Genomic DNA, 144,179 nt, shown 5'->3' on the forward strand with positions numbered 1-144,179 from the left:
CAGGGAACATTAACTCTGCTATCTCTCATTTAATCTAGTGTACTCAAAATTAATATCCTTTCAATAAGTAATCAATATCATGCAATGAGAGGCCTCCTCCTCTTCTTTGTAGTGAGTCTTCAAACTGCACTGTGTGTCAGGTACCTGCTGCACCATTCACTATGGGGTAAGCACTTCCAAGTGCTCACTGCTACCCAGGACCAGGGCCTTCTGCTAGATCATGCTCTGAACCCTAGAATCTGAGCTTCTAACTTGTGCTCCAGGAGGTTTGGGAGAAAAAGTCTGGCACTGCTAAGGAGCTCCACCAGTTCCACACTGTGTTAGAACACATTGTGTATTAGAACAGTGTTGGAGGCGGGCAGTTATATCAGTAGGTGGATTCCTTCAATGGGTAACTAATATGCACAGGTGTTCTCAGACCTAGTCCTCCATTGCTTATTTCAGTATCCCAGTATCTATTTATTGTCTGCCTGTCTGTCTAATTATTTTGAGACTGGGTTTTGCTGTGTAGCCTTGCCTGATTTGGAACTCACTGTGTAGACCAAGCTGGCCTTGCACTCACAGAGATCCACCTACCTCTTTCTCATGCCCCTCAATGCCTGGATTACCCCCCTCCCCAGCTGACAATCATAAAGACATAATGGTGCCACAGACGATCCAAAGAAGAGAAGTTTAAATGATCAAAGGCATAAGGAGGCTGACTGGTGAAGACAAACTCAAAAGTACAAAGGACTTCAAGCTTGAATGAGGAGGCTGAGAGGCACTGGTGATCAAAGGCTGCAGAGCTAGGAAGCAAATGGAGAGGCTGAACATGAATGTGGAATGATGATCTCCAAATAGCCCAGCCTCAGGGAATGATGGGTGTATGGGAAGAGCTTGCATAGGGAAAACAGGGACAAGTTGTCTGCCTGGCTACCTAGACGGCAGGAGCTCAGGCCCCATGATACAACAATCTCCGTGACACAGATTCAGGCAGTTTGGTTTTAGCTTACAACATCCTAAAACATCCCATATTTCCTAAGTAAAAAGTCAAGTTTGTTTTTATAAAGAATGTTTTCCATCTGTCTGTCCACCCACCCTACCTACCCACGTTCATTAAAATTCATAAAGGCCTATGCTGTGAGATGAATTTTGTTGTGGGCTCTAACATGTAGAAAGTCACTTAATATACACAATTCTGTAGAGTAGATGTTGCCATCTGTACTTCATGAGGTAGATAAATCTCAAGAGAGGTTAGGGCCTTGTCCAGATGCATGTGGTAGGCACTCTGCTTTGAAAGCTAGAAGCTCAATCCCCATCTTAGCTTCTTTCCTGTTGCTGTGCTAAAATGCTCTGGTAAAAGACACCTGAGAGAGAAAAGGTTTTTTCCTGGCTTACAGTTGCAAGGTGACACAGTCCATCACGGTGGGAAAGACATGGCAGTGGGTGTGAAGGTGCAGTGTTGGCAAGAGCAGGAGCCTACTTGTCACGTTGGGTCTGCGCTCATGAAATGGAGAATGAACAGGAAGTGGGGCCAGACTATAAAATCCCAAGACCTACTTCTCCAGTGATCCACTCCCTCATGTGAGATTCCAGTTCCTGAATGTTGCACAACCTTCCCCAAGAGTGCCGCTAGCTAGGGACCAAATGTTTCAATACTTGAGCCTGTATCTTAACCTGTGGCTTGAGACCCCCTTGAGGGGGCAAATCACCCTTTCACAGAGGTCACATAAGACCACTGGAAAATGTAGATATGTGCATTATGATTCATATCAGTGGCAAAATTACAGTTATGAAGTAACAAGAAAAATAATTTTATGGTTGGGGTTACCGAAGTTACACTAGCCAGCCTGAGCATGGTGTGCATCGCTCTGTCAGGCCTTGCCCTTCTCCCATTCCCTTTGCCTTAATTAAAAACTGTTAGATTACATCCCCGAAGCTAGCCCCTAAGGTCTGTTTACTTATTTGGGCACTTTCTCCTCCTGAGGCTGACTACCAAGGTGCAGCTATCACAGTATTGAAGTCCAGCAATCAAAAGCCCCCTTTGGCTCATTTCACTAACATGCCCAATTAAAATGAAACACCTCATCCTAACATAAGATTTCTCCTTGTAACTTTATAAACTGCCATTTTCCTGTGTGCCACATCTGCCTCCTCTCTATCCAGAGGCAATTCTTTGTCCTTGGCTTTCCTGGGGGCAGTGACAAATACCTCTTCCCTTTCCCATGGTCCCCCTTTCTTCTCCCACATCCTCTATCCCTTGTCTTTGTCTCTTATTCGTTGCCCTCTGTTCCTCTGGATCTCCTTTGTACTGAAAACTTGGTCTTGGGGTCCTGAGCTGAGACTTTTCCTTTAAAAAACTTTCTGTGGCCTGGTCACAAGCCAGTGTTTCAGGGAGGCTTTGGGCTGCTATTACTCAACTGCAAATGTGTCCAATTATTTTTTCAGTGGGAAAAAAGGGAGACTGCCTTTAGATGTTTCCCTATTAAGAACCATGCACTTATACACTGCTATACTTACTAAGGAAATCTTTTTCAACTTTTTAGTTCACAGTAATGGCCCACCTGCTGTTTGCCAGTGACAACATTGAACCTAGGCTAGGATTAGAGTCAGCCTGCCTACCAGCCTGTTTGCAAGTCTGAGGTTTGTCCAGCTTGGTATCTTTACAAGTAGTGACCTTTTCTTGCTGTCAGTTATGCAGAGTAAGCCAGGATTTGACATTTTATTCTTGACATTTGATTGAGATGCCTGAGATATGTTACATGGGCCCATAGAATCATTAGGGTCAGTAACAGGCAAAAGTGAATGGTGGCTCCAGACCAAAGGTTGAATGTTAAACAACAATCATTCTCTCTAGGCTTGGGTTTCTCCCATTTACTTTTGGTATCTCCCATATTTGGGTTGTTTTCACATGGTAGCATCTCCATGTGGAGCAGCCTCTTTCCACATTTGAGTCCCATTCTCAATGCCCAGTGCATTTGTTAGAATAGAGGAAGGTGTGCTACAGTAGCAAATGCATTTCAGAGTTTCACCATGACATGGAATAACTTTATCCTTTTAGTGGTACCTGCTAAGGACTGAGTGGACTTCTTTTGAGAGTCTCTTCTATAGGGCTTGTTGTCATGGGTCTCCTTCATGGGTCTCTCTCATGGATCTCTGGCATGAGCATCTTGCTAGGCTTTTAGGTGTGGGCCTCCTGCACAGGTACCCTGCAAGGCTCTCTTGTAAATCTCTTCTGCTGGGCTTCACTTTATAGCCCTCCTATCGACACAGGCTTGCTTAGTGCTAGTGGCTCAGTGATCTATCCTCTTTCTTTACTACAGCTCTGCCATATTAGAGCCTAAACAAGAAGCAAGGGAATGGGGTGGGGAGAGAGCTGAGGGAGAACACATATATTTATAATTGACTTAGACTTCAGAAGGGAAGGCACACTGTATTGTATTCATGTCCCCCTTGAGAATGTCAGACGACCTGGTTCAGATACCCTAGGTCTGAAGATAATGAGGAAAATACAGATACTTTGTGAGTAGAAATAGTCTCTGTGGTGCCAGATTTGTACTTCACCCCCCTGGACCACCACCTTGTAGCCGTGTTCCCAGAGAACTCTAACTCAGACTTTCCATCGGCAGGCTTAACTGGAAGTATCGAACTGGCAAGACTTTGAACTGTCCTCTGACCTACATTGGCCCCAGGCCACTGTCTGGACTGTGAGCTCTGTCCAGTAGGAATCTTGCCTTTTTCTCCTGAATGTTGTCCTCACACAGAACGCCTCTTTCTCTGTCCGTGGTGCTGAAAGTTTGTTTCATTCCCCAGTGTGGGATGGATAGTTAGATGGTAGGTACTTCTCTCATCACGTAGACAGGGATGGGAATCCTGGCTTCTCAGCCACATAGTAGGAAAGGCCATAGAAATTTAGTTCACTGTGAACACACGCACCCTTGGTCAGCAGTGTTGCGCTAACCATGCAGACTAATTCAGGAACTGGCTGTGACCGTTCATCTTGATTATCAACCTGACTGACTCAACTAGGAGCCATGGCCCTGAGTGGGTCTGTGATATCCTTTCAGGACGGATACCTGGGGCATGAAAGACCCTCTCACAGAGAGAGCAGGTGCTCAGATGTGACAAGGGCCCAGGGAAAGCAGCGCTTCTTGACAGCCTACCCTTGGTTCTTGATGGTGTCTGTGAATTGCTGTCACTGCTACTGTCATCCCCACTGCCCTCCAGTCCTGATCTTTCTGCACACACGCAATGTGAGAGAGAAGACACACAAGTCTATTTTCTACTTAGGGAAAGCTTTCTCTCCAACCTTCAACTCTTTCACTGGGCTGCAGCTATGATGTGTTCTAGGCTCCACTGTATGAAAAGGACTGAGCTGCTGGCATGATGAGGGACTCAAGAGTGTAGCTCTTGTGAGTGGGCAGAGGGAGGACGCATATAGCCTCAGTGAAGGAATAAAGAAATTTCAGAGAAATGAGAATTAACATCTGGAGGAAAGCATAGGCTGATTCCAAAATATGATTTACAAACATGATTCCAGTTATTAACAAAGTACTGGAGAAAGGACAGCTTTGCAAGACTCCAAACTCAGGGAGAGATCATAGCCCTAGTCATGATGGGAAAGAGACTTGTGGCCCCAGAAGCTGGGTTAGGGACTAATAGAGGTTGGTGTTCTGTGTGGCCTACTCTCCCAGGACATGCAGAACTCCCATGTAAGGTACCTGCAATCAAGGCAGAAGAAGTATGAATATGTGTATCCCTGTTACTTCAGCCTAGCACTCTGTGGGATGTCCCCATTTGATGATGGGCTGAGCTTCAGTAGTCTGAGGCTGGTGTTTAAACATTGTATCCACAAAAACTAAGTAGCTGCAGGGGACCTTAGGGAAGAACCAAGAATGACACATTGCAAGGTCACTGCCATTAAGTGACAAGGCTGAGTATGAGTGGAAAGTAAGCATTGCCTTTAGGGATGGCACTTTGGAGGATGGGCCTTGCTTCTCCCCAGAAATCACTGCCTATAATTCAAATGATCAACTTGTGATTTTCCCAGATCTACAAGCTAGCCATGCCCAGGCTGTAGTGGCAACTGAGTATTGCAGGGTCCACGACTGGCTGGCAGTGTGGCTCACACAGGGCTAAGTGTGACTGAAGAGACCACATAAGAAGCCTCAGGAGAAAGAATCCAGAAAAATGAGTAGAGATCATCTGAATTCTGCTGTTCAAAGAGGAGCCCAACAGATAGATCTGCCTGGCAGTCAACCTCATTGGTCAGTGCTATAGAATGACATTCACCTACTTAGGAAAACTGTTATTGGTGTTTCTATGAGATTAGTGCTTGAATAGGTGGATTTTGAGCAAAGTAGGGGTACTTTCCCTAAGGGTTTATGTGACGGCCGGTTTCCCGAAACTCCGTCCGCCATTACAAGATGGCGCTGACTTCCTCCCAGGGCGGAGCCCTGGGTTGTTTACCACATCGGCTCTCCCGCTCAAATCCACCCAGCAACAGCAATGCACCAAATCCAAGGCTGCCTAGTGTATCAGGCCAGCAGAGCACGCCCACATCTTGTATATAAGCCCGTCAACCGCCGTGGTCGGGGCCCCTCACCTGCAGCTCTCCCTCAACCAAGCAGCGCTTCAATAAAACCGTGATTGGAGAAGAATCCTTATGTCGTGGCTTTCTTCCCCGCTGACCGGGGCTCGCCACAGCTGGTGCCGAAACCCGGGAACCTCTCGCATTCAGCAGACACTGGTGAGGGGCCGAAGAAGGATTCAGAACTCCACACGGAAAGCGGCCGACGTCGGGCTCGAACGGATCTGGGTGCCTGAGAGGTTGGTGAGAAGAGTTGCAGCGGCCGCGGCTAACGACGCTGACAAAGCAGATGATGTGGACAATGATGACCTGGTTGATGCTGATAACGGGTGCTCCAATGGTGATAAAGGGACATGAGTTGTGGGCCATTCTGAAGGCCTGGCCATTTCCCATGCCTCTTACTTCTCAATCAGGGGTTTTTCCCTTCATATTTACGACCAATGAATCTTTAGGATGGCCACATATGCCAATGGATAAAAGCATAGCACCTAATAATTTCACTCTGCGTGCTGAGATTATTATGCTTAACTCCACTCGAGTGCATGTTGCCTCTGCTGAAGAGATGCTGGATTGGCTGCAAAGTTCTATTACCTTCTTTAAGGAGTGGGTGGGTGTTGGCATGTTTGGCGCGGTAATCTTAGCGGGATTTGTGTTGGTGTTGTTCTTGCTGTGCCGCTTAGCCCAAAGTCACAGGCTGGAGAAGATTGCAATTGCTAGAGCGCTGGCAGCGTTGGAAGCAGACAGTTCTCCCCAAGTCTGGATAAGCATGCTCAAAGAAGCCTAATACAATGCCCTTGCACCTGGAGGCATTTGTGCCATTGCACCCAGAGGGATTGTAGATGGTCTTCAGAGTTATTGGGCTAATGCACTGCCTTTGCACCTCCAAGGGGTTTGTCCCATTGCACCGGAGAAGGAGTGCTTATCTAGCCCTAGGCCTCCCTTGATCGGTCCACACATCATGAGGTGGGGACCTGAACGGGAATAAGTCCTCTATTCTCCATTACTAAACAAAAAGGGGGAACTGTGACGGCCGGTTTCCCGAAACTCCGTCCGCCATTACAAGATGGCGCTGACTTCCTCCCAGGGCGGAGCCCTGGGTTGTTTACCACATCGGCTCTCCCGCTCAAATCCACCCAGCAACAGCAATACACCAATCCAAGGCTGCCTAGTGTATCAGGCCAGCAGAGCACGCCCACATCTTGTATATAAGCCCGTCAACCGCCGTGGTCGGGGCCCCTCACCTCCAGCTCTCCCTCAACCAAGCAGCGCTTCAATAAAACCGTGATTGGAGAAGAATCCTTATGTCGTGGCTTTCTTCCCCGCTGGCCGGGGCTTGCCACAGGTTTATGTCCTCAGTTGAAATTCTTGCCCTTCTCAAGTCTGAGAGCGAATTCCTCCTGGCTCCCTGTTCTGGTCAGCTTTACGTTGCTATTACAACATGCCTGAGAAAAGGATTGGGCTGACAGTTCTGGAGGCAAGAGCCCAAGATCAGGTAGCCCATAGCATTGGGGATGTATCAAGGGTGGGCATCAGTGCAGAAGTATGTGGCAGAGCCAAGAGCTTACACAGGAGCTCATGAGCTAAAGAGATGAGCCAGGGTCCCCCATTTTCTTGAAGGCACCATTTCATATGCTAAGGACCTCCACTGGGCCTGCCTCCTTAGGCTCTACCAGGGACTACATCATTACCACATGGGAATGCTCAGTTTCCAGATTTGGAGCACCGACTTCCTGTTTCTGCAGTTACTCCATGGTTTAACATGGGACTGTCTTAGAGAACTTGGACTTAGAATTCTGCCTCCTTTCTCCCTCTGTCTGTCTCTTATATTGGTTCTGGATCTCTAGTCAACCCTGATTAATATGTAGTGTTTACTGGTTGGCTTGTCCCTCCAACAGTGAAGCCTGGGGGAAATCTCTTCAACAGATGCAAGGTCTCAGTGAGGAAGGGGGAGTAGACCAGTGTGGTTTGTCTACTCAAGGTTTCTTTTCCTGTGTTTGGTGTATTGTTTGTGAGCCACTGAAACAACTTTTATTCAACAGAAGGGCATTAGAGTCTCCTTTTCATGGGAAGCATCAGACACTTACAAAGAGGTTTTCAAAATGCCACCTACCATCTACACTGGCCTTTATCTGGGGGAGTGTTGGATTCATAGGATCCCTGCCTAAGTGGTGTAGCTGAAGTCATTAGATGTGGCTTATTAGGCAGAGTTCCTAGAGTGCAGCCCTCTCTTTCTGAAGATGTGAATGCAAGAAAGAAATCACATAGTACTCCATCCTACAAATCACCCATGGTGCTCAGAACAATAGCAATAAAGGTTATTAAGGTCATCTCTTCGTGTTCAGTTTTTCCCCTTCCCTCCCTCCTTTCCCCTCTTTGTCCTCTTTCCCTTATTCCTTTTCCTTTTCTTTGTCTGCTGGTATTGAGAATGGATGCTATCCAGGTATAATTATAAGTATTGTCAATTTGAGGAATCTAGAATCATCTGGGGGAGGGGCCTGAATATGCCAGAAGGGGAATATCTCAATTATGTTAAATGATGTGGGTAGAACCAGCTTAGCTGTGGGTGGGACCTTTCCCTGGGCAGGGGATCCTTAGCTGTATAAAATGGAGAGTGAGCTGAGCTGAGCACTGGGTGTGAATTCACTTCATTGCTCTTTTATGACGACAGAGAGAACATGACCACACGCTTCAGGACCCTGCTGCTTCCGCACCATCATGGACTGTACCTTGAACTCTGAGCCAGGATAATCCCTTTCTCTCTTAAGTTGCTCTTGTCAAAATCATCTTATCACAGCATCAGGGAAAGGAGCTTAGGCAGCAGGGCATCTTGCATGCTGGGCAAACACTCTGCCACTCTACTGAGCCCGGTACCCGCCTCTCCCTGACAATGCCTGTTTTCCCTCCTGTTTCTTCCACACTGTCCTGATATCAGTTGTGCAAGTCTGCTGATGGCTTCTTTCACACCACTCCAAGATTTCACATGGTTTCAATCTCCTCCCTTGTTCTCACTAATGTGTGACAGTATCCACTTGTGTACACCCACAAGAGACACGTCTAAGACTTGAAGGAAGGTAAAGATGCAGCTGGCAGTTGTTCCTAAATTTCCATAACAGCCCTTAAAGACCCATGGAGGTGTGCCATTAGCTGTGAGAAAATGCAAAACACTACATTTCAACTGTGTGTTTTTTTTTTCTACCTTGCTGTGGAAGTCGGACCCTGTGTTTTGAATAAAAGAAATAAATGCCTTAAGGAAAGTCTGTAAACTGAGTCTGAACATGGAGTTACCATCATCCTCTGCACCTAGGAACTGTGTGGGGAACAGTAAGCAAGCACTGTATGCACAGGCAGTGATCTAGTTCACAGCTGCTGGCTGCTTTGTATTGGCTTCCTTGAAGGAGCTAGAAACTTCACGGACTATATTATAAGCTTTATTGATCTTCTTCATATTGAAAGGTAGTTTTTGCAAACGTGGGGCTTAAGGTGCTGAACAGTCAAATAACCTGCACATATGGGGTGTGAATGCTGTCTCCTTTGAATTTATTTCCAAGCATTCTGCACAAAATTCCTGTCAGCCATTTAACCTGGCTGTGCTGCTCTCCAGCTCTCCCTGAGGTCATCAATTTGTTGCAAATACTTTTGAAATCTGATGGTTTATTAATGTGGTATGCTGCTCTGATCCCTTCTAGTAGTTTAAGACCCAGAGACTCTGAGGCAGGGAGGACAGAGGCCACTTTCCTCTCTCATGAGTCTGAGGGCTCACCTTGGTCACTCAGATAGTACCTGGGGCACCTGGAGCCTCTGAGTCACTCTTGTTTCTACTTCTCACACAGCCTAAGGTTGAGTGCACAGACATCACTCACAGTTTATTCTCACGGACCATGTTATTCAGACCTGTCTACCCTTGAATAATGAAGGAGAGGAGAGCCTCTGCATGCCCCAAATATCACCTGTCCTTCAAACAGTGACCTTCACATCCAAAGGCCATTTTCTCAGTGTACCCTGTGAGGTGATCCCTGTGTCTGGGGCCTGTGGAAAGGCAGGGCAAGCAAGGAGGCCTCTATAAGCAGAAGGGTGGAAGGGAGGAGGGACTTCGCACCCCAGACTGAGAAGAAGCTGGCGGTAGGCATAGCCTGTCTCTGAACTCACTCTGAATCTCCAGCCATATGGAGTTGGAGGACCTCAGTTAGGGTGTCTGTCTGCAGAACTGCGGTCTCATTTGGGGTTGGCCAGAAGTAGCATGTAGGGGAGTGCTGTTCCCAGGTGCCTGATTTATGCTGTGTGGTTTGTGTGGATAACTCCCAGCTCATCTCTTTTGTGAGCATGGACAGTGAGGAGCCTAGTCTTTATTTGGTACCAGGCTTGTGAAACTGTAGCTAATTCCTCTGCCTTCTCTCGCACTGGCTCCTCCACCCATGTACCAGCTATTTTCCACCTCTGTGACAAGAATGCCAGACAGAAACATCATGATAGAGGAAGGCTGTGCTGCTCATGGGGTTGACAGAACATCATGGTGGCAGGAGCCTGTGGAGTAGGAGGCTATTCACATCATGGCTGGCAGAAAACAAAGCTTAACATAAGAGTGAGCAGTAGGTGTCAATTTTAAAGGCTGTCACTCCCTCCAGCCACGCCCCACCTCAGCCTCCTAAAGATTCCACAGCCTTCCAAAGTAGAAGGAAGGGAAGGGAGAGGGGAAATTTGAGAGGGAGGGGGAAGGTGTAGGGAGGGAAGGGGAGTGTGAAGAAATGGTGTGGAAGAACAAAACAAAACCCAGAATCCCTTACCTCAGGCCTGTTTTTACCAGACTGTTGGATGCTGGCACCCTCCTGAGCCCACACTGCCCTCCAGAGGTCAGCAGGCACCATCCTTCATTTGCACAGATCTGAGATTCTCCCCAGCCTAGCTTGCTGTACTTTCCTACAACAGTCTGTAATTGTTGCCAAAAGGAAAGCCCAGTAAGAAATTTTTTTTTCAAGTAATTTATTGGTAACTGGATTATGGGCAAGCCAAGAGGAAAAAGAAATCCACCTTAACACATCCAACAAGCATTCTGTTACCCAGCCCATGGATTTGTCTCCAGTCTCTGCTCTCTTTGCATTCACAGGCCAGTGTGTGCACCTTCGCTGCTCCTGTCTCAGGGTTCCCCACCATGTTGCCAGCCCCTGTCCACTGCAGGCTGGTTCTCAAAGACATTGTCACCTCTGTCCTCTTACCGCCACACCTCTCCCCCACTTCCCTCATAGCGTGTCATACCGTTTCCCTCTTAACTTTACAATGATTTAATTATGGTAATTTAACAACATTTTCAACCACCCTAGGCACAAGTAGAGAAAGCATTCCGGTTTTTGCTCATCTTGTCCCATTTAAATAGCACACTGTTTAACAAAATGGAGTAATACACTCAATCAATATTCCCTGAGTGGAAGAGTAGCTACGTGAGTGGAAAATTCTCAGATGGATCTGAAGTGGAAATGAAGGTGAAACTAAGTAGATGGGCCTTCACATTGGCCACCCCTGTCCCATCACTCCCCACAGCATAGGGACCCAGTGTGTTTGGTGTTCACCCTGGTGGCCCCCACAGCAAATAAACAACACCACGCACACAGCCTTGACACAGCTGCTGAGCCATTCAGCCTCCCATGCTATGATGCTACTTGCTGTTTTTTCAACTAGACCAAGGGCTAAGGCAGTGGTTCTCAACCTTCCTAATACTGTGACCCTTTAACAAAGTTCCTCATATACCATAAAACTGCTATTTCAATATCTTTAATTTTGCAATTGTAATGAATTGTATCGCAAATATCTGATATGCAGAGTATCTGATATGTGGGGTCATGGCCCACATGTTGGGAACCTCTGGTTTAAGGAGTCACACTTTGTTGTGAAAGACAAAGGGGCATCTGAAATGCAGGACCTCCACAGTCTAACGAGAAGGCCCGTGCTTTTTACTCAACTAGAACCTGTATTTGACATCTCCCCAGCCTTCCTAACTCCAAAGACGCTGTTTGTTGGGCATACTGTGCACTGTTTTGTACTGTCATTCCTTGGCCTGTGTTAGTTGTGTCCTCCAGCACTTGGCTTCTCCCTCTGCCAGAGGAGGCTGTTTCTTGTTAGCAAATATTTGGCTTTGGCCTGTGATTTGCTGACATGAAGAAAGCCTTTTCACATATGCACACACACTATACACACACACCACATGCACACATACATTCACATACATACATACATATACATATACATATACACTCACATCTCAGGGCTCTTCCTAATAACACTGCTTGGATATTTTTAATCTTTTGTGTGGAGAGACATCAATGGCCCAGTCATGAAGAAACTGTGCTGCTTTTTCAGAGGACCTGAGTTCAGTTCCCAGCACTCATGTCAGGTGGCTCACAACTACCTGTAACTCCAGCTCCAGGGGTCTGATGCCCTCTTTTGGATCCAAAGGGTATCTGCAGTCACATGCCTATACTCACATGCACATATATGCATAATTCAAAAATCATAAAAATAAACCTGAAAAATACTGTGACTTGACTAATTGACCTCAAAATCCACTATTGGACTGTAACTTGTAGTTTAAAAAGCTATAGCTTTGTTGACCCAGTGTAACTATTGCAGATGAATTCTAGTACTCACAAGCCATGAGATGGGCATTGGTAGAAGGATGCAAGATAAACGCAGCCCAGCACATTTTCTGAAGGATGATGTCAGGATCAATATTCGTCAACCTCTCTTTGGTGAGTTTCCTGCAGCAACATGTTCTTCTGAGAATCCCTGAGTGGGACATTTGTGATTTCTGAGGCTCTTCTTGGTTTGGTCTATTGTGGTTCTTAAGTTTTGTTTACATCTCTGGAATTTTCTTGTCTCTGGCTATCCTGTTCTGTATCCTTACCAAGGTCCCTTCTACTTTAGTCTTCCCAGTAGCCAAGAAAATCTGGACATCCACCTTCAAGCCTGGCCCCTCTGTCTGCTCACAGGTACCTGAAAGGAAACTACTTTTAAAGAAATGGTTCTCTAGCACCCTCTGGGTGATAGTTCACAGATCCAGACAGCACCATTCCAGGCAGATTGTCTGGGAACCAGACAGACCCTCAGCTGTTGAGAATTATTAGTATGTTTTAGTGAGTGCTGAGTATGCTCTGAGCAAAGGCCAAAAAGACACCAGTTATTTCTACAGGGTCTTTTTCCTCCTTGTTAGGCCTAAGCTCAGCATCCCACATAGCTTTTGCATATTTGGCTTTTTCTTCTATGGAGTGGGTGATGAGACCATGCAGGCAGTGGGTGCCATTGTGATAAGAGGATTTTACCCCTTTCATAGGGATTCTGATTAACCACATGAGGAAATCATGCTATTTGGGAAAATGGGTATTTCATTATGTCATTGCTTCTGAAAGCAAAGTCTTCCCCAGAAAAAATCATCAGAAAAGCTTAATGGATAGAGAGACAGCGTAGAGGTTAAGAGCACCTAAGCTGGGAACTCACAGGTACTCCAGCTATGTGATGCCCTCTTTTGACCTCTGCATGCACTGACTGCACTCACATGTACATGCCCACACACACACACACACACACACACACACACACACACACACACAATTGTAAAACTAAAGTAATAAAAAGTTTAAATATCCTCAGCTTTAACCCCGTGCATAGTAACTTATGATATATAAGCCATCATCCATAAGTTTGTTCTACTGTAGTGGAATTAAGAAACAAGTCCAAATTAAACTCTTTTACATAGTCTAGAAATTTTATTATTAATTTTTCAATTGAATAATTGAGTTTATGAAAAATAGAAGAGAGTTTGAATATTATTTATTAGGCTACTGCTTCAAACTGTTACCATAAAAAAGGTCATTTAAATGGTGAGAATGTGCTGCTTTTAAAAGCACCTCATCATGAAATTTTAATAGTTGAATATCCCATGCTTTTCATTCAATTATTGCACAGATGAATTATGTATAAGGATATACCTGTGCTTATTTCCTTATTTACATTTATGAGTAGGGTCTGTATGCCCACGGCGTGCTTGCTGGGGCAGCGGCTGGAGGCCAGCTGCCCTCCACATAAGAGGATGTCTGTAGCTGAGTTAGAAGAACCTGAAGAATCTGAGCCACAGTCTAGGACTTGGTGAGTACTGCAAGTGCGATCTAGAACTACCACTGACGCAAAGCTGAAAACCTCAGAGTCAATATTATCTGAAGTCAGTCTCCAAATCCCCACCCCAGTGATGTGGAGACATGTGGGCTCTTGCTTAAGGTCCCAGTGTGTTCTCTCTGTCCTGTATATAAAACCTTTGGCTATAAAAAGGAGCTTGTAGCCATTCCTTGGGGCTAGAGTCAAGTTCTCTGTAACCTTGCCCTAGTCAGCATTTCTTCTCCCATAGTGTTTTTGAATACATGTTGCTTCTGGTTTTTAGACTTTGGTGTTTAGCTCCCTGTTATTTGTGCAGTTCCAGGACCCAAGGATATTAATATAGGATAGCTTAGGGAGCACTGAAAAGCAAACAGTGATCAATTGTGCTGTCAATCCTCTGCTTCCTCTTTAGAACACATGCTGTATACGAGTGCAGGACTTCTCAGAACCTCTGTGGTGCTGGCTCTTACTCCTGCCCAGCTTCACAGATCTGCGCAGCTTCACAGACCTGCGTGGCTTCAGCTTCCGTTTTTTGCCACATTCGGTTAGAAACCACTGACAAGATGTTTCCCACAGTACATACCAAGAAGCCTTGAGTGAACATAGTGAAAAACACCTGACCCATGTGTAGTGGGTAGCCATCCCAACATGGTGGTGGTACAGTTTACCGCCAGCTGTGGGTCTGGAGCCATGTGTACCATCAACTATCAGAAGCAGTTCTATCAAAGCAGTGCATAGCCCAGAAACCTTTTTTCTTTTTTTTAACTAGCAAAGGCTAAATCCACCACGCAGCAGAGTAAAGAGCCGCTTGTAGACACCTCCTTTCCGCCACACTGCAGGTCAGACGCACACGCCAGGAACCCGCCATAGTAGCTCAAACTGGCAGGCTGCCGCTAACTTGAGAGAGACAACTAGGAAGCTGTTTTTAGCTCCGTTTTAGAATCTTTTTTCTCATGTTTTAGGTGGAAACTCTTCCCATGCAAAGATCTTGCACTTCCCATGACCCTTTGCTTCTCTTTTCTCCTCCTCCAGCCTGAGGCTGAGAGCTGAGCCTTCCATAGAGAGCAGTCTCACTTCAGCTCTTCAGTGAAGGAGCATTGTTTCAACACTTAGTGACACCGTAGAAACTGGATCCACAGGAGATGTGGTGAATGCCTTCTAAGGCTGTTCTCAGGGCTGCAGACCCCTGGTGGGCACAAGCCTGCTCTCATTTGTGGACTGTCCTGCTGTGAGGCTGTTCCCAGGGTGTACCATCACCCCAAACTAGTCCCTTAAAACAGGGAACAGTCATAGGTTGCCATCTCCCCATGGGAAGCCTTACCCTTTTGGAGGAGGGGATGGGGAGGTTTGAGGTGGGAAGATGGGAAGGGAGCGGGAGGAGGGATGAGGGGGATCTGTGGTTGGTATGTAAAAATGAATAAATTTCTTTTGAATAAAAAGAAACAAGAAAAAAATTCCCAAAAAACAGAGAGCAGTAAGGAGTCTGACCTAAAAGAGGGTGCTTATTAAGAAGGGGACAGGGCTCCCTCTAGAAAACAAGCTCAGTGTGAGAGAAGATGAGTACACTGAAGGTCCCTGGGCTGGCTTTGGAGAGGGAGGCTGTCCTGTGGAGAGTGGAAGCAGGTCCTTACAGGCAGCAAGGCTGTAGGAAGGACCTCATCTCTTTTTGTCACATTTTAGCTCCAGATGAGAACATAGCCCGGAGAACACTTGACTTCGAGAGAACTTGAGCCTCATGGGACAACCACAAGCTTGAACCTCTGCCCCACAGTGTGAGCTGATGAGCGGATGTGGCTTCAGGCAGCCAAGTGTGCGGTAAAAGTTACACCACAAATGAAAATCTGTGAATGGTGCTGAGGCTGGGAGAAGTGAAGTCATTCTCCTGAGTTCTCAGAGGCTGTGTGGGTGCTGTGCGGGTACTCAGGTTCAGGGCATGCATGTCCATGCCGGGGTGTAGTGGATAGCCATCCCAGCGTTGGCCTGGAAGTTCCAACCCCCATTGAGGCTTCACAAGGCAGGGCAGAGGAGGAAGCGGAAGACCAAGGATTGGGAGGAGGTCGCTCTCTTGGTTCCGGGACCCTGGACGCTGGAGGTAGACCGAGCAGAGTTCTCCAGGGAACACCGCCAGACTGCGCTATACCTTTGCCAGACCCTGCAACCTACCCCTTCATTTGTAAGTTACCCCACAAAATATACCTCCCTTTTTTTTTTGTTTTTGTTTTTTTTTTTTTAAGAAAAGCAGTGTTTTCTGTCAGGTTATTCAGATAAACTTGCAAATCTTCTGCACACCCCACCCCATGGCATTGAGTGGGTGGTCTGGTGAGGCAGGAGCACATCAGCCCGCCCTCCTAGCTGGCAGTCTCTGCTCCTCCATCCTGGGAGCACATGTGTGCTGTCCTTGGTGCTGACTCAGGATCCTGTGGCTTCAAAGTCCAAAGCTGGGTTCCCAGCAGGGGGCGCCCATGTGCATTCCCAAGGCCTGTGGCTCTGAACCAGAGAGGAAGTGGCGTCTCTGTTCTCATTCCCAGATGCCCAGCTCCATCTATCTGTCCTTCCAAACTTGGCATCTGGTGAGAGGATTCAGAGAGAAAATTGGATTTGGAAATGAAATCACTGTCAATATTCCATCACCATTTGGTACTCCAGTACACAGACCCACCTCCTGAGCATAGGTACCAAAGTTTACCCCCTCAATCCATCTTTAAAAATATGACTATTGGCTTCTAGATCTTCCTGTCACTAACTGGCTGGTCTGTCATCGATTCAGAAAGCCACATGATGGGAGTTGGAGCATCCAGGCCATTAACTTGCTGTGCTGGACCAACAGCCTCCCAGTAATAGGAACCCAGACCACTGTGGTGAATCCTCATCAAAGAGTTTTATAAGCATTAGTTACTGCTCTATCTGGTCTTTGCCAGAGCCTTTAGATAATGCCAACTCAGAAAATTATGGTTCAATTTAGCTTATAGCATCTAGAGTATAAAATGTAAACCCAAGATAAGTGACATCATTTGATACATAGGGGGAAAACCCCACAATTACAATGTTCTGTCTTTGTGGGAGGTAACATAATGGACCACGTATGCCAGAACAAAATTTATCCATGTGGGGCCCTTGAAACATACAGCAATGTCCCTCAAATGGAAGTAGATGCATCCCTACATTTGTTATCTTATTTCCCTGTAAAAATTGTCTGTTAAAGCACATGTGTTCATTCCAGCCAGGGGCTCTGGGCTCATCTAGCAAAATATATAAAGTTCCCATTAGACTGTAAGTGAATGTATGCTCTCCACAGCCTCCCCCTGTCAACACAGGCTTCAGTTAGATATGTTTGGTAGCTGTTGGGTGTATCTACTCATGTGTGAGTGTTGCAAGTTCCAACAACACATCAATCCTTCATCAACAGAAGAGAGGGTGATGTTTTATACACTTGTATTGTTTAAGGAAGTGTTGTCCTTGGACAGGTAAGGCTAAAACTCAGGCAGGGGTCTGTAGAATAGGACTTGGGAGAGCTTGGCTCTCACTTTCTGAAGTCTCCTCTGTGTTACAGATCATCAAATACACTTGCACCACAGAAGAAACATGCCAGTTAACTTAACTAACGGATTAATTACAGATTTTCCTGACTTGGTTTAAACAGAATCCCATATTGGTGGATCACAAAAATGAGTTCTTTACAAAATTCACAGCCAAATAATGAAATGAAACTGGAAAATGTGATCTAGTTGAAGGTTTTAGTGTTCCCAACTCTAGCGGATTAATTCTCACATAGTGGAGGCTGAACAGCTCAGCCCAACCTGTGCCACATGGGAATTCTAGAATATTAAAGTTCCCAATGCATATGGGAAGGGAAGAAGAGCAAAGCCACAGCATTTATAAACAGCTGCCCATTGTTCTCAGCACTGACCAAAGGGAGCACCAGACAGGAGCAGGCTGGACTCCTGCATGCTGTGGGCAGATGAAGATTAGTGACATAGGGGACAGAGACAGTTTTGTCACTGTTGTTTAGTTTGTTTGGTGTGTGTGTGTGTGTGTGTGTGTGTGTGTGTGTGTGTGTGTGTGTGTGTACACATGTACACATGTGTATGTGGAGACCAGACACAATCTTCAGTTTTCCCAGGTACCATGCACTTTGTATTTTGAGACAGGGTCTCTCATTGGCCTACAATTCTGTGAATAAGCCTGGATTATTGGTCCATCAGGCTCCATTTCCCCATTGCTGGGAACTTCAGGCACACTCCACCTTGGAGGGTTTTTTACACAGGTTCCAGGTGTCAGAGTCGGGTCCTTGCCACTGTGATGCAAGCACTTTACTCATCTTCCCAGCCCTCATGCTAGTCTGTGAGCAGTCAGAAAGACAGCCCCCAAAGCTGCTTTGTGAGGATGCTTCATCGGTCTGTCCTCTTTCCTTTCATCTTTCCACCCGTCTCCCTTCCAGGCATAAGTGTCCTGAAAAGGGACCTCATTGCCAAAAGCCCAAGATGCTGATCCTCTTGGTCTTCTCCATCCAGGAAGACTGTTGATATGGAATCTCCTCCTTGCTTCCTGTGCTTAGGAGCCTGTCCCATGATGCTCCTGGAGAGAGGTAAACTATTGGTTCCCTTTAAGAAGGCTTGCTGTTGAGCCAGTGAACTTCATCTTCAAGGAAATAGAAAAGCTTGCACATAGGGTGATCCTGAGATTTGTAGAAAATGGTATAATGACTTGACTATTATAAATCAGGCAAACTTTAAAACCACTTTCAAAAGTAAAATTATGTTAAAACTTTAAAGCTATATCCATAGAATCCAAATTAAGTGAGCATTCTTTTAGTAAATATTTGAAATGAAACATTCTCCCCTGGGTGCTGAGGCCCCCGGGGTTACAGAATAAATTTTGCTAAGTAGAGGATATTTTTAGTTTTCCTTTGATTTTAAAATGACAAAAATTGTCATTATGTTCACAGGTAGATCTTTTTGTTTCCCTAAATGCTAGATATTCTAAAAATACTGTCTTTTATAAGACAGAATGCATAAAATCTTTTGGAATATGATCAAATTTGGATTCCCAAAATTATTGACCTTCTCCAAGTCATCTTATTCTGCTAAAGAATATAGACACATCCATTAAAAATGTTGAGGTGTTCCAAAATACAAGTTTAACTTAATCAAAAATTAAGTATTATGAAGTCATTTTATAAAGCCAGAAGATGCTTCATTTTACTGAACTGGCCTCTTGCATCGAAAGAATGAATTTCTCCTCTCTATCTGTTGTATTTTCAATAATTACTGTTATTTGAGTTATTTTTATATTGAAATCCTTTTTAAAATTTATATTCACTGTGTGTGTGTGTGTGTGTGTGTGTGTGTGTGTGTGTGTGTGTGTCTGTGCATGCATGCCAATACACAAGTGTGGAAGTCAGAGGACCACTTTATTGTTAGTTCTCTATTTTCCCCCTTTATACGTGACCTTGGGACCAAACTTGGCTCACCAGGCTTGCACAGTAAGCATTTTCACCTTCTGAGACATCATGTCATCTCAGAAACTCCTTAATTAAAATATTTGTTTGCACTGGAGAACATTTAAACCCTAATCTTTAAGCAATTTTGAAACATACAACACATTGTTATTAATTATAGACAACTTTCTGTATAATCCATCAGCTCATTCCCTCTGTCTCCCTGAAACTTGCTAACTCTGATTAATAACATAATTTTCCTCCCTGCCTGCCCACTCTGTGATCACCACATTGCTAAGGACCAAGATGACAAATATGTGCTTAATAATCCTGCAATGTGAATAACTATCGAAACATCACACAGTGATTCTCTGATACATATTATTACTTGCTAGTCAAAAACAAGACTTTTAAAAAAGATTTGGATCTCACCAGATAGTGGTGGTACATGTCTTTAATTGCAGCACTCAGGAGACAGAGGCAGGTGGATCTCCAAGTTTGAGGCCAGCCTGGTCTACAGAGTGAGTTCCAGGACAGCCAGGGTTATACAGAGAAACCCTGTCTCCAAAATAACCTGACCCCCACCCCCAAAAGACTTGGATCTCGATTTAAATAGAATATAATAAAAAGTTTGGGGATGTGTTTACTAAACAAGTTTATGATTGATGTGGAGCCTGGGACTGAGTTGCATCTGAGGGGCCCAAGGAGAGAGAGCAGATATCAGCACCAAATATTTCTTAGAAAATTTTATCCTCCCCTGAAATTCTCTGTTCAGACCCATAGCCCTTTTTTTTGAATGTGCCATCTCTTAATGTTTTTTAGTTCCTTGTATATTCTGGATATTAATCTTCTGCCAAATATATGGCTTGCAAAGATCCTTTCCTACTCTATGGACTTCCTCTCCACTTGATTATTGCATTTGTTGTACAGAAGGTTTTTGTTTTTTTGTTTTTTTTTTTTGTTTGTTTTTTAATGAGGTCCCATTCATCATTTGTTGGCCTTAACTCATGACCAGGCTGTTCTCAAACTCAGAGCTCTGCCTGCCTCTGCCACCCGAGTGTTGGGATTACAGGCATGTGCCTCCACTGTCCAGCTTAATAAAATTTAAAGGACATTATGGACTATGGGAAAGTATATGTGAATCATACTTCTGATAAAATATTTAAATGGGAGCTGAAAATGGCTTAGTGGTTAAGAGTGCTTACTGCTCTTTCAAAGAATCCAAGTTCAGTTCCCAGCACCCACATCCAATAGCTCACAACTATTTGACACTCCAGGTCTGGGAATTCTGACTCCCCTGCTGTACTCTGAGGCTCCCTCAATGTATACAGTTTGCATGAACTCTCTCTCTCTCTCTCTCTCTCTCTCTCTCTCTCTCTCTCTCTCTCTCTCTCACACACACACACACACACACACACACACACACACACACACACACACAAATAAATATATCCAATAACTAATGGAAGTGGATGCAGAGATCCTCAGCCAGGCCCCAGGTGGAGCTCCAGGTGTCCATCTGTCGAGAAAGAGGAGGGACTGTAAGAGCGTGAATTGTTGAATCCAAGATTGCAAAAAGCACAGGGACAAATAGCCAATCGAAAGAAAGCACATGAATTATGAACCAACGGCTGTGGAGCCCCCAGCTAGATCAGGCCCTCTGGATAAGTGAGACAATTGAATAGTTTGATCTGTTTGAGAGGCACCCAGGCTGTGGGACCAGGACCTGTCCTTAGTGCATGAGCTGGCTGTTTGGAACCTTGGGCTTACACAGGGACACATGCTCAGCCTGGAAGGAAGGGACAGGACCTGCCTGTACTGAATCCACCAGGTTGAAATGAATCCCCAGGTGTGTCTTGGTCCTGGAGGACATGGGAATGGAGGGTAGGGGCTGGGGGGAAGGTGGGGGTGGGGGCAGGAGGCGGGAGGACAGGGGAACCCATGGCTGATGTATAAAATTAAAACACATAATAATAATAATAATAATAATAATAATAATAATAATAATAATAATAAAATTAAAAAATGTTTATTGTATTTTATGTGTAAGAGTATGGTGGTTTGAATAAGAATAGCCCTTTTAAGCTCATATATTTGAATGATTAGGGAGTGGCACTATTTATTGGAGTAGGTGTGGCCTTGTTGGAGGAAGTATGTCACTGAGGGTGGGCTTTGAGGTTTTCAAAAGCTCAAGTCAGGCCTAGTGGCTCTCTCTTTTCCTGCTGACTGCAGATCCAGATGTAGAGCTCTCAGATCCTTCTCCAGCACCTTGTCTGCTATGCTCCCACCATGACAGCATTGGACTAAACCTCTGAAACTGTAGGCAAGCCCCAGTTAAACAATTTCTTTTATAAGTTGCCTTGGTCATGGTGTGTCTTCACAGAAATAGAACAGTAACTAAGACAATGAATCTTTTTCTTGCATGTATGTATGTGTACTGTGTGCATGCCTGGTACCCACAGAAACCAGAAGTGGGCATCTAATCCCCTGCAACTGGAATTACAGATAGTTGTGAACTGCCATGTTAGTACTGGGAATGGAATCTAGGTCCTCTGTGAAAATAATCAGTGCTCTTAAATGCTGAGACATCTTTCCAGTCCCAATAAATATTTAAAAAATATTTAAGTGAAGACTATCTAAAGCACTTGCAAGTCAACAAGAACAACAAACAACCCAGTTTAAAAATGGTGAAGGTGTTGAGTAACTGTTGGTTAAAGAAGGTAGATGAATGGCTGATGGATGTTGCTAAGATCCATCAATCACTGGGGAAGTAAAACCAAAGTCATACCCACTGAAGATGCCCATAATAAAAATTAGAAAATATTGGCTCATATGCAGAGAGACTGCAGCTTCATACATTGCCCACAATGTAAGATGTGATGGCCCCTTTCAAGAATGTTTCTTACAATGGCGAAATAAATTCCTGGAAGTTCTTATGGTTACATCTCTAGGAGTCAACTCAATAAATAAAACTATATTCCTTAAAAAGACTTGCTGGTGAATGTTCACCAGAAGTATTACTCAAGATCCCAAACTGGAACCAATCCATGTGTCTACCAACATGGATAGATTTCTAATACAGGCCAAGTGAAAGCACAAACAATCCTTATTAAATGTGAACTTAGAGAGCCAGAAAGCAACCCATCTTAGTCAGAGTTGCTGGTGCTGTGACGGAACATCCTGGCCAAAGAAAGACTGGGGAGAAAGGAGTTTATTTAGCTGACACTTGCATATCCCTGTTCACTGGAGGAAGTCAGGACAAAAACTCACACAGGGCAGGAACCTGGAGGCAGGAGCTGATACAGAGGTCATGGAGGAGTGCTGGCCTGCTCCCCATAGCCTGCTCGGCCTGTTTTCTTATAGAACCCAGGGCCAGGAGCCCAGGGGTGGCACCACCCACCATGGGCTGGGCCCTCCACATCAATCACCAATTAAGAAAATGCTGTATAGTCTTGCATACAGCCCAATCTTATGTAGGCATTTTCTCAATTGAGGCTCCCTCCTCTCTAATAACTATACTTTGCATCTTGTTGACATCAAATTAACCAGCACTTGACCCTTGGTTGTCTAGGACAGAGCATGGAGGCCTTGATTGATGGGAGGTTGGGGAGCTTTTGGCTGATGGGAACCATGACAGAGAGTGTGAGGTCCAAAGTTACATTTTAAGTTTTAATTACTATGCCTTAGAGATCCATGACACAAAAATGTCTCTCTGATCTGCAAGCCCCTTGCCCAAGGACAGATAGTTTCTGAAATGCTGGAGGCTATTGTTTATGGGAGACAACAAGACACATGTTTTCACTCCCCTAAACAAGTTTGTTTGACCTATCTGCGCCAAATGTGCTTGATCACATCTGGGTGGGAGGTTCACAGGCAGGAAATACGCCAGGATGCTTGTCCCTGCTTGGATGTAGGCTGGAGGTATGCTTGCTCCTGATTGGACCTGATGGGAAATACTTAAGCCATTGCAAACTCTGATTTGGGGGCCATTTTTCCTGGGAAACCAGAGGTGGACCTGGCTACAGCCCATCCACCTGGCTAGTATTTAATTAAAATTTGGTTTAAATTTGGCTTTAAACCATGGTAGTGGTCTTATTTTTGATTGGCAGGATTAACAAGAGAACTCCAGCAGTTGGGTAAGTTAGCTGTCAATCATTGGTTTGCATACATGGTAGTGGAGAGGGTAAGGCTTAGATATGGCCATGTATATGTGATACTGCTATCATTCTAAGTTAGCCTCAGCACCTTCTGTGACATGGGAAACATGGTGCTGCCCCAGCGAGGTGCTCCTGAAGACTTTCCACCCATTTCTGTGCAGCCCAGGGTTGGTTTCTAGCTAGGTTTATGGGTACTGAAGACCTCATTAGTGCACAATGTTTCTGATTGTGAAAGCAGCTTTCCTTCAGGCTGTCATTAGCCATCCCTGCCAGAGGCCACCTCTCACACCAGCTGGCTACCAGTCTCAGAGGGTTCTTGGGCCATTTATCACTGGCACAACATCTGCTCCTTGTTTTGCCTCCCCTGTCTTATGAAGCAGAGGTAGAGCAGGATTCTAGGCCTGGCTCACCCCTTTTCCTTGGGCTCTGATCAGTTTCTATGGCTCAGAGCTAATATAAACCTGACCTCCCCTCCCTCTGCAGCTGGAAACAAGATAACAATGGCAGGCTGGGGCAGGGCAAGGCTTTCCATGACATTCAGCCTTCCAGCAGGGTTTCTCACAAAGGCTAAGTGCGTCACGTCACCTCACATCAATAAGAAGGAACAGAGGAGGCAAGGCAGACCCTGCACAACTTTTCCTTTCCTCCCTGATCTATGAGTAAAGGATGCTTTCTGCACTTGAGCCTGTCAGGGAAGAGTCCCTGTTCCAGTTTCATTCCATTGCTGTGATAAAACACTCTGACTAGAAGCAATTTAGGGGAGTAAAGAGTTTCCATGGCATATCTTTCCAGGTTACAGTACATCATTGAGGAAAGTAAGGGAGGTAGAAGCTGTGGAGGAGCCCTGCTTGCTGGCTGCAGGGGGTGGGAGTTCTGGGAATGATGGGAGCATGGAGAGACTGGTGGTAGAAGGAGCTCAGAAGCCTAAGTTTGCTAAGGATGGTTGGTTGGCTCATATGGTTGGGAAGCAGACAAGGCTTAGATGTTGCAATGTATATATGTTGTTGTTGATGTCTCTCTATGTTGGCCTTGGCACCAAGTTAGCTAGACTTTTTAAATGTCTATCAACAAGTGAATTCAGAGTTAGGTCTATGTGCAATTCCATTCAATAATAAAGCAACGTGTTACTGATGTGGTCCCACACCGACAGATTACCAATATAGGCCAAGTAGAAGCCATCAAGAGTTCTGATTATATGTGAACTTAGAGAGCCAGGTAGCAGCCCTTGGTTGCCTAAGACAGGGCCTGGAGGCCTTGATTGATACCGGGCATGGAGCTTCTGGGGATAATGGCAGTACTGACTGAATGATAGAGTCTAGTGAGTCTCCTCCTGACAGGTTTAAGAGCGGAAAGATTTCTCCCACAGATCAAGGAGGAAAGGACAATCTGGTCTCTGCCAAGCATGGAGAATGTGTGGGCTACCTGCCTTGCCATCTCTATTCTTTCTTGTGCTGACAGGTGGCACTTTGCCTGTATGCAGAATCCTCCAAAAAGGCTGAATGCTCAGAAAGCCTCCTTCCTGTCATGACCAGCTGCCCTTTTATATAGCCCAAGACCTCCTGCCTAGCGACGGTGCTGCCAGTGTGCTGGATCTTCCCGCTTCAATTAACAGTCAAGACAGTCCCCCACAGCCTCGCCGACAGGCCAGTATGATCTAGGCAGTTCCTCAATGGAGGTTTTTCTCTAAGTTGACACTGGGCTGTGTCAAGATGGCATTGCAGCTAAGGAAGTACACCCACTGTCTTTGCTTCTCCATTAGTGGTTTTCAAATATCCAACAAATGAAAGGGCTGATCCTGCCTGCCCCCACCCCAACAAACAAAAGTGCTGATCCTGCCTGCTCTTCACCCCAACAAACAAAAGTGCTGATCCTGCCTGTCCCCACCCCAAATAGTAGTGTCTCACCCACAAGTATCATGAACATGAAGTTTTCAGTTCTGAGCCTGTTACTGTGTGAGCCAAGGTAAGCCAGAGACTTGGGGGATTGTTTTTAAACTTTTTAATTTATTTAATCATTTATTTTGCTTTGTCTGACAATCTTTCAGGGGACGAGCTGTCTTTTTGATCCTATAGGGTCTGCATGAAACTTGTTGACAATAGTAAATCAGACAGAATGTTAAAAATAACTTACAAATATTGTGATTAATGCTGTAGTCCACATTCCCTCGACCACCGAAAAGAAAGTGAATGTTGGTATTCATAAATAATCGGAATGATTTATTCATTTTTATGATTAACTTAGTATTCTGACAGTCAGGAGCCTGCATGGGAGACAGAATGAGAAAACATAACCAAATAATTTATCATCCAAGCCAGGGTGAGAGAGCGAGAGGCTATTAATCACCGTAGGACAGAAGGTGTGAGGCAGACACAAGTCAACAGAATGTCCCAGATGGGCCCTGGTTTACCTTATCTCTATTTGGCCATCCCAGCTCAGAGACAACTCTCCGAGCATGCAGATTAATTGGCTTCTCTGACAAGCTGCCTTGGGATCTAAGGAGACTGTGTGTGGTGGAGGGGTCTACAGCAAGGAAATGGTGGGAGCTATGGGCATGAGAGAAAATTCTAGAACAGGTAGGGTCTTCCCATGTGTAAGCCCATAGACGCCCTCAAAGGGTAGACTAAAGGATGAAGGCTGTGACTCAGAGATCATGGCCTTGGCAGGCTGGCTCCTGAGACCACAGTTTTCTGGGAGCTGTACCTCCCAGAGTCACTCCTCTGGTGGAGTCTGTGTCCTAATCTTTTCCTATAAGAAATCCAATTCAGTTGAACTTGATTCACCATTAAGTGATCTTATCTCTGAGGACAATCACCCTCTGAGCTGTTTAGGGGCTAAGACTTCAACATACAGATGTTGGGGAGCACAGTTTCACTGCCAGTGAAGCTTATTTCACACACCTGTGACTGAAGATAGATATTCATCAGTTCCATCCCCTCCTCAACTCTGCCTCCCCCATTCCCTTGGCCCCTATCTTCCATGTGGTTTCAAGATTCTGAGCAACTTCCACTGACAGAGGCAGAGCAGAGGAGCACAAGACAGCTGAGCACCTTGAGGTGGAGGTCTGTCCATTGAAGCCCATTCCGTGTGCCCCTCTATCCTGCAGATCCTAGGCTGAGCTGATGCAGGGGGCTTGGTTGACAGCCATGTTGATATCCCTGCTCTGTGGCCAGTGGAAGTTCTCTGCTGATGACGATTCTGCCTGTGATGGAGGCACTGTTTATAGAACTCCTGAAGATGAAGAGCATGCTCCTGTGTAGCAGGTGCCCCAGAGTCTCTCCAAGGAGGAAGCAGGGTAAAGGACTTATGGGCTCACAGGCTAGGTTTATGGACCAGCTACTCTGCCTGTGGGACTGTCAGGCAGTGAGGGAAGAGGATATACAAGATACTGTGCTGGTCCCAGCACCATCCCAGGGCCAGAAAAGCCATCTAAAGCACCTTAGGGGAAGGACAGAGAACAAAGGCAGGCAGCAGAAACCTGAACTAAAGCTACAGCTTCTCCCTGGGCTCAGTGGCTCCTCCAATCCTGCAAGTGTGTGTTACTCTGTAGAACCCAGAGGCTCTGCCCAGGGCCATGCTTCTGGGGACCTGTCCTTTTCTAAGCAGCCACTGCCAGTGCTTTCAGATGAAAAGGGCAAATGATCTAATGGAGACATTGCTCCAGTTTCGTTACAGATTGCAAAAGTGGCCGACACTATAACCAACCACAACACAGTGGCTGCTCTGGGCTCAGAAGCCATCACTCAAGACTTGCCTCTCAGAGCTTCTTCCCTAGCCACAGCTGTCAGCCTGGGCTCTGGGGCAGCGGTTTCATTTGTGTCCAGCTGCATGCTGGGAGTAAACCTTAGTGGGACATGACACACAGCTTCCTTGGTCACTGAGGAAAATCCAGGCTGGACAGTGTGCATTCATACATGTTCCCAGTGCCGGGGGACTCTGGGTGTTCAAAGGTGCCTTTGAGAAGAATATGATTTCTACTTAATGAAATGGCAGAATTTAACTTCATGAATACATTGTTTTGAGAACTCATGAGCGGGAAGCTGCCGCAGAGCTTTGACAAAACATCCTACTCAGATTGCAATTTGTGAAGTCATATTTCATATCGGCCACCTCTGTACACCATGCCTCCTGGGCTTGAACTGGGGCTGCAGGGTGGAATTGGAAGTGGTAAGCATTTTGCCCTGCAAACTGAGACCTCCCCACATGGACATGGTTTGCTCAAGGTAGCACAGGCTCTGAAATCTGGGAGAAGGACTGTTTTTAAGTCAAAACAACCTGTCTATACATGTAGAAGAATTGCTCACCCCATCCTTCATGTCCTGTGATTATTGGTTCCCTCTGCCACAGTGTAGACAGATACAGACCTGTTCTCTGCTGGTGCTATCTCTCAGCAGACAGAGCAGGTGCAAAGGTCATGACCTCAGGTGCTGATCACACATGAGGTCCAATCCCAGCCTTATAACTATATCCCTGTAACACTGGGCAGGGCCTTTGGTTGTTTTGATCTTTGATTGTTGTGTCAATACAATAATAGTAACTGTCCTTCAAGATACAACTGTTGATACAATTCATGGGAGACATTTAACATGCAGTAACTGCTTGGTGGTGCAGTCAGGCAGAAGCTGGAGCTTTGCTCATTTTCCTTGTGTCCATGATTGACATCTAGTGAACACTGGTTGAGATGCTGAATAGACAGCCACTGGAGGTCAAAGTAGATAGATGTGTGTACGTTCTACTACCTTCCAAGATAATATCAGCACAGAGTAATGAAAAAAAAATCAGTAAGAAGAAAGGGACCATTTCATGGAGGTATTCTGATGAGGAAGTCTTGACATATGTAAATATGCTCAGTTTTAAGATCTGCAGGAACACACACATACCTCAGACATACTGAAAGATGAAGAGAAGAGCAGACCCAGTGGTATGATGTGGACTTTGGCACTGGAGTTCTGAGCTCAAATTGTAGCTCTACAGTATCATAGTGATGTGGCAGTATTAGCTATTAACATACCATCTTTGTGTCACAGTTTCTCTGCCCATGAATGTTTCCTAGGAAGATGAAGATTAAATGGTTATCATATACCAAACACTTCACTATTAGTTACTACGATGAGTCATTGTTGCAACATTTACCACTGAATTTGGTTATCATCTCAAAGATGCCTGCACAGCCTGCCCTTTGCTGTGGGACTTAAGCCTCACAGGAAATCAGTCCCCAGGTCTGACATGACAGTGATGGGGAGAGTCATACCTGGGGAGTAACAAGAGGCCCCTGACTAAACAGGGTAACTGTGTGGCGGACTGGGGACTCAGGGGAGGTCAGAGGTTGACTCTTAACTGAAAGATGCGTACAGGAAAAGGGCATCGCACACTGTAGACACAAGAGCACAGCTGGGCAAACCTGTGGGGGTAGAATAAGTGAGGAAGGTGAGGGGGAGGATTGCTAGTCTGACTCCAGTGGATACTTCATAGAGTAGAGAATCGGGACCAAAGAGTCCCAGGAGAACTATATATGCATCAAATGGTAGAAGACCTGGTCAGAAGGAGTGTTGTGGGGAATGTGGCCTGTTGCTTCTGTGTCCTCAAGGGGACAGGAATACCACTTGAGAATTTCAGGAGGTAAATAAAGCCTCAGCTGTTGTGGAGCCTGATCCAGAGCCATGGTGAGCATCAGAATAGAATGACCTTCCTGGTTTTTTTTGAAGACCCTGTATCTCTCCTTCTTGCACAGGCTTGTCTGTGGGGCCTGCTGAACAGGCAGCTCTTGGATAAATCCAACCAATGGAATAAATGCAGTGCATTGGGCCTTAAGTGAGGCTCTAGAGATGCCTTGCAGACATTGCATAGGATGGATTCATCAAGGATGAAGAGAGGAAAGGATAGACAACAGAGGAGTAGATGCAGAAAAGCCTGAAGGGGCTGCTGCCTGGGGAAAGGAACGATAGCTTAAAGCAGAATAAGGCTGGGTGTGGCGCTGCTCACTCCCAGCTCCTCTTACAGATTACCAACCTGCTCATCCTTCCTGCATGCCAGTCATAGTGCCCTAGACATAGGCTTGATTTCCACAGAAACCTTCCTTTCATGAGGCACAGTCAGAGGGTTCTACAATCAGCCTAGAAGACAAGTTAACCATCTACCCAGGAAGGGTTTTGCCAGTACTTCCCAAACTCTGTGTACAAGGAACCTACCTCCTTTTCCTTAGGCCACACTTTTCCCTTCACCTGCTCCCACATAAACTCCACTTGCTTTTTCTATGACCATTGTTATACACACACAGACACACACACACACACACACACATACACACACACACTCACACTTACCACTAAATATATAAATGCAGTCTACTCAGTCTGCATAATGTTAGTTGTATATATGTTTTCAGGACTGACTGGTTTTGGATAAACAATTGGCATACTCTTCCCTGGGGGAGACTATTTCTCTAATTCTCTGCATTCCTTAGCTGGCTATAGTTCTTCGTGTAGGGTTGATACTTCATTAGCATCCCCCAACCATGTTAGCATCCATGTTAACATGCCTGTTGGTGTCATCCTTGTTCAGGTCTTAATTAGGCAGCCATGTTGGTGAAGCTTAATTGGGTGTAATTTCTAACTTTTCTAAGAGATACAGTCTCACAGTCAGCTTCCTCTGGCTCTTGTAACCTGTCTGCCCCTCTTCTGCACTGATTCCCCAAGCTTTAGGTACAGGAGTTAAATTGTGGATGGATCAGTTGAAGGTAGACTCTGGGGCACATTCACAAGTGACAGTGAGTAGGAGCCTGGTGTAAAACCTTTAGGCCACTATAGGAAGAAGGCTCACCCATCAGACTATGGGGTTAACCTAAAAGGTCAGTCCTCCTTCCTCTGGAAGAGAACCGGTCACAGAATATTCCTTATAATAGATACCTGTCCCCACTTACTGCCATAGTTAGCATGACTGTCATCTTGAAATAGCCTGAAGTTCTCTGAGGGGAACTTCTTGAGGAATAATTAGATCAGATGGGCCTATGGGCATGGCCATGGGGCATTGTCTCGACTGATGATTGACGTAAGAAGACCCAACCCACTGTGGGCAGCACCATTCCTAGGCTAGTGGTCCTGGGCTGTATAAGAAAGCTAAGTAAGCATGAGCCAGAGTGTGAGACCACAAGCAGCAGCAACCCTTCATGGTTTCTTCTTCAGGTTCCTGTGTTGGCTTTCCTCAGTGATGGGCTGTGTGCGACCTGGACGTGTAAGCCAAATGAACCCTTTCCTCTCCAAGTTGCTTTTTTTCAGAGTATTTTACCAAAGCAACAGAAAGGAAGTTGGAATGCTCTCTGTGGAGACTGTGGCTCAGAATTGGGCTGGTAGGGGCTCAAAGCTCAAAAATAACAACTTGAGAGTTAGTTGCTTTCTACACACCCTTCACATCTCATCATGACAAGCAGAGACATGAACCTAGGAGGTACCTGGGTCCTGAGCAGAGAAGGAAGAATCCCTAGTTAATAGTGCAAGCTGTCCTGTCACTGCAGGGGCTTTCTGTAGAGACTGGGTAGTGTTTATCACAGAAGGTGACAGGTGGGCTGGGCTGGCCTGGGCCACAGCCCTTGGAAAGGAAATGGAGTTATATAAGGCTGTCAAAAGAGAATGGGCATGACACAGATCCTCAAATGGACTGAGTAAGCATCTTTGACAGAGGGGCAGGGGCTCAGGATATAGATTAGGATGTGAAGGCACAGGTTGGACAGACATTGTGCGATCTGGACCAGTTGGGTATATAGATTTGGCATTCCCTACTGGAGGAGGTGAGTCTGGGACCAGTGCTGGAGCTGCCCCCGCCCCAAAAGGTAATGTAGTCTACTGCCCATGACACAGCTTGATGCCTCTTTTCCTGCTTGTTTTGCAAAGTGTTGTACTGACCACCACCTGTGAGGCCATCTGTGCTCTGAAAAGAGCAGATGCCTCTGCTACCGCTCCCCTCCACACAGGTGTGTAGGTCCCAGCCTGGACTGTGGATGACACCAGGAGACTTTCCATGGGGCAGGGCTGCCACAGGCCAGATGGGCGGGGTCTGGCTGTGGTTGGCATTGTGCTCATTTGCTTAACCTCTTTGCCATGCACAACCACTATAGCACCATGCATTCAACATATACTTTATGCAGATAAGCTGATAAAGCGTTTGCCTAGCAAGCACAGAGATCAGAGTTAAATCCCTAGGAGTCATGTAAAAAACCAGGCATGACAGCCCACACTTATTAATTCCAGCACAGGAGATGGTGGGTCTCTAGAGCTTCCTGACCAGGCAGCCTTGCCTGCTAGGTGAGTTCTAGGCCAGTGAAACTGTATCTCAACAAACAGGTGGACAGTACCTAAGAAATGACACCTTAGGTTGTCCTCTAATTTCTACACTCAAGTGTACACCCTCATACACATACACACAAAAGAAGTGAGTGAGCAGGCTGCACTTTTGAATTGTAAATCTGGGTGTATTAACTAACACTGTTACCTCTTGCATGCACAAAAGGGTCAGAAAAACAGCTGCATGAGTGTCTGAAAGGTGGCTCCTTCAGCTTAGACTGGGGGAGGTAGGTACCACACAGTTATCCAAGTGTAGGGTGTAATAGGATTGGCTGAGGGGGATGCAGAGGTTGCAACCTCCAGGAACAACTGGCCTGTCTGCACGGAGTTTGCCTGAGACCAGGGGAGGCTCCTGCAGACAGGGTGGGGGGCCTTCTTGGTGAGATCTGATGGTATGAGCTGTCTGGCTTTCTCTTTCTGAGACTGATGAGGTCACAGCAACATATTTTCACAAGACCAAATTCTGTGAACCCTACTACTACATTTTTGCTCCTACGTTTGGTTTGCTTGGGGCTCACAGATGTGAGTCTTTGCTTTGACTGAAGCACGGAGTGAGGTTGAGGCCATCTGCTTGCATGTCCTGAGAGTAACACCTCCTCAATATCACCATTAAATGGTGAGAAGAGCTGGGGAACCCTGCTCACTGTTCATGTGTGACAGCAAGCGCTACACACCTGCACACACATCTGGATTCACAGCTGCACTCTGCCGCCTACAACCTCTCTGAAAACTCAGGTGGCTTTCCTGTGTGTAAAGTGGCATCAGTTAATTGTGTGGAAGACCTATTGGATTTGCATGGAGATAATGCATGAAAAGCTTCTGGAACAGTCCCTAGCACTACGTGCTCCTTTAAATTTTAATGGTGATAGCAGTTTTTATTTCCAAAGCCACTAATGCCTGGATCCAAAGCAGAGTTTTTCTAATGATGAAATTTCATGCTCTGTAGGAGAAAAGATATTGTTTTAATACCTCCACTCCCCTCAAAACAAACCCCAAAGCCACACATTTTTTGACAAGAGTATCTCCTCTGGGCACATCTAACTGTGACCTCACTAAAGCACATGTCTTCAGGGCCTCAAGGGTTCTTGGAAGATTTCCTTATTAGAAAACACAAGGACTATTGTGCCCACATGCAAACACACACACTTACACCTGTATACACACAAACATGTACACATGTACATTCATGCACACACATATCATTTGGCAACTAAAACTCATGATCCTTTTGGAGGTGTTTCACACACAGATGTTAACAATGAACACAATTTGATAATGTATAGGGTGCTTTCTGCATGCTATATTATTGACCCATTTTTAAATATCCTTGGGACAATGAGAGAGAACTTAGTTGGTAAAAATAGTCTATCTCCTTACAAGAATGAAGACCTGAGTTTGATCCCCAGAACACACATATAAGTCAGGTATGGTAGTGAATGCTTGTAACCCCAGTACTGGAGAGGCAGAGACAGGTGTATCCCTGGGGCTGCCAGGCCATCTAGTCTAGCCCAATCAGTGAGGTTCAGGGTTAGTGAGAGGTCCTGTCTTAAAGAATTAAGGTGAGTGATGCTTGAGAAACAGTGTCCAAGGTTGTCTTGTGGTTCCCACATGCAAGTATATACACATGTAACTGCATACACATGTGCACATACACAGACACACAGACAGGCAGAGAAACAGACAGTAAAGAGAGACAGAGAAAGTCAGAGAGAGATAGACACACACACACACACACACACACACACACACACACACACACAGAGCCAGAAAGAGTGTGTGTGTGTGTGAGAGAGAGAGAGACACAGAGAGACAGACAGACAGAAACACATACAGTAAATACATTCACTGCCGGGTGGGGTTCCTTCTGTGACGACTCTGTGTGTGTGCAAGGCAGGGCCACATGCAGCTGCTCTCCCTTACTAGACTCTGTTCTGCAGTGCAGAAGCTGGTTTGTATTGGAGCCTATGCATGTCACCAATCTAAACCACCCATGCTGGCATTCCTCACCTCCTGGCTATTACACTGAGCTCCCTCAGAAGGTGACAATGAGGTTCATGGGCAGGTGCCATGCAGATATGTTGCAGTGGCAGTTGTCACCTAGGGTGGCTGATGTTTTACGCAGAACTCACAAGTCTGGGTTCTGAATGTCAAGGTCATTTGGCAGGAGCATAAAGTGGAGAGAAGGTGGGTTCAACTGGATATACCCACCTTCTTGCTCATGAGCACAAGCAGCTGTGGGAACTGAGGTGATTGGAGGCTGCCTTCACATGGCAGGATAGTAATGCAGACCCAGGGCTGTGTTCTCAGCTCATTGTTTAAAGGGAAAAGTGACTCGTATTGGTGAGGGTTTCTTGGAAAAGAACTAACAGGTTCTCTCTGATTATGTAAGGAGATTTGATGTGCAGATCTCACAGTTTTAGGGCCTGAGACATTTTAAGATCTGAGTGAGCAAGCAGAAGACCCAGGAAGAAGGATGGTGTAGACCAATTCAGGCTCAAAAGCCGGAGAACATTAGAGTCGATGGTGTCAGTTCTCATCCGAAAGCCAGTAAGTGCATGACCCCAAAAGGACAGAGCTCCAGATCAAGCCCAGCAGCAAGGGAAGTCCCAAGTCCAGTCCAAGGAGGCAGGTAGGAGGCCTCCTCACACTCTGGGTGGAGGAGAGTTCTATTCAGATTTACCGCTGGTTGGACAAAAGGCTCACCGACATCAGGGACAGAGCTTACCTACGAGGGCCACTACTTGTCTTAGCCAACTAAAATACTAATCTTATCACTTAAGACCTTCACACATACTCAGAATAATGCTTGACCAAACAAATAGGTGGGTTTTTGTGGCCCAGTCAGGTTGTCACACAAAAGTGTTCTCCACCAGCCTTCCTCTTGAGCTCTTATTTACTCATTCTTATGTCAAGATTCTTTTTGCTTATGCAATCTACCACATAGCCTGATCTCTATAGGTAGGGAGGCAGGGAGCCATCATGAGGTAACAAGTGGGTCATTCTGGTTGATTGCCCCCAGCAAAATTCTGTGAAACCAGTTCTTCATAGACAGAGAGTCTCTGAAGAGACATTGTAGTGAAGGTTTTGAACAAGAAGTTCTTTTTTTATTGTTTGAGAGTTTCAGACATGCCTATAATGTGTCTTCATTATGTCCACCCCATGTGCTTCCTTCTAATTCCTCCCTCCACACCCAGTGTTTTTTTTTTCCTCTCAACTTCATGTACTCTTTTGTTTTGAAAAATGAGTCCACTTGATGTTGCCTGTATGCACATGGGTGTGAGACTGTCAATCAAAGCACGAGAAGCCTCTCAGGGGCTACACATTTTGACAAGATATCTTAAAGTAATACGCTAGGCAACTGTGGTGGATAGATAGCTAAAGTCATCTGAGGAGGGAACCTCAATTAAGAAAATGCCTCTATAAGATTGGGCTGTACACAAGCCTTTAGGACATTCTCTTAATTAGTAATTGATAAAGAAGGGCCCAGTCTACTGTGGGTGTTACCATCCCTGGGCTAGTGGTCCTGCATTCTATAAAAAATTCAGGCTGAGCAAGCCATGGGGAGCAAGTCAGTAAGGAGCACCCTCCATGGCCTCTGCATCAGTTCCTGCCTTTGGGTTCCTGTCCTGTCTGGGTTCCTATCCTGTAATGAACAGCATCATGGAAGTGTAAGCCAAATAAACCCTTTCCTCTCCAACTTGCTTTTTGGCATGGTGTTTCATCACAGCAATAGAAGCCCTGAGTAAGACAGCAGCTTTTGGTCTCAGTGACAAAATTCATGATATAACCAAGTAAGGGAAGAAAGCCGTAGTCTTGTGATTCTAGAGGTTTCAGTCTACAGTCAACTGACTGCATTCCTATGTATTAAGATAGAGCACCATGATAGTAAAAGTCTGTGATGGAAAAGGCTGCTCACCTCATGACAGCCAAGAAGCAGAGAGATGGCAGGAGGAGAGGAAGAGTAGAGTAGGGCATATATTACTCCCTCCAGAGCCAGCTCTCTAGTGATCTGCTTTCTCCATCTAGGCCACAATTTCCAGTTTCTACCAACTCCCAGTAATCCATTGAATGATGAATCTGTGATTGTATTGAATCCTTGATTAGACTTTCACGATCTGCTCATTTTCAAAAAAAGCCCTATAGGTAAACAACCATGATCCCAACTCATGTACCTTCCAGAGGAGGCATTACAGATTCAGACCATAACAATGAATATATATGATATATCATAGAAGGAGTTGTTTCATGCTGTTGTATTGCCTTTCACGGCCACTTTGTAAGAGAAGGGCTTCTAAAGCCATCCCCCAGAGAGAGCAAGCAGCCTGATTTACATGTGACCTACATCCTGGCCTGGCAGGAAGAATGTGCAACCTGGACTCATTACCTTCTGGCACCTTCCAAGCTCAGTGACTGTGCCTCCTTTTTCTCCCCGACACTGCAATTGCTGGGTACCCTACGTAGTTGATTGAGAAATGGTTGTTAGAACTTATTCCTGACTCCTGTTTTTTCTCCCCAGGTCTCAGTGCTTTTCCTAATAATTCCTGATCCAGGATTGCTTCTATGCCATTAATTTCATGCTTTGTACCTTTCTAACCACATAACTGCTATTATTGCCCACCTGTGACTCCTAGGAGTAGGACATTTATCAGAAGTCTCTTTTTGAGTAAATAACCAACTGAGAAATTTATATCTCCCAGGACAGCGAAGAACTCAGGAGTCATCAATCATAGCTGAATGTGTGTGATTTAGATAATCTCCCAGAGACAGTACTTGGAGACAGAAGAGAAAAAAAGGTTACAATGCTGGAAACTTTATCATCCATGTCCCTGTGAGCAAGAATGATATGGTGGCATGAGGCCAGCAAAGCCAGGCTGGGAGCCAGGGTCTTAGGGATGCTGTAGGATGTCAGACACTCAGCCCCCACTGTCAAAGTCATACAGTCCTTGGTAGAGTGACTGTGTAAACACCTGCTTTTCTGCAGATGGGGTCCTTGGCTATAAGAGGTACAGATGAGAGGCCAGGGATGGGAGCCAGAGAGAAAAAGGAGCTTTAGTTTTTCTGGCCAGGCACTCATTCATGGCTTAACTTCTGGGCTCTCCACAAGGCCTCAGCTCCTGATTGGCCCAAATTGCCTTCCTTATCACTGGTCATTGAATTTCTTCCTGATGACCTTTTGCCTCTTCTTCTTCTTCTTCTTCTTCTTCTTCTTCTTCTTCTTCTTCTTCTTCTTCTTCTTCTTCTTCTTCTTCTTCTTCACTGTTTTTTTTGAGAATTTCATATAATATGTTTTGATCATATTCTCTCCCTTTTCCCAACTCCTCCCAGATCCTCCCCTACCTCCTTACCCACCCAACTTCATGTTTTTTCTCTTAATACACACACACACACACACACACACACACACACACACACACTCACACAACAAAAAACATGGTGTCTGATTTGTATTGTCCGATTATGAGCATGGAACCTGCTCAGGAGTATGGTTGACATACCCAGTGTCACTCTGTTGAAGAGAACTAATGTTCCCTCTTCCATCAGGTATCAATTGCAAATAGTTTCTTGGTTAGTGGTAGGACTTGGTGTTCACTTCCCCCTCACATTGGAATTTTCTCGACTTGAGCTTGTGCACATCCTGTACATGCTGTAATGGTCTCTGTAAGTCCTTATGTGCATCTGCCCTGTTGTATCTGGGCAATGCTGTTTCCTTGAAACAACTACACCTCTGGCTCTTCTAGTCATTCCTTCTGGATGCTTTTTGAGCTGGGAGAGCAAACTCCTTTCCTTGACTTGCCATGTGATTTAGGGAAATGATGATTTTTATGGGACAGAAACTTCAAGGCATATGGAAAGGGCAGGCTTCCACCAACCTGTCCTTAGAAAATGATGAAGGACAGGGATGGCTAGAGGGAGACTTGCAAAGCTGTGCTGGTGAATCACAGCACTGCCTAGGTGGAGGTAGGAAGTCTCCCAAGCCAGCAACAAATAAGAGTTTTCCCAGTGTGGTGACCTTCCTTCCAGATCACTGAATGTGGAGCTCAGACTCACTCAGGCAGCAAGGGCTTGGCTCTTAGCCTGTACCAAAGACAGTGCAGACTTCACTCAGACAGGGCCAAAGATGTTCTTCTGTACATCGTGCTCTCCACTCCCGCAGCCTTAAAGTCAGCCATCCAAAGCTAGGTTAAAATTAGCTAGCATTTAAAGTCTAAGATGTACAAATGAGAGAAAATGTGTATTTCATTTTACTGAGGCTGACTTAATTCTCCTAATATGATCTCCAGTTACATCTATTCCTCTGCAAATAGTTTCTGTTTTCTTGTTCAACCTTGGATTTTTATTTTATTTATTTATTTTATTTATTTATTAATTTTTAAATTTTTTCCCTTTTTTATTATATTTGTGTTTTAATTTTACACATCAGCCATGGGTTCCCTTGTCCTCCCCCTTCCCGCCCCCACTCCCACCTTCCCCCTAGCCCCTCCCCTCCATTCCCATCTCCTCCAAGGACAAGACTCCCCTGGGGATTCATTTAAACCTGGTAGATTCAGTACAGGCAGGTCCAGTCCCTTCCTTCCAGGCTGAGCAAAGTGTCCCTGTGTAAGCCCAAGGTTCCAAACAGCCAGCTCATGCACTAAGGACAGGTCCAGGTCCCACAGCCTGGGTGCCTCCCAAACAGTCCAAGCCACTCAACTGTCTCACTTATCCAGAGGGCCTGCTCCAGCTGGGGGCTCAAGACAGGGTTTCTCTGTGTAGCTTTGCACCTTTCCTGGAACTCACTCTGTAGCTCAGGATGGCCTCGAACTCACACAGATCTGCCTGCCTCTGCCTCCTGAGTGCTGGGCTTAAAGGCATGCGCCATGACCGCCCAGCTTGGATTGGTATTTTTAAACAAAAATTTTAATTTTTTGAGAATTTCATTCATAAGTACTCTACTTGTATCATTTCCACCTTCTTCCCTTTCCCTCTTCCAGTCCCTCCTGTGTTCCCCTACTTCTCAAAATCACAAACTCCTTTTCTTTATTGGTGTTTACACACACACACACACACACACACACACACACACACACAAACACACCATACTGAGTCTAATTTGTGTTGCCCATTTGAAGATATGGAGAGGGCTGGCCACCTGGAACTGGGTAATCTATCAGGGAGCTCATCTCTGGTGAAGACTGATCCTCCTCTCAGCAGCCATTGATGGTCACTCTTTACCATCAAGGAAAGAACCACTTGCCCAGGTCACATGACAAAACCACAAACAATGTGAAAGGCCAAAACAAATGCCCTGCCCAAAACTTACTAGTCCTATAGAAATGTTATCCAATGATGTTTTGCTACATGAGCCCCAGGGCACAGAATTCAAAAGAACAACCATGAACATGTTTTAAACAAAGTAAACTGTGCTCATCCACAGATAGGTGTGGCCTCAGTTTGACTGTATTAGAGTGAATCACTGAGTTGGAGATCTTCAATAAGGTCAATGTTTGATCTGAAATATAATGAAGGTGTGTGGTGGTACCTACTCATATGCTCTTACTTTGGGGAAAACTGTGCCTTCAGCCTATGTGTTCTCCATTTTCCCTTAAATTAACTATGATTTTATGTTAATTCCAGCTGTGATTCTTAATCAAATAGATAAACAATGCACAAAAAGTTCTTCATCTTATAGGGCTGGAGAGATGGCTCAGTGGTTAAGAGCACTGGTTGTTCTTGCAGAGGATCTAGCTTTGGTTGGTAGCATCCATATGGTGACTCAGAACTATTTTTAATTTTGGTTTCAGGGGATCTTCTTGTCTCCAGGGGCATTAGGCACACACTCAGTACACAGACAAACATGTAGTTAAAACAGTGATAGACATAAAAAAAAATCCTTTTTTAAAAAAAAGAATTCTTCATCTTATAAAACCTCCAAGTTAACAGGAAATCCTCTCTGCCCCAGGCTAGCTCATGCATTCCTTCAATGGTTCACTCACTCAACATGTTTATTGCCATGACACTCTATCTAGGCAGGACGCTGGAGGAGGGAGTAATGAAAGCAGAGGAAGAGAGATTCTCTCAAGGGATGAAGAAATGGAAGCCATACCTAGGAGGGTCTCAGGGTGGAGGTGGAAGTGACAGTCACATTGGACATTACCCCATCCTGGAAGACCCCAGGATGTCTGTGCTGGGGGGTTCATGCAAGCCAGGCTGCAGGACTTCCAATCAAAATGTGGTCACAGGTGAGATGTCTCCATGGCTCTGTGGCTAATCCCATTGTGCTGCTTGTGCATGGCAGTTTCCTCCCAGTGATCTGCAGGCCTTGGTTCAGCAGGCTCCTAGTATACCTCATTCCACAAGGGAGAAGGACAGAGGGAATAATCAGACACCCCAGGAAACCCTGCAGCATGAGAAAGCAAGTTTGAGACAAACAACAAGGAGTGGAAAAAGACAGCCAGGCGGTTGAGAGGGGGACTTAGCGGAGATGGTTAGAGAAGCAAAACCAGACAGTACACGATGCAAATTATTTCTGAGTTCTAGGGTTCAATTAGAGAACATAAGTTAGACTTTGCAAGTTCAGATAAGAATGCTTCCAGGGGTGTGTTAATAATTCAGTGCCAGGGTTCAAAGCAAAGGCTGAGGGGCCATCCAACACTCAGAGCACAAAACTAGAGATAGGGACACCCTGAAGAAAGGGAAAGGGCATGATGTTTAATGAGAGCAAGTCACAGAAAGATCAGAGGAAAGCAATAATCAATAAATAATCAATAAATGATCAATAGTCAAGGAAGTAATAGCAAAATCTACCCAGACTCAAATGAGATTGGGGTCTTCGATTTCAATAAGGCACTCAAGGGTAAAGGGACAAGTGAAAAGGGATGCTTGGATAGATAGGTATGCATACCTGAATATGCATGCATGTAGGATGGTGCAGTGTATTCCTAGGAAAAGCACCAAGTGGAAAGCCAACAAATAAGAAGACTCTAGGAGGGGCCAGACATCTCATCAATGAGCAGACAGTGAAGAAGCAGTCCAAGGAATTTGTTGGGAAAATTACCTTAACATGACATCTCTACCCAGAAAATGCTCCATTGTTCCCAAGAGCAAAATAGAATCCTATTCATTTCAAAGAAACAGAAAAAAAAATATTACCTTTTAAAACCTTCTGGAAGAGGTGCTTGAGTTTATATCCCAACAACACAGACATAAAAGTCATCAAAAGAGTAAAACTAACCCCAAGCACACAGAAAAGAGATCCTGAGGTTATAGTTTGGATGCAGGTGGTGAAATTAGATGAGGAAGCCAGTGGCCTCAAGGACAATGTGTTAAGACTTGGAAAAGGAACAGAGTCCAGTCAGAAAGTAAGAATAAGGGATGCTATGAATAGTATTCATATGATCTCCCACACTCAAAGTAAAGTGCATTTGAAATTCAAGGAAAACATTGTACAAAAATTTATAGTCTAGACATCAAGTAAACTTTAAGTGTCAACATAAAGACCCTAGTCAAGGATAAGGAGGGGAAACTCACTTTGATTCTATGCACAAAGGTTGTAAGTGAAAAAACAGTGACATTAAAATTTTGGAAAAGACAGTATTCTGGTTAACATTGGCTGTCAAATTGACACTGCCTCTTCAGGATCATCTGAAGAGAGTCTTCAGTAAATAATTGTGTTTATCAGGTTGGTCTCTGGAGATGTCTGTGAGGTATTGTCTTAATTGTTGTAGAAGGGTCCAGCCTACTGTGGGTAGCACCATCCCTAGGCAGATGATCCTGGATTGTATAAGAAAGCTAGCTAAGTATAAATCAGTGAGCTAGCCAGGCAGTGAGCCAGCAGTTTCTCTATGGCTCCTGCTTCAGGTTCCTGCCTTGACTTCCATCAGTGATGGACTGTGACCTGGAAGTGTAAGCCAAATATAACCTTTTCCCCCAAGTTGCTTATGGTCAGAACGTTTCATCACAGCAACAGAATGAAACTGAAACAGATCGTAATATTTATGCTAACATGATTACATTGTCATATTTTCAAAATTTCAAATGAAGTTACAACACTGCCTCAATTATGGAAAGTGGGGAGTAAATATTATCAATCTTGATAAAATACAAAGATACGGCACACAGAACTTGAAAATAGCATGCATGGTTCAAATATATTCTTTTCAAGGATGGGTTCAGCAAATGAAAAAGGCTGACAAAATGGATAAAGCTTCAAAAGGGGCTAATTAGAGAACCTGAAAAACCCAGCATAATTATGGCTTCTTGGACAATGGGAATTGGTGTAGGTGTGCTGAACCCTTGGCTTTCATAGCAAAGTGGTTGGAAAAAATCAATATCAAGGCAGCAAATTACTTAAGAACATGGGACTAACCAGCAGAAAGATAAAATGCAAGTGGACAAAGGGGCTGTCTTCTGGAATGGGGTTCAGGGCTGGGTCAGAGGCCTTTTACCACTTAAGTTACAGTTTTAAATTTTGCTCAAATATTGCTTTGATAAAATTATTTATTGAAATTGGTTACTGAACTAAACTTTGAATGTCTTCCCCAGATATGGCAAGTATAGGAATTTACTAGCATCCTGGAATCCCACCTCCACTGAGCTATATACATACCACTTAAAAATTGCAATGAGTCAATCTTTCCTGGCAATTCCTCAGTCACCTCCTTTAGTCGGCAGATACATTCTGGAACATGCCCTGTAACTAGGTGCAGGGGAACAATCCATCTTGAACTGGACAGCAATTTTTGTCAATGATAATTAAGGATAATCACATATTTAGAATTGTGTGCCTATGTGTGATTGGGTGGGCATGGTTAAAATCAGATGCATTGTGGGAAAAGATGTGTGTAGTGAAGAAAAGGTTACATAACCAGAGCCCATCAATCAAAACAGAGGTTCACCCATATCCCACCCCTAGAAACCACTCCTCTCTCTCGACCCTCAAAGGGAGGTCTCAAGAAGTAGTCCAGCAACCTTGACCAACTTCATTCTTATTCCACTGCCCCCTTGTATATGTCTAACCTTGAATATCACTTTAAATAAAACTCTGTGATGCTGTGATATTTGTATTTGTAGTCTCAATTCTTTGAATAAGACACCAAAAACATGGCTATACCTTGTTCTGGCTTGCTTTCCGTTGCTGTGGTTAACACCATGACCAAAATCAACTTGAAGAAGAAAGAGTTTGGAGTCCATTTTGAGGGAAATCAGGACAGGAACTCAAGCAGGAACTTTCAGGTTGGATCTCAAGCAGAGACCACAGAGGAATGCTGCTTACTGGCTCATGCTAAGCTAGCCTTTTCACATAGCCAAAGTCTGCCTGCCTACGGATGGCTCCACCCACAGTGGGCTGGGTCCTAATACATCAATTAGCAATTAAAAAAATGCCCACAGACATGGCCAATCTGATAGGGGCAATTCCTCTGTTGAAGTCCCTCTTCCTAAGTACTTCAAGTTGACAACCAAATGAACTAGGATATACCTGGTCCAGACAAGACAACCAGTCACTGATAGGCCGGTGTCTGTGGAATATTGATGTATAATCAGGATGCATATGTACACTTTTGCACATACATACATATTTGTCTTTTTGTTGTTGTTGTTGTTGTTTTTCAGAGCTGAGGACAGAACCCAGGGCCTTGCACTTGCTAGGCAAGCACTCTACTACTGAGCTAAATCACCAACCCCCATATAGAATATATAATCTACCACATAACTCCCCTCCTTCTCAAGCTTCATGGAGACACCAGCCTTTGCCTAAATGTCTTTCATTCTAATCCATATATTTAGATTTAAACCACACATTCAGATCTTTCTGTCATCATCATTCCAAGAACTACTGTGCCTCTTTTTTGGGTTGCAATTTCATCTGAGATTAAAACCTTTCATCTTGGAGGTAAGCTTGTTAAGATACTGAATGGTAACGGGAGGCAAAACATTTTGTCCTGAAGGAAAGCTCCTTAACACAGGCAGTAAGCAACTCAAAGGCTTCAGGGAGTCCCAGATTCATTAGGCCTTCAGGCAACTGAGGGAAAAGGGCATTTGTCTTAGTTTACAATTCCAGGTCACAGTCCATCACTGCAAGAGCAGAGAGAATGCATGCATACTGTTCTCAGCTCCCTCTCCACTAATACAGGAGGAAATGGTGCTGCCCACAGCATCTGGGTCTTCCCATTGCAATTAACATAAGACAATCCCCTACAGATTTGCACACACGTCAACCTGATATAGACAATTCCTCACTGAGACTCTCTTCTCCATGATTCTAGATTGTGACATGTAAATAATGGAAATAAACCATCTCTGTTGTGGTTAGGATTAGATAATAAAGTCAGTTTAAAGCATTGCTTGTCAGGTACTGAGCCCTCATTTTTACATATCATATGATGGTATTAGGATCTCATCCATTAACGTCTGGATGGGATCCATTATAATTCATTAACAAGCTTAAATTAATATACCCTTCTTGTGAAGGTAGATCAATGATTCTTTGACTCAGTATAACACATAAATATGTATTTTTTAATTACCAAGCTTGTGTTATTTGATAAGTTTTCCCTAGAGTTGAAGATATTATGCCAAGGTCTTGAAGAGATGGATTGTAAATTTTATCTTTATCCCAGGATGTCAGATGATGAAGCAAAATTTGAACAGAAAGCAAATGTGATGTGTTCTCATTTCTACATGAAACCCAAAATGGCTAATCCCATGGAAGCAATGTGGCTGCTGCTGGGGGCAGGAGATTGACTAGTCATGGTTTAAGGGGTCAGTGTTTTAGCTAATGGAGAGAAATATCTTCTGACCAGAAAGCATGGTGCCAACATCTAACAATACTGTATTACATAATTAAAATTTGACATAGATCTTACATTGTATTCTCATCACAAAATAATAACATCGACACCAGCAACAACAACAAAGGAGAGTGAGGAGACTTTGGAAGGCAAAGGGAATGATGACGGCCTTGGTGGCGGTGAGTTCGTGAGTGCATATTTATCCCTAAATTCAAAAGTTTATATAACACACATACAGATTCTTATAGTTGATTGTATCTCAATCAGCGGTTATGCAACTGGTTGAGAAAGTAACTCTGAGGACTTCTATCAAGATATTATTCCGGCATATAGAAGACTTTTAAACAATATTTATTACCCACTCCCTAGGTAGAATGTAAAATTAATCTTACCACTGAAAGAACCTGTTTCCCACATTTCCTTTCTATTGGCACTTAAATCAGCTCTTTAGATTTGAACTGACACAGCAGCCAAACCTAACTGTCTGTACTTATTAAAATGCAATCTAGTTTTTAATGGGATCCTGACATTTAATAACTTCTTAGCCTATGTCACCATTATCATAAGCCTTACAAGTCGTCCTCATGAATAGTTGGATAACACCTGAGCGAGCATACATTTAATACAGCTCTACTGCCTGTTAGGGTTCCATTTGGGCAAAGGAAAGAGACCACTTAGTTACTTGGTCAGCTGCTGTAAGGAAACTAGTTCAGAACCTATGCAACATGATAGTTGGGGTGAAACAGAAATCACCAAGCACTATTATTGTGGGTCTCAGGTTTCACTATATATATATTATAAAAATGAATTTCAGCAGATGGAAAGCCATTGTAGAGAAAAATTAGCAAAAGACTGTGAGAAGCTTATGATAGTGTAGAAATATTTACTATAGGAGGAAAGCAGTATTCTGAAAGAGGACTGTGTGGGAGCTGGGGTCCCTGGGCTCTGAGTTGGTACCTGTCCTGCATAGCTATTTTTGTCAACTTGATAGAAGCTAGAATTATCTTGGAAGAGGAACCTTGATTGAGTAAATGCTTCCATCAGATTGCATTTTAAAAGTCTGTAGGGCATATTCTTGTTGAATGGGTTAATGTGGAAGGGTCCAGCTCATTGGTGGTCCCACTCTTGGGTAGGTAGTCCTGTGTTTATAAGAAACCAAACTGTGCAAGCCAGGAGCAGCAAGTTGGTAAGCAGTGCTCCTTCATGGCCTCTGCTTCAGTTCCTGCCTTCAAGTTCCTGTTTGAATTTCTTTCCTGACTTCATAATAGACTATAAACTGTAAGTTGAAATACAACACCACCACCCCCGCCACCGCAGCAAGATACTTTAGCCATGTTGTTTTATCACAACAATAGAAAACCCGAGACAGTGCCCCTCCTCTATGGACCACAGACCCACAGACCTCTGAGGAGGGTACTAGGAGATTGAGAAAATACTGAGAAACACCTGCAAAACTCTCAACAACAACAAAAAGGAAGCTAACAGGAAGTAGGTGGTACTGACAGGAAGCAGAAACAATTGGGATTCAGTCCAAGGACTATTATGACTTCCTTCTTTCTTCAGATTCCTGGTCTCTTTGGTGACCCCTATGGACAAGTATTGACAAGAAATGAACTGAGCAGAGGGAAATACTTCATAGCCCCTTCCCCAGCACTCAGCAGAGCAAAGAGTGCACAGTGGTGAATTGGGAAGAAGACACCAGTTATTGGCAGCTGTGCACCTGTGGTGAGTTTCCTAGAGCCCCACCCTAGGAGCTGGACTATGCCTGGGAACTTCTTCCCCAGAAATTACCATTGGCCAGAGAGAGGTTTTTTTTTTTTTTTTTTTTTTTTTAACCATGCTTTCACCATTAGCAGAAGACAACCCACATCCAATGACTGGTCACAGAATGCACAGATGCCTAATGGCTAATCTTCATCAACTTGTTGTACCTGGGAACAGAGACCTTCATTTGAAGAATTGCCTCCATTAGCTTGGCCTGTGAGCATATCTGTGGGACATTTTCTTAATTGACAACTGATGTAGGAGGGCTTAGACCACTATGGGTGGTGCTGTTCCTACATAAGTGGGCCTAGGCTATATAGGACAGGTGGATGAACAAGCCAGAGGAGGCAGGCAGTGAGCAGTGTTCCACCACAGCTTCTGCTTCAGTTCTTGCCTCCAAGTTCCTGCCGTGGCGTCTGTCCTGGTTAGTTTTTATTTGTCAACTTGACACAACCTGGGCACATCAATTGAGAAACATTTCTATCAGATTGGCCTGTAGACAAGTGTGTGGGGATTTTTCTTGATTGATGGTTGATGTGGATGGTCCAGTAACAGAAAGCAAAGAAAACACTACTCTTGTCATATGCAGGAAAACTCTGAAGGTCTATCCCTGTGCTCAGGTCTCTCACATGATCAGTTAAAAGCTCTAGCACTCACATCTTAGCTTGATTTTGTCCTCTTTTGTCTGGCTGCCTTCAAGATGTCATCCCTGTGGGTGCATTGCCTGTGAAGGCCAGAAAAAGGAATCAGACCCCATGAAGTAGAGTTAGTGGTGGTTTTGAGCCACCCAATGTGGGTGCTGTGAACTGAACTTGGGTATTCAGCAAGAACCACATATTCTCTTGACCACCTCTCCAGCCCCTGGGTAATATTTTTGTAATTAATATTATTCTCTTTGATTTCTTGTTATGCTAAAACTTTGGATATTATAAAGTACATGCCAATGGCTCAGACATTTTTGCCATACATTTTTATGATACATCATGATCAAATGGGTCTTCCTCCCCAAATCAGACAGTTCATCTCCTAATTTTAATTAAAGAAACACAGTATATGGCTCTGTTGTTTGCAGCACACCATCTGATAGCATTTTGCCAAACAGTTGAAGTATTTCGTTTTTAAGATTCTGAAATATGTCTTCTGGTCTATTTGTCTTTAGTTTCACAACTTTGGTGATTTCATAGCATAGGATAGAAATACTCTCTCTGTTTTCTGACAGAGTGTAATTAGGATCAGGTAATAAAGCCCTTAAAAGTTGGAGAGTGTGCAGAGTGTGCCTAAGTGTTTACAGCATCCTTTAGGCTGTCTTTCACTCAGGCATGTCTCACACCTTGAAGCATTGGTGGTCTGTATTTTTGCAAAATTTTCCTACTCACCTGAATTTCACACTTTACAGCTGAATTTGTTTAATGTATTTTCTCAACATTTTAATATTCTCTTAGGATTCTGCCCCCCAGGGGCTGAGTGCTTCTGTCCCAAGGACTTGCTGTGGAAGTGGAATGGACTGAATATTTCTGTCCTGGTTGAGGGCTGCTGTCTTGGGGCCTTACTGTGGAAGTGGGATGGACTGAGTGATCCTTTAATAGAGACGGTGTTCTGGTCTCAGGGACTCACTGTAGAAGTGGATGGACTGAGTTTTCTTGTCTTGGGACTGAGTGCTCCTGTCTTAGGGACTTAATACTTCTGCCCCAGGGACTTGCTGTGGAAATGTTATGGATTCTGGAAGCTTACAATACTTTATCACCTTTATGAAAATTTTCTTTTCAGTTCTTAAAGAACAGTGCTGCATTTTCTGATGGTGCATCTCCATTCTTTCTTCGGTGTGTTCCTTTTATTTGTGTGTGTATGTGTGTGTGTGTGTGTGTGTGTGTGTGTGTGTGTGTGTGTGAAGATTTTGTTGAACTGCAAATGCTGGGAAGCATTTATCAGTTTTACCTGAGAGGTTGTTATGCAGATGGTGTGAAATAAACTAGGGATTAAAACTCCTCCACATTAATATTCATCAACCCAGACACCTCCAGCATATCTGCTCTCTCCAGGGCCAAGCAAAGGAAGCTGGGTGGGTACCATGACTGCTGGGTATCCTTCAGTTAGTCATTACTAATTACGTAATTATCAGCCCAGTTTTCCCTAAAGGAAAAAGCAATGTGCTGGAATGATCAATGTGGGTGGAAATGAAAAACTTCTAGGTGTGAAAAGATGCTGATTTTTCTACAGATGCACCTCTGCCTTCTCGAAGCTCCCCGGGATCTGCAGCTGATCACATAATCATCTCCTGTCTTGCTTGATTTATTATTTATCGAGTGTCTGTGTGTTTTAAGCATTAACTAGATTTTATGCTGCTTCAGGGAAGACTCAGTCTTGCCTTTCACCTCCTTTTACCCTTGTCTAAATATCCCAAAGCAGTAAGTTCAACTCTGCAGGGATACAGGCTTCTGGCCAATTAGTCTAAAATGTGTAGCAGCCAGCTTCAGCTGCCAAGCAGGCAACCCAAACCTTCCTTTGAAATCCAACAATTGATTTAGCTTCCATTGCACTGGGTTGGTGACTTGGATTGTGCTATGTTGAGCATCATTTGGTCCCATCTGGGCTTGCTTGTATATCTGTGATCACCTTAGTTCTTCTGTGGAGATGACATGTCCAGGGACTGGCTACATCCTATAGAGAGCACCAAGAAACAGAAGGGACTCAGAAGAGGCAGCTGAGGTCATGGCTCCTCATTACAGACACTCTGTTTTGATGGACCAATAAAAAAAGCACATTGTAGAGGGAGATGGTACAGAAGGAATAATTAACATTTTCAAACTGTCTCTAGCAGGTTTGAATTACTCATCATATATTATAGTTTAATAATCTAAAATATATAGTGTGATAATCTAAAAAGTACCCCATTTCCCTGGCTTTCTTTGGTGTGGTAATTATTGACATAAAAAACGAAAAGAAAGAAAAGAAGCTATGTCTGTGACCTGGGCATGTAGTTGGTGACATCTGTTCTCCTATTTCTCTCCACATTTTCCAGAAAAGAAGTCCTAGGAATGACCCATACTGTTAGAAGGGCTGTCGCACCAGTACAAGGACAGCTGTGGCCTGGGCACTGATTCCTATGGTCCTGGTGGGGGAGCTGTGAAATGAACCACAACCAGCCTTCTCTCCTAAGCAATGAGCCTGCCAGGCCACACCCATGCCTGCCAGGCCACACCCATGCCTGCCAGGCCACACCCATGCCTGCCAGGCCACACCCATGCCTGCCAGGCCACACCCATGCCTGCAAACTTATCTCCTGTGCTGTTCTTAGAGGCATGTGACATTGCATGAAACTTCAGGGTCTTAGAACACAGAAAACCTTGAGTCACCCCATGATCTTAGGATAGCTAACTAATTTCTCTGAGCCATAATTTTCTCATCTATCTCTGTGTTAATCCCAGAGTTGCTTTGAAGGTTAAATAAAGAGCATGAATTTACCCCTGGCACATTAGGCTTCTGATACATGTCCTTGGCCATTCTTTGTCTTATCTGCTTGGATTGTACTGAATTTGGTGGTGTTGTTAAGGTTGGCCTTTCTCTTCTTTTTCCTGCTAGAGAGAGGTTTGTTTGGTTTATTTTGAGATGGGTCTCATATAGTCCAGGCTGGTCTCAAACCTACTATGAAGCTGAGGATAATTTTGAACTTCTGACCCTTCTGCCTCCACTTCTAGAGTTTTGATACTTTGGAACAGGATAATCTACTTACAGTGCCAGCCACCCTGTCTCCCAACACAGGAACACAAGGCCCAGTCTCCATGTGTTTTCTTCCCACCCTTCACAGTTAGGCTTAAATGCTACCATCTGTCCCAGCCCTCATCCTCAGGTGCAGCTGTGCTCCCCCATGGAACGCCTGTCACGTGTTTAGAGCGGTCACTGTGAGCAGTCTGCTCAGGTTCAGTGCTAGACTTTTGATGCCAGGCATTGCATTTTAATCATAGTGAAGCAACCGGTGGATGGAGACTGTCTCCTGTCTTCTCTCTGGTCCTTGTCCCACGCTGCCTCAAGAATGGGGTGAGGCAGACATGAAAGGGAAAACAAGGCTCACTCTACTTTGCCACGCCAGGATAACAACTTGAAAGTGAGAACTTCAAGACCCTCAGGGGCAACAGGATGCCAATCAAGAGAGGTCAGTGGGGTCACAGCCCTCAGTTCCATTCAGGCTTCAGGGTGCCGACCAAGAGATTGTATTACAACGCCAAAGCTCTTAGAGGGCTCTAGAGCGCCAACCAAGAGCACGCCTGGATAGAGCAGGGCTCTAGAAAGCAGCCAACGCCAAGAGAGTGTGACCGCCAGCAGCAGTAAGAAGCACTGGGAGCCTCCGAGGGTCCTTCTCCGAGTGAGTTCTCTGCTTGGGGCGAAGACTTGGGTGCAGAGAGCTGTTGGGTCAATCTCTGGTGCTGCTTTTTCTTCCTCTTCCACTGAGCTCTTGCCACTTCTGCCTTTTGTCCGGGAAGCTCCAGAGCATCTGAATTTATGGGGTGTCATTTAGGTCCCGATTAAATGTGGGTATAGAAATATGGTTCGAAATGGGCCATCTGGGAAAGCGCCACCAGGAGTTTCCTTTGGTGATTGTGGAGGCCTGTCCAGGTTGCCACCTGGTGGGTTAGTGTGCCCGCTCTAACTGCTGTACAGCCGGGAGGGGTTTGTTTCCCTTGTGGCTCTCTTGCCTTCAGGCGGGGCTTGGACTTCACACCCCATCAAGAGTGCGGAATCCAGCTGGAAACTCCTCATGGCAGAGGCAGGGGTGGGGTGGGGGGACTTTGGTCCCTAAAAAAGATGTTCCTTGGTATTTGACTAACGGGAGATCAGCATCTCCACCACCAGCTACTGCTCCAGCTATATCCAGAGAGAAAACCAGCCATTCACAGCTTCCAGTGGGCCATTTCTTCACTGAAGTGCTGTTGCATTCTTTGGTTGCAGTGTTTTAAACCCTGGTGTTGATACAGGACAGCCCTCAAAGATTTTCCTTGCTCTTGTGAGGGAATACCACATACTAAACAAAGAGAAGGGTTGAGAGCGCCCTCTGCACATGAGTAGGCATCTTGACCTCAATCTCTTAGTGCTAGCATCTGAAGGGATGTCCACAGTGCTTGTATGAGTTGCTTTTAAGTCTTTTTTGTCTTTGGAAAGCTTACCTATTAGTATCTGATATTTGCCTCTCAGTCATATAAACCTGAGCTTTGAAAGTGTGAAGTAGATGCACCTCTCTAGATTCACCCCTAAACACAACCTCTTGATGTTTGTTCAACATTGATCCTGTACATTGGTCTTCAGGACCTTGGCAAAAGTCCTTCTGTGTGGTCACAGGCTTGAATGTGTCCCTGTCTCAGGATCCTTTCCTTGAGTGATTGGGTGAGGTTCCCAGGTCCTTGACTCCTCTCTGATGCTAGAGGTATATGAATGTCAGGATTTATGGTAGCCTTACATCTACAGCCCAGGCTCCTGGGAGGAGCACATGTGAAGATTTGCCTTCAGGATCAACACTAGGGAAGGCCTTCCTGACAGTGATTCCAGCGCAACCAGAGATTTCAGCATAAATGCCTGGGCTCTGGTAGCCTCAGCAGCTAGGCATGTCTGCTTGTCTTCCACATACTTAGGAGGCAAGTTGAGTTAGAGAGATGGCTTAGATGGTAAAAGTGCTTGCTCAATGAACTTGATGGCCAGAGTTTGATCTCCAGGACCAGTGGTGGGAGGAGATGACTCTCACAATTGGTCCTCTGACCACTGTTCATGTGCTATGACACAATAGAATCCACAGTGGTGTGTGTGTGTGTGTGTGTGTGTGTGTGTGTGCATGCACATGCACACACACACACACACACATGAGCATGTACAAGCACACACGTATGCACAGACACTATATATATATATATATATATATATATATATATATATATATGTTATTAATAAGTGAAATAGAATATTAAAAAAAGAGATGCAATGGTGAAAAGCAAGGAGGAGACTTACTTCATGTGGCCATATTGTGCAGAGGAACAGATAAAGGGGTCCAATGGCCCCAAGCCCATCTCAGGGGCACTGATTAGAGTTTTATGCTTAAATAGAGGAAGAACTAGGGGATGGAGCAAGAGGTCTGCATAATTAATCACCCCCATTTTGGTGTGGTTTGGCTGGTTATTGTCTTAGTAAGGCAGTCTAAAGAAGTCAATTGGGTTCCTGCGAGACAGCTGACCGCCCCTGCCTTGCAGCCTTGCCTTGGTGCATAATCACTATCATCTGAAGCCTAGTCCTTCTCCATAGTCCTGGCTGTTCCTAGGACCTATGGTGACAGCAGCCTTAAAGGGGGATCAGCCAGTTTGGACAGACATCTGATGGACATGCTGGCCTGCAGAGGTCTGCAGGTGACCTAAAGTAAAGGAAACTGGAGCAAAACAAAGGCTGAGATGCCAGGCCTCACTTGTGAGCCCAGCTGGGAAGCTGTATGCTTTTTACCATTGCAGCTTGCGAGCACGTGCTTACCACTAGCCAACGAGATTATCCACCCAAGTAGGAAATAGACATTCCCGAATGTCTCCATGAAAGTCCTAGTTCTCTGAGGACCTGAGAGTCTCCCTATGTAACTAGTTTTCCGGGAATGAGATCAGCAGCTATGGGCATAGTCAGCTGCTCTGAACCCTAAAGCTGCGAGAACATTCTAAACCTAATGGAATAGTTACCAAGCTAACTGGTCCACAGGTGCCAGGACAGTGGAGAGCCCTCTCGTAGGCATCTACATATCAAAACCATGAACCCTAGACACCAGGTGAGGGTGGAAGTGGGAGTTCTCAGATCCTTGGAAAAATGTGTTTATAGCCAAGTTTTGGACTAAGGATCATATTTCCCAGGAGACTGCTGCTATCTCCTTCCCTAGGAGCAGAGAAATTGCTATTTCCTTAATATCCCTGCTCTGGGAGGAATGGGTATTTGACCTTCAGCACTGTTCCCTAGTCCTTCAGCATCCCAGGGCCTGATGGGAGCCATGAGTGGGCCAGCACATCTTTTGTTATTACAGCTTTAAAGAGATGAAGATAAAATGCATAGAGATGAATCCTAGAGTCCCAGCCATCAGTCCAGCATGGTGCTTTTGGTTATTGTCACTCTTCCCTCACCCCTGTTTGGTCTGGTTCTATCTCTGCCCAGCGTAGCGGCTCTATTGATTTGGTGACTGAAGCAAGCTTGCACAGGCTTCTTCAGAGCACATGCTTGGGCGGCCAGAGATGCCACAGGCAGCCACAGTGCAGTTCATTCAGTGTAAGGCTGGGAGCTCATACATTGGGAAGGTACTACTGAAGCTAGTATAAATGCACAGAGTAAATACACAAATCTGTAGAATTTTAGCATAAGTAAGTTGTATGGAAGTCTTGTTTGATTGTTTGTCTCTGGGAGCTAGGGATACAGCACTATTCAGGTAGTACACATTTACTATCTCTCAGGTTATTTCCTGCCTTGCACATTTCTCTAGATTCCACATCTCTCCGAATGGGCAGAGTAGTAAGTTGCCTGCAGCATCTTGATATTATCATCGCTAGTTTGATTGGGCAGTTCTCTGTCTCTGTCTCTGTCTCTGTCTCTCTGTCTCTGTCTCTCTCTTTCTATGTATGTATGTATGTATGTAAGTGTACATGTGCAGATTCATGTGCACATATGTGCATGCATATGTGGAAACATTTCTGGCTATATTTATGTCAACTTGACACAAACTATAGTCATCTGAAGAGGAAACATCAATTGAGCAAGACTGTAGGGAATTTCTTAATTAGTGATTGATGTGGGAGGGCCCAGTCTATTGCTGGGTAGGGATGTTACTGGGCTGGTGCTCCTGGGTTCTGTAAGAAATCAGGCTGAACACACCATATGGAGCAAGCCAGTAAGCAGCACTCCTCCCTGGCCTCTGCATCGGCTCCTGCCTCCAGTTTCTGCCTTGTTTGAGTTCCTGTCCTGGGTTCCTTTAGTGAGGACTACAACGTGTAAGTGTAAGCCCAATAATCCCTTTCCTCCCCAACTTGCTTTTTGGTCATGGTGTTTTGTGGCAGCATAGAAACCCTAGCTAAGACAGAGGCCAAAGGTTAACCTTGAGTGTTGTTCCTCAAGATATTATTACCTTCTTTTGTGAAACAGGGTCTCTCATAGACTTGGAACTCAGCTAAGCTTGCTGGACATTGAGACTTAGGGATCACCATGTCTTGGGATTCCAACCATGAACTGTTACACTCAGTTTTCTTACCTGGGACATGGAAGTCAGACTCAGGGCTTCTTGACTACACAGCAAAGCACTTTGCCAATGGGGCCACCTCCCCAGCTCCCAGACAGTCACCTCTGAGCAGAATCTGTGCGGCTGATTCCTAAGAACAATGGAGACTTCTCTGCTAGTATCCGCAATACATGGGGTGACTCACCGAGGCCTTGGCCTCCCCCATCCCCCAACACAGCTGTCAAACTGCTGAAATTGTGCTGCCTGGGGCCCAGACTTAGCTTCCACATTCATATTTAACATCTTCTTCCAGGGGGCACTTGTATACCTCCCTTCTTGTGGCTTAGATATCAGCTTCTCTCTGTTCTCTGAAGCTCCTGCTCCCTAAGCCTTGTAGCTCTGGCCAGCCTCCTCACTCCCAGCCTCTGACTTTCCCTCATCCTTCCAGGCTTTCATGCTCCCTCTCCTGTCTGATCCAGCTCAGCCTCACACTTGCAGTGAAGCCCTTCCCTCACCATGTCCCTCCTGCACATCTCTATGGCTTTCTAACTGTGGCATTGAATGATGGACTTTTGGCATTGAATTCTATTCTGACTTTAATTATTTAGAGTTGTTACATGCTAATGGTGATACACCAAGCCAAATGCGGCAGTGCCCTCCTCTTGTTTGCTGTCTAATGTTTGATTCACACTGGACATTTAATTCTCGAGTGTTGACTGGCCTGTTGATTGATGGTAGGCATTTAGCACCCCTCTTTGTGCTCTTATTGAGACCACTGTGAGTGCCATGAATGGGTCTGTGCCACCCTCGCCTTCAAACAGGTCAGTAGATGTGGCAGTCTTCTTGGTACTTCAGCTTGCTATACATTTGACATGTGCAGTACTTGTCTTGGAAATTTTAAAGCGACTTATTATCTGTGCAGTTCCTTCCAATCCATTCCTTTGCACCTGAATTGTATACATTCATGAAACATCAAAGAAGAAGAATTTCAAACCACACAAGATCTTACAAGTTAGGTAAATTGCACATCACTAGGACATGGGTATTTTTGGATCAGTTATTATTATTTTATATAATTTATTTCAACTGTGATTTTTTTTAGCATATACTTTGAAGTGAGCTTAAAATATTCTCCTAACAGCCCCATTTAATCAGTCCATTGCAAAAGAAGAAATGTTTCTGTGGTCGCAGCTATGTCCCAGATGCTGCTTTGTGGGGAGGGAACAGAAATGGAGGCATAGGCATGACTCAGCTCTCCAGGTATTACCCTTACCATGGAAAATCCTGAACTGCCTCTGAGTCAGTCTACACTGCAACAGCTTTGTGGAGGGTATGCCAGGTATTGTGCTAGCAAAGGAGTTCTGCTATATGGACCATGAGATGGTAGCCATTGTGTCCTTTCTGTCTGCCCAAACCAGATTCCATGCTGATCTATCTGCCTCTCACATGGACAGGTGCTGAGAAAGCATCTGTGAAAAACACATGCATGGACCTCTTTCCTATGCACATGAATTCCTATTAGTATGACACTGGGGAAAATTATTTTAAGCGTCATGCTTGTCACTGTATGAAGACAAAGTATTAAAACTCCTATGATATCTGACATACCATGGGAATGAGTGGGATTCATCTGCAGCATCTCCTCTGGTGAGACATTCTTCACTTGGGTGTGCTTTGCAGTCACAGGAGCATCTCACCACATGTGGTTGGAGGCTGGTCTCTTCTTACCAGCCCACATGGCAGCATCTGGAATGTGAGCTCTAGAATATTGCAGAAGTATGGCTTGTAAGATTTTATTTATTAGTTAGTTGATGTGTACAAGTGTTTTGCCTGCATGCATGCCTATGCATCACATGTGTGTAGTGCCTACCGAGGCCAGAAGAGGACGTAGGATTCCTTGGAACTAAAGTAACAGACAATTGTGAACTGCCACGTGGGTTCTGGGAACCAAACCCAGGTCCTCAGCAAGAGTAGTAAGTGCTCTGAACCTCTGACCCATCTCTTTAGCCCCAAAAGTATGGCTTGTAAAGAAGGGGCCCAATGAGAACAAACAGGGGTGAGGCCAGAAGAGTGGCTGATTGAGTTCTGGTGAGGGTCAGCCCCCTACTCCTCTCCCTAGTCCTTAATGCATGGACTCCCCACAGCCCCTAATCACTGGGGGAACCAGCAAAGATAGCTCCCCTAGTTTTCTTTAGGTGGTTGTGATAAAATGCCCTGACAAAAGCAACTTAGAAGAAAAGGGTAAATTTGGGTCACAATTCCAGGTTACAGCCCATCATTGTGGGGATAGAAAGGCAGCAGGAACCTGAAGCAGCTGGTCCCATCCACAGTCCAGAGCAGAGAGGAACAAAGGCATGCATGCTTACTTGTGTTCTGCTTGCCTTCTCCTCTTTATACAGTCTAGGGCCAGAACTTGGGGTATGATGCCATCCACAATTGTAATAATCAAGAAAGTCCCCTACATAAATGCCAGTCTAAGCAATACCCACTCCAAGAATCTTCTGAGGCAATCCTAGGTTGTGTCAAGTATTTGAATTAATCATCAGAGTAACCTATTAATACAATGATCCCTCCACCGTTTCCCCAGCACCTCCTTGCCTGGCCTGCTCTGGCTATATACCCAAGAGGTTCTGGTTCTCTAGTCTCCTAATCAACAAGGAGGAACTGGACAGGAGCAGCTCTGTGTTATCCCGCTTTGATCACCACTAGTTATATATCAGAATAACAACTAAGTACTTGTAGGCAGGCCTTCTTAAGCTTCCACTTGTGGCCACCTTTCGCTCAATAAATTTTTTACATGACCTCCAGGATATAAACTTCTTATATGAACCAAACATTCACTGATATTTGATCATAATTTATTGGCACATGTATGATTTTACCACTTAACTACAGATAAAAGTAATTTTGCATGCATCAGTGCTTGGAAGAGAAATGTGCCCCATGTGTTCAGGTTTTTAAATAGTTAGTTCCTAGTTGATGGTACAGTGTGGGGAGATTTATTTAGGTGGTGCAGGCTTGCTGAAGGAAGTACATCACTTGGGGGAAGGCTTTGAGATTTCACAGCCATGTTCCGCTTCAGGTCACACTGTGCTTTGTGTCTGTAATTGAGAATGTGAACTCTCAACTTCCTGCTCTGGCCACATGCTCCCATGCCTCCCCCACCATGATGGTTTCTCCTGAAACATAAGCTAAAATCAACTCTTTCTTCTATGAGTTGCTTTTGGATGTCGTGTTTTAGCAAACCAATAGAACAGTAATTCATATGTACATTGATGATGTGGATATGTTCATTGGTGTGACATGATACAACCCAAAGGTTTACTAGCACGGTACTTACATGCTAAAGAATGATGCTAAGAGAAAATACTCCAAGTCCCATTTTCTGTCATCAAACTGTTTCTGTAAGAGCAGAAAACTTTGTCAGTACAGCAAAAGCAGTTCAGTTTACAATGTGGAATAGTCTAGAATCCGAGACAAGGGGTTTCAGTGTTTGTGGGCATTGGGTGGTATGCTGGCTCACATAGTGGGAAGTCACACTCAGAGCTAAGTAGTACATTGCAATATAGGTATGGACAGCCACAAACACCCTAGGTTCTTAGGAATGTGAATTATTCCTTCCCTTATTCAGTCACATTGTTCCATGTGGGGCAGAACCCACATCCTATCTCTGACTCATTAGCACCTCATTGTGAATAGTGTGGGCATGATGGTCATAATAGCTGAGGGCAGAGTTCCCACTGGGAAAGGTATGACGGCCACGGGTCCTCCCTAAGGCCCACAGAGGCCAAAAGAAAGACTCAAATAGAGCTCTGTTGCCCAAATCACAATTGCCCAGATGTCTCTGAGTGTTCACAATTTGAGTACTTGCTATGCTTTCAAAAATTATTGAATTTTATTAAATAATATATAAAATATAATTATTTATATATACATAATAGCATATTTATATAATTTACATAATATAATACATCTATTAATTCAAATATCACAACACACACATGACAGAGAGAGAGACAGACAGAGACACAGAGAGAGAGAGACAGAGAGAGAGACAGAGAGACAGAGAGAAAGAGAGAGAGGTTGGGGGAAGAAACCCATGTCTCAGTTAGGGTCACTATTGCTATGATGAAACATCATGACCAAAGGCAACCTTTAGGCTCAGATATCCTCAAATGAGGTGGGAACCTGGAGGCAGGAACTGATGCAGAGGCCATGAAGGGGTGCTGCTTACTGGCTTGGTCCTCATGGTTTGCTCAGTCTGCTTTTATATACTATCAGTCCCGGGGTGGTACCACCCATAATGGACTGGGTCCCCCCATATCAATCACTAATTAAGAAATGTCCTACAGGCTTGCCAAAGCCCTCCCTATTTTATGGAGGCATTTTCTCAATTGTGTTTCTCTCATTTCAGAAGATTTTAGCTGGTGTCAAGTTGACATAAAACTAGCCACCCCACCCTAGCTTTATCTGGTTTCCAAGGCTCCAACCCTTGCTCATGGAAAACACCTCCTCTCTTTCCTTCCTGGAATCTCGATCATGTTCCGTTGTGCAAGTTGCAGTAGAGACATAGAGCTCATGCATGTCTAGAGTACATTAGACAAGGGTTAACTGGAGGCCAGGAATGATGAGTTGGAATAAACAGTACAGAAATGATAAAGCAGATGCACAGAAACCTGTTTGGTATAAACATTTAGGCAAAGACTTTTTTTGCTTTAAAATTGTATCCTAAGAGATAGGAAGATGGTTCAGTAAATAAGAATGCTTGTTCTGAAAGCATAAAGGCCTGAGTTCAAATCCCTAGCACCCGTACAAAAATCCAGGCATAAGTGTGCTTGCCTGTAACCCCAGCATCAGGAAGGAGAGACAGGTGGATCCTGGGAGTTCTCTGGGCAACCAGCCTGGCCAAAATGGTGAATTTTAGGTTCAGTGAAAGACCCTGTATCAAGACGATATGGCAGAGTATCAGTAAAAGAAGCTTACTATCTTTCTTTGGCTTCCACATGCATGCATATAGATCCATACACCCACACACTTATACACATGCTCCCCACATGCATATGCCACACATGCAAATGAAATGGGATTATTTTGTCTTCATAGTAGAAATGCTTCAAAGCACAAGGAACAGCAGGCGTTCTTATGAAGCAAATTAACTGGGACCATTAAATTCCAGCCTCTGGCTCACGGTTCTGGAGGTTTCCAACAAGGACCAGGTGACTTCTGGCTTTGGACCTTTGCTAAGGGCACCATGATGGGATTTTGCAGTGAGGTGAGCAGCTTGCCTCAGAAGCCAGCAAACACAAAGGGAAAGAGAGACACAGGTCTCCCCGTTTCCTTTGAGGTCACACACCAGGAACATCATGACCTTTCTCTAGGCCTTGCCTCTTGAAGACTTTACCATCTCCCATGGACCATGCCTTGAACTTGGGCCTGTAGGGACCATTGTACAAATGACAGAATGCTGTAGTTCTGTGTAGAGGATTCACTTTCCGGACAGCGCTGCAAAAGGTGGTTGGATTTTGGCTTTTGTGGAAGAATAGACTCAAACACTAGCCATAATCTCTTAAAAACTGCATCAACTGAAATGTTCACATAAGCATGAGGTCCACCTGCTCAAGCCCCTCTGCTTTTGTAGATCACAGATGTCTCTGGTTTGGAACAATGGTTATAAGCATCTCCAGTAGTCTCTTTGCTAACTGGAAATTATCATGTCTTCCAGGACAGTGCAATAAAGAAAAAAATGGCATTTTATGTTGACATAATTATTGTGGTTTATTTTCAGGATGTAAATTGTAATGATTCAACTAACTAAATTTAACACAATGTAAAATTACATGCAGTCACTTGAGACAGTGGTACAAGTAAGGGTGTCAGAGAACATGCAAGTTGTAGAGCTTTCAAACTTTCTCCAACCTTTGTGGGCTTTTGTTTTATGTGATACTTTAATTTCATTCAGATAATTTTTCCTTCCTGTAAATTATGTGTTTTTATTGTTTCATACGTGCATATAATGTATTTTGATCAATCCATCCCCAATTTCATCCCCTTGAATCCCTTCCCTATCCCTTTCAAATTCATGTGCTTTTTTTAAAAAAAATTCTTTGTTTCTTTTGAGATTATAATATAGTTATATAATTTCACCCTTCATTTTCCGACCTCAAAACCCTCCCCTATACCTCTCCTTGCTCTGAAATTTATGGCCTCTTTCTTCATTGATATATATGTTTACACACACACACACACACACACACACACACACACACACACACACAAACATCCTCAGTCAGTATGTTACTTGTATACTTGTATGTGTGTTTTCAGGGCCTTCATAGAGAAAGTCCAGTGTCATGAATGTGTTCTCTATTTTGGAGTTATTATTCAGTACAGTTCCATTGACCCCAAATATTACAGGTTATTGCCAATGCTCTTGGTTACTCTCCAGAACTTGATGGTAAGACCCCATTGCTGATGGCATCACATCTACTTGAGTCATAGAACATAGAAAAATCAAACTGGCACTGATCTGGAAACTTTGTCCCTACTGACTAACTCTCATAGTGCCACAAGCTTTTATTTATGGTATTGGAGAGGAAAAATATTAAATGTTCTTATCCAGCTGTTAATCCCATTGAGCTACAATAACATTTGTACAATAGTAGCATGAATGTTATGGAAGTAACCACCTTCTGATTATGTTAAAGGCCTATTCTATAAGACAGAATCATGCCTGCCCTGTTAACTAGGAAACACTTTCTTTTTAGTCCTGGAAATATCATTCAAATTAAAATTTGCATTTAAGTTAATTTTGAAATAGAAAAATGGAATTGCCTTTCTGCCTGCTGCTTGTTTGAAAGCATGCTTTATCTGTGACCACAACCCCATCGTGATAACCATTGTTCTTGAGAAATCTTGAGAATTCTCACCTTGAAGCATGAATTAACCCTCTGATCTTGCTTCAGGATCTCAGTGTCATTGCTTTGTAGAGTCAGGGATCCAGAGTGAAGCCACTGAAATTCATGACAGGCTCTGCTATTTATCAGCAATGGGATCTCGTTCATGAAATCTGACATCACAATACCCACTAATCAGACAGCAAATGAATTCATTGGATCAGGTGAGGTAGCTCAGGGTAGGGCTAGAGCAGGGTCTGACACATGGCAGGGCCTTAGTGAGTTTATATGCTTCTTAATGAACCAAGAGCTAGCAACCTTTCAATGGTACATAGCCTAGCATGGGTTATTGTCCTAGTTAGCTCTAACTAGATAATATGCAGCTCTTGGATTAATACATCTTTAATTTTTATGCATGCATTTCAAGGTAACAAACAGACTTGACTGGGCATGAGAGGTCTTTTTACAGCTTAAGAGAAGTAACTGAAGTGAGATAGTGGGGACAGATGTGGGACAGTGTGCACAAGCATTGTACTGAGCCGTAACTTACACTGAATAGTATTTGGTAAATAAGCCCCTGTTTTCTTTGTTGGGTGAGTGCTGAGTTCTTTCTCTCCCTCTCCAGCACCCCTCTCTAGTATGTATGCAAATTCCAGGAGGTTTCTCATCTCACTTAGCAAGAGATTATAACTTAGGATTTCTTCACTCATCTCTGCAAGTCATAGGAGGGTTACATCTAAGTTTGCTGAAGTGAAGACCAGAGACAGGGCGGCCAGTGCATCCTCTGTGTCCCCACAGGACTCACATAGAATGTTGTTGGTGTAAAGCCCTCAAAACAAAGGGAACAAGAGCCACATATGAGTGTCTGTGGCCCAGGAATGTGGACACAGGCGGTCCTGGGTGACATGCTCTACTGTTGAAATGGTTTGTCATAAAGGTGTATAGATAGACTGCAGCAAAGCAGGGGACACTCAGCCATAGGCTTCAAACCTGCCTAGTAACTGGTGGTGTTATCAGCTTCTGATTTGGTGAAAGAAAGCAGCATGCTAAGGACATTACTTGATAGTCAAAAGGATGTTATGTCATATAGAAGTGGGTCATAAACAACTGTTAAATCTTAGGGGACTCTTTCCTGTAGGATTTCAATTCTCCACACTAGGAAGTGCTAGTCAATCAGTCTGCAGAGTCCTCAACATAGGTGCAGTTCTTCCTTATAATGTCAGTTCACAGAAGTGAAGGGCCTGATGACTGAAGCTCAAATGCACTCTTCATAGGGAGTGGGAAGTAGGGGCTGCCTGTAATAATGGAGGAAGCAGGATTGCTCTCAGAAAATGAATGATCCCATGAACAGACAAAGGCCCTCTGCATTTAGGGGATGGTGCTTGCTGCTCTTGCTCCTTCTCTATGATGATTTTAGTCTCCCTTAATGACACTGAAGGAAGATAAGCAGAGGTATCATATTCTTCTTTGGTGCATATAATCTTTAGGTAAAAAAGGAAACTTCAGAGAAAGCCTTTTCCTGAATTTCCTGGTCCCTGGGCCTCTTGGTCTGAAGCCCAAAGGAGCACATTTTATGGTATTGCTTTCAGAAGCTCAACACATTCGATCAAATTCCAAAGTGTTCACGGAAAATAACTAAGGGCAAGTTGGGCATGCAGGTGTTTCCATCTTTTTTTTTTTTTTTTTAAAAAAAAACCTGGTACTTTTTGAGCTCACACAAAGCACCAGTTGGTGGTTGGCTGTTGGGCATTGTTACTGGTGTGAACTGCTAACCATTGCAAAGAGCTCTTAAGAACCAGCCACAGGCAGAGTTGTTAGGATCAAAACCAGGGCTCTGGGAGACCCAATAAGCTCAGCTATCTACGTCCAGTGTGCCAGTTAAAGTAAGGACAGAGATTAGATTTATCTAATGTGGCCACATCAGAAAGAGGAACAAATAAAGGGATCCAGTGACCCTGAGTCTGTCTTCAGGGTCCTGACAGGAGGTTTAGGTTCTAATAGAGGATAAAAGGTATGCATGACTAAGGAGGTGTGGTCTAAGTGTGGCCCTGCCCACCACAGATCCATTGCTGTCTCAGCTCCAGTCTGTCTCTGATGGTGGTGTGATAAGCTGTTAGAACTGTGTGAAATCTCCTCCTGTAAGGTCAGCTCCTTCTCCAGCTCCATTAGGCTTCAGCTTTTTTCTCACCCCAACCTAAGATTCTAACCCTTAGGATAAATCATTTCAGTAATCTTCATGTCCAACTGTCTCTCTTTAAAAATATCTTCTCTTCCTCAAAGACAGGAACACAGGGAAGTGCCTCCAACGTCATATTATTATTATTATTTCTTCTCCTTCTCCTTCTTCTCCTTCTTCTTCTCCTTCTTCTTCTTCTTCTTCTTCTTCTTCTTCTTCTTCTTCTTCTTCTTCTTCTTCTTCTTCTTCTTCTTCTCCTCCTCCTCCTCCTCCTCCTCCTCCTCCTCCTCCTCCTCCTCCTCCTCCTTCTTGCATATGTCAGATGATGACGATGAACAGATCCAAGATTCTCAGAGGAGGCAGCTTCTCTTGGGTCTAAAACAAATGCCCTGCAAAGTTGATGCTTTCAACTATTCCTATGTCAGTTTGTTTCTGTGTAGAGCTTGGTAGCAGGTTGGCTTCCAGTTTGTCTGAAGTGACCACATAATGGACCAGTGTAAACAGATATGTGTACTTTTATATTCTTTATTTTAAGGGCACATCTGTTCCTCATGTAAACAGGAGTTTGCGAGCACCCATTGTAAGTAGCTGGTCAGATACACACTGCTGTTAGTTCTGAGTTAAGCTGTATTCCAGTGACATCTTGGGAGGAATGCAAGGCCTTGGGAGTATCGGTATGCAGAGTAAGATGTTGATAAGAGGATGGTGCGAGGGATGCCAGGGAAAGAAGCACAGTGACTGCCAAAGCCAAGGCTGAGCTTCTGAACAGAAGGATGACTCCACTGTATACAGAGGGTCCAGCTCTACAGGCCAGAGAGACTGGGAACGAGATGCAGAGTCGGTGAGAAAAACACACAGACTTCTTTTCTGAGGGAAAATAGTTTCTTCTTTATTTTATTATTCTTCCTGTTGCTTGTTCTACTCTGTTCTTTTTCTGTTCTGTTCTTCTACCCTGATGTTTCCCCTCTGTCTCTTTCCTGACAACTTCCTTTTGCGCTACTTCCTGATGACTTCCTTTTGTGCTACTTCCTGATGACTTCCTTCTACACTACTTCCAGATGACTTCCTTCTACACTACTTCCTGATGACTTCCTTCTACACTATTTCCTGATGACTTCCTTCTACACTACTTCCAGATGACTTCCTTCTACACTACTTCCAGATGACTTCCTTCTGCACTACTTCCTGATGACTTCTTCTACACTACTTCCTGATGACTTCCTTTGACTTGTTTTATTTTTCAAGCAATATAAAAATTATAATATGGTTACATTCTATTTTTTAAGTGAATGACTACAATGAATAGAAGTAAAAAAATAACACATTTCCCATTTCCCTTACATGCTTAAACATTTTACACATTACAGGTGAAAAGGAAATTATCCCCAAGAACCCACATACAGTTAAACATTTATCTTTGAGACTTCTCATAAATCAGGAGCCTTTCAGCCGTAACCATTGACATAGGCAGTAGTTTTTATAATTGCCAGAAAAACAGGTGACTAGTTTCACCTTTTGTATTTTAGAGTCCAGTCCAATTATCTTAACTAACCATCCAATTCTTTGTTTTCTAGTTACATGAAGTCAATTGTTTAAAGATTTGTTTTAGCTGTGATGCACCAAAACCCATGAACACATTTCCCAATATCTAAAAGAACTTGAGTTGACTCCTGGGACTTGATTATGTTCCTATGTCATTAGCCTAAACTGTAGTCTATATGGCTCCTCAAGACACACTTATTAAGTCCTAGCTGTGTGACACTCCCTTGTTCCTATTTTGTATCCTCTGCAGCCCCTGCTTTATCAGGGGCAAGGGAAGCACTCTATCCTTCCTTTATCTATATTAATTTTCCCACTAAACTAACCTCTATCATAATCGCTTACTATATTTGTTAGAGATCCTTAATCATCAAAGTTCTATTTAAACTAGTACTATTATTGTATAAAATCATTACTTCAGCTAAACAGTACAGCTTAAGAGGAAATCATCTTTATAATAATCCACAGGTAAAAATGCCCAGTAGAATGGGATATTTCCATGAGATAATCACACTACATTAAAGGCAATGGGGATCCCCACCCCATCCATTCACACTGTGCCAGATACCAGAACAAAGTGGCAGTGGCAAACATGTAAAGGCACAACAATAGCAAGAGAATTCTGGAGCTGAAGCCCTCGGAGGCCTTGCCTATCTGTGATTTACCCACCAATGCCTTGCATTCTGGTGGGCCAAACCCCTGAAGCTCAGGTGCCACCTGCTGCTCCTCTGACATAGCCACCAGCAACTATGGAATGACTAATCCCTACAAATTGTCCTAATGGGACAGAGTACTAATGGGACAGAGACAGCCTTTTAAAAAAGATGCTACCCATTAAAGATTGTGACTCTCTGAATAAGGCATTTTTCCTCTCTGTTCATAATCTGTGGTAACAAACACCAGGAACTCTAGTATTCAAGGTATAGAATTATTTGAGGACCAGTGGTCTCCATTGTTCCTACTGTGTCTTTCCCTTTACCTTCTCTGCTCTTCCCCCTCTCTTTCCTCTCCTTCCTTCCTTCCTTCCTTCCTTCCTCTCTTCCTCTCTTCCTTCCTTCCTTTTCTTTTCTTTCTTTGTTTTTTTCTGCCTTTCTTTTTTCCTTCCTTCCTTCCTTTCTTCCTTTCTTCCTCCCTCCTTCCCTTCCTCTTTCTTTCTTTCTTTCTTTCTTTCTTTCTTTCTTTCTTTCTTTCTTTCTTTCTTTCTTTCTTTCTTTCATATACCATGTACATGGGCATTGGATCTTCTGGAACTGGAATTACAAGCAGTTGTGAGCCATCTGATGTGGGTGCTGGGAATTGAACCTGGGTCCTCAGCAAGAGCAGCAAGTGTTATTAACCACTGATCCTTCTCTCCAGCCTTCCATATTCTTAATAACATCTTGCTTTGACATTATCATGCATGACTCTGTTCATGGTTTTATCTTTTAACCTACCCTGGAGGCTCTGGAGGTCCAGGACTTATTATGCTTGCTAATGACTAGAGCACCCATATTCTCAGTTGAGTTGCCTAGCATCTCCCTCATTCTGTCACTCAAAACCTCACTGTGGTCCTAAGGGCACCCAAGAGAACCCAAGAGCATCCTCTTTGCTTTTCATTTCTTTGTATTTTTGCTGAAACCAGAGTAGGTACACTGAGACAAATAGAGAGGACATATGGGGACCTGGGGGATGAGTGACTGAGTGACCAAATCCCTTGCTCATTTCTGAGAGGAGAGGCCTTCCATTGGTTCCAAGGCAGGAAATCCTCCTGACCTGGTGGCTGGCCAAGGGTCGAGAGGTCCAGACAAACACTGGCACAGCAGACGTCAGTGCTTCAATCCTTGGAGCCACTTGTCCAGCGAGCTCTGCAGCTGCAACCGTTTTCATTTGCATCTGAATGTGCTGCTTTGAGAAAACCTGTAACATCAATTAGCCTTCTGGAGAGCATGCAGATCACCATTTGCTAAACCTACCATTAAAAAGAAAGGAATATAAAACCAAACCAAATGTAAAACCTGTTGCTTAAATGGGTAACCACCCCTGGGCTGTCAAAATGTTTACTCCCACAAGAAAAGCTATAATTCATGTGTATGAAATAACATCTGGGGTCTCCCCAGTGTCCATCTGTGCTTCTTCCTCCTTCTTCCATCCCAACATTTCTGTCCCCTTTCTACCTTCTCCTCATATAGCTCTACCATCCAGACTGTTCCTGTCAACTCCAGTGTGGTGGCTGCTGCCTTGAAGGGTGGCATGGCCACAGTGAGGCTGGGAGGGGAGCCATTGGGGCAGGTTGGACTTGAGGCAGACCACTCACTCCTCCTCATGTGCCTTGAATGAGCACCATATTTCTGTCAGCATGTTGTTTTTAAAGACATAAATCCTGACCCTGAAGACATAGAGGGACAGACAACACCACCTGAGCTGGGTCAGTCATAAGGAGTCATCTTGATGCCAAGCGAAATTTACTTTCTTCTTGGTTCAGTTTCTTTGGGGCATAACAGAAAGACATGAGAAACTAGAGAATTCAAGGCAGGCAAATATCCCATCAGATCTGCTTTAAGTCTCTCATTGACCCAGAGTTAAGAACTTCAGGACAATTAACAAAAACCATGGACAAGATTGCAGTATTCCCTTTCTTAGAGACACTTTGTTTTACTTAAGATTTGTTTATTTTTATTCTACTTTATGTACAAGTATATACCTGCATATATTTCTGTGTATCATATTAAAATATTCCTGGTGCTTACAGAGGATGCTGGATCCCCTGTGACTGGAGTAACAGATAGTTGTGAGCCACCATGTGAGTATTAGGAACTGAACTCATGTCCTTCGAAAGAGCAGCCAAGTGCTCTTAACTGCTGAACCATCCTGAGAGACATTTTAAACAGATATGCTGAAATAGCTAGAGAGCCACACTAAGGCAGAATTATGTGTGATCTTTGAACCTGTCCTCACCAGCAACCCTTTCTCATCTGTCAACCTGGACTCTTTCTCAAGAACAAGATTATCAACCACATTGACAGTTGATAGGTCTCAGCCTTCTTGTGGCTGATGTATAATGAGAATTCCTTTGCCCTTTTGACCTATGTTTCTATCTTGTCATCATTCTTATTTCCAAGCCTGTAGGATAAAGCTACAACTTTCTTTATGTGAAAAAAAGGTTCTTAAGATAAAAACAAGCAAACACAAATATTTTGGTATAAATTATATCTTTTGAATAATATAATTTCAAAAGCCACATATCATATATATTATGTGTACACAAATACACATGTATGTATGTATGTGTCTTACTCCATACACATATGTAGCCATTTTTAGGGTACTTTGAAGTGATTCTCTCTCTTGAGATGCCTACACCCACTCTTTGGGTGTGCTCTATTGATGTATTCTTGCATTTCATTGACTCATTCTGAAATTCTTTTCTGTGCAGGATGTCAGAATCCAGGCTACACCTGAATGGAGGTCCCAGAGAGGAGTCCCTCAGGCTGCATGGCTGGCAAGATGAGTCAAGTTTCCTGCTGCTGTTGACATCTTGAGCCTCAAAGGTAGGTTGCTTATTTAAGATCACATGGGCATCCAGCCACAAATGTCCTCTTACCGTTACTTCTACTAGATCCTGTAAGTTTTAGTGTCTTGTGTTTTTGCTTCCACTCACCTGGAGATTTTTCTGGGTTCCCTTCTGATTTATTCTTTGATCATCATTCAGGATGTTTGGTTTCTACACATTTGTAAATTTTTTCTCAATTTTCCATTTACTGTTGATTCTAGAGTTATCCTGTTAGACTAGAATATTTGGCATGATTTCAATATTTCTGGAGTTGCTGGGTTTGTCTTCATAGTATTCTCAAAGTTGGGACTTGCTTGGTGTCTTACATATGCTGTGTCCTGGAGAACCAGGTGGTCTTGAGAAGGACGTGCGTTCTGCTGTTGCTGGATGGAGTGCTCGGCAGATGTTTCTTCTGTCCATTGGTCTAAGGTGTTCCAGCCACTGCCTCCTTATTGAATTCCATCTGGGTGCTCTGTGCTTCATCAAGGCAGGTTCTCAAAGCTCCCCCACTGTGGTTGCATTGTTTTCCATTCTTCAGTGCCACAGACTTTCCGTTGTGTACCTAGGTGTCTTGATGTTGAGACACAGACACACACACTTATTTGTCCTCCTCATGACTCAATCCTTTTTCCTCACAAAATCTTCTTCTTTGCCCTTCTTAGTTCCTACTGTTTCAGGTGCTTTTTTCCTTCCTTCAACTCCCACTCTTCTTTGTTGTAAGGGAAAATAACAATATTTCTGCTTTCTGGTTTGGGTCAATTAACTGCTGTGCTGGTTCTGTCACTAACTGGCTGTGGGACACCAAGGAAACCACAGAACTGCTTTGATACAGTTGTTTTCCTGTCTGAGAAAGAGTAGCATTAGCTGAATATACTTTCTAAGGTTCAAATTTTCAAATTGTACAACAGATTGAATGCAAAAGTGACCTCAATTTTAGGCATTCAAAGCAATGATTTTGTGCAGTTGCCACAGGACTCTATTAAAGATGAGGTGCTATTCTCCAGATCTGGGTGGATTTAGGTGAAATTACTTGTTGTATAAGTACTAAGCAAGGTCTTAACCATTGTGACATCAAATATTATGGTTCAAACTTGTTATTTAAGTGACAACTTAATTGCATTTATAAAATTGATACATAGCCTCAATAGAACATTCAGATACTACAGACCAACATAAAGAAAACAACAAATCCCCTCAAAAATGACATTTTCATTTGATAAATAGTACTTCAAATATTTTATGCAAATGAGGAGAAAGAGGAAAAAATTTAAGTATAGATTCAGATTACAAATATTATTTTTAATTTGAAAAATATTACACTTGATAATCTTTCTTTTAAATAGGGTAATGATGAGAAATATTCAACCTTATACCACTCAGCAAATAGTTTCTCGAAATGTCTTCAGATACTTTGAATATACCACTCAGATAATTTTGGTCCCACTTGTCCCCTGCTGACAACTTACCTTGGCTCAGACCAAATTTTAAATGTATAATTGGCAAATTTTTGTGCACTTTACCCAAGCACAGATGAGAGATGAGACCCAATGGTACAGAGGAGCTAACACCTAGGAAAGGATTTTTTGAGAAATGAAAAATTCAAGCCAATGCTAAAGGACTCAAGCAAGCATCTACAGTCATCAAGGCTTGTCTCATAACATGCATATCTTTCCTTTTTCTACTGCCTGCTCTTACAGAGTTCACCAAAAGTTGACTGAAACTGGTGAGATATGTGTTTAGCAAAATTGTAAGAAAATCAGCTGTAGGTTGAAAATATTGCTGAGTGGTTAAGAGCACATCCTGCCCATGCAGAGCATCTGAATTCAGCTCCTGGTACCTGCATTGGGCAGCTCATAAGTGAACTGCCTGTAACTCTGGTTCTGGGGCATCCATTGCTCTCTTCTGGCCTCCGTGGGCACCTTCAGGCACAGGTGCATATACCCACTTACAGGTACTATAAACATATAATTAAAAATAAAATATAACAAAATCAGTTGCATTTCTAGATAATAACAATGGACAATCTGAAAAGAAAATTAAGAAAACAACTCATTTAATACAGAATGCAAAGTGTTGACTATTTAGGGCTAAACCTGACCTTTCACGGATCTGAAAGACTAGGACACTAACCACTCTAAAACTTTGATAAAAATCCAAATGATTTGTTTTATTCAGAAGCAGAAACTAACCTAAAGTTCATGTGGAATTTAAAGGGATGTGGAATACCTGAAGCGATCTTGAAAACTATTGCAAAGTTGAAAGCCTCACAATTTGTAACTCCAAAACTCATTACAAAGTGAAAGTGGTCAAGGTGGTGTGGCATTGTCATCAAGGTGAAAATGTAGACCAGTGGCACAGACTAAAGAGTCCATAATCAAACCCTTGGCTAGCTGGCCAAACAATGTTTGGTGTGGATATCAGAACTACACAATGGAGAAATGATAGTCCAGGACCTTCAACAAATGATATTGGAAAAAGTAGATGTTTACATACAAAAATGGAAATTTGTGTACACCATATGCAAAAATCAATCCACAATTTATAAATGAAATAAGCCCAAACTCAGTACTAAAGGACTGCTAGAAGAAAACATGGAAAATCTTCAGGACACATATTCAGAAATGTTTTCTTGGTGTGATAAGAAAGGCACAGGCAAACAGGATGGTGCCAATTTATAAATATCTGGATATTCAAGGAAACAAGGGGATAAAGAGGAGGAGAGAGCACATGCAAACTGTGTATCTGCTAAGAGCTTCATAGCCGAAGTATATAGAGGGAACTCCTATAACTCAATACCACCAAAGCTGTAAATGGTCTGAATATAAGTTAGGCAAAAGAACTGAATGGACATGTCTCTAAACAATTTTGAACAGTGGTAGACAACTGTACCAACAGGCAGTCATCAACACCAATAATAACAATATAACAATGCAAAACTAAACCGGAGCGAGATGGCATCTTATCCATGTCAGGACGGATGTTATCTATGGTAGGTTGCTTCTGTCTACTTGATATAAGCTAGAGTCACATAGGAAGAGGGCCAGTGAGTGACTGTCTGAATCAGTTTGGCCTGTGGACATGTCTGTGGAGGTTGTATTGATTGTTAATTGAGCAGGGAAGGTTTTTTCACTACGGGCAGCACCATTCCCTGGGTTTACATCCTGGGCTGTAGAAAAAGGAGAAGGTAAGGTGAGTACCAAGCATGCACACATACCTTCCCTCTGTTTTCTTGACTGTGGGTATGAGTAGCTATTTCTAGTTTCTGCCATCTTGACTTCCTGCTTTGATAGTGTACCCTGGAAGTGTGGGTACAAATGAGCCCTTTATCTCCTAAGTTGCTTTTGTCAGAAAATTTTATCCATCAGCAGTAAATGAAACTAAGGCATTATTAAGTTGATAGTGTTGATTGGCTGCAAAGAAGTCAGAATAGTGGGCATTGTTGTTGGTGGGAATATAAAATGGTGCTACCATCTTGGAGGTTCTTAAAAAGATTGAACATAGAATTGCTGAACCCTACTCACCAATCACATTTCTGAGTATGTATTCTAAAGATCCTAAAGATGACTTTGAAATCTTTGGAATGCATGTATATTCCCATATTCCTGTGTATCCTCATTCCCTATATAGAAGATATAGAAGCAAGCCAAATGTTCATTGACATCAAACGTGGAGCACACAGGAGCACACAGCCTTAAAAAAAGAAAGACATCATCTTGTGCTACTGTCTAGAGGACCTTATGGTGAATGGAGATAATCACTGAAGAACAAATATTGTAAAATTTTTGCTCATGTGAAAGTTCCAATTCATCAAACTCCTGTGAATATAAAATAGAAGTGATTGTTAAGGACTTAGGGCCTTGAGAATGAGAGTTTCAGTGTACAGAGTTGGAAGAGTTCTAGGGATGAGTGGATTTATCAGCTAGTGAATATATTTACCAACGCAGCTCTGAACTGAACACTTGAAACTGCTAGGATGGTGAATTCCATGCCAGGTTGGCTTACCTCACTAGGAATGGAGTTCTGCAGTCATGGCTGAAAATACGAGTTGAAATCATGCTTTAGGATTTCTTAGTGGTCTTCTCTACAAGGTACATTATTAGAAAGACTCTTAAAATGTTTAAATTGACTCAGTTTTCCTCTTTACTCCCCTGGGAGTGTGGGTCTTGGTGGGGACAGGACCTTATATTCTTCTATTTCTTTATTTTGCTGTTTTTCCCTTCAAGATAGGACCTAACTACGTAGCTTAGACTTGTCTCATGCTCACAGTCTTCCTGCCTCTGCCCCAACACCCAGAATTTACTGTTTCTTAGACATGCTGTACTATAGACAGGTTTTATGTTGTCCACAGGCTGGCCACTTCTCCTTGTGTGCTTGTTGATACTTTGATTGGGTATTTATTTATCTAACAGGCACTCATGGGAGACAGCTGGCATGAGCTGACCTTCTTCTGCTATTTTTCTCATTTGTGATCCTCAATGAGGGCCTTGACCATTTGTTGATTTGGCAACTTTGGTAAGTTCACAGACCTGGTTCTGACAAGGTTTTGATATTTCTGCATGTCTATGTATTTAATTCAGTAAGTTCATAGGTAGTAATATTTCATTTGCTTAAGTAAGCCATTTACCTACCTGTACCACATGGTTGATGCTGGACATGTGTTCATTTTGCATAGAAGATGTGGAGTCCTTTTGCCTCAACATAGACACACAATATGGAGGAAACAGAGTCAGGGCAAGGTACAGCCTGAAAGTAATGGTTTTATACACTGTGGGGTCACTTAAAGCAGGGTGCAGTCTGCTCTGCATAGACAATTTCTAACTGACTGACTTCTATTACCCTTTAGTTTGTGACTTTTATAGGTTACCTGGGACAAACATTCACTCACCCAAGACAGAGCACCAATCACAGACAAAAGAGAATTCCACCAAAATGTACTTTGGTGAACCAATGAGTTTATTGGAATTATTTACAGGAGCATGGATGTGAGGTCACTTACAGGAGCATGGGTGTGGGGTCACTTACAGGAGTGTGGGTGACTCAAAGGCAGCTGCGTCACTAAAAGCCACTCCAACATTGAAGATGGCTTCTGACAGTTGTGTTACCAAGTTCCCCTCAACTTGCAGACAGCTCCGTCAAAAAGTCTTGTTTTTCTCAGCATTTGTTTGCTGCTTGCCTAACCTTTGGGTGGAGGCTTGTAGAGTCCTATAATTTTTTAGCTTTGTGAACTTCCTGGGCCTAGTGTTTCATTAGCTTCCTGGATCTGGTGAACCTGCCTCCTTTGCCCTAGAATAAATGTCTCATTATAAGAAAAAAAAAGCTATACAACTTTCTCAACATCCTGCACTTTTTAATTAAAGTTGGGGCATCTCAGGACTTTTCTTTTATTGAGAAATGATAAACTCAGAAGGTTCCATCCCTTCTGAAAGAGAGGAGGCAAAAGATCTCACTTAGCCTTTTCCCACCATGGGAGGATCCAAGGATATGTCCAGTGGCTAGTGCATAGTAAAAGGCCTCACCAGATTTTGACTGTGCTGGTGACCTTCAGGTTCCAGAACTCTGAGCTTCCAAGCTTGTGGTCCATCTGTCATATCTGCCTGAGACGGCCAAGATAACAACAGAGTTAGTCTATGCTGAGGGTAGCTTTAAGTGAATTGACATAATAAGCAGAGGGACCCACGTCTGACTTCCAGGAATGTCTGGTGATGTTAGAAGTCAAACCTGGAAGGAAGTGTGTGATTTCAGCCTAGCTTTATCTGCTCGGAGACAAGGACCCAAGGCTCTTTCTGCCTGTGACCCAGATCAGTTGTTTCTGAATGGAGATCCTAACATCTGGATGCATTTGCTATCTTAAGGGTGAATGAGAGATGCTAACAAAAGTGGGACTATTAGAAAGTTGACGCTGTGCTTATGTTGGAAAAAATATCAGTGGTTTGCAAGATGGTCAATAGAAACTAGTACAGTGAAAATGTACTTCTTTATTGACAGACAGAAGCATCTTTGGCAATCTAGCCTCCTGAGGTGATGCCGTCATGAGGCTGTAAATGGGGGTATTGACTGAAGCATTGTTCACAGAGCTGGCAAAACAGAGAGACTGGTGTATCAACTGTCCTCCCATGAGCAGGGGATACATCTAGCCTCAGCAGTCTTTAGGACAGTAAGGGCTGCTAGGGAACTAGATGACAAGGTGTGGCTAAGAAAGACACTCTTCTGAGTAGCATGAATTTTGAAGAAGTCTACATTTTGAGGGTTTTCTTGTGTGACTATGTGTGACATCATCTTCAAGCATGAAGAATCACAGAGGATGATGCTACTGAAATTTTAACATTTACATTGGGGAGGAGTTTGTAGCAGAGAGGATGGAAAATAATTTTTGATTTATTTCTTGATTCCCTGCTGTGAACTGTTGATTTATCTTGTAACAAGCAGCAGGTACACTTTGTAGTTTGAAGGGAATGCATAATAAAATGTTAACAAGTAAAGTTGCATCCATCTCTAGTCCAAGAAACAAATGTAGAAAAATTGGAACCTAAGGAATCTCTCCACTGCCTATAAAATTTCCGTGTCATATGTCCCTGCCTGGCCCACAGACTCATTCAGCACATAGTCCTGGGTCCCTGGTATGGAAACAAGATCCAAGTGCTCATCCAGAATCCCATGGGAGATTCAACCTAGCTTTGGAGTGCCTCTCAGACTGGCATTCTTGTCTCTGTGGGCTCAGAGCATCACTCTCTGGAAGGGATGGAAGCAGATGAGACAGGGCAGGTGACAGACTATCTGATCTTCCCGAGGGTCTCCACTTACCCAGCTCAGAGTCTCAAGAAGACTCTTCAACAGCTTCCATATCACATTGTAGCACTTTATGGGGTTACACATTAGACCTGTCCAGGAAGGTGCTTGTCCATCAATCACAAGGTAGGAGGAACTGGGGATGTGATAGTGCCTAGATCAGAAGGAAGCACCAAGGAGGTACCACTTCACTGTCTCTTCCAGTTTCATTTCTGTGCTGTGAAAGAATGCTCACAAAAATGCAACTTAAGGAAGAAAAGAGCTTATTTGGTTTATAATTCTAAGTCACCATATATCATTTTAGGGAGGTCAAACAGAACTAAAGAAACTAGTCACATCACATCTATAGTCAAGAGTGATAAATACATCCTTGCTGTTTTCTCCCAGCTGACTTTCTCCTGACTCCTACTGTTCAGCATCTCCTGCCTAGGGAATGATGCCATCCACAGTGGGCTGAGTCTTTCTGCATCAACTGTCAAGTTACCTGCCCTCCAGACATTCCCAGAGGCCAACCTGATATAGTTAGTTCCTCATTAAGGCTGTTTTCCAGGTTACTTGAAGTTGTGTTGACAGTTAAAAACGCACCAGTACACTCTCCATCATATAGGACTCACTTTTAGTCGTCCCTATGTCTAAACTTCATCTATGAAGGTTTCATAAGCAAGACTGAGTATTAACTATAGCGATGGTCTATCAAACAACTCATATGCACTTCTAATTGCATTACAGAGAGCTTACACACAGTTCCTATGAAAATGCAAACATCAGGCATAACATGTAGTTGTTATGGAGGCTGCTGAGTCACAGCACAAAGCACACTGTTCTGGGAACTAAATGAGACCTAGTCTCTTGACTTTTCCAGCACATGACCATTCCACACAAGCCTTTCAAGTTCCCAAGTGAAATCATCCACTGTAACACCCTCCAACCCCTGTTAGCCTGCATCCCTCCATTCTGACAGCTTCTGCTTGGTGTGAGGAAAAACTACCAGGGAAGTGAACTGCTTTGGGAAGCTTCTAATTCATGTCCAGGTCTTGCAAACTCACAAAGATAAATCCTCCCCATGCAGGGAGCCTGACATGCAGTGGCATAGGTGATGAGATGGCAAACACACCAGCCTCTTACCGAGGCTTGAGATGGCATGAGCAGCAGGAGGGGAAGAATGACAGAGGGGGACAGCATCAAATGATACTTCCCATGTGGCTCCATATCCTTGGGGCAAATATTAACAGCATGCAATCACTACAAGTGTCCAGGTGTTAGCAAGCCCCCTGCCCTGTTACAACTCTTTTTCTTCTCCCTGTTCATCTCCCTCTTCTTCCCCCATCTTTCCCTCCCTCCTCCCTTTGATATCTAGTGTGAACACTTTTTTTTCCTGTGTAGATGCAGATGTAATAGTAGTGCACATATCCTGCCCTGGGTCTCCAGGGTAAATACAGAGTTTTTGTCCCAGTGTCTAATGAGATGGCTGCTGTGTGATGTTGGATGAGTCACTTAACCTCTCTCTATCTCTGCTGCTTCATCTTTTAAATATGAATTTTGGAGCAGATGATTGATGACACCAGTCATGGTTTGCTGACTTACCTCCTGTCAGCCCATACCAGGAATGGACGGAAAGGAGATAGATAGAGCAGGCAGCAGACACTTAATGGTACTACCATGCAAGCTCCATGTCTACCACTTGCTACAGCACTGGGGGGTCCTTGCCAGTGACCTCAGGGTTCTCAGCACAAGAGTGTACTTATTGGAATCTTGGGCCTAGTGTATGGGAGAACATGACTCTCTCCTGTTCTTGTGTCTTTCTCACAGACATGACTTACTGGGATCTTGGGCCTGGTGTATGGGAGAACATGACTCTCTCCTGTTCTTGTGTCTTTCTCGCAGACATGAACAAACGTTACTCTTCCCAGACAGCTCACAGGCGACAGACTAAAGAAGTGATGCCACCTGTGTTTGGCTCAGTGAACCGGTGAGTTTACTGGGGTTACTAACCAGGCTTGAGCCTGGCTTGAGTGGCCTCTCAGAAAAGCCGTGTCCTGGGAGCTCCCTGCACAGCTTGGGGCAGCTCAGTCTCTCAGGCTGTTGTTACTGCTTATATAACCATGGGGTGGTTCCTTCACTTCCTGAGTCTGAAGAGCCCCCTTCCAAGAGAGAACATCTCAGTTAAAAAGAAATCTCTATCAGCATTTTTTATGGGGGTCGGGGAAGACTCTAATTTCTAGTACTAGTTCCCAGGGATGATATCTTTGCTGACCCTGGGTATTCCTCTCTCCTTATTCCCAACACGAACCTGCAACTCTCTCCCTCACAGCATCACCAAAACATCATTAGCCATGGCATTTCTATAAAGCATCAGAGGTAGTGTGTGCCTTGGAATCTCAGCTCCCAGAAGCTGAGGTGGGAGGCTTGAGATTTCTAGGCCACCTGGGCTACAAAGTGAGACCCTGTCTAAAGTTAGGGAAAAAAAGGGTCGTTTGCATTGTTTGGGAAGGTAAGGCTATGTGATGGCCTTTTAACTATACCACTTCATAGGGAGCCTGGCTTTGCAGTATACAAGATGAAGGGTCCAGGGCCCCATTTTAACCTCCTCGCAAGGCTGTCCTAAGGCTTCGTTCATATGCCCCATCACAGGGCAGACATACTAGAGCTGGGGAAATGACTCTGTGGTTAAAGTGATTCAGCTTTCCAGGACCCATGTAAATGCCAGTTGAGGTTGTAAGACAGACACAGAGGATCCCCAGAGCATGCTGGTTTCCATGATTAGCTCTATCAGTGAACTCTGGGTTTGACTGAGAGTCCCTGGCCCAAAGAATTAGGTAGAGGAGTGTTTGAGGATCTCCACATTTGAGGAAACACACACACACACACACACACACACACACACAAAAGACATACTATTTATCATAGTTTAGGTATGAGTTATAGAGGATCCCCTGGTCCTGTGGTCCTGAAAGCACAGGGCTGTAAGTTCAGTGAGACACTGACAGCTCATACAAGGTCCCTGAAAAGACTTAAAGCAGCTTGAGAGCAGAGTCTAGGCTGATGACTCCAGGGGCTCTGAGATGAGCATCCCTCAAGGAAGAGGTAGGCCAGCCCTGAGAGAACCATGGGCTGGAGTCAGTTGAGGAGATTGAGTGGGTGGGAAAACAGGGACAAAGGCAGATGGCATAAGCATGGGCAGCAGCTGAAACATACTTTTACCTGCAGGGGAGGTGCTGATGGCTAAGCCCAGGGCCAGCCTCCATGGCCAGTCCCAGGAGAAGGTGTAGTAGCAATTAAATCTATAGTCCAGTGACCTGCTGTCTTGAACTCACATCTCCCATCTCAAGTGGAGATCTGCTGCTGACCCTGGGTGGACACACAGTGCTCCTGGCTGTTAAGCAAACTGTTGCCTTTTCTCCCAAGTAGATAAAAACCTGCTCTTGATGCTGCACTAGGTTGTGAAGTATGATGAAATAACAGATTTCAAAAATAAAGTTTGCAAAAATCTGAAGTGCTCTCGCAGAGAACAGTACAATATCCTCTTTGCTATGGAAACTGGGTCTTTTCCCAAAGTTAGAAGAGTGATTTTTCTCTCTCAGGAGGGGGTTCGGCTTAATTGGATATCGTACTAAAGAACTGCTTTCCAGAACCTTCCCTGGAGAATCAGCTAAAGGAGCAGCGATTACCCATGAGGCTGCTCAGCAAGGACTGGATTGATGGGGTTGGTGAAGCTCCTGAGATCCCCGCTACAGACATTTGTGAGTTCTCATTCTGCCTCCCCATCAGACACCCTGAGTGTTTCTCCCCACAGCTTAAAGTTTTATAGCAAGTCTGTTTCAGTTTGTAAGCCAGAAAACTTCAAGTTCACAATCAGGTCAAGCCTTAGCTGCTGGTTGGGCCTTGCTGGGTGATGGATGGGCTTATAGCTGTTGGTTGGGCCTTTCTGAGCAGTAGGCTTACAGCTGTGGCTGGGTCTTGGTGGGTGATGGGTTTATAGCCAATGACACACAATCACAGTGTGGTGAAAAACCCAGGATGATGAAGCAATTGGAATGTCTTTCTTTGCTTCCCCAGAAACACCTCTGACTTTCACCCCACTGTCTTTGCTTCTTTGTGTGTGTGCTCACGCATGTACATGTGTATGCATCTGTGTGCCATGTATGTGGAAGCCACAGGACAACAGGAAGGTTTTTCCCCAGGCACTGTCTTGTTGTTGGTTGTTTTAAAAATAATATTCTATAACACTGTCTACTTTGTTTTTGTTTGTTTGTTTTGCACAGTCTCTTGTTGGCCTGGAACCTACCAAGTAGATGAAGCTGGCTGCACTGTTGAGGTCTGCCAGGTTTTTAATGATTTCTGCCAATGCTATACCTTACCTATGGCCTACTCTTCTGGGGCCCCTGTGATATGCATAAGACTCAGTCAAACCAGATGCTTGCTACATAGGCTGTTGTGATCGCTAATTTTGGTTGTCAACTAGATATAACCCAGAATTACCTTGGAAGAGGGAACTTCAGTTAATGGATTGCCTCCATCAGCTTGGCCTGTAGGAGTGTCTCTGGGGGCAGTTTCTTGATTACTAATTGATGTGGGAAGGCCCAGCCCCCTGTGGGTGGTTCCATCCCTGGACAAGAGGTCCTGCATTGTATAAGAGAAGTCATTGAGAAAGCCAGTAAGCAGTACCTCCAGGGTTTCTGCTTCAGTTCTTGTCTTGGCTTCCTTAGATGATAGGCTATGAGCTATAAGCCAAACCAACCTTTTCCTGTTCATGTTGGATTTAGCCAGCATTTTATCACAGCCAACAGAAATTGATATCAGAGTGTGGGAATTTGCTGTGCTGGACCTGACCACATTGTTTTGGGGGAAGGATTGTGTCAGTGTTTGGAACTTTGGGCTGGAAAAGGCAGTGAATATTTGGAGTTTAATGGGCTATTTCGAGAACTTGGAAAATAATGCTGAGAGCAGTGGGCATGGAGGCCTGTCTTGTAAAGGTTTAGAGGGAAGCAAACACTCTGTTAGGGCTGCTGGTATGACATTTTGATTTAATTTGTGGTTTCTGGTCATCTAGGCCTGAAGAATCAACCCTGTTTAACAAGAGACCCAGCACCACTGGAGAGAAACCTTTGCTTTACTATGACAGTTAATGCTGGTCAGCTGGGGCTGAAAAATAAGCTATGGTTAAGACAAGGCCAGCATCATGGAGGTAAATTCTTCTAGAAAGTATTTACTCAGGGTTAGCTCATAGAAGTTGTGGTCCGGAGGGTCTGAGCTCCAGCCAGATTTGGTCACATATAAGCATCTCCCATATGTGCTCGTTTTGAAGGCATGAAGGAATCCTGGAGAACAGCTAAGGTGGTCCTGGGTTGCATTTGAAAGCGGGCTGAGTGAGCCATGGGGGCAAGTCCATTAGTAGCATTCCTCCATAGTCTCTGCTTGAGTTCCTGCCTTAGCTTCCATTAACAATGGGTTGTAACCCTAAGCCAAATAAGACCTCTCCTCCCTGTGTTGGCTGGTTTTGTCAACTTGACATAAGCTAGAGTCATCAGAGAGGAGCAAGCCTCAATTGAGAAAATGCCTCCAGAAGATCCAGCTGTAGAGCATTTCCTAATTAGTGATTGATGGGGGAAGGCTCAGTCCACTGTGGGTGGTGCTATCCCTGGGCTGGTGGTCCTGGGTTCTATGAGAAAGCAGGCTGAGCAAGCCATGAAGAGCAAGCAGTAAGCAGCATCCCTCCATGGCCTCTGCATCAGCTCCTGCCTCCAGGTTCCTGCCATGCTTGAGTTCCTGTCCTGGCTTCCTTCAGTGGTGGATTATGATGTGGAAGTGTAAGCCAAATAAACCCTTTCCTCCTTTCCTTTTGGTCATGGTGCTTCATGACAGCAACAGTAACCCTGACTAAGCTACTCTCTAAGTTGGCTTTGGTCAGTGTTTTGTCACAGCAACGGAAGGCAAAGTATGGCAGCTGTGCTGGTGATCAGAGCGAGGGCTTTGCCACTCACCATTTTGTCACTGGAATGTTTCCTTCCTCTGTTGCTGATGGTAATGGTAATTCCTCGTATATGGTGAATGCAGGGTTGATCATTGGCTTATCAGGACTGTCAGAAATATAGCTTTTCTTTATTTCTTTATGCACATTACCAACAACACTTATATGGCCAGTTTGTTAGGCCAGAGGGATTTATTGGTGTTTTTCAAACTCTTGTCTGTATGTCCGAGGGAGAAGGTAAAGAAACCACAGATGTGGGAGCTGGAAGTAGGTAGGTATTCCACTCTGTCAAGGGTCTTTTAAGAAATCTCATCCTTGGCTCCCTTCTGGGGAGGCAGAGGGACAACCTCTGAGCTTAGCTTATTTTAGCCTTCAGTGGCAGGATCAGGTGGTAAATAGATGCTTATGGGAGGAAGAAGGCATGTGACAAGGTCATGTCTAAGAAACATCTATTTATCACTTGTCTACATCTACCCCAAGCCTAGAAGCAGGAGGGTCTTAGAGTCTCTGGGATCTTGTTGTCTTAAATTACACCTTACCCAAAATCAAAGAGTAGACCCTTCTATGCACAGAGAACAAGGCATCCTACACAGACAAGGGCCAGGGAAGATGCAATGGAAGAGATTTCAAGACAAAGCTTGAGTCTATCAGATCAGGATTGACAGAAACTGGAGGACAGACTCTGGGGAGGCCAGACAGAGGATGAAGGGGGAAGGAAGGAAAGATGGAGGTCTAGAAACAGGACTGGGTTTGGAAGAAAGATCTTTGAAGCCCTGTCTGCACCCTGCTTTCCCACTCTCAGTTCTCCTGTGATGGGGGCTTCAGGCAGCAGGAGAGGAACTGAAGCTCATCTCCCAGTGAGTCCTCTCTCACTGTGGTAGAACTCAGGGAAAAGCGTCTGTCATCTGAGGACTGCTTCAGCACACAGGGCAGCAGGCTGGTGAAGAATTCTCAGCTCACTGCAGGGTTCCCATTTTCAAGCCACAGCAATCCAAGGACAAGGATGGCTGATACCTGCAAGGAGCTATCTTTCTTCTGAGCAATATTTTAATCTTTATAAGAGGTAACTTAGATAAAACAATATCAACACACTGAATAGACCACAGGTAATATTTAATGGTTATTTTCCATGTGTGGTTGACTGAATGGGCTTCACTATTGGTTGTGAAAGTTAAGTAGAAGACTTCTGCTATGGGACATTTTCACGTAAATTTGGTATTTCAGGTCTTTGGCCTCATGACCTTAGTCATGGGATATAGGATGTATTCTATCTTCCTTTGCTTTGGCACTAATGGGAATTAAATAGCCTTTCCATTCTTCCTATGCCTATTTCCCAAGCCTGTCCTAAGTATTAAATGAGATTAATATATATTAATGTACTGCACAGTAGGCACTCAATATGTATTTAATATGAGTCATGAATAAAAAATATTTAGTCCACTTCAGAAATATTTTAACTTGAACAGGTTTCTCCATAGGGGAGTAAGCTGTCTCCTTCTCTTCAGAGAAGAGAAGGGGTCCCTGAGACTTCATGTGGGTTAGTGGGTGAAGCAGTGTGTTAATCAGCACTTTGAGAACCTCTGGGCTCATTCCTGCAGATCTTTTGATATTGTCTCTTTTCTGTCTTGGCAGACCCATCCAAGTCTGGCCTTATTTGTTGTTTTTGGTCTAGTGACTGAGAGGAGAAGTGGATGTAAACCTGTGTGGTACTACTGTTGGTGGTGGAGACAGCAGACATGTTTTGCAAGGCAGAGTTCTCTGCATCATCTTGAGCAAATGGAGAGTGCTAGTCTTAACTGGGAGAATTTGGCCCCTTGTGACCAAGAGGTTTGGGACTCAAGGCTTTTCATTGTGTATTTCCAAAATTTCTTAGTCTGATTATAGCATTCTACTCTTTTCAACCGAGGCATTGAACTTGCCCTTGCTGGGGTTCAGAACTGGGTTCTCTTTGGAATACTGCTTGCCTTCACTAAGCTTGGAACTGTGTGCGCATGTGTTTTTTCTACTCTGGGGCTGAAGAAGATGAAAATCCCTTGGGTTCCACATGCCTGTTAAAGATGACTAATGGCTTGTCTCCTTTGTATCCGTCTTATAACCCATGCTTCTTATTACTATCCTGACCCCTATCATGGCTGTTCTCAGTGGTCAACTTGACTGCATCTGGAAGGCTGGGTATACCTGAGAGGGGTTCATTTTAATTAAATCATTTGACCTGGGAAAATCCACCTTTAATCCAGATCTTTTGAGATGGGAAGATCTACCTTTAATCTGGGCCATACTATTGCTGGGGACCTACATAAAAATATGAAAGAAGGAAGCTTGCTCTCTTTGGCTGCTTTTTCTCAATCTCACTGAGAAGTCCATTCCTTCACTGGCATTAGAGCCTAGTTCTTTGAGATTCTGGTGTATACATCCAGCCTTATGGAGTGAACAACTACTGGATTCTTGCACCTTTCACTGGTAGATAGCAATTGTTGGACTACCTGGACCATAGCTTGTAGGCCATTCTAATATATTCCCTTTGTATGTACACACACACACACACACACACACACACACACACACACACACACACACGAGATCCTATGACTTGGAATGGAGATGTGTGGGAGGACCCTACTGAAGCTTTGATCTTTGAACCTTCCAATTCTCAGTTTATTTCACCTGAGGAAGTAGTCTTTCCACCCTCTGCAGAAGATGTACTCCCAACCCCAGTCCTTGAAATAGTATGTTCTCTACCTTTGACTAAGAAAATTAATCCTTCATTGTCTACTAAATCAGCTAAATTTAATTTCTTTGAAGATGTCGGGCAGACAACACTGATGTCTCTCAGGTCTCTCAAATAGTTGCCTCTAAACATATAACCAGACTTAAGGCAAATCAGGCTCCTAGAGGTAAGATACAAAGTGTAGTCCTCAAGGAGGTGTGTGCTACACTACAAAAGAGATTAATGAGCTTGCTAATTCATTCAAACAGACGTCTGGGGAACATATATGGGAATGGATTTTAAGGGTGTGGGAATAATGGTGAAGGAGCATACAATTAGATCAGGTTGAGTTTATTGATATGGGCCCACTGAGTGGAGACTCTGATTTAGTATGGAAGCTTGCACAGTTGTTTTTTTTTTTTTTTTTATTTAAAGGTGTCAACAGTTTGAATGGTTATAGTTTGTCAAAAGATGGCCTATTGGAAAGGAGTTGAAGGTGTCTGATATCCCTTGGCTTAGGGTTGAGGAAGGGATTTTAAGGCTCAGGGAAATTGCAATGCTAGAGTGGGTCCACTGTATAAAACTTAATTCTCCACAAAGGGAAGGCCCACAAGACACGCCCTTCACTAATCCTGTAAGGTGCAAACTCTTGGGGAGGGGAGCACCAGCACATTTGAAGGGCTCTGTTGTCACCCTTTTTCTCGTACCAGACCTTAGGGGTGAATGAAGACTCTGCTGGCCATTTGGATGAATTAGATACAATGGGTTTAGTTGGTGCCCAAAGTATCAGGGACCAGGTGGCAGCATGGAATAGTTGAAGGCAAGGTGATTGTAGTTATTATAGTGGGCAGCATAGGCAAAGCAATGTCCATAATTACCTGACCCACAGTGGTCTGCACAGGCAAAGTGAATTTTATAGTGAGTGGCATGACTCACGCACCTTTGTTACCAGCTAATCAATCATGGTGTTTCCAGGCTTGAAATAGATCGGAAGTCTACTATGTTTTTGTTTTATCTGTATAAGCTGAGAAATTCTCAAACAAATGAAATAAAGGCTACATTGATTTGTGGCAAAAGTGAGTATCAACCTATGAACCAATTTCCAGGCAGTTTGGAGATCCAGAAACACTTAAATTGAGGGACAGTCAGGTTCCCCTGAGGAAGGACTGTCATAAAACACCTAAGAGTTTTATTCTTACCTTTTCTCTACTCCTTCTTCAGAGGGACCTGCAGCCTCTTACAAGGGTAACTATAGAGTGGTAGAAAGAAAACAATCAGACTCTCTGGAGTCTGTTGGATACTGGTTCTAAATTGATGCTGATTCTGAGAGATCTAAAAAATATTGTGGCCCTCCAGTTAAAGTAGGTGCACATCCAGGTCAGGTGATTGACAGAGTTTTGACTGCAGCATGACTCATAGTAGATCTAGTGGGTATCTGAACTCATCCTGTGGTTCTCTCCTCAGTTCCAGAATATGTAATTTGGGGTAGACATACCTAAAAGTTAGTTCCCTGTCCTGTGGAGTGAGCGCTATTATGATTAGAATGGCCAAATGGAAGCCTTTAGCATTGCCTCCATCAAGGAGAATACTGAATAAAAACCACTATAACATCCCTGGAGGAATTACAGCAAGTAGTACTACCATTGAGGACTTGAAAGATGCAGGGGTTGTGGGTCCCACCACATCTCCCTTTAACTCTACTTTCTTGACAGTGCAGAAGGCAGATGGATCATGGAAAAGGACAGTTGACTATCAAAAACTCAATCAGATAGTGGCTCCAATTGCAGTGCTGTGCCAGATGTGGAATCCTTACTTGAGCATGTTAGCACATCTCCTGGTAAATGGTATACAGCTATTGATCTAGCAAATGCCTTTTTCTTGGTACCTGTCCATAAGGACAACCATAAGCAATTTGCTTTCAGTTGGCAAGGCCAGCATTATACCTTTATAGTTTTACCTCAGGGATAGTAACTCTCCAGTCCTTTGTCATAACTTAGTTAAAAGGGATCTTGGCCATCTATCTCTTCCACAAAATATCACATTGGTGTATTATATTGACAACACAATACTGATTGGACCAAGTGAGTAAGAGGTAGCAACCATATATGTACTTCAGAGGATGGGAAATAGATCCAACCATAATTCTTGGGCATTTTACCTCTGTGAAATTCTTGAAAGTCCAGTGATATGGGGCATGCAGAGATACTCATTCTAAGGTGAAGGACAAGTTGAAGCTGGGCCCTCCCACTGCCAAAAAAGAAGCACAACATTTAGTTGGCCTATTTGGATTTTGCAGGAAGCATATTTCTTACTTGGGCATGTTAGTGACTCAGAAATCTGCTAGCTTTGTATTGGGCCTAGAACAGGAGAAGGTTTTTTGAAAAGTCCAGGCTGCTTGGCAACATATGATCCAGCTGACCCAATTGTGTCTGAGGTTTCAATGGCAGATAGGGGTGCTATCTAGAGACTTTGTCAGGCCCCTACTTGTGAATAACAAAAGAGATCTTTGGGATTTTAGAGCAAGGCATCATCTGCAGACAACCATTCTCCCTTTGAAAGACAGCTCTTGAGCTGCCATTGGACTTTAGTGGAAACTGAACATTTGACACAAGTTACTATGCAACCACAAAGTAGGACATACACATAGAGATCATTATCAAATGGAAATGTGTTTAGGCCCAATAAGGTTCTGAAGGCACAAGCAAGTTACACAAAGAAGTTGACCAAAAGTCTATGGATTCTACTCTCATTATAATGCCCTCTGCTGCCAAGCATGTACCTATAGCCTCTAGGGTATACCCAAAGATTGACTGAGGAAGAGAATACTAGGTCTTAGTTCACTGATGGTTCTGTACTTTATGCAGGTATAATCCAGAAGTGGACAGCTGCAACATTGCAACCTCTTTCTGGTACAACCCTGAAAGACACAGGCAAAGGGAAATCTTCCCAGTGGTCAGAACTTTGTATAGTACACATGGGCATACATTTTGTTTGGAAGGATAAATGGCCAGATGTGTGATTATTTACTAATTCATGCGCTGTAGCCAGTGGTTTGGCTAGATGGTCAGGGACTTAAAAAGAGCATGATTGGAAAATTGGTGAGAAAGATATCTGGGGAAGAATTATGTGTATAGATCTCCAAAATGGGCAAAAGATGAAGCATGATCCTATTAAGCCTTAATAATAAAAACCCAGAGTCAGATATTGTGGGTAAAAGCTGAAAGATCAGAGAAGCAGAGCAACAGCCACTAGCAAATTCTTACCTGTAAATAATCTCAGACTAAATGGCGCATCCTGCCTCTATGAATCCTCAGACTGAATGGGGGTCAAGATCCTGTCTCCACCCACCTTATATATTCCTGTCTCTACATTCCAATTGTGCTGGGATTAAAGGTGTGCACCAGTACCATCAGGCTCTGTTTCTTTTAGATTGATTCAATCTTGTGTAGCCCAGGGTGACTTTGAATGCCTGATCTTCTTGCTTCCTCCTTTCAAGTGCTGGGATTAAAGGTGTGTACCACCACTGCCTGGCCTCTATGGTTAACTAGTGGCTAGCTCCACTATCTGATCTCCAGGCAAGCTTTATTTGTCAGAACATAAACAAAATATCATACAACACAAAGATGTGTAAATACTTGTGTCCCATGTAAATGTTCATTAAAAGATGACTCCAGTTAAAGAGGAATTCAATAATCATATAGATAGACTGACCCATTCTTTGGACACTCAGTCTCTTCTCCCTACCATCCCTGCCCTTGCCCAATGGGCCCATGAACAAAGTGGCCATAGTGGCAGAGATAGGGTTTATGCCTGGGCTTAAAAACATGTACTTCCATTCACCAAGGCTGACCAGGCTGTAGCTGCTGCTGAGTGCCAGATCTGCAAAGAGCAGAGACCAACACTGAGCCTTAGATATGGCACTGTTCCTTAGGGTGATCAGTTAACAACTTGATGGCATGTTGACTACATTGGACCACTTCCTCCATGGAAACGACCATTCTTTGTCCTTACTGTAGTAGATACTTAACTCTGGTTATGGATTTGCCTTTCCTGCACATAATGTTTCTGTCAATAACACCCTCAGTGGATTTATAGAATGCCTTATCCACTGTCATAGTACTCCACACAGTGTTGCTTCTGACCATGGAACTCACTTCTCAGCCGGAGAGTGGAACAATAGGTACACAATCATGGAATCCACTGGTCTTTTCATGTTCCCCACCATCCTGAAGCAGCTGACTTGATAGAAAGTTGGAACAGCCTTTTGTAGATACAGATATAGTGCCAATTAGTTGGCAGTAGCCTGGAGGCCTGGGGCAGGGTTCTCCAGAAGGTGGTATATGCTTTTGACCAGTGTCCAATACATGTATATTTTCTCCCATATTCAGGATTCACAGGTCCAGGAGTCAAGGGGTAGAAACCAGACTAGTTCTACACACTATCACTCCTTGTGACCCACTAGGAAAATACTTGTTTTTTGTGTGTTCCCATACTTTTAGTTCTAGTGGCCTAGAAGTTTTGATTCCAGAGTTGGTGGGGGGTTCTCCAGTCAGAAGACACCACAAAAATTCCACTGAAGTGAAAGCACAGACTTCCCTCTGGCCACTTTGAGCTTCTGATGCCCTTAAGCCAACAGGCTCAGCGAGGAATAACGGTGTTAGGAGGGGTGACTGATCCAGATTACCAAGCAGAAATTGGATTGCCTCTCCACAATTGAGGTAAGAAGTATTATGCTGGGAATGCAGGAGATTTTTTTTTAGGATGTCTTTTGGTGCTACCATGTCCTATAATTAAAGTCAAAGGGAAACTATAATGACCCAATACAGGTAAGATGACAAAGGGCACAGACCCTTCAGGAATGAAAGTATGGGTCACTCCTCCAGTAAAAGAGCTAAGACCTGCTGAGGTGCTTGCTGAGGGTGGAAGAAATACAGAATGGGTAGTAGAGAAACGTAATTATAAAGGCCATGTGATCAGTTTTAGACATGAGGATTGAAATTGACATGAATGTTTCTGTTATATTTTGTCAAGAATATATTTGTACATATATTTGTTTTTTCTTTGATTTCTTTATCATGTAATATAACATAAATTAAAAGAATATCAGAATTATCATATTTAAGTTTGAGATACTACTAAAAGAATGTCCCTCAAGGAACATTGTCACCTATTCTAAAATTTATAATGTGTTTGCAGTTGTGTGAGAGATAGTTATATCATGTTAGGCAGAATTAATTCTTGGTTTAATACATAATGTTCTTGCTATTGTATGTGTGATAGTTACATCACTTTAGGCATAATTATGTCCTTTTTTGGCAATTATGTTATTGTTTTCAGTTGGAAAGTAAGTTTGAATTAAGTATATATAATTGTGTGTCAAGTTGACATGGATGGACTTGTGATGGCTGTTCTTGGTTGTCAACTTGACTACATCTAGAATTAACCAAAACTCAAGAAGCTGGAGACTCCTGTGAGGGAGTTTTTCTTAATTAAATCATTTGAAGTGGGAAGATCCACTGTTAATCTGCATGTTTTGAGGTGGGAAAATACACCTTTCCTCTGGATCCATTGAGGTGGGAAGTTCCATCTTTAATCTGGCTACACTTGCTGCTGATAGCCTATTGTAAAGGACATAGAAGAAGAAAGTTTACTGTCCTTGCCTCCTTGTTTTCAGTGTCACAGGTAAGTCCATTCCTTCACTGGCATTAGAGCCTACTTCTCCAGGATTCTAGTGTATACTGAAAACCAGGTGAGATATCCAGCCTTGTGAGCAACTACTGGTTTCTTGACCCTTCACTGGTAGACAGCCATTGTTAGACTAGTTGGACCACAGCTTGTAAACCATTCTAATAAATTCCCTTTGTACAGCACACACACACACACACACACACACACACACACACACACACACACACACGTATATACTGTACATTCTATAAGTTCTATTCCTCTAGAGAACCCTGACTAATACAACCTATATACTTCTTCAGCAATAGAAAGTGGCACATTGCTCCAGCCAGGGCATTTCTGTTCTCTGGAGTCTTATCCCATTTCACTAGAAGACTTAAATGGAAGTCTTAAAATTCAATTGCTCCTGCAGATTAAGGCTCAGTGTTCTGTGCCTGTCATTAGTAACACAGACCTGATTGCTAGCCCATTGGTAGATAACCCAGTATATATTTTCAGACAACTCATGGCATTAAATCCCCAAGGGACAATCTCTTCCATGTAGTGTGCTGTGTGAAGGGAAGGGTCCAGGCAGATGTTGAGCTACAATCCAGTTATAAGACGGCCTCAGCAGATTCACTGGGAGATATAGTATTGTCTAGAACTTAATATAGAGAAATAGGCATCGCTGGCTATGGGATGCCCTAGAAAAAGGCCTGTTTATTATTGTGAAGACTGCATTACAGCAATTTCCAGGGAGGGATCCTGCTGGGAGCCATCTGCAGCCCATGTTCCCAAGGGTGAGTGTGGATTGTACTGCAGAATCCAGTGTGGCCTTAGTAAAGTAGCTGTGAGGGAGAGCCCATGCACTCTGTCTAGGTAAACTTGTTATGGATGGAATAAAGGGACAGATATAATAAAAGTGGGTTAAACTCCAGCTTGGTGGACTTTGTAGATTCTAGCTCAACTCTGTAAACATAATGTCTGAGCTGGCATGGAATTTTGTGACTCTTCAGCCAGCTCAAGAATTAGATGTATTCTAGCAGAGTCCTCAGGTGAGAGGGAACTGACACCATGTAGGAAGGGGGCTCCCTGCAGGAAACATGAGCAGCAGTGGGTGAGCTAATAAATAGAGGTGAAAAAATTCCTCATTAAAAAAAAATCTATAAACAGTAACTGAATTTTAAAAATGCAAAATTAGCATTTGATATGATCAGTGCTTCAGAAACAGTCCTGGGCCTTCAGCTAAATCAAAACCATCCCCAGAAAACTTGATCTAAAATGCCAGTTTCTGACATACTGAAGAGCCTCACAGATGTCTGCAAGCTAAAAGGCAGTCTTCAAAGTGCTAAACTTGAGTGAGAAAAAGACATGGAAAGAAGGGAATGAAGACACGGGAAATTCCCAATTCTGTGGAAAGGGAAAACCACAAGGGGGCATGGAAGGTATCCTGGGACTATGTCAATGGTCAGTTCCCATGCTGTCCTGAGCTTGCTTCCCAGCATCCTCATGATCCAGCTCATGACTGCCTGGGCCTCCAGCTCAGAGATCCAACACCCTCTTCTGGCATCCTTGGGAATGTGTGTGCACACATGTATGTGCACACACACATAATTAAAAATTAATCTTTTTAAAGATAATTTTAATTTCATGTCAATTTCTTGATGGATATAAAAAGGTCTTTTGAACAATTTGGACTGCTGAGAATCAGCTGCCTCTTTAGTGGCAGTTGCTGGATTCTTTCCCATGCCTTGCTGCCTTGGGTAAAGAACCATCAGCCATAATCATTGGCCAATAACTGGACTTCCTCCAAGACAGACTGGATGTTTTAAAACCCTATACCAGATGAGGAACACTCTAGTCTAGCTGCAAAGAGTGCTACAGCTAAACATGCTTCCCATGGCAGAAGGCCTTGCTCCAAACATAACACTTCAGAAAGCTGTCATTGACCTCCAAAGACACCACTTGTAGATACACCTTGGAGAACTCTATATGACCTTGATTGGTGGCTATTATTACTTGTGCCAAAGGGAACACATACCCCAGTGGTTCAGCATAAAGTCTATGGTTAGTATAACGCAAAGTTTGTGATTGGTATTTCTGCAAAGTCTATGAATGAAGGACATGGAAGTTGAGCTCAAGCGTTTGCATATCACACCCCTCCTACTATAACCATACCACTCAGCTCCTGTTTGAAAGCAGTAGGAAGAACCCTTCCCCCATGTTGCCTCCCAGCCTTATAACATTAGGCACAGTAAAAGGCTTATATTGAGTGGTGTTTTCTTGCCTTCTCATGGTCTTTGTCATTAGGTAGAGCATGCCTAATCACTCTAGCATAGAAGATGGTAACAGCAATAGTAGCTGAAGAATTTCAGAGAGCAACTGGAGAAGACTAAGGGAACAGAGGCAGTTGAGATGATAGAGGATATCAGAAGGTGAAGAAGATAGTCAACTGAGCCTGTGGAAGGAAGACACTTCAAAGAGTCAAAAACAGACTGCAGATTCTGATGACTGAATGGGTTCCAGGAGCTGTCAAGCCTAAAGAACTGAGGTCCAGACACTCAAGGCCCAAGAATTGAGTACCAGCCATTGTTAGGAGCAGAGCATCTAAAGACTGAGTGATGGAGAGTCATCACATTGCCCATGACCTTCTGCAAGTGCTTCAGTTCATCATTCTGTAATTTACATGACATCAATATGTGCTCCAGATGGCTGGGCAGAGTGGCACTCAGGAGACAGAGGCAAGTGGATCTCTGTGAATTTGAGGTCAGCCTGGTCTACAGAGTGAGATCCAGGACAACACAAAAGCTACATAGAAAAACCCTGTCTCAAACAAACAAACAAACAAATGAAAAATGTGCTCCAGAAAAACATTACTATTCTCCAATTATACATAATCTAAAAAACTCAAAAGTCAAAAACAGAAATGAGAATCAGTCAAAAGGCCAGCAAGACACAAACAAAAAGAGAACACCTTGAACCTAGGTAAGAAATAAAAGTAAGGGCTGGAGAGACGGCTTGGTGGTTAAGAGCACTGGCTGCTCTTCCAGAGGACCTGGTTCAGTTTCTGGCACCTGCAGGCAGCTCACAACCCCCTGTAACTCCAGTTCAGGAAATGTAATGCCTGCTTCTGGCCTCTGCAAAACTGAACCCCCATGGTACATATACATACATATATGTGAACATTCATACACATAAAACTAAAATAGTCTTTAAAAGAAAAAGACAAAATCATTTCTGATTTTAACAGTAAATGATACTTAGATGAGAACCATTGAAGAAAGGCAAGAAATAAAAAAATGAGGCAAAAAACCCCTGTGCCCGAGTAGTAGAAAAATAGAGCAGAAAAGGAAGACAGGTCAAATAGAAATAATATTTATGTTTTGAGATCTCCAGAAAAGAACAATATTGCTATAGAACTTTTAAAAATATCATTCATAAAATTCCAGGATAAAAACAAACAAGTGACTTGAAAGGTTTGTACTTTACCAAGACTCTTTGGGCCCTGGAAACAATAATTCCAAATGATTGATGTTGAGACACTTCATAGTAAAACTTTCTGATTTCAATGCCAAAGAAAATCTTCTCAGGGCCTCCAGTAGAAGATCAAGTAATGTCTAAAGATAAAAGGACTGCACTGACATTCGGTTTTCTGAAAGGAACACACAAAGGAAGATGGAAGGAAAGGCAGCATTTACAAAGCATCTAGACTGCTGGGAGGTAGCTGTCAACATCTGGAAATCAAGAAATTCTGAACCTGCAAGTCCTCCATGAAGAAGGTAAGAATGTGAGCTTGGTATAGCACAGAAACAGATTTGGACCAATCTGAGGAAGAAAGTTGGGGTATAATAGATAGTTAATAATTATCTATTAAATTAACTATAATTAACTACTCATAATCAGAGCCCTCATTCCAAACTAGTAGAACTGAGTGGGGAGAATGCTCAGATGTTCCTAATATAGAATTTTAACTACTACTTCAAGGAGGGATGATGGAATGAAAACCTGCTTTAGGCAAATGCCACCATAGAAACTTCTGGGAGCAGCGAGGACAGATGTGACACGTTGATGTGAAAGATAAGATGGATAGACTCTGGGCCACCATGGCTCAGTGCATAAAAGTATTTGCTACCAATCCCGATGCTTGAGTTTAAGCCCCCAGTCTCATGTGGTAGCAGAGAACTGATGCCTTCAAATTGTCCTGTACCTCCACATGAGCACCATAGCAGATGTAGCCCCCATTCCCATAAACAGATAAAGGTAATGTACATCTTAATTATTTTACAAAAAGCTTCTTTGCAATTTGAGGAGAGGTAACAGTAGCCCAGAGCAGCAGAAGCACACCAGTGTTCAGCTTCTTCCTGAATGTTTGGAGACTGAATGAAGGCCTCAAGGGGCAAAAAGACCCTCTGCCGTGGAATTGGAGATGGCTACATGGGCGTGCTCAGTTGTCCAAGCTCACCGAACTGTGTGCTTCAAATGAGTGCCTTTTGCTGGCATGTACAGGAGGGACCATTGTGGGATTAAATTGAAGACAAGCTCCTCTTTGTGGTCAGCTCCCAGCACAGTACTGCTTCTCATCCATATCATCTGCTTCACAGGGACAAGAAAATCAGAAAAACTCTTGCAAGCCAGGTTGGTTTTCCTATTCTAGGTTACCCCAAACCTCCAGTGGTTGACATAAGAATATAGCTTGGTAGTAGAACACTTGCCTAAGATCTGCAGGGCCCTAAGATCAATTGTTCAGTTGTTCAGTTCTCTCTCTCTCTCTCTCTCTCTCTCTCTCTCCCGACACACACACATACACACACACACACACAACCCCTGGGGATATAGTTCTGTTGGCATATTGCTTATCAAGCATACAGGAGGCCCTGGGTTTGATGCCCAGCACTGAATGAACTGAGTGTACTAGAAAACACCTGTACCACCAGCACTCCAAAAGTGAAGACAGGAGGGTTAGAAGTTCAAGGTCATCTGCAGCTACAGAGGATATTTAAGGGCAGCCTGTCATACACAATGCATTTGAAAGGGAGCAGGGCAAGAGGTGGGGTGAACACAGGAACAAGGGGGTAAATGATGTAAATATAGTATACAAATATGAAAACTATGTATACGCATATATAGATTTTAACTGATTAAAAAAAATAAAACAACTCTAAGCAGCAATGAAAATACCTTGAATTTGCCCCAAGTCTGTGCTGGAACCCTTCTTTGAGATGAGATATCAGAAAATCTGTTCCTTTAGCAAAGTTGCCAAGACCTGGACCAAAGCCAGTTCTGTGACTGGCTCACAATGAAGAACTCCTTGGTGGCCAGGCCCTGAGGGGTGGGAAATCTTAGGCAAGGACCAATGAGTGGAGGGTCCTTCCAGAAGCGAGGCCTGGAGCCTTGAGTCCTGCTGCACAGGGCAGAGGGGCAGAAGCACTGTAGGACAGCAGACAGACACTAAGGCTGCTCTGATCCTGACTTTGATCCTGCTGAGGGTCGCCCCTCCCACATCAGCGGAAGGAGGTCAGTTCCTCCTGCTGTCAGCTTCTTCTAAGAGTAAAACAGTGTGTGCTGGTAAGCTCCTCCTGCAGCCATGAAATCTTGTGGGTTATAAAGTGCAGACAAGAGAAAAAGAGGACACAGAGGGAACCTGTGGCTCCCTCTCCCATGTCTTTGCAGAGTTCCATTAGTGGGGCCTGAACTGTGTGCACTCTGTCTTCACTGGGAAATGGGTTTGGCTTCCCCTAATGAATGCCTTGCCCCTTCTTAGTGTCCTTCTGCCGTCTGTACTCAAAAAGAGCTTAGAAGATGTTTCCCCAAGAGATACAGGACTGGGTGTGATTGTAGGTCTGAAGTTCTATCCAGACATTCTGAACCTTCTCCAGAGCCATCTTTAGAACTATGCCTGGGATGCAGCCAGAGGGCAGCTTGCGTAGATGAGAAAAGAAGAAGGCTGTGTTAGATGATTGATGGTCCCTGGGTCAGGTGACGCCATGCATGTATTGCATTGTTCAAACTGCTCACAACTCCATGTCTGAAAATAAGTGCCAGAACTATTCAAAATTTGTGATTTGCTCATTTACTGCCTCTGAAGTCTGTATACCAATTCCTTGTAATGTGTGCTAAGAGAGAAAGTGTGTGTGTGTGTGTGTGTGTGTGTGTGTGTGTGTGTACATTTATTTGTGTAAGGGACACATGAATACTTGTCTATGCATGTACGTGGAGGCCAGAAGTCAGCTTCTTCTGCCATTTCTCGGGATGCTATTTTTTTAATTTGTTGTTTATTGGGGGCTTGGGTTATATTTTTATTTTCTTTATTTTTTGAGATAGGGTCTCCCTAGGTAGTCTTAGATGAACTGAAACTCACTATGTAGATCAAGCTGGTCTTAAACTCACAGAAATCAGACTGCCTCTGCCTCCTGAGTGCTAGAATGAAAGTAATAGCCACCATGCCACCTTGTTTGTGAGGCAGTGTGTCTCAGTAGCCTAGAGCTCACCAACTCAGCTAGATTGGCTGACTAGTGAGTCTTGGGACCTGCCTGTCCCTACCTCCTCAGTGCTGATATTAAATGTGTGCCTCCATGCCCAGAGGGGTGTGTGTGTGTGTGTGTGTGTGTGTGTGTGTGTGTGTGTGTGTGTGTTTTCCAGGGATTGAATTCAGGTCCTTGTGCTTATATGATGAACACTTAACTATTTGAACAACTGTCCAGTCCCAAAGTCTAATAATCTCATATAATCACTTTGTGAAATAATGGCTATTGTTATATCTAATTCATGAACAGAGAAACTGTGGATCAGAAATTTTCTAGAACATGTTCACAGTCATATAGCACAGGCATGTTGGAATCCAAGTTATCCACCACAGCATGATATGTGACCAGAGTCAGACCAAGTATGACATGGTAGACAGTACTCAGAAAGTCCACTCTTTTAGTGTAAGTTTTTCTGTGTTGACCTGTGGAGCATGACACACAGTCCCCTTCTTACCAGACTTGATGGCCCCTGAAGCATCTTACAAAGATAGTCTTCAGTGGTCATGGACATCCTGCTTCATAGAGGATGCCCAGTCTTCTTCTCTCAAGCCTTCACTCTGCTGAAATGCTATGGGCCTCTGTGTCACCTTGGTATTGCAGGGTAGAGGTCAATGGCATCACCAAAATGGCTTGCTATCCTTGTCACTCAACTATTGACAATGCCACTTTAATCCTAGTTTCAAGATTCTGTTGCTCAGTCATGTCGTTGCACCACCATAACCTAAGAGAGGGGAATGTTTATTTGAATAGCCAACAAAATATGAAGAATGTCCAAGAAAGTTTCCAGAATGTTAAGCAAATGGTTTTAACAGTAATGCCCACTTGCCATATACTACAACTCTTTCAGCATAAGCATGGTACTGCAGAGATGGCCAACTCTGAGAGACAGGAAATTATTCCAAGTCACTAACTGATGGAGTTGAAGAGCTTAATTTGGGTCTAGCTGCACTCTTGAATCATTATGTCTGTCCTAGGAGGGTTATTGTCACCAGCCTGTAAAGTGACCAGTGACTCCTTCCTCTTACCCTTCCTGCACTTTCTCTCTACTCTCCTCATCTGGAAACTCGAGGCTTGACATGGGACTCTCAGGGGACACCATGAACCTGCACGGTGCATTCAGCTGAATGACGAGTGTTGCCTTGCACTATAACTTCCTGTGCCTCTCTAGCTGTGTCCTTTTATCTTCTACCCCACCCTAAATCCTAGCACAGTGTACTGTGTGTTCTGCAGACATAAGTCACAGCCTAGAGAAATATGTCACATTCTTCCCTGGGTTGTAGGAAGGCACTGGGGTTGTTCTTACATAGTATGCAAGGTAGGAATACAGTATTAGTACATACATCTTATCTCAGGTCAGATTTATACTTGGATGGAGTGAGGGTTTGGCTATGGCCTTAAAAGCCCTCTACTGTTCCTCCAGGGCTTTCTCCATCATCTTCTCATATGCACAACATTTTATAGATGAGCCTGTAATTGCTCCAGTTCTAGCTGGACCAGATGCTATTTATCAGCACTAACATTTGGGTCAGTATTAAAGGGGACTCCTGCATAGTGGGGGCATCCTCCTAGACCCTGGATTAGGCACAAACCACACCCAAACACCTGCATTCACAGAGAGATCCTTTATTAAGTGGGAAGAAAAGTTAAAGGGGCTGCTTTCTGACTCAGGCAGAAAAACAGCATCAAATGACCTTGCGGGTATCATTGTTAAGAGGAGAAAAGGGGGAGGTCTGTGTTAGAATGGGCTGGGATGCAGTGGTAAAGAAGATAGAGGATGTGGGAGAAGGGGAAGCAGACAAGGGGAAGGGGGACAGGGATATTTGTCCCAGAGGGACAAAGGACCGCTTCTGGATAGAGAGGAGACAGATGTGTCACATAAGCAAATGATGGTTTTTAAGGGTAAAGGGGGAAACCCATGATAGGATGAGGTGTTTAATTGTAATTGGGCATGTTAATTAGGTGAACTAAAGGGGCTTCTGATTGCTGGACTTTGATAGTCAGCCTCAGGAGGAGGAAGTGGCCAAATAAGGGAATAGACCTTGGTTGCAGCCTTTAGGAATGTAATGTAACAGTTTTTAGCAAGGCAGAAGAAATTGGGGAGAGAGGCAAGGCCTGCCAGGGCCACATGCTCTAGTGGGCTAGTATCCCTTCAAGTATTTCCCCCACAGCTGGTCGAGAGCAGCAGTTTTATGCAGATCTGAGGCAGTGCCTTCTCCAGCTTGTCAGGTAACAGTCGCAAGGCATTATCATCATTGTTCCTTCGCATCAACTTTGCTCCTAATCACAGTCTAGTCATCCTATATGTATGGGTAGCCCAGAAAATCAACAGTGTACAAGCTAGCATGGGTATGTGTGTGACCCCGAATTAATCGTGTTTATGCTCTGCTGATGTATTTGATTCATTGAGACAATGAGCTTCTCACTGAAACATAAAGATGACAGAGAATGCTGTGTTGCTTAATAATGTAGGACTCAGAAAAAGTACAAGAGACAGGCACATGGTTGATTAGTATGCAGACTTTCTAGTCTCAGTGAGAGAAGACATTCAAACCCCAGTGAGCAATTCAGTGGTTGGTTCCAGGGCATACTCACTGGGCAGTAAATTGGCTCCACATTTTGTGAATTTTTCTTCTTTTAAAAGTTTGTGATAACATTGTGTGTGTCCAATACTCCAGGATAGGATGGCTTTTGATTACCTTACACACATTATACTTAATAGTTCAGCAGCTCTTATCTACAGCCAACCTTGTTAAGATACCATTTTGCTTCCAGCAGCCATGGTGTTCCACTGATGGATTGCCTTGGCAAAGTGCACGCAGAAATGAATTAGCTATCAAGTGCCAAATGGAAAGATTAACTCTGTCACTTATCAGAGACAATACATCATTGATAGTTCTCTTCCTTTAATGAATTTGCCTCAGTCTTCTTCCTAAGAAACTAAAAACAGATCAGCATACGCTAACATATTATCTGTCAGATATCATGAAAAAATGTTATACCATTAATGTAAATACATCATTTTTTCTGGTTACAAGAACCATTATAACATGGCAAAGGGTAAATAGAAAATTGAAACTGGTCTATAATGTTGTGATCTATCAGCTAAGAAAACTTTAATCCTACTATAAATCAGTATAGTTGTTTCTTCATGCATGCAGTATTATGCATACAGACATGCATGTGAACATTGCTTTATATAAAGGGTCTACATTTACTTTTTAATAATGTATATGCCCGTGTGTCTGTGTGTGTGTGGGTGCACATGAGTACAGTTGCCCATAGAAACCAGAAGTGGGCAGATCCCCTAGAGCTGGAGTTACAGGTGGTTGTGAGCTGCCCAAATGGGTGCTGGGAAACTAACTTCAGTCCTCTGCAAGAGCAGCTCAGGCTCTTTACCACTGAGCCATCATTCCAGACCTAACAGGTATCTTGTTTGCATGGAAGCTTGCTATATAACTCTGTTACAATGTACTTCATGACTAAGTAAATCTGATGGCAATCTCCCTGTGCCATTTGGTATCTTTTTGATGTTAAACGTTTTAAAGAATTCAGAGAATGCTCTTTGGAGTTATACTGCCCCATGGAATCAGTAACATATTATTAAATATTTAGGTAGTTTTTCCTTTTCACTTGTACAGTTATGGCAATTACTGAGAAACACTTTGTCACATTTCTTCCTGCATAACCAACTATTTCTTTAGAAGAAAGTCTTGCAGGAGGCGGGTATGTGTGACTGTTGCACTAAAGAGAACATTTATTATAAAGTCTTTTAAGACATTCCAAAAAGATCATAGTGATTTACACTCAGACTAGCAGTTTCATGATCTCAGGCCTCTTTGAAGATAGTTAAGAATTTACCATGCTGTGCTGGTCAGTTTTCTGTCAACTTGACATGAGCTAGAGTCATCTGAGAGGAAGGAATCCCAACTGAGAAAATGCCTTCACAAGATCTGACTGTAGGCAAGCCTGTAGGGCATGTTTCTCATTCGTGATTGATGTGGGGGAGCCCAGCTCACTGTGGGCAGTGCCACCCCTGGTCTGGTGATCCTGGTTGTTATGAGAAGGCAGGCTGAACAAGTCATAGGGAGAAAGTCAGTAAGCAGCACTCCTCCATAGCCTCTGCATCAGTTCCTGCTTCTAGGTTCTTGCTTGAGTTCCTGCCCAGACTTCCCTCAGTGATGGACTATTTCTTACCTGGAAATGTAAGTGGAAATAAACCCATTCCTTCCCAAGTTGCTTTTGGCCATGGTATTTGCCTACACCAGTAGAAACCCTAAGACACATGTTTTTCTCGACAAATCCTAAAACATGTTTGTGTCTTAATGCCAGCATACCTCCTGGCTCCCTTGCTCCAGCTACGTTGGTTTTACATCTGATGCATATTTTCATTGTGTTTAGATTGTGCAGGATTGTCTTTCTAAGAGATATGTTGTATGCATTTGTCATCTTGTTCTCTGAGAAATATCCACATACTTAGAGGATTAAAGCAAGATACTTTGATGGCCATGTGGTTTCTGCAGGTTGGGAATCTGGTTCAGCTATTAGTCCGCAGCAATCTCTCACAGGGAGCTGCTGGCCAGCGCTCAACTGAGAAAGCTAGCTTCTCATTAAGCCTTGTAGTTTGGTGGGGGTCCTGATCCTTTTGGCCTTTGGGCTTAGGGTCTCAGTCCTCAGTGGACTACTAGGTAAAGCTGTCCTCCATGTGGCCTCATACAAACCTTTGAAAAAGTGTGACTTCATCAAAGCCACTACTGGAGAGAGTCTGCCAACAAGATGGAAGGTAAATGTTCTGTAATGAGGTTATTCCTCAAAGTTGAGCTTTCCTGTGGGTTGGAGAGAAGTTGCTCTAGGATTCTCTGGGGAATTTCAGAATCTCAGAGGCAGAGAATGCATCACAGAAACCTATGTCACACAGTGCTCGGCACCATTTCACAGAAAACTTGGAATTCTGTGTTTGCATCTGGTGTGCAGGGATAAACACTAACTGCTAACTCACAGAGCTGTTATGGAAATGAAAGGAAATAAAATGCTATACTTATGTCGAATGTGCAACAGGCCTGGACAGCCTCAGGAAGGTCCTCCTACCATCACCCCCCCCTCCTTACGTCGCTATTCACACTGGTCAGGGATGAAGTCTAGCTTAAGATATAATGTGGTTTTCAGTGAATCACATTTCTGTTTGTCAAGCAGGCTCCTGTGGGAGGTGGGAGGAGGAGCTTGGGTTGTTATAGGTGATTTTAAGAGACTTCCTAGCTCCATCTTTTTTCCCTTTTAGTTTTATTTGTAGTGTAGCTGTCCTACTGTACCAAAACCTCAGAATAGTGACTCCTGTATCTTTTGTGGACCCACATTTAGTATGAGTCAGAGGACATAAAAAGAAATCAATCCATTTAAGGCATTCTTTCATCAGGCATATTTCTGCCTGACTGTCTAACCAACATCTCTCTATAATCTATCAATCATTTATCTGTGATTTATTATCTAACAAATTTTGGGTATCCTTTAAAATATTTTGATTCATTATTTAAAATTTTCATATAATGTGTTTCTATCATGTTTGTCTTGTTCCTCTTCATATCTCCTCACTTTCCCAACTTTGTGTCTTCTTTTCTTTTAATAACCCATTGAACCCCATTTCTATATACTCGGGAATGGTGGAGGTACCCACTGGAGCATCTTGACCTACCAGGAGCCACACCCTTAAAGAAAACTGACTCTCGCTTCCCCAGAATCCATCAATTGTCCACAGCTTCTCAATCAGGGTGGGAGCATGTTTACTCCTTCCCTCTCCTTTTACATATAACATGTCTGAAGATATTGAATTCTTAGTACAATAGGCTTCATTAATTCTAGCCCACTCATTGGATTGCATGGCAATTTAGAGTCTAGATCAAAGATCATTTTAGTTTTTATGAGAAAATAAAGAATTCCCCACAAAAACCAACATTCTAAATGAGGTGAATTTTATCTGCTTAGCATAGGCAAACTGTTTTCCATTACCATGGAGAATCTATTCATATTAACATTAATTAATGTACTAATTAAAAGTCATTCTCATTAAGCTTATTAAATTTTTCTTATTGGTGAAATTTTCCTGGAGGGTCTCATGTAACTTGGAGTAGAGCTGGAGACATTTGCATTGCATGACTCTGGAAGTGGTGTGGAATTCAGACCCTGTCACCCTGTTTATCTAAACCCATATGGTTTCCCATTAATTTATATGTCTCTTCTAGGCATGGAAATAGAAAGATTAAGTATAATTCCTGTTCTTAAATCATTAATATTGCAGAGTTTTTATTTCTATAGGGTATAATTCTATAGGTGTGTCTTAGAAAACACAAATTTTAAAAACTGGGAAAAAAACCCAAAACCCTAAACCAAAAGACAAGAGTTAAGTTTAAAAAGGCAACAGAGGACTCCTTCCTTCCTTCTTCCCTCCCTCTCTCCCTCTCTCCCTCCTTCCCTCTCTCCCTCCCTCCCCCTCCCCCTTCCTCTCTCCCTCCATTCCTTCTTTCCTTCCTTTCTTCTTATTGGTTCTTTGTGGATTTCACATCCTCAGGTCCAGCTCACCTGCACCCCCACCAACAGGGTCAGCTCTACTGTACTGCCCCAGGCATGATGCAGGACCCACTCTCCCAAATGCTGAAGCCAGTGATTCTAGGACCAGCTTTCCCACCTGCAGTGGGAAAGGGGTGAAGAGGGCATCTCTCCTTCTCCCACACCACTGTGTGACAGATAGATAGTAAGTCTAGCTCCTTCACTCTCATACCATCAGGGCCAGCTCACGGCACCCCCACCAACAGGGTTGGCTCTACTATGCTGCTTAGGCAAGGTGCAGTGCCTGCTTTCCTGAGTGCTGCAGTTGATCAGGGGCAAGGCCAGTCCTCCCTAGTGCTGCAGCCAGTTGGGGGATGAGGCCAACTCTTTGGAGCCCTATCCTCACTCTCTTTGGTGGTAACAGGACATCAACACAGACTGAGGCTGCGGCAGGGCTATGGACCCAGACATGGCCCTGGGCAGCAGCCCAGGGCCAGATGATACTATGGCCCTGGGTGGCAGTATGGGCTGCTCAGATCTGTATGGCTCCAGCAGTGGCACAGCCCTCAGACATTATCATGGCCCTAGGTGGCAGCCCAGACCCCAGACATCTGCATGGCTCTTGGTGGCAACAGCAGCCATGGATATCAACACAGACCCTGACTGCAACAGGGCCACAGACCCAGACATGGCCCAGCTACCGCTCATGGTCTTGGTGAGCAGTGCATGTCACTCAGGTCTGTATGGCCCCAGTATTGGCATGGATTTTGGACACAAACATGGTCACAGGTGGTGGCCCAGGTCCTGGGCATCAGTGTGACCTTTGGTGGCAATACAGGCCATGGACAGCAACATAGACTGAAGATGCAGTAGGACCATGGACCCCGACTTGGTCCCTGGCAGCAGCCTGGGCCTGGATAATGTTTTTATTTCTGTCCTTTATTTTTCATTTTAAAAAAGATTTATTTTTATTTTATGTGCTTTAGGGTTTTGTCTATGCATATGTAAGTTTAGCACATGCATGCAGCATCCATAAAGACCAGAAAGGGGCATCAGATTCCCCTGGGACTGGAATTAGAGATGGTTGTGAACCACCATGTGGGGGCTGAGAACTGTATGTGGGTCCTTTCAAAAAGCAGCAATGCTTTTGATGGCTGTGGAGATTTGAATAGGAATGGTTCCCATAGGCTTATAATTTGAATGCCTGGTCATTATAGAGTAGTGCTATTTGACATGGATTAGGCGGTGTGGCCTTGTTGGAGTAGGTGTGGCCTTATTGGAAGTGTGTCACTGGGGTGGGCTTTGGGGTTTTGAAGAGCCGGAGCCAGTCCTAGTGACTCTCTCTTCCTGCTGCCTGCTGATCCAGATGTAGATCAATCAGCTCCTCTCCAGCACCGTGTCTGCACACATGCTGCCATGCTGATAGTGAACTAACCCTCTGGAACTGTAAGCTAGCCCCAGTTCAATGCTTCCCTTCATAAGAGTGACCACATCATGATGGATCTTTACAACAATAGAACAATGACTAAGACGAGGGTTGAGTTGACTCTCCAGCTTGTTCATTTTAGAGACACAATCATCTAGTGTAACTCAAGCTGGTCTTGAACTCAGAGTGATCCTCCTGCATCACCAACTAATGCACTCTCTAGTCATGTTTTTCATTCTCGTTCTCCCTGGCATCCAGGAAGAAAGGAACACTGAGGTGATATAGATACCAGCCAGGGCTCATGAGTGGTAAGATGCACTCTTCATCATGAAGTCTATCTGAATAAGCTGACACAGAATACCCCACTGTTTAGAAGCCAGCTTCATGGCTACACCCAGCTTGGTTATATCCTCTGAGAAGGAAAAACAACTTCCCTTAATACATCTGAAAAATACCACATGAAAGCAGGATCATAGTGAAATATTCTCTTCATCTTTGGCAGAGCAATGCTACCTTGGAGCAACTCACCAGTCATCTCTTCTGCTTGCCAGATTGCAGGATAATGAATCTTCCTCCCTATATTTGGGCAGCATTTTCCATGTTGGTCTTGAATGCACTATGTAGCCCAGGCTGCCCTCAAACTCACTGTGATACTCCTGCTTCAGCCTCCCAGGTGCCAGAATGATAGTCCTGTGCCACCAAGTCTTCCTTGTATGGATCCACCATGTGGATCTAGACAATCTGGCAGATTCTTTCCTCAGAGAGAAGTAAACTTTACTGAGTCTCATAGCATCCAATAAATCCCTGCAGACATAGAGGTACAGTGACAGTTGGTTTCAGATTTCAATGTCTCATGACTTAGAATGACTTGAACAGTGAGTCTCAATTGAAGAACTGTCTACATAAGGTTGGCCTGTGGGCACAATTGTAGATAATTGTCTTGATTGCCTTCATTGATATGGGAAGACCCACCCCAAATATAGGTAGTACCTTCTGATAGCTGCCTAGACAAAAAGGACCCAAAGAAGGAAGGTTATTCTCCTTTAGCTTGGGGGTCTCTTTTCCTGCTAAGTTAATTTATCCTGTTGCTACTGCAGTTGCTGATTACATCACTGATGTTAGAACCAGAGTTTCCAGGCTTCCAGTGTGGACTGAGAACCACTGGCTCTAAGAACTCTCCCAGCCTTCAGGGCCAGATTGAAATTGCAGAGGCACCTGCCTCATGGACAGAACTGATCCCAGGGTGTCAGCCTCTTTGTGAGAAAGCCATTGTTGGATTATTTCAACTGTGTGGTGTAAGCTGATTTAATAAATTCTTTGTGCACACACACAGGTGCATGCGCATACACATATGCATATGCACATACCCGCACACTCGTGCGGGCGCACACACACACACACACACACACACACACACACACACACACATTCTTTCTGCAGTTCTGCCCCTCTAGAAAAAATAGGTATTATTTCTGTTCACAGTAGTGTCTTGAGAGACACATAGTAATATTAGTTTAAGTATTTTCTAGATGATATTAATTGAGGTGGGAGTAACTACCCTAACTTTGGGAGATGCCATTGCCTGGAGTTGAGTCCTAGATAGAATAAGAAGGAGTACCATGTAGCACTTTTTCCTGTTTCCCAACTGCAGATGTAAAGTGATCAGCTCCTAGTGCTCCTTCTGCCTTGACTTCTAAGCCTTGCCACACTGTGTTCTTGAGCTGTAGGGTCAAATAAACCCTTCTCTCTTTAAGTTGCTTTTTTAAAGTGTTTTTTTTTTTTTTCAGCAGAAAGACAAGTAACTAATACAAAAATTGGTACCAGAAGTGAGATTGTTGATATACTTAATCATGTAGTTCAAAGGACTTTGGAAGTGATTTGTAGTAGACTGTGATAGTTTGGAACCTCAGGCTGTAAAGCCCTAGAAAGCTTTAACCATGACTTTATGGGCCATTCTGGTAGAGAAGACCAGGATGCCAATAGAATGTGATAGAGACACACTTGCACAATTAATTTAAGATGACTTAGAAATTGCAGCATCTTTGAAATTAATTCCTGTATTTCATAGAGACCATCAAAGGAAATATAAGTGATTGTAAATACTCTGCACTGTGCATTTGCACATACATCTGCTCACTGGTAATATCTAGGCTTTCCTGAGAGCCTAAAGATCCAAATTTATTTTGTTGTGACTATGATAGGCAGTGTCTTCACAAGGTTCAGTATGTTGTAGAGGTTGGCGTGGCCACGGCCTGTCCTCTTGTCCTCAATGTGTTGCTCTTCTGGACTCATCTCTGGCCTAGTGTTCTCTACAGGTGGATGAGATGTCTGGGTCAAACATACCACAACTCAAATTCTCCTCTGCCCAATCTATTTTGCTGTCTTCTCCCACAGAGTACCACACCCAAAATACTTCCTGTAAAAAAGACTCTATCTCAGTGTATATTTCCTGAGACCTACACTGTGACTGCCTTACTGTGTATTTCCTAGATTCTGTTCTTCTCTCTAAACATCACAAGCATCTCCTCCTGCTTCTGGCTGCTCAGCATCTGTTCTGCTCACATGCATACTACTACTGTGCAGTCAACCACATGTAAGGGAACATACTCAACCATAATCTAACTTAGAGCATGCGCAAGAGCTGAATTTCTCAACTCCTCCTCTTAAGGTCGTTTTAAATGAATACTTTTTGGAAGAGCTTATTTACAATGGTATTTGATTTTAGAATCATGAGAAGTATATTTGTATTATTTGGTTTTGCTGTGATAACAGAACTCCCCCACATCTCAATGCCTTTCCCAAGGCTGCTTCCTGTCTGTCACACATCTTTTATACAGCTCTGCATACTGTTTCTTCTTACTCCAGGATTCAGATTGGAGGGACCTGGATGTAGAACACCTTGTTCTGACAAGAGAGGAAAGAGCCTGAGCGCCAGCTATAAGTCACATGATTGCTGTCTAGCGAGGTAGGTGTCCAGCACATCTGTTTTGATTTTATTGGCCAATCCAAGTGGCATGATGTAACCTTAGACTGGGGTGACAGATCTTTGTCATAAGCACAGGCAGTGACTAAGTTGTGCACTCCTTACACAACATGTATGGTTGATCACAACAACATGAGATGATTCCTCTTGGTCCAAAATGTTTGTTCCACCATTCTGCCACTGTCACCCAAATTCCACGGCTGTGTTAAGGCACCACCCTTCCTGAAGGGACTCATTTGAATAAATAGATAAATGACTTTTTTCCTGAATAGTAGTATACTTGCCCAGCACCTTATATACATTGTCTTAACCTCTTAATTCTATTGCTGCATAATAGAAAGTAAGGATTTGAGGATAAGAGGTGGAGGGTGAAATATAAACATCAGATCTGACTACCTTCTGTCTGCTTATGTGACCTGCCTTTGCAAGGAAGATGAGATGGATTAGGTCAGATTAAAGCTCTCAGGCTCTGGCTGGACAGTCACTAAGATACTAGGTGCTAGATGCTATTTTATTCTTCTCCTCACATTTAATCCTCATATCTAGAAGACTGATAGTAGCATTTTCATTAATCTTCAGATACTTTTTGTTTTCAGTTTTAGAAATGTTGGAAATTGCTTGCCTTGTCCTTGCTGTTGGTGAGGAGGCTAGTATCTCTGCTGTCCCTGCACAAGAAGCCAGCCAGGGATCCTAGAGACCAGGGTCAGCCTATTTCATGGTCTGTGGCAACAGTAACACCCTCGAGTATAAAAAAAAAAAAAAGGGGAGCATCAGAGGGATTCAGAAAGCCAAACTTGAAATGTGGTGACATTGTAGGAATGCTCTTGCCTCTTAATTCAATCTATGATTTCCTTTTAATCTCTGAACAGCTATAATGATAAATTTCACTACCCAAGTGGGCTTCAAAGTACTTTCTAAAATTTATAAAATTAAATTCAAGCTATTTAGCATAGCATCACATCACAATGTAATTACTGGGGTTTCTTCTTTTTTTAAATTAGAAACTAAGTGGCAAACTTTCTAATTATAATCTCTTAATTGGATTGGCCAGAAACACTTCAATTAAGCCAGCCAAGGCACACAGATGCTAGCAAGGACATCAATGCCACCGACTCAGGGTCCTGCATTGAGACTCTGCTCTTGCTAAACACTAAGGCTGAGGGTGAAATATACAAATTATATTCCCAGAAGCACCTTCTTTGAAATGGGATTTGAGAAACTGATCAAGGGCTGGGCCTGACTTATATAGATCTGCTTGTTCCTGTCACACCCATAAGAATTAAGAGGAGACAAAATACTGTCTTGTTGATGCTATGAAACCGGGATGCGTCCAGTACAAAGACAGTGCTCTGTGAATGAGTTTCAATCCTCCCCTTTCTTCCACCTGGTCACCAGATGTGTGTGGAGGGTAGGGTGGGGGAAAGTCAAGGATGTTACAAAGGAAAAGACAGATTTTGCTTTTAATATGAGAGCGAATCTCTCCCCTGTCCTGTAGCTCCTCACCAGAGGAGTCACTGCAGGGTCACAACACACAGGTCAGCCTCCAGTGAAAACACACTGCGTTCTCTGTGGCTGGAGTGTCAGACATCCAAGTGAAGGTGATGGTCACAAAGGGTGGAACTCCAGAGGCTTCACCACAATTTATTAACTTGATTGCTGCCCTTCTGGGAATCAGACCATCTGGGGACAGGTTGCTGTCTTCATTTATTGGTGACAGTGTACCAGTGAGTGTCAGCTAAGTTTATCACATCTGTACTTTGTGGTGACTTCAAGCTGAGTCCTGAGGAAACCACTTTCAAAGTATAAAAAACAGACCATCTTATGAGGCAAATTTATATGTGTGTTAATGCTTAGATATGTATTTTTTTCCTACCATTTGCTGATTTACTAAGTCAAAAAAATTTTTTAAATGTGCCAGTTGTCATAGGAAAGCTAATTAGCTAAGGAATGCTTTCTCAAGATATCCCAGGAGGATCAATAGTGCTTATAAAGATTGAAAGCTTGGGGAAGGCCATGGGATCAGGTGAGGCTGGGCCAGGCTTCCAGAGTAGGAATCCAGATGGTTCTCTATGACATTCCCTCATTTTTGCTTCCTTAAAGATCACTTGATTGTCCCTGACAGTATGATGTACTTAAGGCAGTAGACAATCACTAAGCCACAGCCCAAATGTCTGCTCAGCTACAGGTATACACACAAGATGGGAAGAAGCTAAGGGGTGTCTTATTCTCCATGAAAACTAGGAGTTCCTCTTGGGGCTGGGTACCACAAGGGCAGATGCTATAGAGACGCATGCTCAAATGTGATCCCCTCAGAAGACTCCAGACTCAGAGGAAATGTCCTCATGTGTGTCCATTGTTCCTTTTGATACTTTCTTCCGGTTGTTGCTTGCTGTCCTTTCCTTGCTGCCCTGGCCCTTGAAGGTGACATTTGTACAATCCCAGCTGGGATTTATAGCTTCTTGTGGTTTTGTTCTGTTCTGATGAGAGACAAGGTCTCACCATGTCACCCAACCTGGTCCTGAACTCCTACTTTCAAGCCACCTCCCTGCCTCAGCTAGGGCTAATGACACTGAGGTATCACCATGTCTGTGTCCTATTTTCTGCTTACTGAGGCAAACCTGTTGGACATACATGTCAGGTAAAATCACCATCTGTTTTTTCTGGTGTTTGTTTTTATTCTAACAATGTCTTCTAGGGTGCCAGACAAAGGGCTGACTGGGGTGTCAGGGCACTGGTATGGAAGTGTCAACAAACAAGGCTCCCCAGGACCTCTGTCCCTTTGTCCCTCCCTAGCCTGTGATCTTTCTGCTTCTGTAGAGATGGTACTAGAAATGCTCTGCTCTTTTAATTTCTTTTCACTTCATTGGGGAGAAAAATTATAATTAAAGACCAAGGCTGGAGTCATTGATAATCTGGACATGGTTGATACTTCTTCCAAACATTTCATAAGTGATGATGCTTCAGAGAATGTTCTGTGGACCTTCTGATCATGATTGGTTGCCTTCCAAGGGAAATAATGTCAGACTGTAAAGTGCTCCTGGGTCATACTGAGCAGACCGTGGGTTTCTTCAGGGAGTGGTCCTGAGTCTTCTGTGCCCTTCAAAGAGGTGATTAGGTGAGTGTGTTGGGGCTTCCAGGTGTGTATTGGGGACACCTGTGTTAGGTGCTTTTGTCATGACTATAACAGAACACCTGACAAAGCTGTGTTTTTACTGCATTTTATTTATTTGTTTAACATGTATTTCCTCTCTCTTTCCTGTGTTTGTGTGTGTGTGTGTGTGTGTGTGTGTGTGTGTGTGTGTGTGTGTGTGTTTGTAGGTGCACATCATGCCATGGTGCATGTAGTCCAAGGAAAACTTAACAAGGGCAAGTTCTTACCTTCTACCATGAGGGTCCTGAGGATTGAACTCAGGTGGTCAGGCTCCGCTGGTAGCATGTGTTTCCCTTACCATCTGGAGATCCGCTTTGGATATCACTCTGTATGCTGTAAATGTGTTGCTCTGATTGGTTGATAAATAAAATGCTGATTGGCCAGTAGCCAGGCAGGAGGTATAGGTGGGATAAGCAGACAAGGAGAATTCTGGGAAGAGGAAGGCTGAGACAGAGGAGATACCAGCCCACCATCCAGGGAGCAGGATGTAATGGCACACTGGTAAAGCCACGGAACACATGGCGACATATAGATGAACAGATATGGGCTGAGTTTAAGTGTAAGAGCTAGTCAGTGGTAGGCCTGAGCTAATGGCCAAGCAGTTTTAATTAATATAAGCTTCTAAGTGATTATTTTATAAGCAGCTGTGGACTGTGGGGCCAGGTGGGACCAGAAGAAAACTTCAGATACAGAGACCAGGGTTGGGTTTGATTTCTCTGCCAGTCGAAAAATTAAAAGGCAGGGAAAAAGTCTCAAGCACAATAGGAAGCAGCAGTGAGGTTGACACACACTTCTACTAAAACAGATGAGCACACTTCTACTAAAGGGGAAGGAGCATGTGTGTGTGTGCACACAAGGGGAGGGCAGACAGGCAGGCAGGCACAGCAGCACAATCAATATATGAACACACTTATATTAAAATGGAAGGAGCATACATGTGCTCACATGTACAGACACAAGTGGGGGGAGCAGGGTCCATAGATGGACTGTACTTGTATTAAAGAAGGAACACACAGAGAGACACAGACACAGACACAAGCACAGACACAGACACACACACACACACACACACACACATACACAGAGACATGGATTGGGGGCGCAGGCATATACTGCAGCAGGGTCAACAGAAAGTATGCAGGCTTATTGAAGAGGAAGCACACATACAGAGATAAAGATAGATGATAGATAGATAGATAGATAGATAGATAGATAGATAGATGATAGATGATTGGCAGATGATAGATAGATAGATAGATGATAGATAGATTATAGATGATAGATAAATGTTAGATAGATGATAGATAGATGATAGATAGATAAATGTTGGGTAGACAAATGTTAGATAGATGATAGATAGATAAATGATAGATAGATAGATGTTAGATAGATAGATGATAGATAGATAGGTGATAGGTAGATGGATAGACTGACAGAACAAGATGTACAAAGAGAAAAAAGCCCCACAGTGTAGAGTGGGGGACCTAGAAGGCTGGAGTACAGCCTCTCTTGAAGGACTGGGGCTTTTGAGGGTCTTTGGTGGGCTAGAGTGGGTCTCCTCTAATTTACAGTTGTTCAGTTTAGACCAATAAAGGGAAGCTGATGAGTCCACAACTCTGGGTAAACATGTTCAAGTCTGACCTTGAGTTTATGTGACCAGCCTGAATTGGCCAGGCAGTAGATAACCCTACTAGTGAGAGAAGAATGCTCCCAGGACTTGGGCTCAGGTCAGGAGCATGAGGGAGAAGCCTGAAGTTTTTCATCTTTATTATTTATCTGTATCCCATTTCCCTGCTTGCCTGTCTGTCAGGGATCTGTCTTAACTCCTAGTCCCTCACCTCTGCCTATGGAACCATTCCACACACCCATTGAAAACATTTTAGGGAAGAAAGAGTCTTCACATAAGGCAGCAGGCCACATTGCTTCCACAGTCAGGAGGCCAATGGCCCTCTTCACCTTGCTTCTACTTTTCATGCAGTCTAGGATGGATGACATGGAACAAGGCTGCCCACATCCAGAGTGGGTCATCCTCTTGCAGTTAATCCAACCTAATAATGCCCCATAGATATCCCCAGAAGAAGTCTTGTTGATCTTAACATAACAACTAAGTGCCACACTCTGCTCAAGGGAGCATACACTCTGTGGCTCAGTGAATTTTCTCCTGTTTGCTGGTCGTGGGGTGTGACTTGATAGAAAGCTGAGGCCCCTCTAGGAAAGGCAGAATATAAGCAAAGCAAGGGGGGCAACATTCTTGTAAGAGAGGCCCAAAGGGCTTTTAGAGGAGGTAGGAATGGGAAGCAAAAGATGACTTCTTCCCCAAGGTATGCTGAAGCTTTGGAGGTGATATGATTCCAGCAAGCAGGCTTGAAGAGCTGAATAAATAATTGATCATCTTAAATTATTTAGACCAGTGACTTTTCAACCTCCTTTAGCTATTAGGTCCCTTTGAGAAAGTGAGGAAAAACACAGACCCTATCATGAAGTAAACATACACACAAACTTTTGCAAATAAATCAGAAGGGTCAATGCTAATTAATGTGTTTAATGGCTATCCTCAGCACCAAGTCTTAAGGGCATCAAACACCAGGCTCATTTCCAACCCCAATGGCATTCATGGCAGCAGACTGAGAATTAAGCCACTGGAATGAACAACCTGAGCTAACACAAGGTAGGTGTCACAGCTTGCAGGTGGTAGGCAGTTTCTCATCTGAAATGTGATTGTTCCTTTAGTGTGGAGGAGGGCCAGAAGATGCAGCCCACAGTTTTTAGTCATTAAAATCTCCAATGAGGATTTGGAAAAGGCACTCATTTCTCTCCAGGGTTGTAGAATGTTAAATCAAACAGATTTAAATCAACCTGGGACAAGTTTGTTGGCTGCTCATGCATGGATGGGTTTACTTCCCTTGGAGTATCAGACTGAGTAACAGCAGTGATTCAACATCAAAATCCCCATCTCCCAAGGAGGGGTTTTCTTTCTAGTTAATAATCAAATAAGAGGTTTGTTCCCACTGGGGGTTGGAGAGGAGAAGGGTAGGGAGAATGAGGCCAAGGTTGTCACTGGGATGAGGCCTGTGAGGCAAGAGAGAGAGAGAGAGACAGAGAGAGACAGAGAGAGACAGAGAGAGACAGACAGACAGAGACAGAGAGAGACAGAGAGATAGAGACAGAGAGAGAGACAGAGACAGAGACAGAGAGAGAGAGACAGAGACAGAGAGAGATCCCTTTATTTCGAGTAAGTCAATGGACACTCCTGGGGAAAATGAGAAAGACACTGAGCCACACATCAGGGAAACAGGTGTTCATGCTAAAGCAGGGCTCTGTTGTCCGAGGAAGAGAGATGGTCCTCCTTCTAGTGGCTCTTGAGGACATGTGGCTATTGGAATGCAGAGGCAAACAGTTATTTAACCAAATGATTGGTCTTAGTAGGCTGAAAGTCCCCAAGGAAACACAACCTTGTCATAAGTCCCACCTGTCCAAGATGCATTGCTGAGTCCCAGGAGATCGAAAATGTCACTATGTGGAACTAGTTTTAGAACCTGTCAAACAAGGACACTAAGGGTTGGATTGCTTCCTTTCCTGAAATTAATACCATTTACACATATTAATTGCACATGGGTGGGTTTCATTTCCATACACATGAGATCCTTGCTTCATCCTTCTCCCTACTAACTTCCTTCTCTTCCCCTCTCCTCTTCCTCTTGCATCTGGTCACTCTATCCTTTCCTGACTATATTCCTGTTGTCTTCACATTTCCCTTTATTCTAGTTTTCACATATAATATGAGGGCTCTGCTTACTTTACCTAACATGATGATTCCTAGTTCCATCAGTTTTCCTGTGAATAATATGATTTCATTATTTTTCACTGTTGAATTCTACTCCATTGTGTATGCCCTGTTCTCTCTATTTATCTATTTATTGACATACACTGAGGCCGGTTACTAAGTTTGGCTATTGTGAATCAGGCTGCAGTATATGGGGCACACTGGTGTCTCTATTCCATGTTGACTATGATCCTTCTGGTCACCTGCCCAGGAGGTCTATAACGGAGGCATTGGTGGGTTTATTGTTATTGTTTCAGGGACATCTACATTGCTTCCCATCAGAGGCTGTGCTAACTCACTTTCCCCCACACCGTCACCAGCATTTTCTAATCAACAGGCCATCCCTGTGTTTACATATCACTGCATTACCTCTCCCTCCATACTTCCTCCAGTGTGATCAAGACTTCCTCACTTCCTATTTGCTTTGAATTTTGTTTCTAATTGTGGTGAGATGGAAGCTCAGGGAGATTCTGATTTGATGGAGATGGAAGCTTGCTTTCTAGGCAGTGTGGTTAAAGCATGCTCAGGGTTAAATGATTGTCCTGGAAATTTTTGTATATGAGTATTGACGGTGATGAGGGCATGGGCTAGTCAGTCTCTGTGCATCAGCTGACTGAAGAAGTGATGAAGAGAGGCTCCAGGGGCTGGAGTGCAGATGTACTTCTAAACAGTCTTAGTAAGTAGAAACACAACGCCAAATGCAGAGTTAAAAACCCAAGAGGTCAGAGCAGTAGTTAAGAGCTGAGACTAAAAAACCATTCTTACCCTTCGCTGCCACTGTTGTCTTTCCCCTCAGAAAGTCTCAGAAAGTAAGTCTCTTGACCTACTTCCTGTGTATCTATTTTTTTTTTATTGACTTTCTGTTCTACCTTCTCATTCGTTGTAAACCTAACCACATGACCTCCTCATCACTGCTTGTCTGTACAGACCTCCAGGTCTTCTATGGTTGGTATTAAGATTAAAGACATGTATCTCCATGCTGGCTATATCCTTGAACACACAAAGATCTGCCTGTCATGTGATCTGGATTAAAGGTGTGCACCACCACCACCTGGCTTCTGCTATGGATGGCTATTAGCTCTGATCCCCAGGCAACTTTATTTATTAACATGCAAATAATATCACATTTTAGTACAAATAAAGTATCACCATAGCTGGAGATCTTTATTAGAGATCTACTAGTCTAAGCACCTCTATAAACACTCGCCCACACAGGGCCATGCATTCCTAATCACTTAGTGGTCTCTTAATCAACTTGACCATCAAACTTAATCATCACATTCATGTATTTTAGTGAGTGCCTGCTTGCCAAATTACACTGAAGTACATTGGGTTTCAGCCTCAAAAAGAGGAGCCCTTGTAACATACATAATAAATGGTTATGATCTCATATATACATACATATCTACTATATATGCAGCAAATGTATATTTGAAAAAAATTTGCACTAATTATTTAAGACCTTATTTGGTGTAATTTGTTCTTATTCACCCTCCTCTCCAATGCCCTCCTCACCTCCCTGCACAACCAACCTCTTGTTCCCTTTTTAAAACAGTTTTGAAGAGGGTCAGACTCCTCTTACATATTTATTTTTTAACTATGGCAATGCTTTCTGTGCTCAATTTTCTCTGAATTGATTCTCAAAAAGCCATATAGGAGAGATGGCAGCAGAGTGGAAAATACATCCACATTTCTAGAGCACTAGGAAGTTAGCCAAAGACTCACAGGAAACCAAGGTGAAAAAAATAGATGAATCTCAGCAAACCCACCCCATCCAGTGATGTCTCTGTTTACTACCTCCTCGTCCCTTTCTCTGGATCCTGGAGACAGCTCTGAGGGCTAGTAGCCCAGCTCTGGAGGAAGCAAGCAACCTAGAAGCCAGAAGAGCCAGCAATCTAGGCTTGTAGCCCTTCAAAGCCTCATTCCCAGGGGACTGACAGCATTTCTCATGAACAGTGATCTCCTGAGAGACAGCACTTGGGTGGCTTATTTCATTTGACCATCTCATTTAGAGCTGGCCCAGGGCAACAAGCCTTTTCCCTGGGGGCATCTGTCAGAACTGTTCAGAGGTGATTTACAGATGGCTCTTCAGGAAGCTGTTGGTGGCACAGGAACAAACATCAGGATAATGTCTCCATTCAAGACAAATCCAGAGAACCAGCTGCTTACAGGCTTTCTGAGGAGCTCTGACAAACTCTGGGGGTCTAGAAACACATGCAAAGAACTGTGAACTCATGGAAAGTTGTGAGCATGCTCACAGACCCCAGGGAGGGCTAGAGTGGTCACTCCTGGCTGACTTGGGGCTGCCCCTTACGAGTTCTTTTGCATGTCTCCTGGTTTCTTGTGGAAACCCAATCTTTTGAATGATAAAATGAAGCAAGGGTGGGAGTTGGATCTTCCCATCCCAGGCCTTAGTTTTCTTGCTGTTTGTGGTTGTTCTTGTCTGTGTTCTTTTCCCTGGATGCCCACTGTGGCTCTATTCAGTTGGTTTATGGGCATATTTTGATTTGGGAAAGATTTCCCTAAATATAGAGAATCATTAAGGTTTCCAGTTTCTGCTGCATCTTTCCAAACATACACAGACACACACACACACAGACACACACAGACACACACAGACACACACACACACACACACACACACACACACGCTATGATATACATGGTATATCACTATGTATCTATCTTTATCTATATACACAGCTCTCTTCTACTATATTCAGCATTCTACTTTTGAGGAAAACAATTCCTCAGAGCCTATGCTACCACATGATAAATGGCTTTCTGCACAAAGGTGCTGGTTTTCCCTGATTGGAAAGCCTACAACAAGAAGAGAGCAGGAGCCCTGGAACTGGAGTTTCTGATGATTGTGAGGTTCCCTGTCGGTGTCGAAACTGAGCCAAGGTCTTCCGTGAGATCAACAAGTATTTTATTATTTTTTTGGTCACCATCATCTTTATTTTAAAATTTCACACATCAGCTATAGGTTCCCCTGTCCTCCCCCCACCCGCTCCCACCCCCACTTCCCCCCCAGCCCCTCCCCTCCATTCTCATCTCCTCCAGGGCCAAGACTCCCCTGGGGATTCATTTAAACCTGGTGGATTCAGTACAGGCAGCCCCTGTCCCCTCCTTCCAGGCTGGGCAAAGTGTCTCTGTGTAAGCCCCAGGTTCCAAACAGCCAGCTCATGCACTAAGGACAGGTCCCGGTCCCACAGCCTGGGTGCCTCCAAAACAGTTCTAGTTATTCAATTGTCTCACTTATCCAGAGGGCCTGATCCAGTTGGGGGCTTTTGGTTCATAATTCATGTGTTTCCATTAGTTTGGCTATTTGTCCCTGTGCTTTTCCAATCTTGGTCTCAACAATTCACACTCTTACAGTCCCTCCTCTTTCTCAACAATTGCACTCCTGGAACTCCCACTGGGGCCTGGCCGAGGATCTCTGCATCCACTTCCATCAGTTATTGGATGAGAGTTCCAGCATGACTGTTAGGGTGTTTGGCCATCTGATCACCAGACTAGGTGAGATCAGACTTTCTCTCGACCATTGCCAGTAGTCCACAGTGGGTGTATCATTGTGGATTTCTGGGGACCTCTCTAGCACTTTACTTCTTCCTGTTCTCATGTGGTCTTCATTTATCATGGTCTGTTATTACTTGTTCTCCCTTTCTGTTCTTGATCCAGCTGGGATCTCCTGCTCCCCTAAGCTTTCTTTCCCTCGAAGCTTGCCCTTCATTACTCCTACTGTTGTCCAGGTTGTTCATGTAGATCTCATCCATTTCTCTGTCATAGGGCCATCCTTGTGTCTTTCCTAGGGTCCTGTTTTCTAGGTAGCCCCCCTGGAGTTGGGTAGCAGTCTAGTCATCTTTGTTTTACAACTAGTATCCTACTATGAGTGAGTACATACCATGTTTGTCTTTCTGAGTCTGGGTTACCCACTCAGGATGATTTTTTTCTAGATCCATCCATTTGCCTGCAAACCTCATGATGTCATTGTTTTTCTCTGCTGAGTAGTACTCCATTGTGTATATGTACCATATTTTCTTTATCCATTCTTCAGTTGACGGGCATCTAGGTTGTTTCCAGGTTCTGGCTATTACAAACAATGCTGATATGAACATAGACCCCAGCCTTTCCAGACACTAAGACACATTTGAAACAGCCAGGAAGTTGTCAGTTCTAATTTAGTTTTGACTATATGCTGAGAGAAGCTAATGAACACTTTAGCATATGAGCCAACTTCTATGACATGTCCAGAACAGGAAATTCCCTAGAGGCAGAAGGTAGGTGACTGGGTTTTCCCCACTGAAGGAGGACGGATAGAAATTAGCTCTGATGGTCACAGACAATAATGAGAACATTCTGAAATTAGAGGTCAATGTATAATGTCATTTTGAATGAGCTGAAAACCAGAGAAGTGCACACTTTTGGAGAGAGGCATTTATGGTTTGTCCATGCCTCACCTTTAACGGGGTACACGAGGCAGTGAGATCTGCTTTGGGTTCTGATAGTTTAATAGAGACTGGCTTTGCTATTCTGCCCAGGACACCAAATAACAGGAGAAGGCTGCAAGAAAATGGTTTTAACTGTTGTGCATTGAAGACTGGTGAAGAGAGATCCTTAGGGATGGAAGAAACTTTTCAGTTGTCCTGATTTCTTGCCTTGTGGTATCTGAACACACAGAAGGCATATGTAGCTGGCACAGAGCAGCTAACTTTTTAAACTGGGAGAAAGAACAAGAACTCAGGGCTCAGGCTGTGAGTTTCCTTGCTAGAAGTAAAGGGACTGCATAGAGGGAGCTATCCAGTCACATCAGGAGGGACCTATCCAGTGTGGACTTGTGAGGAAGCCACCAAAGCCAGGATAGAGACTATGGAGGTCACAGTGCCCAGGACTCACTCAGTACCTAGGTTATAGTGCCCCCCCACAACAAGACTAGATTGTTTCAGTTAATGGTGTGTTGGATATAGTACTCTGAAGGGTCATTCCTTGAGAGTCTGGAATAATTATTCCTTGATCTTAGCATGAACAATAAAGTTTCAAAACAAAAATCCTGAAAGACTTAATCACAGTCCAGGAACCTTGGTAGTGGAGAGATCAACACTATATATGTGAATACAAAAATATTTAACATCCAGTAAGCTAAAATTCATCAAGCCTGTCATCCATCAGGGATTACCAAACACAAAGCAGAAAATCACTGTTTATAATAAATTAAAAAAGTCCAGAATAGACATTCTTATTGGAATTAGCAGAACAGGAGTAAACATTTTCATTATGTTATTTCATGTATTCAGAAGCTGAGAAGCATGACAGTTATTTTAAAAACAGAAATCAAATTTCTGCAGATGAAAAGTACCACACCTGAAATGCAAAATGCACCAAATGGGATTAGTGCTGACAGGACATCCCCCAGGAGACCTCAGACACTGAAGATGCTGCTGCAGAACCTGTGCAAATGAAACTGGAGAAAGTAAAGACTCAACAGAGTAAATAGCATTAGTGAGCCATGGGAGAATTCAGTCAGCCGGATGTGAGTGTAGGCAGAGTGCCTGCAGGAGAGGATTATGGGAAAGAGCAGAAGAAAGGTTGGGTGACCATTTTCATAAAGATAAAGGGGTTTTTGTGAGACATGGTGGAGGCCAGCATGAGGACAAGGGCACAAAACATGAAGCCATTTCTTGGTGGTCATGTAGCAGCTTTGAATGTTCTGGACAAGATTGAAAAATCAGGGGGAAAAGGACTGAGTCATTTATTCAATTTATACAGGGCCCAAAAGAAGCATTCACTGATGTTTTTTAAACAAAGTTTGACTTCTGCTGTAATAGAATGATATCAGATCCAGAAATTAGACAGATATTAATTGAATCTTTGGATTTTGAAAATGCTAATTCAGAATTCAAAAGGATAGTCAAGCCTTTGAAGGCAAGATCAGCAACATTAAATGAATGATTTTAAAATATGGCTAATATTGGATCTCATGCTGATAATTCTGTTTTGATAGAAGTAATTTCTCAAAATTAAAAAAAAATCAAAATGTTAGATGTTCTAATTGTAGTAAACAACATCCTTTGAAAAGGGATTGTAGACAAGATGTTTCTAGAAACAATGTTTTTTTCTAGAGACAATGCAAACAGAAGTCCCCAGGTTTCTGAAGTATGTGGAGGGTATAACAAAGGCCAGCATTAGACTAATGAGTACAGATCTAGAAGATAAAGTCAAGGTAAACTTTTGCCATCAGGAAATGCCCCGAGGGACCTCCTGCAGGTCCTGCTATCAAATTTTGTTCAACCATTCCCTGTCAGCATTGGAGCAACTTATCCACAGAGCAATTAAAAGACTCAATACCTGTGGTTAAAAACCACACAGCTCTGGATGTGACCAACCACACAACAACTTCTATAGATACAACAAAAATTTAAGGAGAGATCAGATAATAAGCATTTTGGCAACCTGCTATAACTGAAAGACCAAAGCTAAAAATACATATAAATGGTATTAAAATTGAGAATTTGGTAGACAGAATACAGACATAACAATATTTTTGCCAAAATCTTGACATCTATATTGGCCTCTTCAGGAGGTAAATGTTCAGCTTCTAGGGATTGGAACTTTATCTCAGGTAAAACGAAGTGCAAAATGGGTTGAGTGTGTAGGACAAGAAGGACAAATAGGAAAATTAAAAACATATGTGGCTAACATAGCAATGAATTTATGGGGACTTGATTAGTTGCAGCAATGGAAAACATAGATTAACTTTCCTCCAATCTTATAAATGAACCATAAAATAAAGAATGCTTCTGAGAGAAATATTAAAAGTTATTATCAAGGACAGTCACTGACCATTCAGGTTATATATAAGCATGGTACAACAGCTGGTTGTTTTTAAGGATACCAACCGCAGTGCCTTTAAAATGGTTAACTGGCAAACGTGAGGATAGAACAATAGCCTTTGACCTCAGAAAAATTACAGGCAATAGAACAATTGGTACAGGAGCAGCTAGATGCTAAACATATAGAAGAGCCAACCAGTCCTTGGAATTGTTCTATATTTGTCATTAAAAAAAAATCTAGAAAGTGGAGAATGTTAGCAGATTTAGGAGCCACAAATAAGGTGTTCAGCCAATGGCCTCTTTATATTCTGAAATTCTCTTGCCTTCTTTCTTACCTAAAGGATGGTCTACACAGTGATTGATTTAAAAGACTGGTTTTTTTTAAACTATACAACAACAAGATAGAGAAAAATTTGCCTTCACAATTACTGTAATTCCCAGGCTGTTAAAAGGTATCAGTGGAAATTTCTTTCACAAGGGATGTTAAAGAGTACCACCTTGTGTCAATATTTGTACAACAGCCATTGGGAATAATTTGTAAACAGGTCCCTAAATCTATATCAGATTCAGATACATTGTTTGAAGGGGTAAAGAAAATTTTGCCTTTTTGGGATTAAAAATTGCTCCTGAAAAAATACAAAGGGGAGAATCTATTAATTACTTAGGATATAAGATGAGTTTACAAAAAATTCAACCACAGAAAGTACAAATCAAGAGAGATCAATTATGAACTCAAAGATTTTCAAAAACTGCTGGGAGATATTAACTGGCTATGGCCCACAATTTGATTACCAACTCAAGAACTAAGTAAATTATTTTAAACCTTATAAGGCGATAAGGATTTAAATTGTCCAAGAAAATTGTAAGCTGAGGCTGAGAGAGAATTGGCTTTGGTAGAAGAGAAATTATAGGATGCACATGTGGATCACTTTGATCCAGAGCTTGAATGTATCCTGGTCATACTATCTTCTACACATTTTCCTACAGGAATTCTTATGCAGAGAGAAGATAATATATCCTAATGGATATTTTTACCACACAAACAGAGTAAAAAACTAAAAACCTATGTAGAAAAGGTTTTCTGAATTGATTCTGAAAGGAAAGTTAAGACTTCACAAATTAATAGAAATAGATACAACAGAAAATGTGGTACCTTTTACTAATGCTGAAATTGCCTCATTACAGGTAGAAAATGAACATTGGCAAAGAGCTTGCCATAATTTTTGGGAGGATATTAGCAACACAAATCCCAAAAGAAAGAAACTTCAGTTTATAAAGAGAACTAATTGGATCCTTCCTCAGATTGTACAGGGAACACCAATTTCTGGAGCCCCTATATTCTATACTTATGCAAATAAATCAGGAAATGAGGCTTATAAGTCAGGAAAAATAAGTAAAGTGGCTCAAAGCAATTATGATTCTATTCAAAAATTAAAAAAAATAGAATTATATGCTATTCTCATGGTATTATTAGATTTTCCATACATCTTACTACAGTTACTGACTCTCAATATGCAGAAAGAATTTTGCATATTTAAACCACTGAACTTATTCCAGATGATTCAGGATTAACTTTTTTATTCAAGACATAATCAGGAATATAAATCATCTATTATATAGAACACATATGAGATCCCATATAGGCCTAACAGGTCCTTTAGTACAAGGTAATTGATTAGCTATTGATAGGAAATGTGCTAGAATCCTCAGAATTTCATAAGAAACACCACATTAATAGCAAAGAGTTGGAGAAAGATTTCTCTATCACTTGGCAACAAGCCAAGGAAATTATAAGGAAATGTCCTACTTGTTTTTTGTATAACCAAACTCTATTACCTGCATGAAGTAATCCAAAGGGTACTCAAAGAAATGAAATTAGGCAAATGGATGTGTTTTATTTTGCAGAGTTTGGAAAATATGCGCCATACTACAGATAATTATTCAGGATTTCAATGGGTGACTGCTTTGAGTTCTGAAAAGGCTGATTCTGTAATTACACATTTATTAAACATTATGACCATCATTGGTATAACTGTGTAAATTAAGACTGACAATGCTCCAACATATATCTTTAGTAAAATGAAACAGGGTTTTTTTGCATATTATAATATAAAGCATATTACAGATATACCACATAATCCTACAGGACAAGAAATTATAGAAATATCTGATCACATTTTTAATAGATATGCTTAATAAGAAGAAAGGGATAATAAAGACCCCCAGAGATAGATTTCACAATGCTTTGTTAACTTCAATTTTTAAATGCTAATGAAAAAGGAATGACAGCTGCAGAAAGACATTGGATAATGAAAAAAAGAAAACCTGCTGATTCTAATTAGCCTCTATACTTTAAAGATATGAGGACCTCAGAATGGAAACCAGGATATGTGTTATATTGGGGAAGAGGTTTTCCTTTTGTTTCCACAGGAGAAGAAAATTATGGATACCATCAAGATGGATAAAAATTAAATTTAAACAGGAGACACTTCTTGATTAGGAGAGGCAATATTTCATCAACTGCATTGCTAGTCCATCTAAATTAACTTATAAGACTGACAGATGTCTTTCATTTGATCAGATATAACCTACCTAAAAAGGGAAACTCCTTGAAGTTAGGTGTGGGGCAAGGTTTTGTTTTTGTCTTTCCAGGAGAATAAAAGAATCTAGCTTAAGAATCTGAAGACCACTGAACAGATAAGACATCTGAAGAAGAAGGAAAAATAATTTAGAGAAAATGTCCCAAGGAAATAAGTAAATTGGCTTAATGGTATAACATATTTCCAACAGGAAAAAATTAGTTAATCTTCCCAAATATTTATTCCTACTGTTCTCTACATATTTATAAAGCAAATGATTTTTTTCTAGTCCCAACTCAATTAAAATTTAAAGCTGCTTTGGCATTGGAACATGGCTCTCTCTTTTTCTAAACCTAAGCATGCTTGATAGAGGATAATCCAATGTCTCCATCTCATGTCAGAAGAGCCATTTGGTATAGGACAGAAAAAAACCAAAATTAAGGGACTATTCTATTGTCACTAATCTTATAATCCTTTTGTTTTATTTCAACTCCTTAAAACTTTTCTTAAGGTATAAATATTATCTCAAAATTATATATATATATATTTAATTTTTCTGTCCTGATATTGATGGTCATATAGAGTACTAACTAATTCTAGAAATAGGCTTCATCTAGTTTCCTGTATGGGATTTGGGGCTTGGGTCTGAAGCAGATAATTAGTAATTAAGCTTGTAAACCCTGGATGTATTTAATAGATTATGGTCCTATAACCTCTCTGAGATCTGTTGCATATGACATTTAAAATGTTTAAGTTCTCTGCAGTGAACTGTGACCATTCCTAATAGTGACCTTTGATGTCTCCAAAGGGATGTTGGGGCCCCACAATGATTAACCCACTTGGATTGTGGTAATGCCACTAAGTTGACAAATACCATCCAAAGATCAGCTTTGGACTACAAGTTGCTCAGGACAATTTCCAGGCAGTTAGCTAAGATGGTCTAGCCTCATAGACTAATCCAGCCAGAGCTTCAGGTAAGCCTTGCACTTTCTCATCACACTGAGACTGGAAAACAGCTAGCTCTCCCAGGACTTGATCTTTATCTCAAATTTTCAAGGTTCTCTAAAGATGCCATCACCCCCATACAACAGGAAATTATTTTTAATAACACGATGTCTACATTCCTAAGAGGTGGGGTGGGTTGTTCTTGCTTGTTTGGAGGATGTTTATCATTGTTTAGGGGGGTTGGTTACAAGTTGTTATTGGTCATGGTCAGAGAGGAAACTAAGCAAAGGAAATTAGATTCAGGAAACTCATCTTAAAAAGAAAAAAAGAGGATATAGAAATGATAGGATAAAAGGGTAGATTATTGAATCTACTTTCAAACAACTATTTGCCTCAAATATTTTACATTGGTATGGATTTTTTTTTGTAAATGGATACATATTTAAGGTTATTTTTGTTGTACAGTATTATAGATTTTATTTCTTATTTAGGGTATTGTACTTAAGCAGCTCACTTAAAAATGTAATGTAAAGTTCTAGTCCTTGAAAACTAGTTAGGTAATAAAGAAATACAAATTATCAGTTAGTCATCTATAACAATTAAACTTACAGAGTGATGGGTTATTTTCCTCCCCAGAGTGACAAGGCATAGTCTTCCTTAATATGATGGCCCCTGATGCTCTGCCCTGAATGCTGATTTTAAGTGTTACAGCTCCAAGAGGAAAGGCTTCCCCAATGTAAGTGTTCCAGCTCTGTTCCAGCTATGGGAAGGTTTCCCCAATATAAATGTAACAGCTTTGCTCCTGTGAGAGGATTCCCCAGTGGAAGTGTTATAGTTCTGCTCAGGCTTGGGAGGGTTTCCTCAATGCAAATGTTATAGCGCTGAAGGGAAAAGTATCCTGGCCATCAGGAGTCAAGGAATACCACAACCTCACACCACACAACAAATCTTACACAAGAGATTTATTGAGAGTTAAAACCCCAAGAGGGTGGCTGCCTCTACTCAGGCAAGAAGCAGCAGAGAACTTGGTATAACATAGGGTTTATATAGGGTTTCCTTGGGGGTGGATATTTCTAGGTTGGCCTGTGATTGGAGGGATTATATGGTCTGATGTTGGGGGTAATATCAGGGATTGGTAAGATTTTTTTCTTATAGGATAAGGCCTGGCCACTTTCCTGGCTTGAGGGGCTGGGAAGAGCCAATAGGGAAGTCTGGTGGGTAGGACCTGGATGCTGGAGATCCTCAGGCAGGGGCCTGGCCACTTGTGTGCGTTGAGTGTTTACAAAGTTTACAAAGGGAGTATCTGGCTTAATTTGGCATGACTAGCCAACACTGGTCTTCCCCAATGTGACAGACCATACTCTTCCCCACAGTGATGGAGCATAATCCTTCCCACTGTGATGAACTTTGTCTAGTCACTTCAAGAGCAAGAAAAATAGACACTCTCCCTCAAGTAAGAGGATTCTTCCTGCTTGATGGCTTTCACACAATGACATTGGCTTTCTTCAACTTTCATTCTCAAGTTGAGATACTGAATCTTCTTGGTTAGGAGCCTGCTGGACTTTAGCCTGGGACTGTACTGTCAGACCCATCTTCAGGGAACTGAGCTTGCTGACTCATTCATTTAGTCTTAGGGATTGCCTAGTTCCATAGTTGTGTGGGTGAATTCTTCTGTCTCTCTGCTCTACCTCTTCCCACCACTCATCTATTTAATGCTCGCTTGCTTTTTTCACATTTTAATTTATTCCCTGGAGAAAACTCTGGAGCTGGGGTGTCTGCATTTTCTGAGAAACAAGGATTTAATTAAGGAAGTGAATAGAAATAAAATGGAGTCTCTCTCTCTCTCTCTCTCTCTCTCCCCCTTTCCTCCTTCCCCCTCCCTCCCTCCTTCCCTCCCTCCCTCCCTCCCTCCCTCTCTCCCTCCTCTCTTCTCTCTTCTCTTCATCGTCTTATATAACTGAGGCTGACCTCAAACTCCCTATGTATCTAAGGATACCCTTGAACTTCTGTTCCTCCTGCAGCTACGTCTCAAGCACCGGACATGATAGTACATGCCTCTGGCCCCAGCATTCATATCAACTAGGCTATACTGCTATACCCCTAGTCCAAGGCTCTTATTTTTTATTTTTATTTATTTTTATTTTTTATTTTAGTTTGTTGAGACAGGGTTTCTCTGTGTAGTTTTGGTGCCTGTCCTGGAATTCACTCTGTAGAGCAGGCTGGCCTTGAACTCACAGAGATCCACCTGGCTCTGCCTCTGGAGTGCTGAGATTAAGGTATGCACCACCACCACCGGGCCAAGACTCTTATTCTTATTATGGCCACAGAGCTATTGAAAAATTGTATTTCTCAGTGATTATTTTATAAACTTACTATTGTACTGAAATCAAATGTATCCAAAGAGATTCATATCCCTGTCTGAGAAATGTTCCCATCTTTGGAGCTGGCTTTGTATACTTATACTGGGTTGTGATATACTTCCTTCCTTAGTGTGGTGGTTTGAAACAAAATGGCCCCCAAAGGGAGTGGAACTGTTAGGAGGTGTGGCCTTGTTGGGGTAGGTATGATCTTGTTGGATGAAGTGTGTCACTGTGCAGGTGGGTTTTGAAGTCTCATATATGCTCAAGTCACACCCAGTGAAACAGTTCACTGTTACCAGCAAGATCTCAGCTGTGTGTGCAGGTGCTATGGAGGCAAGAGGGGGTTGGAGCCCCTGGAGCTAGAGTTGTTGCCAATTGTGAGCCACATAACAGGGTGTCTGGGAATTGAACTCCAGTCCTTTGGAAGAACAGAAAACATTCTTAACTACTGAGACATTTCTCTGACCTCATCACTTTCCATTTCTCAAATGTAGAGATACAACTTGATTGTCTAAAATTAAAGAATGATTTGACCATGTCTGTGTCTAAGCCTTGACTAATATAACATTTATTTTGAATATCTCATATGCTGGTTGGTCACAAAAGGTAGAATTGTAAAGGTCCTATGGTTGCTCTGCAGATTTCTTGGGTTGTCTGAGATTCTCTGAGCATTCCATGGTGACTTTTTCATGAAAGCATGAAAACAGAGCCGAACACCTGGCATTAAAAATCCAGCCTTCTCCATAAATCAGTTTTTACTTTTGTACTATCATTGCAGAGAGAACATTACTGACTTTCATGAAGCGGGTGGGAGTAGCTGAGCAATTTGATTTGAAGATAGCAGCACAAAGCTCAGTGTATAAATCTTTATGGGGAAACAGGCAGAGATTCATTAGTCACACCATTCTCCTTCATCCTGATACTCATAAAAAAGGCGGAAAGGGTACTTGGAGAAAATCTGTAACTCTCTTCTTATAACCCACTCCCTCTCTTAAACTCTGTGTGAAAATGTCACAAGCTCTTGGAAAGAGGTTTAATAGTCATTGCAAACTCAGGAAGAACAAAGCATTAAGAATTGTTCCTCATCATTACCACGTTGTGCAGATAAAATCAGTGTCTTACTTTGGCTCTCCATTGTTAGAGGACAGTGACAGAATCGACTTGAGGAAGAAGGTATTTATTTGACTTACATGTGTAAATCATCACCCATCCTTAGGAAGTCAAGGCAAGAGCCCAAGGCAGGAACCCGGAGACAAGATCTGAAGCAGAGGCCATGGAGGAACACTGCTTACGGCTGGCTCTTCATGGATTGCTCAGTTTTCTTTCTTATACAGCCCAGGACCACCTCCCTAGCAATGGGATTGCTCACAGTGGAGTCGTCCCTCCTACATTAATCACTAATAATAATTTTAAAATGCCCTACAAATTGTCTAGAGGCCAATCTGGTGGAGGCATTTTCTCAATTGGGGCATTTCTCAATTCTCTTCCCAGATGACTCAAGCCTGTGTCAAGTAGATAAGAAAAAAGTTAAGGAAGATAATCAGGAAAGGAATTGATGCCATAAAAAGAGACTATTTAGCGCTAATTATTAAGCAGGAATGAAGCAATACACTTTTAGAAACTTTATCCTATTGAGGAATATACCTTTTTAAAAATGATTCATTTTTATTTTATGTACATGAGTGTTTTGCTTACATGTATGTATGTATACCATGCGTATAATACCCAGAGACTATAGATGAAGGAACAGAATTTCATAGGACTGTAGTTAAAGACAGTCATGAAAATACCATATGGATGCTGGGAACAAAAGGCTGTTCCTTGACAAGATCAGTAAGAGCCTTTAACCACTGAGCCATCTCTCCAGTGCCCTCCAAATGCCTTTCCTTCATGCTGAATGACACCGAGTCTGCTTTGAATGGAGTGCTAGGGAGACGGATGGAGTCACTAGTAAGCACTGTGCTCCTGAGGCCTTTATCCTCCTTAAAGCAATAATTCTCTCATGGAAACATCATAGAACCAATGCTAGGGAATATATAAATGTTAGCTGACATATGAAATAGATTAAGTAGAAATTCAGGGTTTGTGAGATCAGTTAGAATTTGTTTGAACAACACTAAGTTCATAGAATTGAGTTTGGACTAGGTTTATTTGTAAGACAGGAGATTGTGACATATGGGAAAAAGAATCTTGAGGTTTAATGAAAACATTACAAGAGAGAGGGGAAAAAAAAGAACCTGAACTCTGCTGCTGACTTGAGAGGCCATGGGGAAATCACTTTTGCATCCTCAGTTCCAGTCTGTTCATCTGCAAAATCATTCTAGGGAATAATAAATGAAGAGAGGTTGTACATCAGTCAAGAAGGGCTAAAACACTGTCATAACTGAAGAACCTCCAGCTCCATAGGGTTACATGGAGCATTATTCTTCCTTCAAGCCACCTTTTCATAGGGGCAGCAGGGTAAGCTAGTTCTGTCCTTGCTCTGGTGTCCCCCTGTTACCATGTTGAATATGTTTTGTCTCCAAGATGAGAGCCCCAAAGGAAGGTCTCATGTCAGCAACTAGACATTCAGGTTGGAGTACTATGACCACAACTCATTGGCCAGAAGTTATCCCATCACCACATGGTCCAGAAGTACAATAATGTCTGATATATGCCATACAGGAAAACAATTTTTAATCAGTCATGATGCTCACCAAAGTTAAGTTCTATAAGAACTGAAAAACAGCACACGTCAAAAGTACAGTGCTCACTCACTGAGTCCTAGTAGGTATCAGCTCTTGGAGTCACTAGGAAGAAAACCATGAAGTTTCTGGTAAACACCAAATATTCTCTAGCAATTACTTTAACATATGTAAAATGTAAATACTTTCAACATGTTATTATTGCTATTTTATATGTAAGGAAACACACCAAGAGAAACTCAGCTATCTTTCAAACTGCATAACTTGTGGTCATCTCAGTAGATGGTCTTTTAGACACATCTAACTCCAGGGCCAGAGTTACTGTGCAGCCTTACACAATTCTCCTTTTAAGATGATGATCTGTATGAAAACACAGTTTGTTTAGTTCTTAATTATTCTCACTTTTTATAAAAAACAGTATTTTAATGTGTGTTTATAAACTAGATTTACATCCTGTGTTGGTATAATATGTTTGTCTATCTATTACCTTCAGATAGGTTCTATAGATTGAGAGATACACAGCCAAACTGGCAGCACAATGTGGTAGTGCTGTAACTGTTACTCATGTGGTATTGGTTTGAAGGCATGATAGATGCAAGGTTGAGAGGGTAATGGAGAACAACTGGGCTCAGCCAATGTGTGGCAAGAGGAAGTCGCTGTGAAGAAGTTCTGAGAGGCCGCTGTATGAAGTTTCAGTTACAGTGGATATTTTAGGATATTCAAGATATCAGGACTGTGGGACATCTGTTGAGGAGAGCTGAAAGTGGAGAATGGAGCAGGCCTAAGACAGACACTGTGTGTGGGGTGGCAGAGCTGGTGAAGTAAGTCTGCCCAAGCCTCTTGGATCCAGCTGATTTCATGACAAGCTCCTGGAATTGCAGGATTTGGTCTTTACTCTGCTGGACTTTTTGATTTGATCATTACCTGCTATGCTCCATTTCTTCCATTTTTAAGTAGAAAAGTTTACTTTGTGCTATTACTCTTTAAAAGTATGAAATTTGAATTTTTATTTCATAGTAGCTTATGATTAAGAGTCTTTGGACTTTAAAATGTACACATTTTAAAGATTTTGGAGATTTTTTTTTAAGTTGAAATTACTCTTTATTCTTTGAGAAACATGAGACCTTAGGGACAAGGAATATAAGGCTGTGGTTTAAAGTGGTATGTTTATGTGTAAAGTTGAGAAGGGGGTGTAAGAGTGATGAATAGTTTGCTGGTCAACTTAGCATAATAGAGAATTATTTGTGAAGGAAGTATCAATGGAGGATTATCTAGAGGTTGGTTTATAAGCATGTCTGTAGCAGGTTGTCTTAATTACTTAAATTGGCATGGGAAGGCCTGTCCACTCTGGGTGGCACCATTCCCTAGTAGGAGTAGAGAAAGAGCTGAGTATGGCACTCATTGACTCATTGATTGTTCTCTTCTGACTATGGACAGGTGAACAGTGCTCTGAAGCTCCTACTGCTGTGACTTTCTTGCCATGGCGGCCTGAAATGTGGAATTATGAGCCAAGTAAGCCAGCTCCACCATAAGCTGCTTTTGTTGGGGTGATTTGTTGTGAGAGAAAGGAAAACTAAGACTGTTTTCTTGAGAATTTTGATTGTAGAAGGCAGGGAGGATGCCATGGATAGATTCACTCTTGATTGGTGTCTTGGAGAGATTGCTATTAAAAAAAAAGGTGAATTTATGTTAGCAGAGAACTGGAAACAAATAATATAGGCCAGGAAGATTTAAATTAATTTTAGTAAATTATGATTAAGAGTTGGCATAAATGATAATATAGTAAAGTGAATAAAGATGTGAACTATGTCAATGATCTCTTATCTCATAATTTCTCTTTTCCTTTTTCTAACAGGTCTTATTTTCCTTAGGATACTTTCAAAGTTAACTCCCTTTGTTAATTGTCTTAGGGTTTCTGTTGCTGTGGTGAACCACCATGACCCAAAACAACTTAGGGAGGAAATGGTTTATTTTATCTTACACTTGTAGGTAAAAGCCCATCAACTGAGGGAAGTTATGGTAGAAAGTTAAGTCAGGAACCTGGAAGCAGGAGCTGTTCAAAGGTTGTAGAAATGCTGCTTACTAGTTTTCTCCTCATGGCTTGCTCACCATGACTTATTTAGCATTCCAGAGCACATACCCAAGGGTTGCACACCCAAAGTGAGCTGGGACCTCCATATCAATCATTAAGAAAATGTACCACATGCATGCTCACAGGCCAATCTGGTGGAATGGAGTATTTTCTCAATTGAGCCTGTCTGTTTGTCTGTCTACCTATCTACCTACCTACCTATCTTTACCTATCTGTCTATCTATCTATCTATCCATCTATCTATCTATCTATCTATCTATCTATCTATCTACCTATCTATCTTTATCTATCTATCTATCTATCTATCTACCTACCTATCTTTATCTATCTGTCTGTCTATCTATCTATCTATCTATCTATCTATCTATCTATCTACCTATCTTTATCTATCTATCTATCTTTATCTATCTTTATCTATCTATCTATCTATCTATCTATCTATCTATCTACCTATCTAGATAGGATATGGAGTGAGACAGAGAAAGGGGATTTACTAGAATGACATACAGTCCACCTAGTCCACAATGGCCATCTACCAATGGAAGTTCCAATAATTCAGTAGTTGATCAGTTCATGAGGCTCAGTGTCTCAGCTAGTCTGCAGTGCACACTGGAAACCTGGATAAGTAGGCTCTAGTGCCAGTGAAGGAATGGAACTGCCAATGACATTGAGAGCAAGCAGGCAAGGACAGCAAGCTTCCTTCTTTTATGTCTTTCGTGTCCTTTACATATAGGCTGGCTGGCAGTAGAAAGTGTGGCCCTGACTAAAGATGGAACTTCCCACCTCAAAGGATCTGGGTTAAAAGTATATTTTCCCACCTCAAAATATGTAGCTCCACAGTGGATCTTCTCACTTTCAATGACTTAATTAAGAAAAAAAAATCCCTCACAGGGATGTCCAGCTTCTTGAGTTTTGGTTAATTCTAGATGTAGTCAAGTTGACAACCAAGAACAGCGATCACAAGTCCATCCATGTCAACTTGACACACAATCATGTCTCCTTAAGTCAAACTGACTTTCCAATTGAAAACAATAACCAGGACATAATTACACCTAAAGTGATGTAACTATCACACATATAATAGCAAGCACATTATGTATTAAACCAAGGAATAATTATGCCTTATATGATATAACTAACTTCTTCACACAACTGCAAACACATTATAAATTTTAGAATAGGTGACAATGTCCCTTGAAGAACAATCTTTTAGTTATCTCAAACTTAAACATGATAATTCTGATAGTCTCTTAATTGATGTTATATTACATGATAAAGAAATCAAAGAAAAAACAAATATATGTACAAATATATTCTTGACAAAATATAACAGAAATATTCATCTCAATTTCAATCCTCATTTCTAAAACTGGTCACGTGGACTTAACTGGCATTTATAATTATGTTCCTCTACTACCCATTCTGTATTTCCTCCACCCTCAGCAAGCACCTCAGCAGGTTTTGGCTCTTTTCCTAGAGGAGTGACCTACGGGTTCAATCCTGAAGGGTCTGTGTCCTTTGTCATCTTGCCTGGATTAGATTGTTGTCGTTTCCCATTGACTTTAATCACAGGACATGGTAGCACCAAGAGATACCCCAAAGGATCTTCACTCCAGACATAATCCAATTTCCCCTTGGTAATCTGGATTATTCACCCCTCCTAACATTGTTATTCTTTTTTTTTTCAGCCTATTGGCTTAAGGGCAGTGGAAGGTCAAAGTGGACAGGGGAGTATCTGAGCTTTCAGTTCAATGGAATATTTGTTTTCTCTTCTGGCAAGAGTACCTCTCCCTTGAACCAAAGCTTCTAGGTCACGGGAACACAGAAGCACAATTTTCCTGGTGGGTCACTATGGGTGACAGTATTTGGAGCTATTCTTTTTTCCACTCCTCTATTTCTGGACCTGTGGATCCTGGCTAAGGGAGAAACCTTACCGTGTAGTTGATGCATATTGAAAGCACATACTACCTTCTGGAGAACCTTCCAGGCTGCTGCCATCTCATAGGCACTGTTACTGTATCTTCAAAAGGCCCTTCTGTCTTTATATCAGACCAAATGCTTCAATACTATGGGGAAAATGATAATATTCCATGATTGAGGGCCTACTGTCACACTTCTCTGGTTGTAAGGTGAGTTCCATGACAGAGCAACACTGTGTGGAATACTATGACAGTGAATAAGGCATTCCATAAGTCCCCTGATAGTATTATTGACAGAAACACTATGTGTAGGAAAGGCAAATCCATGACCAGAGTAAGTATCTACTCCAGTAAGGACAAAGAGTAGCCCTTTCCATGGAGAAAGTGGTCCAATGTAGTCAACCTCCCATCAGGTCGCTGGCTGGTTACCCCAGGGAAAGTTGCCCTATCTGGGGCTCAGTGTTGGTCTCTGCTGTTGTCAGATTTGACACTCAGCAACAGTTGTAGCCAGATCAGCCTTAGTGAATTGCAGTTCATGTTGTATAGCCCATGCATAAACCCTATATCTGCCACCATGGCCACTTTGTTCATCAGCCCATTGAGCAGTGACAGGGATGGCTTGAGAAGGAAGATGCCTGCTGCCAGAATGAGTCATCTTATCTACTTGTCCTCAGTTGAAGCCACCTTTTGATGAGCATTATGTTATTTTGTGTAATAATTTCAGAGATGGATGGATGGATGGATGGGTGGGTAGATAGATGGATGGATAGATAGATAGAGATAAAGATAGGTAGATAGATACAGAGATATGTAGATAGATATAGAGGTAGATAGATAATGCTCAATTAATTAAAGAACAAAATTAGGGATCAGGGGTCTGGATCTACTTCTCTGTGATTGGCACATGGTTTTCAAATATGGCTGTCCTGAAGTTCTTCTCTACCCTCTACATTGACATTCACAACATTTCACATAAACAATCATAGTCCATTTCTCTTTCCCTTGAATTAAGATTTCCTCCAAATTTGTTTTGATTAGGAAAATGTAGGTAGAATTGGTGCAATGCCATTTCTGCCCACATTTTAATAAGACTCCCCATTTGTGCTTCTTCCCTTTTGGGAAGAGGCCTCTGGGTAAGAAATCTGGTTTCTCTAAGGCCTCAGTACTCTGAAAACCTAGAGATAGCTGTGTGCAGAGGCTATATAGGTGCTTGGTCTAGCCCCTAGCTACACTACATACAAACAAAGCACTGGGAATTTGAGCAAAGAAGTCATTTGAGTGTCTCAGCACCAGAAAATCTTATGTGGGACAGAAGGACCACCATTCTGAGCCCAGCCTGGATTGTGGCACTCAAGGAAGTAAGGAATTATACCACATTAATTTTAGGGTGGTTAATTACTCAATATACAACAAGCGTGTCCTCACATCCTATGGCAATGTGCAGAGACAAAGAGATGGCCCCTCCCTCTGGTGAGTGATTCCTTCTAGGAGTCCCTCACTTACTTGCCTCTTACATTTCTCTTCGAGTATCTCAGATTATGATTGGAGCCCAAAACACAGGTCAGTTCTCCAAGTAGCTGGAAAAAATGTTCTGGCACTTTCTGTGCTTACATAGGAGGTAGATCTTCCAACAATAGGCCGGACTTCACAGTTCCTGAGTGAACAACCATTGGTGTGGCCTCATCTGGGAACAGCACGCTGAGGTTCAGGGTGAGGTGGAACTCTACAGTGATGGGAAGCGCAGTGGAGAGGCCTAGGACACACGGCTGTCCGTGAGCTCCAGGAAGACAGCTGCAGAGAGTTAGCTCTTTGCTAGCAAGCACTGCAGAGCCTTTCAGTAAGTTGAAGCCTGCAGTGCCCATAGGATTTAACGATCAAGGAGGCACCGATGGCCTGGGAAATAAATGTAATGATCTAGTCAAGCTGGAAATCGAATCATCATCGTGAGAGGTGGGTGGGTGAGAGATGAGAGCGTGGCGGCAGAGATTTGGAGCATAAACCTCAGACAGGGTTGGCTGCTCAGCTTGGAGATAAAAGGAGACTTTAACAGTGGAAGAGAGCAGGCTCTGCTTTTATGCAACTGAATTCTAAGTAGTTTGTCCATTAAGCGCTCGCCCTGTGTGGATCATGCGTTTCTTCACAGTGTGGCCCTCAGAACAGAGTTCTAGCCTTGCATACCTGAAGTACCTGCTAGGGGAGGGTTATCATGCATACTAATGGGAGAAAGCAAATCAGGGGAGATGGAGCTGAGTGATTCAGACGGGAGTGAAATGGGGAGAGGTGTTGGGACATGGGGGTGGAGGGTTTTGTTTTAACCAGCATGCCCAGAGAACAGCTCATGATCTGAAACCACTGGAAGGATGGCATGGATCTGCAGAGGAATAAGCAGTAGCAGAGGCACAGATACTGGGGTGCATTGATGCAGCCTAGACTGTGGATGAAAATCATGCTGTCTCTCCAGCACCACACCACCCATGCAGCAGAGACCAAGAAGTGGCTCATTCCTGGAGGTAGAAAGGCTGCCATGCATGCATTTATTGGTGTGAATTGAAACTGCAGAGGCACATGGGTGTTTGAAATCACACCAACGACACTGGGCCTGAGAACTTACTTGTTACACCAGGGGATATTTGACGGAGGAGCTGAGAGAGTCTGGATGGGAGAATAGAGGCTGGGTCCATCATGTCACAGCCAAAGACTCTTATTTTGGGAGCGGTAGGGACACGGGGTGACAGAAATCTTAACAGGGTTGCATTGAAAGCATTATGAGAACAGACTGAAAGAGATAAGACAAAAGCCAGGAGAGCAGTTAGGGGCCCAAGTGAGCTGCAGGCAAGGGAGGCAGTGGCAGTAGTTCCTGAAACAGGAGACAGGGCTGGCAGACTTAGCCAGAGGGGGGTGCTATTTACATCACATTCCCCAGGAAGCAGGAGACCAAGGACAGGGTGGGAATTTAGGGGGTGATTACTGTGCAAGGGTGTGGAAAGCAGGATTGATCAGGGGAGGCATGGCTGCCCGCCCTCCTGTTTGCCTATCTAGACCTCTGACCACCCATCCACAAGCCTTCATCTGGACCCAGCCTCCTCCCTTCACATCTGAGCTGGATTGAACTCTACAGCACCTTCTCCATCCTGTGATACTCAGCTACCTGCTCCTGGTATCTTCTCTCCTATCTGCAGCTGATTTCTGTTCCTTACCTTATCAATAGATTTAATTTATATTCAGCCTTATCCACCAAATTCTGAAGCCTCTTGAGCTCTGCTGTAGCCTCCTTAACACTTTATCCCCATTCTGTAACTCACATATACACATATGTACAGATGTATCTTCTGTGTGCTATGTGATGTGCTAGTTACTATTAATTATTAAGGTTGAAATAAGGGTTGGGGATTTAGCTCAGTGGTAGAGCGCTTGCCTAGCAAGCGCAAGGCCCTGGATTCGACCCTCAGCTCAAAAAATAAAGGTTGAAATAAAAGAATTATCTTTACCTAGACAGGGTGACCAAGAAAGCAGGATTGCCTGGCAAATGGCTGTCCTTGAAACCAGCACAACATGGAGAGTAACTCAATAGTTCTCACACTGGGGGAAGTCCCAAGCACTCCTGTTTCTCCCATGAACTTTTCATAAGGTAAGTTGCTCAAATAAGGTACTTTGCTCAAAATCACAAGCTAGAATCAGCATCACAGCCTACACCCATGTTCTCAGGCTCCCACAATTCTAGTCTATTCTGGAACAGGGTGAGAACTCCTGCCCTTGGCTGTCTCTGACCACACAGAAGACTGGAGCGGGAGATAGTGCTACTGCAGCCCCATGTCTCGTGAGGAAACTGCTCCACGGTGGGAGCATTACCATAGCTAGGATTTGTACTTTAAACTTCATGGGCAAACTCAGGACATTTTCAGTATTATTGGTTAATCATGAGTATGTTCTTTTCTTGAGGCTGGATTATTGCATCAGCCAAAAAAGTACATACCAATCAAACATGAGGACCAGGGTTCAAATCCCCTGCACCCATGGAAAATTACATTTGCCATCCTAGCATTGGGAAAGTAGATCTAAAAGGATCCCTGAGATGGACAGACTGGGCATCATCCTGGCCTAAGAGTGAGCTCCAGGGGTAGTAAGAGACCCTGTCTCAGAAAGTAAGGTGAGCAGGGGGGACTGGGGAGGCAGCACAGGGAGGAAGAGCACATCCTGCCCTGGCAGAGAACCTGAGTTCCCAGCACCCTTGTCAGGTGGCTTACAGTAGTCTGTAACTACAGCACTACAGGATCCAGTGCCCTCTTCTGGCCTCAATAGGCATTGCACCCACATGTACACATAAATAAAAATAAAGTAAGTCTTAAAAAAGAGGAATTTTCTGCATTGCCTTCCTGTCTGGTCTGCAGTGAGGCAGTCGCTTGAACATTCTGACAAAGAGCAAATGATCTATCTAAAATGAACCAGAGACCAAAGAAAAATATTTAACACCAAGACTGCTCCCAAACTCTAAACATCACAGTCTGTGGCAGGGCAAGCTGTGAAATGCACAATTTCGTTCCGTCCTTATTTGTTTTTTGGCTGCTGTTGGCACTAACAGAAACACCAAGCTGCTAACAGGTGTCAAATGCATTATGAACCAGAGGTTAGAGTATTGGGAAAACACAGCATAGCTACAAATAATTTGTGTGTTATAGGATTTAAGCATTTTTATTGTTTCCGAGTAAGAGTGAAGTAATCATAGATTTACCAGCCACTCCCTGCCCAGTGCTTTCACTTCCTTAATGCAAGAAGGAAAACATTCTGAAAAATATATGAGCAGATATGCTTTTCTGCATATTTAAAATGAAATTGCTCAATCCATCAAGATATTTTTCCCTAAGAGAACTGATTGGAAGGGGTGACGTGTGTCTCTTGCTTTTGAGAGAAGCCAGAGCACTACTGTAATCAACTCTTGTTTTCTGAGCTGTCTGTTTGGGAGGAAGTTTTCTGTACTCCCCCTTGGGGATGCTTTGGTGATTTTCCATCTGTAGGACTCTCTCCCCTTACCCAGTAGCTCAGTGCCCCTTCCTCCAGGTCAGCTCCTCTCTTCTGTACCAAGTGTTTGCCTGCTCTCCCTTCCCAGGCTGTGTTCCTGCCACACCCATGACGTTCATTCTGAGTCTACTGTGATACTGTCATTAGGTTGACTTACTGGAACTTTCCATCCTCCTTCTCTGTCTAAATAGAAACAAACTTCCATTTTGAAATATACCACAAGGCCTGGAGTGATGGCTGAGCAGTTAAGAGCACTTGCTGCTCTTGCAAAGGACCAGAGTTTGGTTTCTAGTACCCATGTCAAGCAGCTCACAACCTCCTGTAACTCCAGCTCCAGGAGACCTAATGCCCTCTTCTGGCCTCTGCAATCACCTGTACACACATGACTGCATCCACACACATTCATACATACACATAAATAAAATTCCTAGTCAAAAATAATGGAATCTCCAAATGAAGGCCAGCAAAATGGCCCAGTGTGCAAAGGCACTTACCAGTTCCTACAAGTTGTCCTCTTACCTCCACATGCTGACCATAACATGCACACATTCACCAGTGCGTGCATAATAAGAAAATAAAATGCAGTACACTTTTCCTGATTTCCCAATGAGAACATGAAGCTATGAAAGGCATCTTTGCAACCCTAGCACCACCTTACTTGCCTCCATGCATGAAGCTAAAATGGGTAGAATTCCTGAAGTGTAGCAATCACAACTTGAATATTCAAGGAAATGTCAACAAGCCTGCATCTACCTAAAGATCACAAGATGAGTCTGATTAACTAGTGAAGTTAGGAAGTAAGAGAGTGGACAAAAGACGTCTAGATAGAAGCTTGTAGAAAGATAATGGGCACCGGCCCCAAGAAGACCCCACCCCCTACCCCCTCACCCCTCTACCCCACTCCACCCCACCCCAGGACCAAACTAGGATAACCTGAGAAAAGAAGTACATGCTGAGAGTCTTCAGTCATAACCCAAATTATACATAAACCTTCATGAATCCTTGCTGACAAAAATAAAGGACTGAATAGACAAGTGGATAGAGAAGAAAGCAGAATCTTCCTCACAGAAGAGTTAAAATTAATAAGGAGGAGATGACAGGGACAGAAAAAGGAACCACTGGAGACATGGGGTGATGGGTGTTGTGGGCCTCTTCCTTGTATGCATGTGTAAGTGAGTGAGTAGAAGCTCCCAGTGAAAGTGAGCTGCATAGCTGAGGGGTATCTCAGTGGAGGGTTGATTAAGGGCTCAGGACAGCTCTCAGTCAGTCAAGCGCTTGCTGTGCACCATGAAAACTGAATTTTAGTTATAGGCATGGTGTTGCCCATCTATAATCCTAACCCTGGAAAAGAGGCAGGATCCCTGGGGTCCACTGGCCAGCCTAGCCTACCTACTTAGCTAATTCTGAATCCAATGAGAGATCCTATCCTAAAAATCAAGATGCATAGTCCCTCAGAAAAGACACTTGAGGTTGGCCTCTGGCCTCCACATATGAGCACAAAATGTGCATGCATACCTACTTTTACACACAAGCACCAGCACCTGCACACACACTAATATGTGTATGTATGTACACACACACACACACACACACACACACACACACACACAATTAATTACAAAGGGTGCCCCTGATGATAACTCTTTAACCAAGCGACCCCTTCAGCTACTTACTCAGCAAAGAGATGGTGTCTTGACCCCAACTAAGACAAAGCACAGGCTAGTCACGTAACACTGACACATTGTCTTTAAAACATTTCCTCCCAAATCCACAACCTCAATTTGAAGAATATTCTTTTTTTCTGATTTTTTTTGAGACAGGATTTCTCTGTATCCCTGACTGTACTGGAACTCACTTTGCAGACCAGGCTGGCCTCAAATTCACAGAGATCCACCTACCTCTGCCTGCTGAGTGTGGGGATTAATGGAGTGCACCACCACTTCCCAGCTAAATTGAAGACTATTCTATGAGCTACTTGACCATTATTCTTCCAAACTGTGAAGGGTAGAAAAGTAGGGGAAAGAGGGGCCCTCTAGATGGAGAAGCCTATGGTGACACACAGTTCACCGTCAACATAAGGTCTGGACTGGATCCTGGACAAGAAGAAAGACATTGGCAGAAAAACTACTAATACCTGAAATAAGTGCAGGCACGATTTCAAGTCCTTGTGTGTACTTAAGCACTCCTTTTGTTTCCTCTCCCATTTCTTATTATAGTGAAATGTATTTATTCTATGTGTTTTTCAAATCATGTATCTTTTTTAAAGATAGATTTATTTATTTATTCATTTATTCATTCATTCATTCATTCATTCATTTATTATGTATACAGCATGTATGACTGAAGGCCAGAAGAGGGCACCAGATCAGGTGGTTATGAGCCACCATGTGGTTGCTGGGAATTGAACTCAGGACCTCTGGAAGAACAGCCAGTGCTCTTAACCTCTGAGCCATCTCTCCAGCCCCCTCAAATCATGTATCTTGATCCCACTCATTCCCCGACCCATTGCATTTGCCCTCTGCCCATGCACCCCACCCCCCAAATGAAACAAATTCAAGAGAAAAAAAATGAAGAAAATAAAATGAGAAAAAAAAATTTTAAAGGAGGAAGAAATTAAGAAAATGTCATCATGGAAGCTGCAGTGTGACCCAACAAGTCATGCCATATACCCTGTCCATACATCTCTACTTGCAAGTGTTCATTGCAAAGAGTCATTGGTCTGGCTTGAGAACCCTGGTCTCCACTACTTGTTCGATGCTGGGCCCCCACTAGGAATATTCCTGTACATCCTGCTGGCACCCTGTGTTGTGGAGATCCTGCAGCCCTGGGTCTGTGGGTCAGGTCCCTTCACATGCTCCAGCAGATCATAGAGGGGGTGGATGTTGGGAAAGGACAATCATAACCCTGGGTCTGACCTGGGCAGCTATAGGTTTGGTCTTCCAGATGGGAAATAGGGACCGCTGTCTCTGGGTCACAATTTCAGGGGTGGCTCACCTACACCTGTGCTAACCATGTTGGTTCTATTGTGCTGCCCTGGCAAGGTGCAGGGCCTGCTCTCCTGAATGTTGCAGCTGGTGGGAGTCAGGGATGGCTCTCCCATTCTTATGACCACAGGGCCATCTCTCTCACCTGCCTCCGGTGTTGATGGGGGGAGAGGGGAGGAGGGCACTTCTCCCCTGCCCATGTTACCACAAGACAGATGAGTAATTAGAGACAGTTCTCCCATGGCCACAGTTTTAGGGCTGGCTCTCCCACACTTGTGATATTTGAACTCTTGTATACACCATGTTGGCTTCCTAGCTTTGACAATTGTACCATGGCCCTGGACGATAGTAACAATAGGAAAAGATGACAGGCATTCAGGAAAGGTGCAGTCTTTAAACCTTTTCTGTAGATTTAAAATTATTAAAAAGCAGGTTGTGTTGAATTTCAGGGCTTCCATGAGATTAGAATGCTGTATTTAGCACCTAGGTAATATGTTTGAGTCTTATGATTTTAAGCCTGTTTTTATTTTGCTTTGAGTGGGGCCATTGCCTAAGGCCGTGCTATGCTTCTATTTAGAATGGTCCTGCCCCAGAAGTGTTACACTGTTTTGTTAGTTATCAGCTTCATCTGAAGCTTGTATACAGCTGCCACCTAAATTTGCAAGTTCATATCTGTCACTGTGAATTCTCTTTGCCTTATGTCCCCAGTTAGCTTTTGCTGCATAACAAATCACCCCCAAACTCAGTGGCTTAAAGTAAGAGTGGACACTCACTATCGTGACTCTAGTGGCTCAGGGCTTAGGTCTTTTTTGTAAAGTGGTGATCAAGGTGTCCTCTGGGCAGGAGGATCTGAAGCTCCCTTGAGATTGGCAGATAGACTTCTAAGATGGTTGCACATCTTCAAGAGGATGGAGCTGATGCTAGGAGAGTTCACCTCTCCACAGTGAAGCTTGAGTGATTTCATGAGAGGGCAGCTACCATGTCACAGGCCTGGAATGTCACAGATCTGAAAGCCAGGGAGATGGGATGTCATCAGGCCCAATGTGGAGCCTCAGCCTGCCACCTGCTTCAGTAGATATGTCCTGCCTACCTGGCCTTCTGTTGTTGACCAATCCATCTTATCTACTCAGGTGAAGCACAGAGCTGCAGGAGCTTCAGATACAGAGGATGCCCCCACACTTGTCTTCTCAAGGGCCCCTGCTAATGGTCATGGTGCCTCTAGTATGGTGAGGCAAATGGTGTTAGTTACCTTCCCCTCATGGTGGTTTGAAAGAAAATGGTCCCCAAAGGGAGTGGCACTATCAGGAGGTGTGGCCTTGTTGGAGGAAGTGTGTCACTGTGGGGGCGGGCTTTGAGGTCTCTTTTGCTCAAGTTTACCTCCATGTGACTGTCAGTCGAATTTCTGTTGCCTCTGAGTCAAGATGTAGGACTATCAGCTCCAGCACCACATCTGCCTGCATGCTGCCATGCTCCCCACCATGATGATAATGGGCTGAACCTCTGAAACTGTAAGAGAGCCACCATAATTAAACGTTTCCTTGATAAGAGTTGCCATGGTCATGGTGCTTCTTTATAGCAAAAGAAACTCTAAGACACTTGCATACTTTTTTTTGTCTGATATTTCATTGGTATTGGTTTAACCTAATTGTTTCCATGGCCATGTCTAAGCAGCTGTCTAATGTTCACGATCTGCTGCATCAGAATCATCTGGAATGCTTTGTTTAGACAAAGACTCCATGAGATTTTTACATTTCTAAAAGAATTTTGGGGTGCTGCTCATGGCCACCTGCTCTTTACCTTTGCATTTGGGTCTTAATAACAAGAATTCTGCCTGTGGCAACATATGGGAGGGTTTGAGGGATGCAGGAAGAAAATGTGAAGAGTATATGTGACACAGTTGAAAATCACACCAGGCTTATCGTGGGCATTTACTGTCCTTTTTTTTAGCCTACCTGGTGGGCAGTTGTCCTAAACCATGAAACACACTGCAATGAAGAGCTAGGGATCAGGCTACATGCGTCTCTTGACTGAGATCGTGTTTCACACAGGGCTGCCCTGCCATCCCTAGGCCAGGTCTGAGTCTGCATGGTTGCCTGGAAAGCAGCTGCCTTCCCAGAGATTATGCCTGACAGAGGAAGGTACAAGCCAGGACCTGGGAAACCATCTTAGTTGTAGAAACCGAGGATACAGGATGACCACAAAGACTGGCAGAACCATTCATGCTCCCTGCTGTCATTGTCCACTGAGAAGGTTCTCTACATGCTTATGGCATTTAAAATGCAAAGAGTGGGGTGGCAGGACAGAGAGCCAGAGGCTATGTGGGCTCTCAGGGTTGGGTATTGCTGAGCTTCCACTTGCTTGTGTTCTCACAAAAGATCAAGGACCAAGACAGAATGTGGGTGCCAGACAAAAATGGGTGAGGAATTTCTATTCGTGGAGGGGAAGGAGGGAGGGAAGGAGGGAGAGAGGAAGGGAGATAGACAACATAGACAGAAAGACAGACATATAGAGATGTATATGAGGGGAGAGAGGAGGAAAGAGCAAGAAAAGAGAGCAGAGGGACAGGAAGGGAGAATTAGTACTCCCCTTCCCCATGGTCCCAGCATACCCACCTCAGAGGTGATTTTCATTATAACAAATTATCTTTGAGGACAAGAGCACACTTCTAAATCTGTGACAGTTCAGA

Source organism: Onychomys torridus, chromosome 3, assembly GCF_903995425.1.
Source record: "Onychomys torridus chromosome 3, mOncTor1.1, whole genome shotgun sequence".
Classification (NCBI taxonomy): domain Eukaryota; kingdom Metazoa; phylum Chordata; class Mammalia; order Rodentia; family Cricetidae; genus Onychomys; species Onychomys torridus.